The sequence below is a fragment of the Nomascus leucogenys genome, chromosome X (genome assembly GCF_006542625.1).
Source record: "Nomascus leucogenys isolate Asia chromosome X, Asia_NLE_v1, whole genome shotgun sequence".
Classification (NCBI taxonomy): domain Eukaryota; kingdom Metazoa; phylum Chordata; class Mammalia; order Primates; family Hylobatidae; genus Nomascus; species Nomascus leucogenys.
In genome coordinates this window covers 104,171,505-104,315,683 of record NC_044406.1, presented here as the reverse complement: position 1 = coordinate 104,315,683, position 144,179 = coordinate 104,171,505, and the positions used below count along the sequence as shown (strand labels likewise).

Below are 144,179 nucleotides of genomic sequence, written 5' to 3'. Positions count from 1 at the left end.
TTACTGTTTTATTATACTATATATCATGTCTGTACCTCCCTGTTTTTCTTATTAGATTTTGAATATTTTGACATCAGTAAAGACTTGTAGTTATAATAGCTGCATGGCATAAGCCATTCTGTGGTACAAACAATGTCTTAATATTAGATATTTAGGCCAATTCCATTTTGGGAGTATCAGGGGAATCAGCCCCCAATATTTCAATGTAGGGTCTTTTCTATTTTCCCTAAGTGTTAGCTGGTCTGAGAAATAAAGAGAAAGAGTACAAAGAGAAGAATTTTATAGCTGGGCCGCCGGAGGTGAAGTCACATATCGGCAGGTTCTGTGATATCTACTTGAGCTGCAAAACCAGCAAGTTTTTATTAGGGATTCCAAAAGGGGAGGGGGTGTACAAAAAGGGAGTAAGTCACAAAGATCACATGATTCAAAGGGCAATAAAAGATCACAAGGCAAAGGCAAAATTAGAATACTGATGAGGGTCTGTGTCCTGCTGTGCATGCATTGTCTTGATAAACATCTTAACAGGAAACAGGGTTCAAGAGCAGAGAACCGGTCTGATTAGAATTTACCAGGCTGGAATTTCCCAATCCTAGTAAGCCTGAAGGCACTGCAGGAGACCAGGGTGTATTTCAGTCCTTATCTCAAACACATAAGACAGACACTCTCAGAGCGGCCATCTATAGACCTACCCCCAGGAATGCATTTCTTCCCCAGGGTCTCAATTATTAATATTCCTTGCTGGGGAAAGAATTCAGTGATATTTCTCCTACTCACACTTCCATCTATAGGCTCTCTGCAAGAAGAAAAATAGGCTGTATTCTGCCCGACCCCGTAGGCAGTCAGGCCTCATGGTTATCTTCCCTTGTTCCCTGAAAATCACTGTTATTCTGTTCTTTCTCAGGGTGCACTGATTTAATATTGTTCAAACACACATATTTTACAATCAATTTGTACAATAGTGGTCCTGAGTGACACACATTCTCCACTTACGAAGATAACAGGATTAAGAGATTAAAGACAGGCATACAAAATTATAAGAGTATTGATTGAGGAAGTCACAAATGTCCATGAAATCTTCACAATTTATGTTCAGAGATTGCAGTAAAGACAGGTGTAAGAAATTATAAAAGTATTAATTTGGGGAACTGATAAATGTCCATGAAATCTTCACAATTTATGTTCTTCTGCCTCGGCTCCAGCCGGTCTCTCCGTTTGGGGTCTCTGACTTCCTGCAACATGGGGGTATTAGTTGTAGTAGTGCCTTCCATATCTGTTATAATTTATCTTTTTTCCTTCTATTTATTGATTTTTGCTCTATACTGTGTCAAATCCTCTCTTTACTCCCTTTAATGTACATTTTGTTTGTCACATTGGTTTAGTTTCCTTTAGTTTCCTTGACCAACATAATTTTTATCTTTCCTCTTCTTATCTTACTTGGCTTTCTCTTCCTGGCTCATTGAAGTCATGTTTCCTTATTCAATAAATAGTGTTTTTCAATATATTTCCGTTGCTGCTTTCCATGCTAGTTGTTTTTGTTTTTGTCTGTTCATTCTCAAAGGAAGAAAGATTCCCTGAAAGGCCTTTGTACTGTTGTTTAAAATGTTTTTTGTTCATGGTCTTTATGTGGCTGACTCTTGTTGTCTAGATCTTTACTTAAATATCCTCTCCTCTGAGAGGTTTCCTTTGACCATCCAATCTAAAGTGGCCACCTGTATACTGTCTATTGTCACACCATCCCAATTTAATTCTCTCCATAAGACTCATCATTCCAACTATTAGATATTTTCCTTCTTTATTTATTTTCTATCCCCTTCCACTGGAATAGAAGCTCCAAGAGGCCAGGCATCTTGTTCAACTTGTTTACTGCTTTAATTGCAGCACCTACAACCATTTCTTACACACGAGTTACTCAATAAATACTTGCTGAATGAACGAATAAAGGAATTAACCATTTCCCCTCTGTCTGTGCTCTTGTGCACTAATCCCACCCTTTTCTCTGACTTTTATCCATGAGTCAATACTAATAGAAATAAATGATTGAATAAATAAGTAGGGTAGAAGAGACAAGTCTTCCTTACAGAAGAATTCTGTATTTTGTTTATGAATGTTTGTTTGTATATATATCTTCTTTAGATGCTGGAACTTTATTCTCCTTCCACTGGCTGTTAATTTAATGATTCACTTACAAAGAAAAGAATGTGGAATGGAAAAAAAATAGTAACTTTATAGTGAAGAAATCTGACAAATACTACCAGCGGTAGACAGAATACCTGCTCCCCGCCCCCCACCCCCCACCCAGGGTGTCCACATTTTAATCCCCAGAACCTGTGACTATGACACTGTTAATGGCAAAGTGGACTTGCAGATGTGATTAAGTTAAGGTCTTTGAGATGAGGAGATTATCCTGGACCATTCAGGCAGGCCCATTGCAATCACAGGGATCCTTATAAAAGGGCACAGGTGCAAGTCAGAAAAAGGAGATACAATGATGGATCCAGAGGTTGGAGTGATGCTCTTTGAAGATATGGGAAGGTGCCACAAGCCAAGAATGCAGGTAGCCTCTAGAATCTGGGAAAAAAAATAACAACAACAAGAAAACCATCTCTCCCCTGAAGCTTTGCCAATACTTAATTTTTGACTTCTGACCTCCAGAGCTGTAAGATAATCAACTAGGGTTGTTTAAAACCACCATTTGTGATCATTTGTCACAGTGGGAATAAGTTAATATGTCTCATTTTCAGAGTCTGGCACAAAGGCTTCCTAATATATACCAGGAGCTGTAATTTCTGACTTGATATAAGCACAAAGAGGAATTGATGGTGGTGGTGGTCAGAAAGGGGCACACAGTAAAAGGTACTAGAACTCTGGCTGCTTTAAAAAGCAACAACATTGCCAGGTCTCAGTTTCAGTGCTGGCACTGGTTATCCTGACTCTGTCTACAAGATATTTAACAGTAAGTTGGACGAGGCAGGATCAGAAGTAACTAGCTATTTGTTATTTAAAATTTAATATTCAAGTATTTATCTATATTTTTCTTATCCAATTGTATAATTTATGCTCATTGAGAAGTATTTGGAAAAATTATAGGAAAGTATAATCCCACTGCACTGAAAGCGCTGTTAATATTTTGGATCTCATAAATACAAATGTTTATTAAATACAAAGATTCCCCAGTATTGTAAACATGACATATCCAGTGTCCAATCCCATGTAATCTTAGCCCTGAGTACCTGCCTTCTCATCTATATTCTTGGTATTGTTTGATGACACCACCATTCACTCAGGTGTCTGACTCAGAAACTGGGGCATCATCCTGGACTCTTCCTCATCCTTCACACTCAGTTAGTCACTAAGTCCACTTCTCCTTCCCAATTATTTCTCCAATTCACTCCCCCTGCTGCTTTATCCTTATTATCACTTCCTTAGATTTGGCCCATGTAATTTGTCAGCTAGATCATTAAAATATCCTTCTAGTCTGTTTTTTTTTTTTTTTTTGCTTCTAGTCTTAGCCCTCCCCTTCTCCTCTGACAGTTTCTCTCTCTCTTTGCAGCCATAATGATCTTTCTGAAATGTAAATATGGTCATATTGTTTTCTTGTTTAGATTTCTTCAGTGGCTCCCAGTGTGGCAAGGTCTCTTATATGGCTCCTGTCTACCTCACCAGGCTTTTCTCCTGCGCAGAGCATGCATTGCAGCCTTCCCCAACATTGGAAGATGACGTGTTCCCTCATATTGCCACCCTTCTTTCTGGAATGCTTTCTCTCATATGTTGGGCCTAACCCACTCCTGTTTATCATTCAGGACCTCTCTGTGAAACTTTGTCTCACTCTGTCACCCAGGTTGGAGTACAGTGGTGCAGTCATGGCTCACTGCAGCCTTGACTTCCCAGGCTCAGGTGATTCTCCCACCTCAGACTCCTGAGTAGCTGGGACAACAGGCGTGTACCACCATGCCTGGCTAATTTTTGTATTTTTTTTAGAAATGGGGTTTTGCCATGTTGCCCAGGCTGGTCTTCAACTCCTGGACTCAAGTGATTCACCCACCTCAGCCTCCCAAAGTACTGGGATTACAGGCGTGAGCCACCACATGTGGCCAAGTATCCCTTTCTAATGGCTCCCATAGCATTGACTCTTACATTTGGTGTTGGTAGGGGGCATTGAAGTCCCAGTACTCATAGTAGTTGTATTGGCAAGAGTCATTATAATAGCTAACACTTAAATAGCGTTACTTTGTACTAGGTACAAAACCTTCATGCATATTAATTTATGTTATTCTCATAATAACCTTATGAAGTAGATACTCATTATTATTATTCCCATTTTACAAACAAGGACTTTGAGGTGGAGAGAGATTAAGTAAATTGTCTAAGGTCACACAGTAAATAAGCATGGATCCAGGGTTCAAATGCAGGAAGTCTAGCTCCAGAGTCTTTGCATTCAGCCATATGCCAGTCTTTTTCCTTCCCTGGAATGCAAACTCCCTGAGGACAAGGGTTTTGCCTGTCCTGTATCACCTCTCCTGTGTCTCATTACCTAAAACTAATTCATGGCAGTAATAAATACTTCTCATGATGATCTTTTTAGAGAGCGCAGGAAGTGAATGTAGAGGAATGTGTCCTCCTGTCTCTTCCAAGCAGAATTAGGTGTCCCTTTCTTACAGCTCCCATAGTATTAGATCTTATTTCTGTGGTGTCTGTAGCAGATATTAGAGTTCCAATACTAGTAGTACACTGGTTGTATTGGCAAGAGTCATTGTAATAGCCACCCATGGTGTTTACCCTAAGGCCAAGCTAGTTCTGCTTATTTTGGGTGTGCATACATTTACACTGATAGGTTAAGTACTATTAATGAGTTGGAAGCCTGGAAGTTGATAAAGGTAATTTTTTCTTTTAACAAATGTTCACTTCCCTCCTTTTTCAGTCTTTTATTTTTTCCCCTTTTCATCTTCCCAGCAAATGCAGTTACAAGGTGAGCATTAGAAAGATTATGTAAAATTTTCAAAGGCTCCTGAACAACAGTTGTGTAATGTTCTATTTTGGGTTACATGTGACCAGGAATATGTACCCATGAAATAATTCAGAGCCTTAATGTGGATGCTTTTAAAAATATATAGCCAAAGGACAAAGTTTTCCTTTGTCTTTCTGGTTATCAGTGCTGTGTGATATTTTGACCCCTTCCCTCCATTCGACACTTGGTTTTCTTTGTACCATTGCTTTGTTTCAGATTAAAATGAAAAGAAAAAGATTAATACCTTTTTTCCCTGGAAGATCTACCTTTTCATTGGATTATAGTTTCCATGCCTGTCTTTGGGACTTATTAATAGCTATGGCAATTTAAAGGCTTTGTGATCCACAGATAGGCCTACTATGATTCTCTTCTAAGAGTCCTTATTCCACCATTGAGAGAAGGGCAATGTGCCCTCCTCCCTTCCTGAGGCCCTCTGTATCCATGGTGTGTTATGAAATGCATGATCCTGAAGGTAAAGATGTTTTCCTATATCAGCACAGCACGGCATCGCTGACATAGATATGAGCTATAGATAGCTAGAATAAAATCCTCTAGTGACCTTTGCAGTCTGTTTTAGGGGAAACAAATAACAGAAGCAGCAGAGTGAATCCAAATTAAATTTAATGTTGTTTTTGACAGGAAGAGCTGTGCCTAGATGTAGACAGTGTCATTTCTTTTTCCCTGGCACATTATTGAAAATACTAATATATAACTTTGTCCAAATTTGGCTGAGATCAGCCATTGTCCAGGGCTGGCAGATCTCTCTCTCTCTCTCTCTCTCTCTCTCTTTTTTTTTTTGACAGGGTCTCCTTCTGTTGCCCAGGCTGGAGTGCAGTGGCTCAAGTGATTCTCCCACCTCAGCCTCCTGAATAGCTGGGACTACGGGTGCACATCACCATGCCTGGCTAACTTTTTCTATTTTGTAGAGATGGGGTCTCGCTATGTTCATCAGGCTGGTTTAGAGCTCCTGGCCCACAAGCGGTCCTCCCACCTGGGCCTCCCAAAGTGCTGGGCTTATAGGCATGAGCCACCTCACCTGGCTGACTCCTACTTTTGACTTCTCAAACTTGGAAGGACATGAACAGACACTTCTCAAAAGAAGACATTTATGCAGCCAAAAAACACGTGACAAAATGCTCATCATCACTGGCCATCGGAGAAATGCAAATCAAAACCACAATGAGATACCATCTCACACCAGTTAGAATGGCAATCATTAAAAAGTCAGGAAACAACAGGTGCTGGAGAGGATGTGGAGAAATAGGAACACTTTTACACTGTTGGTGGGACTGTAAACTAGTTCAACCATTGTGGAAGTCAGTGTGGCGATTCCTCAGGGATCTAGAACTAGAAATACCATTTGACCCAGCCATCCCATTACTGGGTGTATACCCGAAGGACTATAAATCATGCTGCTATAAAGACACATGCACACGTATGTTTATTGCGGCACTATTCACAATGGCAAAGACTTGGAACCAACCCAAATGTCCAACAGTGATAGACTGGATTAAGAAAATGTGGCACATATACACCATGGAATACTATGCAGCCATAAAAAATGATGAGTTCATGTCCTTTGTAGGGACGTGGATGAAACTGGAAATCATCATTCTCAGCAAACTATCGTAAGGACAGAAAACCAAACACCGCATGTTCTCACTCATAGGTGGGAATTGAACAGTGAGAACACATGGACACAGGAAGGGGAACATCACACTCTGGGGCCTGTTGTGGGGTGGGGGGAGGGGGGAGGGATAGCATTAGGAGATATACCTAATGCTAAATGACGAGTTAATGGGTGCAGCACACCAACATGGCACATGCATACATATGTAACAAACCTGCACATTGTGCACATGTACCCTAAAACTTAAAGTATAATAATAAAAAATAAACTTGGGAGGCTACTCAAATCAGTGGGAGGTCACCTAGAACACATTTTTCTCTCTAGATTCCCTGAAGCAGTGCTAAGTCTAATAAGGCCTCTAGGGAGCGATAATTATTTGATCTCTGGCCCCCAGTGCCTGCCCCTTAATGTTACATTTATCCTTTACCCATGTGATATGAAGGGGAAAGTATATTAATACTAGCTTTCGACCCTATACTCCTTCCCATTTCCCTTTAAGGGTAGTTTATTTACCTGATTGACCTTTCTGTTGTAAAGGCAGAATGTGATACTGAGTGTGGAGTTTGAAAACCACTGTTTTCTGGTCTTCACTCTGCCAGCTTAACAGTGGTACCCATTTCTTTCTTCTTCCTTTTTTTTTTTTTGTTTTCAGAACAGAAATACTTTCTCCTGTCTTGAAAATTAATGAGATGATATGCTTGAATCACTATGTTCTCCCTGAAAGATGGACTCTGAATAAATTCGAGCTGATTTTTTTGAAAGGAGCTGAAAGCGGAGTTAAGGCTATTTGTTTTTCTAAGAATAGCTGTGGCTCCACAAATAACATACTACACTTTTTTAGATAGGAAAAGATTGTAGAGATAGTATTAACCCTCTCAAATGTAAAATGACAGGGAATCTGATATTCAAAGGTGAGATCGTTTATCCAAGTTCACATAGCAAGGTAAAGGGCCAAGACATGAGTACCCAGAGGTTTGGTTTTTCTTTTTTTTTTGGCACAATTAAGAGTTATTTTTGCCTCAGAAATCTGCATTTCACATATTTAATGCAAAATAAAACCCTTCTTTGGTAAAATGTATTCTGTTAGACTTTCACTATTGTACAGTCCATGTGATGAACTTAGTATTTATAGTTAAATTAGTATAGCCTTTACCACTATTTTTGTATGTAAAATACTTTCCCTCTTATCTAAATAGTTCCAGTAGTGTCTTTTCTGTGGGTTGGATAGAAAGTAAGTATTGATCTAATAATCATTGAGTGGTAGGGAGATGGATAAAAATAGAATGGAAACTCAACCCAGTCTGTTCTAAACTTTGCTATGTGTGCAATTCTGATGTATTATATGGCCTTAAACATATATTTAATGACACACCTACATCCAGGCACAGCCCTTGCTGTTAACAACATTGTTAATTAAGTTACACTTCACTCTCCTGCCTCAGTTGTTTTGTTTTCCCTAGAAAAGACTGCTAAAATCATTACACAATTTCTTTCCAGCTATTTATAGGCCCATGTCTTAGTTTTCTATTGCTGCTGTAACAAATTACCATAGCTCCAGTGCCTTAAAACAACACTGATTTGTTACCTTACAGTTCTGCCGGTCATTGGCCTATAATTAAAGGACTGTGTTCCTTTCTGGAGGCTATAGGGGAAAATCCATTTCCTTGCCTTTCCCAGCGTCCAGAGGCCACCTATGTGCCTTTGCTCGTGTCTCTCTTCCTCCATCTTCAAAGCCAGCAGTGCTGGGTCAAATCTTTCTCACATCTCACTTGAACCTCTGCTGCTTTCCTCTTCCAATGTTAAGGAGCACAACTGAATAATCCAGGATAATCTCCCCATCTCACAGTCTTTAACTTAATCACATCTGCATCGTCTCTTGCTATGTTAGGCAACATGTGCACAGGTCCCAGGAATTAAGATGTGGACATCTTTGGGGGCCCATTATTCTGCCTACCACACCCTATATCTATGTCAACTATACCATACTGTGAGTTTTCTTTTGGAGGGTATTAAGATAATGGCTGTTTTCAACTTAAAAAATTATTTTCAAAAATATTTATCACAAATCTTTGTCCCAGTGCCCTCCATGCAAGATAGTTTCCAGCCATTATGAATAATTGTTTAATATTTTATATATACAGTCATCCGTTGTTATCTGTGGGGCATTGGTTCCACGACCCCCTGAGGCTACAAAAATCCACAGATGCTCAAGTCCCTGACAACATTAATACATTATAATCAAAGCCCATTCAAATTTTTTCCAGTTATCCCAAAAGTGTTATTGACAGCAGAAAGCTCAACTTCAGAATTATGCATTGCAATTAATTGTAATGTCTCTTTAGTGTTTTCCATCTGGAACACTTTCTCAGTCTTCTCTTGACTTTTATGACCTTGACACTTTTGAAGATTACAGGCCAGTTAATTTGTAGAATGTCCCTCAGTTTTCATTAGTCTTAATTGTTCCTCATGATATTATTGAGGTTTTGCTTCTTCAGCAGGAATTGCACAGACATGATCTTCTCATTGCATCCTATCAGGTGGTACCTGATATTGATTTGTCCCATACAACTTGATAACTTGATTAAGGTGGTATCTGTCAGGCCTCTCCACTGCAAGATTACTTTTTCTTTTATTTCTTTTTTTTTAATGTATGCAAAGTGTTTGTTAAGGAGCTAAGGGTAGACTCCAAGAGAGGAGCAGGCTGACCTGATTGGAAAACAGCTCCAAACTGGCCCAGCTGGAAAAATAGCATTAGCAGGGTTTATTTTAAAAGACAGTAACTCTTAAAGACCAGTCAGAGCAGGCTGGTTGAAAGAGAGAATGAGCCAGCAGCAGCCCTGAGAGTTCTGCATTGGTTTTTATGACGTTGGATTTTTTTCTTGAAGTTCTCCCTCTGTTTTAAGTCTCTGCCTTCTTTCTTTGTCTAGTTTTTCTGCTTTTTTTTTATTATTGTACTTTAGGTTTTAGGGTACATGTGCACAATGTGCAGGTTTGTTACATATGTATCCATGTGCCGTGTTGGTTTGCTGCACCCATTAACTCGTCATTTAGCATTAGGTATATCTCCTAATGCTGTCCCTCCCCACTCCCCACAACCCACAACAGTCCCCGGAGTGTGATGTTCCCCTTCCTGTGTCCATGAGTTCTCATTGTTCAATTCCCACCTATGAGTGAGAACATGCTGTGTTTGGTTTTTTGTCCTTGCGATAGTTTACTGAGAATGATGTTTTCCAGTTTCATCCATGTCCCTACAAAGGACATGAACTCATCATTTTCTATGGCTGCATAGTATTCCATGGTGTATATGTGCCACATTTTCTTAATCCAGTCTATCGTTGTTGGACATTTGGGTTGGTTCCAAATTAATAGTATTTCTGATGAGGTTGAGAATACTTTGAGACTATATAAATATCTTATTCCTTATCAGACTTTCAGTATTTCATTTATTGCATCAATATGGAATCATAGTTTCCTATTTTATTCAGTTATAATTCTTGATTTATTTTGATGCCAAGTGGTCTCATATTTGTATGATCCCCTTCAAGTTGGTTTATGTATCTTTTTGACAAGTCTCAATCATCCTTCCTTATGTTTGGAGTTTATCTTAACTTTCTGAGTGCTTCATTACATTCCATTTCATCTTGTACTTTCTCTGCCTTAGCTCTGGAATCAGGCATCATGGTTCCTTTTAGTGGATAATCATATCTCAAACCAAAATCTGTTTGCTAGGAATGCTCATTGCTGTTCCAGTATTGCTGTTCCGAGGCCCTTTTGATGGAGAGAGCTAGGAAATATTTGTATACATGTATATACACACATAAATACATATACACATTTATACATATATGTTTATATCTTTATCCATTGAAACCATGAGTTCTCACCAATACCTTCAATTTTAATCCAATACCATAGGGTTCATTCTAGTTTTCTCCCTTTTCATGATTTCACTTCTCAATTGCTAACATTAAGAAACATGTCTCTTATTATTTGACCAGTTGCTTCATATGTAGCCAATGCCCTGTTGACATACCCTTGCCTCCCGACTCTGACTTCCAGAAATCCTGGCTATAGCTGCCACCTCCCTTCATGAATACCCTCATTTTGTTTGCATTTCACCTTACCACATCAGTCCACCATTGATGTAGTCTTCCTGCAATGACACCTTCCTCATCTTCTCAAGCCCCACAAAGAGTCTCTACAGTGCCCTCTTCATAGGGCATGCCTACTTTGCTTGGCCCCACTAATGGATTGAACTTTTCAGGAAGGGGAAGGGAAGGAACATTTTCTTTACTTTGACGAGTTGTTGCCACCTTTTTCCTTACAACTATGGTAAGGATTACTACCCTTGTACTGGATATTTACTTTCTATTGTTGTAGTTCCTATAAATTCTGCTTTCCTGTAGTCAACATCCACATTTTAAAATTATAATTTATGAGATTTTTGCTTGTCAATTTGAGTCCTTTTCTTCAGATTAATATTAATTTGTTTACTAGTTTATTATTATTACTGGTTTGATTTTTACCTAATAAGGTGTTAAAAATGAGGCATCTGGAAATGAGATGATTTTCACATAATTATAGTATAATTTATAGAAACACTACTGCTTTCTCATAATACTTCTTTTTGTTATTTTTATGTTTTTCATTTAATTTTTTTCTTTTCACTAACCAAACAAACAGCAGTGATAAATATAAACTATCCGCAAAGCTGGCTTAAAAGAAAGAGTTTTTAAAAAATGAGACAGGATCTCTATGTTGTCCAGGCTGGTTTTGAACTCCTGGCTTCAAGTGATCATCCCACCTCGGCCCTCCAAAGTGTTGGGATTACAGGCGTGAGCCACTACGCCTGGCCAGAGTGAAGCCTTTCATTTTCGAATAAAGGTATTTTAAAAACCTATTGCACAGTAACCTATTCCTGGTTATTTAGGGTTAGGAACATGAGTTCAAAAAGTCTGACTTCCTTAGCATGGCATAGAAAGCTCTTCACATTAGGTTCTCAGATTTCCTTTCTAGCGTCAGTTTCTGCTGCTTCTCATTTTGGTACTCTGTGCTATTACTGTACCACATTATTTTCCCTTCGCCAAGTGTGCCACATTCTTTTGTATTTCTGTGATAGTGTGCGATTACCCAGAAGGTAGATCAAGCACATGCTTGGAACACCGAACAGACATAGGTACCAAACAATGAGGAAGACAAAGAGTATTTGATGTTTCATGTCATCATCAAGGAAATTAGATCTTTGTTGGACTTCCTTACACTTAATTCATAGTTTAGAATTATTTATTTATATTTTGAAATACATGTGAGGGAGCACCATAGGCTTTTCTGTAATTAAGGCCCCTGTATATTATTTTAGGCCCTTCTCTGTGCCTTTGCTTTTGCTGGATCTTAGCACTGTGAACCCTGCCTCTGAGAGAATTACATGATATTCCATCTAATAGCATTTTATTTATTTATTTATTTATTTATTTATTTGAGACAGGGTTTCTCTCTTGTTGCCCAGGCTGGAGTGCAATGGTGCGATCTCGGCTCACCGCAACCTCTGCCTCCCAGGTTCAAGCAATTCTCCTGCCTCAGCCTCCCAAGTAGCTGGAATTACAGGCATGCAGCACCACGCCTGGCTAATTTTGTATTTTTAGTAGAGACTAGGTTTCTCCATGTTGAGGCTGGTCTCGAACTCCTGACCTCAGGTGATCCACCCGCCTCGGCCTCCCAAAGTGCTGGGATTACAGGCGTGAGCCACTGTGCCCGGCCTCCATCCCATAGCATTTTATTGCACATCTATCATAACACTTATCACTTTGTATAATAATTTTTAAATCATCTCTCCTGACCAAACCATGAAGTCCATGAGGAAAATGACATCTTCCCATCTAGCCATCTATTTCGTGCATCTAACCCGGTGATTTAGGCAAAGTAGAGATTCATTAAGTGTTGTTAAACTGTATAATTATTGTCTTGTTTATAGATGCAGGTGGTAGCTTTTATAGCAGAGATTAAATTATGTCTCTTCAACTGTTACCGCACTTGATTCACTAGTATCTGTTTGGATAGAATTTGACATGTTCAGGCAGTCCAGTTTGTTAATATAACAAGCTGTTCAGAGAATTGGCAGTGTTCAGAAATAAGAAATCTGAAAAATCTGTAAGATTCTTATGCAACGTGATGATTTTCTGGAGGCTTTTTTTTTTTTGACGGGGTCTTGCTCTCACCCAGGTTGAAGTGCAGTGGCACGATCTTGGCTTGCACAATCACTGCAACCTCTGCCTCCCAGGCTCAAGTGATCCTCCCACTTCAGCCTCCTGAGTAGCTGAGACCACAGGCATGTGCCACCATGCCCAGCTAATTTTTTGTATTTTTGGTAGAGACACGGTTTCATCATGTTGCTGAGGCTGGTCTCGAACTCCAGAGCTCCAGCAATCCACCCGCCTCAGCCTCCCAAAATGCTGGGATTACAGGTGTGAGCCACCATACCCGACCCTACTGGTGGCTTTTTCTTCCATCTTGTCCAGTGTTCTGACAATCAGGATTTAGCCTTGTATACTCATGTTCATTCAATTGCATTAGTTCTTTAAAAATCAAAGAATCTTTTCAGTTAGATTTGGATTAGAGTTGTAGGTACTTTCTGATTTGTTCACTTAAAGCAGTTCAAGGAGAAAACAATGAAAAATTCTGTTGTTGGATGGATATCACATTACCACTGGCTCTTTTGCTGCTTAAATATCATCTATCCATGGCCTGCAGGAGCCATAGAATATCTTAACTCATTCGGGTCCTATTACGATAGTCCTGCCCCAGACTACGAAAAGGTTCCAAAGGTCATCTTTTGAGTTTGAAGCCAACTGAGTAGAAAGTTTTCTAATGGCAGTGGTTCCCAGATGCCAGTTAGCTCATGGAAGCTGGTTTGTTATGGATATTGTCACAGGTCTGCAGTAATGTATGAGAAACAACAGTGTAGTGATTATCTACCAGAAAGCTAACTTTATTGATTACAAAGGACCATCCTTTATTCTGAGATTGTTCTTTACACTTTTTGCTTGTCCAAATGCTCTTTTGTCCTTAATTTAATGAAACTAAATTTACGATGGTAATCAAGGACTGTATCTGTATCTTTATATGAAACCCTTGAGACAAGATATGTTTCAGAACTTCTATTCTTTTTGGATTTTAGAAAGGTAACAGTCTGTATATCCTATATTACATAACAGCCCCAGCAGGGTTTGAGGTGACACCCCATAATCAGTTACAGTAATGTTACTGCAGTAAAATATAAGAATATTTATACTAAGGGAGAGAAAAAGCCTGTGAATAGCCTCACGTCAGTTCAGGTCAAGCTTGACTGCCAGATGAGTTCATATCAGTTCAGATTTTGTTGCCAAATGAGTTACAGGCAAGAAAAAATTGATTTCCAAGTGTTTGGATTTTGAAATTGTGGGTAAGGGGTTGCCTTTTAAAATGTCCTTACTTTGTAAAATAAAGCTGAGTATCCTATGTAGGACCCCAAAATGTTTTTGAAATTTCATTGGTCCACAAAATCCAAAAGCATGGGAAACAGCCCTTGAAAGCTATTGAAGTGAGTATAACATTACTGTTACACTCATCCTTAGCCAATAATAATTTTCCTCTCTATTTTGTTTGCAAGGAAATACATTGTTGTTGGTTATAATCTTTGGATGTTGTAAAAATCTCCAAATATACTTTTAATCAAAGTAGGTTGAAATTAAGTTTATCTTGTAGCAATTTTAGGACGCTGGGGCAGGAGAGAAGGTTGCAGCCTGAATCCATCCACAGTTCCCAGTGATGGACTAGGATTCTCTGATAGGGATGGGTTCTAGCTTGACAAGTCCTCCTGGCTGCATTTGTTTGGCCAAATAGATTAGTGAGGAGATTGGTCTGTTTTGGGTAAGGGCAATGTTAAATACCTACATGAACTTAGGTTCACTGATTAATCTTTGGCATTTGTAGCTTATGTTTCTATCCGTCAGATGGGGTTAACAGTTCCCATCTCACAAGTATAAAATGAGTTAGGAGCTATGGAAGTACTTTGACAATGAAGATCACGTTAGCATATAAAATAATAATCTTAAAGAAGAAGTTATATAGTATGAGCTAATAGAATCAAAACAACACAACTACACAATTCTTGTCCCAGTAAATTTGTCTAGAAAGTAGACTTGGTAAAACAATTATTTGACCTAACTGGGCTATAATTTGGCTCTTGCTTAAAAACAGTATTTCTCTGTTCTATATGCCAGTTATTTGTTTATTGGCCCTCAGCTTCAGATTCACCATGTGTTGCCTGCTCTGTGAAAATGGACCTGAACCTTTTGTTATTTATTTATTTATTTTTAATAGATTTTTTTATTATACTTTAAGTTCTAGGGTACATGTGCACAACGTGCAGGTTTGTTGCATATGTATACATGTGCCATGTTGGTGTGCTGCACCCATTAACTCGTCATTTACATTAGGTATATCTCCTAATGCTATCCCTCCTCCGTCACCCCACCCCCCAACAGGCCCCGGTGTGTGATGTTCCCCTTCCTGTGTCCATGTGTTCTCATTGTTCAATTCCCACCTATGAGTGAGAACATGCGGTGTTTTGTTTTTTGTCCTTGTGATAGTTTGCTGAGAATGATGGTTTCCAGCTTCATCCATGTCCCTACAAAGGACATGAACTCATCATTTTTTATGGCTGCATAGTATTCCATGGTGTATATGTGCCACATTTTCTTAATCCAGTCTATCATTGATGGACATTTGGGTTGGTTCCAAGTCTTTGCTATTGTGAGTAGTGCCACAATAAACATATGTGTGCATGTGTCTTTATAGCAGCATGATTTATAATCCTTTGGGTATATACCCAGTAATGGGATGGCTAGGTCAAATGGTATTTCTAGTTCTAGATCCCTGAGGAACCTTTTGTTTTTATCTTTTTTTTGGTTTTGAACCTTTTGAATGGTTGCTTCCTTTACCACATGACACTGAAATTTTGTCAGTAGAGGGTACTGGAAAGGCACGTCAGGAAGGAAGTACGTTGACAATGGTGACCACTTTAATATATCAAATCATAATTTTGAGGTATAATTATATGGTACAAATTTATATAGTATTTATATGTTCATATAGTTGTTTATATAATATTTATATATTTATGTAGTTGTTATATATAATATGTATAATTTACATAGCATTTATGTGGTTTTGCTTCATGGTTCCCTGTGTGCTTGCTCAGCAGGCTGTTTTTTGAGCATCTTCACCAGTGCTCAGCTTCTTTACCCAGTGGTTAGTAGCTTCTCCTGGTGCCCCCAGAGACAGTTTTATAGCAGAGTATTTCTGGTAGGACACTTTACAGAAGGTGTATTTTGAGCATGTTCCAAAGGGTGGGTTTCTGACAGATTCCAGCTAACGAGCACCACAGCAGCTTCTCTACCCTTCATTGAGTTGTGGCTGTGCCCTCTCCAATAATGTCTGGATCCCAGCCTTGAGCAGAAGTCACTTTCTTTGGTGCTCTCTCTCAGCCCTAGGGGTAGTTGCTCCTGATATCTGTGATTCTTTGATTCTTGTGTTTTTTTTTTAGAATCTCTTTACGTATTACTAGCCAATTTCTCATTACTCCAATTTCGTGTTATTCCAACCCTCTGTCATAGTTAATAATTCCTTATGTACAACTCTCCCTGTTCAAATTACTATGTGGTTTCTCTCTCCTGAGTAGACCCAGACAGTTGCAACCAATTAAAGATCTCTCTGAGCCACCATGTATCACTGGCAAGCCAGTTCTTAAAAGATGATATCGTTGTATCTGTAGTTGAAAAAATTCAAATATCTTTTAGGGAAATGTCTCAAAATCCAATGAAGTTTAGCTGTTCTTCCCATGGGGTCTCTGTGTACCTATGTATTTGTCTCTCTTTCTCTATCTTCATGTCCCACCGCCTTCACTGTGAGTTCTCACTCTTCTCTGCTTCTCCATCTATTTGCCTTCATACACTTAGTTTCCAACCCCAGCATTGCTTTTGGCTTCCCTGCACTCAATTTCTGTCTTGGTGAGGCAGTGATATAAAAGATCATAAATTAATGAAATCAAGGACATGAAAGTGCTTTGTAATTAGTAGAGTACCATACAAAGTGGTGATATTACTTGTGTTTATTAAATAGTTTTCTCTTCTATGTTTTCAGGTTTTCAATTATGTTTTATTTTAAGAGCTTTGTGGGTGCCTTCAAGGGTACTTACAAACTAGTAAAATAGATACATCAATTCTTAGAATTATTAGACAAGGCTGAATTGCTGGGTGCTAAAATAGGGGAACAAATGAGGAAACAGGAGCCCTGAAAATTAGAATTTAATTGTGGTCTGAGGATTCATGGCTTATTTCCAAGGAGAATCATCTGACCTTGAAGGACCTTAGCTGCAATTTATTAAATGTTTGTGGCACAAATGAGCCTTGCGATACGTACTTTACATATATTCTCATATTGAATCTTTACATTGATCCTTATATTCTTACATTATTTTATGTCTTAGACTGATTTCAAAATATTTTGTTTGAAGACAGATTTTTGTTCATTTGTTTTATTTTTTAATTGAAACTTACCTCCAGTTGTGTGTGAAAACTCAGTGGCAGTAAAATCTACAATATAGAACATTATATTTTATGTTGCTTTTCATGTATTTTCTATTTTCATATTTATTCATGGATACCTACATTTTAAAAGATGGTTAAACACTTTTCACCTGAGAACTGGAGTAAATAGATTATATGATAATCTCTATATTGAAAAAGGGAAACGTTTCGTTTAAAAATTGATGACTCAGTCTCTTTTTTTTTTTCCATAAGAGAGCGTGTCAGTAGGCTTCTAGGAGATGGCATACTTTATGAAAAATGTAGCATACTATTTAAATTAGAGGTGGTTACTCTCTGAATGCAAAGTATCCTGTCAAATCACAGGATGAGTGCATCTCCCAGTGGAAGATGTTGCAAAGTGCAAGTGACTATGAGTCTTCCCGAAAGCATTTGTCTTTATAGCTTGGATTCTATGAGATGCCCACCAAAGACACTTAATCTTTTATCTTACACTTAATCTTTTATCTTAGAAAGTCAAGATGGATGAGTCTTCAGATTTATTAGGAACCCTTCTTTAGTTTTGAATATTTTGTGATGAATCCATACTTTATTTTTTTGCAGATGAGATGGAAATGTCCTGTTTCTTTGGCAAATAATGTGTGAGCATAGCACATGTAGCTTTTTTTTAAAAAATAGGGTATGATTTGATCAGTGTTTTCTAAAGTATTATGTGCATGCTACTGGTGGTATACGTACCCCTAGAAATAGACTAACACAATTTGAATATATTTGTTACTTATTTTAACGCTGATTAGGAAAAAAAGCTTGGTATATCACACTTGTCATTTCTTAGATACTACTGAAGTTAGGACTATGCAGGTAACAACACCTCACCCAGACCAAGTGAATTACTGGTGCAGTGTTCAGGCATACCCAAGAATGTATTGCTGCATTCTTTTCATAGATACAGCAACACTCTACTACCAGAAAATAGTAATATTTAAATATACAAAGTATTTATAACATACATAATTGCGAATTGGAATCGGTTCTGTGCTCTTTTTTTTGTTTTGTTGTTGAGGTCGGCATGGATCAATGGATAAAAATTGAATTTTTAAAAAGTAAAGGTGCAGACTGTGAGGGAAATCTTATTAGGGGATGATTTTGATGAAGTTAGTCATGTAGCTTTAGACAAACTTGAAGACCAAATTTAGCAAACTGTCTGAATCATCTGCTACTATTACAGAAGGACAAACTGCAAAGAAAACAACTATCACAAAAATTTGATGAAAGTATTTGAAATTTGTATTTTCGTAAGTATGATGAGAATGAACCTCTTTCCTTGTATGTCAGATGTGTAGAGACACACGTTCTGGTGTGAAATCTTTCAATCCTGTGCTTTTTTGAAACACAAAGTATGCTATACAAATTCTACCTGAGAGGTTCCTTTAAAAGTTGAACGTAGAGTTATCATATGACCCAGAAATTCAGAAACTCCTAGGTGTATATCCCCCCAAATTAAAAACTAGTACTCAAACAAATGTACACCCATGTGCAGGGAGGGACTATTCACAATACCCAAAGGTGGAAAGAGCTCAAATGCCCATTAACTGATGGATGGGTAAATAAATTGTGGTATGTACATATAATGGAATACTCAGCCATGTAGTATATTAGAAGTACTGGTACTAGTACTAATATACTAGTAGATAGTGGATGAGCCTCTAAAATATTATGTTAGTGAAAGGAGCCAAGCACAAATGATTAGATACTATATGATTCAATTTATGTGAAATACTAAAATAGATAAATCCATAGTGACAGAATGCAGATGCAAGGGGCTAGGGGCAGGGAGGAGAGAATGGGGAGCAACTGCTTAATGGGTATGGGTTTTATTTTGGAGTTGATTAAAATGTTTCGCAACAAGATGGAAGGGGGTGGTTGCGCAACATTCTGAATGCACTGAATGCCACTGAATTGTTTACTTGATAGGTGCAGCAAACCACCATGGCACATGTATACTTATGTAACAAACCTGCACATTCTGCACATGTATCCTGGAACTTAAAGTAAAATAAAAAATTTTAAAAAATCACTACTTTTATCTTATGTGGATTTCACCTCAGTAGGAAAAAAAAAACTTACCCAATAGTGTGGTATGTGTGACATTTTATGGGGAATAGGATGATGTTAGGTTGTGCATAAGCATTTCTTATTACAGGAGTTAAGTATGTATTTTTACAGTTGCCTTCTTTTTATGAGAAATTATTAGTTTTCTATTTGCAGTAATAAGTTTTCCTTTAAAGATAAATGTAAGTTTTAAAGAAAAAATAAGAAAGATGGTACTGATATGACACATGAAGACAGTTCACAAATGAATGAAAAATGGCAACTTCAAAGAGACATTTTGTTTTATGTTCAAGCCATTTAATTTTAATTTTTATTATGTTATTATTATAATTATTATTGTTTTAGAGACAGAGTCTCGCTCTGTTGCCCAGGCTGGAGTGCAGTGGCACCATCATAGCTCATTGCAGCCTTGAACTCTGTGACTCAAGTGATCCTCCTACCTCAACCTCCCTCACAGGCGTGTACCACTACTCCTTGCTATTCTTTTTTTTAATTTTTATACAGATGAAGTCTCACTGTGTTGTCCAGGCTAGTCTTGAACTCTTCCCACTTCAGCTTCCCAAAGTGTTGGGATTACAGGCGTGAGCCACTGTGCCTGGCCAATTTTTAGTGAGAACATATTGGACACTAGTTGCTGTTGATCAAAGTTGAACGAGATATGACTTTTGCCTTAGGGAAAACTTTCAACCTAAAGGTGATAAGCCAAATCTATAAATAATTCAAGGAAGAAGCTGAATGTGCCCAGTGAGACTGGAACAGAGGACAAACAGACTGAGGCCAAGACCAGGTACCTGTTTGGTTTGATTACCAGTACCATTTCAGAAAATGCTAGAATAGGCTGCCAGGTGTAGTGGCTCATGCCTGTAATCCCAGCACTTTGGGAAACCGAGGATGGAGGATTGTTTGAGACCTGGAGTTCAAGACCAGCCTGGGCAACATAGCAAGACCCCATCTCTAAAAAAATTTTTAAAAAGTGGGCATTGTGGCAAGCACCTGTAGTCTCAGCTACTCAGAAGACTAAGGTGGGAGGATCACTTGAGCCCAGGAGTTCGAGGCTGCAGTCACCTATAATCACACTACTGCACTCCAGCCTGGGTGACAGAACAAGACCCTGTCACTAAAAACGGGAAGGAAGGAAGGGAAGAAGGAAACAAGGAAGAGGGGGAGGGAGGAAGGAAGATGCTAGGATATATAGGAAGAAATTAAACTAAACTCTATGTACAAGTGCAAACAAAACCCCAACTTAATATTGGCATTCATGATTGATGGAAAGATGGGAGTTGGTGGGAAACCATTTTAGAGCAAAATTTGCTTTTGAAATTAGAAACAGGGAGCAAAATTACTTAATAAATGCAGCAGGCTGGGCGTGGTGGCTCATGCCTGTAATCACAGCACTTTGGGAAGCCGAGGTGGGTGGATCACCTGAGGTCGGGAGTTCGAGACCAGCCTGACCAACATGGAGAAACCCCGTCTCTACTACAAATACAAAATTAGCGGGGCGTGGTGGCACGTGTCTGTAATCCCAGCTACTCAGGAGGCTGATGCAGGAGAATTGCTTGAACCCAGGAGGCAGAGGTTGCGGTGAGCTGAGATCATGCCATTGCACTCCAGCCTGGGCAACAAGAGCGAAACTCCATCTAAAAAAAAAAAAAAAAAAGCAACAGATAATGTAATCAAGTTTCATATACTGTGGTCCTTTTTGCCTCTACCTTTTTCTCTCTCAGTAACTTGGCAGTCCTCTGGGCTTCCTCTCCCCCCTAAAAATCTCACATTTAAAGGTAGAATAGTAGAGGGCTTGAGAATGTATGCTCTGGAGCTAGACTGCTTAGGTTCAAATTCCAGTTCCAATATTTACACATCGTGTAACCTTAGTCATGTCACTTGATTTTTCTATGTATTCGTTTTATCTTTTGTAAAATGGGGATGTTAATAGTAACTGCATTATAAGGCTTTGGTAAGGATTAAATAAGTTAAATGATTAAATGGGGTAAGCATTTATAACACTGCTTGGCACATGATAAGTGATCAAACAAATGTTAGCCATCATCATCATCTCCAGTCAGTAAATCCTGTCAATTTTGTCTCCTAAAAGTCTTTTTGAATGTCACCCACTACCACTGCCTTAGTTTAAGATCTTATGTTGTCACAATTGCAATTGTGCCTTAACTAGTCTTGCACCCGCACCCTCTCTCCTAACCATCCCCTCTGTCTCACTTGGCTGCCTGACATACTCTTGCTTATTCTGAAATACTCAGCTCAGATGTCACCTCTGTGAAACTTTCCCTGATCCTCTGTGCTAGTCCACTTAGGGCTCTCCATGCGTACTTATATCCTTTGGAAAATATCTCATTTATAGCACAGCTTATATATAGTACTGTGACTGTACCTGATGTTCCCTGGGTTGTGTCCACCTTGAAGATGGGAAACTGGGTTTACTTAATTTTGAACTTCCACCGTAAACACAGCCCCTGGTACAAAGTAGATGCTTATTAAATGCTTGGGTGGATTATTGAATGGCCTGTGTCTGTAGAAAGCTAGTTTGCAGTCTTCATTTGGGAAGCTAAGTTGAACACACCTAAGGATAAATAACTATGAACATTGCATAGTAAGTGCTGGAAGAGTTTAGAAAGAAAAGGGGAGAGCTGGGGGTAATCAAATTATACTTCAAAAAGGTAGAGCTTGATTTAGAACTTAAAAATGGGCAGAACTTGTGTGAACAGAGAGGCAGCCACAATCTACTATGCAAAAAGGATGTTTTATGAGTTGAATGGGTGGTGACAGAAAAAAAGAAAAAAAAATGCCCAGCCTTAGCAAAACAGAGAAGAGACCAGTCTAATTAGGGTGTGTGTATGTGTGTTGATGGGGGGAAGGTATATGTTGAAAAGTACAAGTAGATCATAACCTGTAAACAGGGTGTGTTCTAAAGATTTATTTACAGATCATTTGTTTGGACATGACACATAATATACATGGTTTCTAGCCAGCTCAAAATATTGTATTCAACCTACTTAATAGTGAACTATCCCAGGGACAGTGCTCCAGAGCCTGGGAGCAGAGAGTCAGGAAAGGTGTGATGGATTCTGGGCTAGAAGACAGAGTAATAGAGAAAATTGAGATCTGTGGTTCTCCTATGACCCTTTCTGCACCTTTTTTTTTTTTTTTTACATCTCAGTTTCTCCAAGGGAAAGTTTCTCTATCCCTTAAGGCACCCCATGCTGCTAACTTCCTTGAAACAGAACCCCACCCAAAGTTGCTAGGGCTCTAAAAGGCTCTCTCTCACCTCCAGCCTGCCTCATTCCCTCAGGGCAACAGCTCTTTGCTATTTGAAGAAACTTGACTGAACTCATTCATGCCAATGTGTGAATAACTGATAGTCACCTCATCCTGGCAGCTGTAGTTATTTTAATTTTAACAGCCTTCTTGTTAGCTCAAATGAACCTGTAATTGCTGGAATTTCTGGCACTGGTACAGAGCAAACAATGTGGGAGGGGGGTGAGGATTACAGAGAGAGAGAGAGCGAGAGAGGGAGTTTCACTGTAGGAGAAGATATTTTGAGACAGGGAAAGCTTTGGCCAAGAGCTTTGCCTAATTTTCCTTTCTTCTCCACCTCGCTCCCCCAAATTGTTCTTGTGTATTCCTCTTCACAGATTTACTATAGGCTGCAAGTTGTTTATTATTATTTTTTTTAAGAATAACTTCTGCAGCAGTTCTGGGTATGGTGGTACTGTGTTTTTTAGTTGTGTGCAAATCTGGGATTACCTGTAATGGGAAATAGGGTTGAATAGATAAGGTGGGGCTGGGGGTTGAGGTGACCTTGAAAGTGGAGTCTACAAATACATGCATAGAAATAAGTAGTCATGGAAAGTTTTTGAATAAAAGCTTAAGATGATGAAACCAATAAAGGAGGCAAAATTAATGATACATTTTGAATTAGAAATGATGGAATATTATGTTTACTCTTGGCTTGGGATTGGTTTATACAGAATCGTATTTCTGGTTACCATTTTTCATGGTTCTGGGCATTCACCTTTAATTGTTAGTGTCTCTCTCCTTGGCTGTCTGTTCTCTGTGGCTCCTGAGCCAATCTTCCTTCAGGATTAATTGCTCCTAGAAGCTTTTATGACTTTTGTATTACCAACTAGCACATAAGGGCTTATACATTATGTTTTTGTGTCCCAAAATTCAAGTCTAATGTTAGCAAAACACAACTCTCATTTGTAAGACTTTTTTTTTTTTTTACTTTTTAATGAAAATTTCCAGCCTTTCCAAACATACCCCAAAAACACACTGGAGATAGTGGTTAATGATCTGCATCAGTTAGCCCTCAGAGCTGCAGGAACCTCCACACCCACTCCCTAACCTATGAATGTTAAACCATGTTGTAGGTAAGTTCTTCCCTTTGGGGAACCCCATTGTCTTTTATTCTTTATATTGTTCATTATGTAAATATTCTTGATATTTCTCCTCCACCAGTCTGCACAAAGGAGAAGCCAGAAAATGGGGTGAGAAGGGGATTTGAGACATTTCCTTAAGCCTAAATTATAATTCTCTCATTGGAACAGGATTCATAGATCTTTAATCAAATATGTTTATTTTTCTCTGTTTTGAACGTTAAGAGGGCTTGTTCGCATTGGGCCCTCTTGTGTGTCATTTGTATATTTTGCTCTTGACTGCTCAGCATACCATTTACATTACCAGGTACTGGTGATGTGCAGTGACTTGCTTGGTTGAATTTGCTATTTCATTTTTTGCTCCATGTAGTGGAGCAGTGATTGTCAAAATTGGATTTTGTGGTTTACTCTTTCATTATCACTTGTTGCAATAGTAATTTAATAGGATTTAACAGTCCAAAGAATATACTTTTTGTCCTTTTCATTTACCAGTCCACAAAATGACTGCTTTTAGGAGATATTGTTTCATTTTTCAACATTCCCTGGCCTAGGTGGTGACAAACTAATAAAATGCATTCCTTTGCTTTACCAACCCTATCTTGACTTAGAAAACTGATTACTGACATTTCCCTTCCTTATGGTAGTTAAGTGTTTTCCTTACTCAGTTCAGTTCAGCAGTCGCCTATTGATCCATTCACACCCCCATCCTCATTCATCTATCATAAAGTTATTATATACCTACTATGCTGGGCACCCTGCCAGGCACACATAGGGTCTGTCATGCAAACATCAAAAGGAGCCATTTAGGTATGCTATGTGCAGTTGTAACATTTTTTCTTATGATTCAAATCTTAGTTTTGGAAGGAAAAGGTCCTTTAATGATTTCTTATTTAATTATCATCAGAAAAGTGTGGTTAGGCATGGAGGAGGGAAGAACCTACCTCTGCTGGCTTGATTTCTCCAAAATCGCCTCCTATAATTGGGTTACTATGTGACAGGCACTGAGTTAGGTATAATACAAACATAAGGAAGGCCCAACCTCAGTTCTCAGGAATTTATAGTCTAGGGAGACATAGAAGCAGTTTTAACCCAAAGAGAGGGGAGCTATAATATTCAAAGTACCACAGGAGGGTAGCAAACCCATTACCTGCATCTTCTAAGGGATGTGAGGGAAAGTTTCACTGAGGGAGGTTTGCTTGAACACTTAAGCATGACTAGAAGTTTGCTTGGTAGAGTAGAAGGGCAGGGAATTCCAAGTGGAATCAGATGTGAAGTCACTGAGGCATGAAGGAGTATGACATGTTTGAAATGTATGCCAAGAAATTGCCAATTAATAGATGAAAGAGAACTCTGTGGAATTGGCATTGGGAAGATATTTCTGGTACAGGTATAGGTTGATCATTTATGTAACTTTTGTCATATAGCTGTTCTGTAGCTTCCATTAACTATTCCTTACTTCTCCCCTCCTCCAGCCATTTATGTGAAGACCTTTTTTTTTGGAGGGGAGGTGTTTAGGAGTCATATTTGTAGTTTTCCCTTAAAATAGATATTAATATAAATATTAATACAATACAGAGGTGACTAATAAACACCAAATTAGGTATCAGGAGACCTGGCTTATTGTTTTCCACTTCTCTCAGCGGCTATGTCACTTGAGCCAAGGCATTTAACAGCTCTGTTTTTTCACGAGTAAAATGGGAATATTAATGCCTGCATTGGCTACCTCAGGATCAGGTTGAAAATGAAAATGAAACTGTTAAAAATAAAGAGGTATAATAAACTCTTTTACTTGGAATTCTGCTGTCTGAGGTTAAACTGACATTTAAAGCAAGTAAAATACTTTGTGGAGTATCTGGATAGAAAAATTAGGTTGGAAAATAATTCTTACTTCCTTATTAACCCTCTATGTCTGCCCTTTAGTCTTTGAAATGTCATTTAGCTTATTTCTATGTTTCCAAACTAACATGATAAAAATTTTAAACTTCCTAATGTTCTGGCATGTATATCTTGGCCCTTTCAAATTCTCAGTGTAACTATTAAATAGCAATTGATTTAAGATTTAGGTGAGTAAAATATAAGTTGGTATATTTCGTTGTCAAGCTTGAATAATTCATACCTATTAAGTAGTTTGAATTACTAATGAGATACTGTCTATCATTTCTTGTTCCATATGGTGGTAGGACATAAGTTTTGTTCCATTTTAGAAATGTATAAGAGGGTCCTGATTCATTCAGTTAGGATTGGGAGGTTATGAGACTTTGGCCTTCTGCCTTCTTTGCCATTTTTCCTAATTCAGTGACAATGCAGGCAGCAGTTATTAGTAGCAGCAAATGACATTTCCATTCATTTTATTTCCTTTGACCCCCATTTCCCCCATTAGATTGAGTGGTAATCTACTGAAATCTGATAAATCACTCGAAATATGAACTTCTAGACTATAGGAGTATGAGCAATTGCTTCCAATATAAATATGCCTGGCTAACCCTTCTTTAGATCAGTGGTTCTCAAAATCTATCACTATGGATATTTCAGCAGGACAGAAAATTCTGTAAACCACTTAAGTCATCCTGCTCTGAACCATCTTACATACATCAGAAGAAAGGGAAAGACTACTGCTATGGATGAGATAACGCAATGATATTTTAAATGGAATGTAACTGAATTATTTACACTAGACTAGTATTGATCCTGTAATCATAATCACTAATATTATATGACACCTGTGGAATTCCAAGAGATAGTTACCCCTCTTCCCTTTCTGCCTTTGCAACTTAGAGATGAACTAGTTATGTGAATTTGGATAAAACACCTATTCTAGTCAAAATATAATATAAAATGGTTGTTGAGATTTTTCTACCAGGCCCTAAGGAAACAATCTGTCAATCTCTGTTTTTCACAGAACTAAATGAGGAAATGGTCTGCCTTATTTTCTCTTTGTTTTAAAATCTATGGTGCCATTGATACCCGGTTTTAAAACATTCTTCTGAAGGTGCTGTTGATTAAATCTTTTTAATGTCCCCCAAGTACTGCCTGTTTTTGAAGATTATTTGGAAAATGTGGTGCATTCACCAACTCACATTCTCCTCTTATTCTGTACTTGCTTTTTTTTCCTTATAAATTAGTGGAAAGGCAAGTGGTCAGTTTTTTCACTCAATAAAAAAGAAGGAATGTGTAGACAGCTTTTATCTGGGAATGCTTTAAGTCATTGAGAGAATATTTTTAAGTGTTAACTACTTTTTGACATTATTGGCAGAATCTTTTAATCCATTTTAACATAAAACGGTTGACTAAGATGGAAAGATTTTTATTGTTTACATGAAAGAAATCACCATGGTTTTTGCATCATTGCATAAATCTAAGAGATTGTGCATACATAAAAAGGATGAGACAAAGCTGAATGTTAAGTGCCAAAATCAACGAAAGCTTGCATACTTACTGGGTATTTGACACTGAGCATAATGGAATGTGGTTCCACAGAGAGAGAATACTAAATATTTACACCCAAGGACATGTTTCTCTGATAGTTTCTTATCCTAATCTCCTAGCTAACATTATTAACCCTTTTTGAAACACCTCTTTCTTACACTTATATTTCCTCCTATTAAAGCTCACCATTGGAGATTCTAAACCTTCTATACCCAAGCACCTACACTTAGCCACTCATTCTTTTTGAGATCTTCATGAATTCCTTTTGTTTATTATATGGATCTTTAGGTGAATTATCTTGGTTTACTATGAGTAGTAAAGCACAATCACAATTTCTCTCCACTTACAGCTCTATTTTTCCAAAGGTCACAGCTCCATCATTCAGCTCTTCTGTCGGTATCCCTTTCTCATTGATTCCCTGGAATTTTTGAACCAGGGCTGTGAGGTATACAGCCAGCAATGTTGCATAGTACTTTAGAGCTGCTGCTCAATACAGGTCCATCTCTCTTCACAATTCATGTTTGTTCCTTTTCAGGCTCAGAGTGGTGAAGGAAGTTACAAAGATTAGCGTGCACTATGGAGTCTGGGAGGTGGGCTTTCAGGGACCTGCTTACTTATTCAGAGGCTCTGACCTTTGCCTTAGTGTGATTTTCTTACCATCCTCTTTTATTTTGTGGGCAAAGGATCAAAAAGATTTCTTCAACATTGAGTGCTAAACATTAGCAAGAATGCATGGTTTCTGGTCCCTGTAATGAAAGAATATTTTTAAAACCATAGACTCAAATTACCATGGAAGATATCACAGAAACAAATGGAATTTGAGCTGGATCTGGAAGAATGGGTTGAGTTCAGGAAAGTGGAGTGGGGAAGAGATTTCATGCAAGAGGGACCTCTGGAGCAAAGGTGAGAAAGAACAAAGAAAGCTTTTGAGACAGAGAACTGGAAGTTGGTGTTATGATTTACTACAGTAAACTGGAAGAGTAGGTTGGCCGGTATCTACTGAGTTCTTAGTGCTAGGCTTAGTTACTTGATTAATTATTTGATTGATCTACTCATTCAAGAGATTGTTTCTCATAGCCCACAGGATAAAATCCAAACCTGTTTTCTGGCATGCATGATCTTCCGTGGTGTGGTTTCTGCATACCTTAAAATCTACTCCACTCAACACTATGTACCCACTTTTCAGTAATATTGAACTCTTTTCAGTCATCTCGAAGAATTTGCTGATCCCTCCAACATGTTGTATTCCTTCACATGTTTCTTTCTTTGCACAGGCTATTTCTTCTAGAGTTCACTTGATGTATGCTTCATTCTTCAGCCTCAGTTGCAACGGAATTTTTGTTATTCCTCTGCTGCTGTAGAATGCTAGGCTTATATTACTAAAGCTTCTACACCATATTTTGTATTGTCAGAATACATGCCTGCTTCCCGCACTCAGCTTATGAGCTTCCTGAGGGCCAGGGATTGTGTCTGGTTCACCTTTACATCCACACCACCCAACATAGTACCTAACATGTAGCCAATTCAATAAATACATACTTACTGAAAAAATATTCATTGATCATTTACTTTACATCATGTGTAGTTTTATTTTTAAAAAGCCATCTAGATGGAATGGGATTGACAGATTGAAGATGGGCAATGCAGGGAGATGAGTTATATGTATTTTTCGAAGTAGCTCATTTGTTTAAAAGAAACAGTAGGGGCTATATTCCTGGGAGATTGATAAAGAAAAAAAGATAGGACTTAATGACTGGCAACTATGGGCAAGAGAGAGGGAAGAATTAAAGATAATAAAAATTAAGATAATATAACAAATAGCAGGATAGTGACCCTTAAAAAAATAAGGTTACTTTCAGGTAAGCATGTTTTTTTTTTCTAAGTCAGATTTCCTGGTGTTAGTATTTGTCTCACTCCACCTTTGCTCTAAAGATGAACACTTTGTTCCTGTTCAGTTTACCGGAACTAAGCTCAAGATATATGTGCTTCTCATTTTCATATCTGGCCAGCAGTTTAGATATGAAATATAAATAGTTCAACTACACTGACTACAATTTCCTATCAAGGGAAGGTATGCAGTACATAGGTTTTTTTTTTTTTTTTTTTTTTTTTTTTTAAATATATAAAGCCTGTTTTTGCTTTTGGGAGCTACAACTGACGTGTTATACCAGGCAGATGCACTGGGGTGCGCTACTATGTAGCAGAGCCTAGCTGTGCATCACAGCTCTTAACTTTAAAACTCCAGAGAATTTGATGAGAGAGGGATCCACAAGAACATGACAAATGATGAGAGTTCAAACCTTAAGAGAAAAATGGGCTTATTGGTAAGAGACCTTTCTTTTCCTTTATTTACTGCTGTTACTTATTCATTAAAATAGCAAGCCTGTTATTTCCATATGTGGCTGTGAAGCGATATACAAAAATCAATTTTAGATGTATTGTAGAATTCAGGAGACATATTGGTAACCATGCAAAAATCATAGGAAGCATGTACAAAGCTTAATTTTGAATAAGATTTCTAAGGGAATTTTATTTTACTTCAGACTGTGTTATAGATTTATTTATATAGTTTAAATGTAATGCAGGTAAGAAATATCTGTATATACATATATTTAAAAAGTTAAAATAAAGAATAGTGACTTATGTAGAAATACATAATTTCACTCAGTTGCCAGAAGGTGGCATACCAGATTTTTTTAAATGCACAAAGAAAAGGAATAATATTAATAGGGATATAAAATAAGCTGTATTTAAAGACATTTTGATGCATTTTAAAGCAAAGAAATAATATAATTGTTATTTTTTGGTAGGGCTTAATTGTAAAACATGACAGATATGAATTTGACCTATTATAGCTTTTTATCATTCAACAATAATGTTTATGTGTATAGCATTTTAAAAGTATACTTTCAAATAGTACTGTCATTAAGGAGATGCTGTTTTGAATTTATCATTCAAAAAAATAAAATATTTTCCACCTACTTTTTTCATAGGAAGTTATTAGATTTAGTATCACATTTTGGATAAGGTCTTTGTCAAGGTCTTTCTAAAGATATTATTAAACTATGACTTTGATATAGTTATGGATTTAATAATGCAGTAGTGCTTGTGAGATGACCCAGAAAAAACCAAGACAGTTTATTTTGAAAAAAAGTGAGATAAGGCTAATACTTACTTGCTATATGCTGATAACAACTTAAATGAAATAAATGGAAATAAATGAAATTTTATATTAGAGCTCATCAAACATTTGCCAGCATACTTTAATTTTTTAAGAGAGTTGACTGTCAACAGCCTATACTGTAGTGCTTCTGTAGTAGTCTCTATTTTTGAAACTGGATTTCTGAGGCAGTACCAGAAGTATGTCTATCCAACGTTGCTTTTTGTATTAGCACAAAAGAGCTAGATATATGACAGAACTTAACAAAAACCAAATCTTCTGGTTAGGAGACAGTATATCTATTTACGTGTTTTTATTAATTACAAGCAGTATGAAAATAAAAAAAATTGGTAGTAAATGAACCTAGAAGAACATTAGCCATCTGTTCTCTGAAAGCTTCTAATATGTGTCATTTGCTTTCAGGTTTTTATGGCAAAGAAGTATATCAGCAAAGAATTGACCTTTAGGCTTAAAAAGCTACAAAATGACAAATTATTCCAAGGGGCGAGTATATATTTACTGGAAAAGTGTCTCCTTGTGTCCAAATTTGGCTAGTTTAGTTTTTTAGATCAACTGCCAATAATTGTTATACTTAATGCCAATCTTTATTCCAGACTTTCTGAGACATTAAGAAAGCTTCTAAAAACAAACAGAATCTTATGGCTTTCTAGTTAAGGGTTTTTAAAAGTTAATTTACATAGTTTAAAATTGTTCTGTGTGGTTTTAACTGTTCAGGATTTATAAATATGTTTATTAATTTACAGCTAAAATGCTGTCAGGGTATGCTTTGAAAAATTTGAACTAAATATAATAAAACCACGATTAACCAGGTTTCTTTTTGCACTCCACTTTCAGGAGACGGAGGCAATTGTCATTAAAACAAGCCGATTTCAAGGATATATTCAAAAAATCAACTTCAGGGTATGTCCAGGGGTCTACATTTTTCCTCACTTTTTTTTTTTTTCAGTGCGAATTGGTTTCCATGAAAGACCCTGAGAATACTAGAAGACAGTTATCAAGTATAGTTACAGTAATGTCTAGGGCACTGTGCTTATTAGGAAAAAAATATGTAAATCATGCTGTTAAAAATGCCACACATCATTGTATTGTGCCTTATATTTTCCAACACGCTTTCACAAACATAAATTACTTTGGTTTTCATGACAACACTGTGAGACGGGCAAGGAAAGCAGCATTTTCCCCATTTTACAGATGGGGGAAGATAACACTGGAGGTCAGAAAGCTAATCAGGGACACAGCTGCAGTTGGACCACAGATGCCTAGCTCTGTACTCTTCTGCCTTCTTCCTCATGGAAAAAGTTTGAAACAAGTTTTTAACTTTTTAATCTGTATTACATAATCAAGCTAATTTGTTTTCTAATTGTTGTACCTCACAGTTTCCCACTTTGCATCTGTCTGTCTGCCTCTGCGCCTGTCTGCCAGCTGGAGACCTTACTTTCAGACTGTCCCAGACCTAGAAGGATCTGGAGTGTGGGAGGGCAAGATAATGGCTGTACAGTTTGCTATGACAACTGGTGTTGAGCAGCCAGTGTTCATATGCTAAGGAAGGCCAGGGACTGAGAAAGAAGACAATCTTACTATAGCTAAGGGATATTCAGCAGGGGTTAGCAACCTTGACTTTAAAGCAGTGTTTCTCTAATAGTTTAGTAGACCTGGTGTAATAATCAGCTGTAGTACTTGTTGGGAATGCAGAATACTGGGCCCCACCTCCAGATATCTACATTTTAAATAATCACCTCGTGCGATTCTTATGCACGCTAATGTCTAAGCACGTCGGCCTTAAAGGTAAAGAACTTTTCTTTTGGTATATGTATTGCAGCATAAAGAAAAGAGCCACTTTTCTCTCAGCAACTTCTGTGTTCCATGTCCAACCATATTAACCAGGGCAGTGGGGAGCAAGGGGCAAGCAAGAGTGATGAATGACAGATGTTATTTGCACACATTGCTGGATGTACATCTGAAGCATGTCACGATAGCTACTGTTCATTGTGGTGACTTTGACGTATTTTATAAAGGTTTGTGTCTATTTTAGACATGAAGGGCAGAAAGATTTCTGCCAAAAGGTGAAAAATAATTGAGTTTTGATATTTTAATAACATCTCCCAGTTGTTTTTACTGTAAAGTAATTTTAAAAACTGTATAGAAAACTAGGCTATTCAGGGTTCTGGTAGTTAAGGGTTTACTGTAACAATGTATTTACACTAATTTGTGTTTCCTATGTGTATATCTAGTCTGCCTGATTAGATTATAATGGTCTTGTGGCCAGGGAACGTGTGTTCTTTCGTGTATTTGTAACATATAGCAAAGTCATAAGTTATTGATACTTACTGATAACTGAAATAACTCACTCAGCATGTATCTCCTTTCTAGGGGTTTTGGGCTAGGCAGAGTAAGTTGATTGATTTCATTTGTGAAGTTAAAGGAGACAATCTTACACTGTCAGTAATGGTTAATATACTAAGAAGTTTTCAGTTGAAATAAATGCATTTTAGTTGACAGATGTGAAAGTGTGGTCCTAATTAACAAATGCGCTTTTTCCCTGTTTAGAGTATCCATTCAAGCTCCATCTTGCCTCTTCACCCTTTTTGGAATACATGTTATGTTGTTCTGTGCTTTACAAATCTGAATCTGAAAGATTGATATTTCTAGAAACCCCTAAACATAAATATTTTTGTTTAATTTCTGAACAGTATCATAGAAATTTAAACAAATGGCTAGACCCTGTAGTGGAAGATTCATAAAAATGCTCAAGTGTCTCTGACTTAAATTAAGCTGAATAAGGAATGAATGAATAAATATATGCTAGCTAAAGGGAAAATGTATTTTACTCAGTGTTATGTAGCTTCAGAATTCTATGAGAAGTAACTGATTATTTAAAACATATATTTGATTTTGAAGACATGAAGTGGTTCTGAACTTATTAGTTGAAGTAGACAGACATAGAAAGGAAGTCAAGAAACCCAGATTTAGATTACCTCTAGCTTAAATCTAGATTCAACCTGGAAGATGAATTCTGTTTTTATTCAAAATGGAATTTACTTTAGTTAGTAATAGAGCATGAGATAAAGGAAAAGAAATGATTTCCCTTTCATTGGTTAGCCATTGCATCCAAATAATAAAGCTAAACCTAATGCCAAAATAAGCTGTGATTATTTTACAACACATGAACACTTGATGTGGCATGTGCTAATGATGTTGTACATCATAGGATTTTAATTGAATTTCTGTTTGCAGGCATAGCAATTTTAAATTACATACTTTTCAGCTAGAGTCTACAATTTAGACCTATGACCATACACTTGGCATCTTTCAGTATAACTGTCTCTGTACTCTTTAGTTGTTTGTAGAATTTAAAATCGCTAAAGAGAAGAATTCTAAATTGGAAAACCAAAAGGATCTGGAAATAGTCATGAAAATAGAAGTATTGACCAGGTTGCTAAGTCTCTTGGATAGTGGCATAGTGGGCAAATGACATTACCATAAGGACATCTTTAAGAAAACTTTTGGGTTTCATGTTATGGCAATGGGTCACAAGGTTCAAGTTTGAAATTGAGCCTTTTTTGAAGTGTAAGATTTTCTCATTCATTATTTGGTCAAAACCTTTTATTTTTAGACAACAATAGTTTCTGTGGGCATATGTATATGAAATTCAGTTTTAATGATTAAACCTAGGAAATGGTAAAAGTTAAAGCAATTGAATATAAATGGCTCTTTCTCATAGAAAATTTAAATAGTGTTAAATAGTCTTAGTCATTAGGATTAGCTTTCTGTGAAAGTGCTGCTGGTTAGCAAAACGTTATTTTGATTACTCTGTAAGTATTTTTAACCGATATTTATAAATAGGAGGAGGAAGAGATTGGGTAATCAGGTAATCTTCTAGCCTCATTTTTGGTTATAACATTTATGATGCATATGTGAATGTTATAATAACTTTTTAGATGTAAATATACATTTTTCAAGGTAGTAGTACTATTTCATTAATTTAAAATTGGGATGTTGAAGAAAATATACTCTTCTAAAGATCTTTCAGAAATTCAGACTTTTATAAAAGTATAGGTATTTCTGAAATAATATAGAATATGGCAAATGTTGAATTTGTTTAACTGGCATGTCTTTTGAGATTTGGTATGTGATGTGTTTATTACTGAAAAATTTTTCAACTATCCTAAATAAACATTGTTAGAAGTTGTTTATTCTTACCAAAATAGTGCAGGATTTACAAATATAAAGATTGCAGTATTCCTTACATTGTCTTCATGCCACTTTGGCAGTGTTGCTTCTATATTTGATGCTACCAAAATTAAAAAAAATAAGTGAAACTATTTGGAAAGCTTCATATGAATGTATTTTCATTCAGTAGAGCCATATTCTTAACTGTTCAGTTGCACTGTACATTTTAAGTGGCTTTTTATTTTGATAAGTTTACAGATTCAATCAGAAAAGCTAACAATAGCTTGACTATTTTATTTACTCAAAGTAGTTTAAGGAGATACTTAGGAAGTTGCTGAGAGATGACTAAACGGGTGAGTGATCACTACTTCAGGTGACAGAGATATTTTTATTGGAATATTTATTTTATTTAAGAAAGTATATATATATATTCTGGATGATTTCCTTTAATATATGCTTATTTTTAATAAGATAGTGTGTTTCTACATATTTTTTCATTTTAAGGAGATTATAGCCTAAAATTATCGAATTAACAGATAAATATCCCTCTTGACCTCTGCTTTTGGTAATAGCAGGTTTAACAACAGTGTTTTAAAAATCTTTCAGGATATATTCTGGCTTCAATATATAATTCGGATTTTCACTCCTCTGCTTATAAATTTTCCTTTCAATTTACTCAACAAATACTTACTGAGTGCTTTCCAATGGGCCAGGAATGGTGCTGGATTAGGAAGATACAAAGATTTAGGAATTCCTTCTTGAAGGACACATAGGAATTTGGGAAAGACATCTTGGGCAGATGAAGTAAAATAGCTGTAGCACAGGGTGTGGTAATAGCATGGCCTCTTTTTGGAGCATTGGATATATTACCCCTACTGATGATGATAAATCGTCTCTCTGTATTGCTCTTACCAAACAATTTAAAAATGGTAATCTAAAATCACATATGTAAATAGTACATAGTATATATACTTAAAAACCATGGATTTGCCAGGTGCAGTGGCTCACGCCTGTAATCTCAGCAATTTGGGAGGTCGAGGCAGGCGGATCACCTGAGGCCAGGAGTTCAAGACCAGCCCGGCCAACGTGGTAAAAACCCATCTCTATTAAAAATACAAAAAATTAGCTGGACATAGTGGCGCATGCCTGTAATCCCAGCTCTTCGGGAGGCTGAGGCAGGAGAATTGCTTGAACCTGGGAGGCGGAAGTTGCAGTGAGCCAAGATCATGTCACTGCACTCCAGCCTGGGCTACAGAATGAGACTCTGTCTCAAAAATAAATAAATAAAATAAAATAAAATAAAATAAAATAAAAACCATTGATTTCCACTACCACAACCCCAAGCATACACAAACATCCTGGTTTGGAGTTTAAAGCATTTTTTTTTTTTAAACAGATGGGAATACTTTGAAGCATACACGGGTAGAAAAAAAAAAAAGAAAAGCCATAAAGAGTATAGATAGTGCCAGAAAACAAAATGAAGAAGGAAGGGCAAGAACTTCTGAATTTCCCATTCAATGTTACTCCTTTTTTCGGCCTTAGTGAAGGAGTAAAGTTAGTCAGAATCTGTGGATCATTGGGTCCCCAACAACTGGCTCTTTGTTCTCTGCTCAGTGTCTCTGTATTTTTGCCCACTCATCCCAGCTCCTATCTTAGCCCCATAACCTCTTTCATCTGACACCCAACTATAAAAAGTATTATGTAAATATCAGCAATTACTACCACTCTGGCTTTCCTTTCCCGTTACAGCCAGCCATTACCTTCCTCACCCCTATTGTCTTCTCCTTTGGACCCATTACCTAGTGTTCCTGCCTTTTCAACACACTAGCATCTCTTATTGCTGTTTTTTCTCTGCCCAACATGGCACCCTTCTTATCTTAAGGAAATGTTACAGATAGGAATAATACTGCCCTTCACATTGCTTATGCCATCATGGTGTGAGGAATTCTCTACGCATATACATGAGTGTGTGCCTGCATAACATTGTATTGTTTGATGATTTTGACTAATTTATATTGCTTGATACCTTTGATATAAATCCAAGGCATAGTCATAGCTACAAAAGGGAATGTCTTTGTATATTCCTTGTTGGCCTACTAGGTTTCACGCAATTCTGTTAAGGAAATTTCTAATGTAAAACTTTCCAATGTAGTTGTCTTTGAGAAACATCTGGGATTTTCCATTTTTTATTGTGGCAAGACTACATATCTGAGTATCTAGTAAGAAATTTTAAATGTATCTGATAGTTTCCTGAAACAAATAAAGGAGACACACATGCACGAATATATAGTCATATATGTGTATAAAAGATACACACAAACACACATGCATATAAGTGTATAAGTGTACATAGCCATGAATGTGAACAATTTTATTTCCTGTAAGAAGGAACCCTTAATGTATCAAGAATTTTGCTTTGCTGTCCAGAATTTTGTGTGTGTTTTAAAGGGTTTAACAGTCCTATTTGGTTGCTATCCAAGTACTTTTACTGATTGGTGGAACATAAACAAAGCACACAATTTGGCATGATCTGCAGTCTTGTCTAAGCATTGTGAATAGCATGGATATTTTAGATTAATCTGAAGAGACGTTTCAGAACTGAAAAGATTACACAGTGCCTGTTCATACAAACTCTGGCTAGGGCTATTAGTCTTTAGCTGTACCTACCACAGGATTAACCAAAACTTGCATGAAAAAGTAGATAATTTCTTAGGGGACATCAGGAAAAAAATGGAGCAAGAGATTAGAAACACGATATATTAGTTCATTTGGTGAGGTGGTACTGGTGACAAACTGTACTAGTCAGTTAGCAAATTAAGTTTTACTATAAAATTATTTAGGAACATTTACATTGAGAAAAAAATCAGAGTATTGGTAATATATTTACCTTTTCTCTCATACCGTGACTGCTTAAATTATACTTATATTTTCTTCCTGAACATTCTTAAACATCTTCTGGAATTAAGATTTTGGAAATGGTTCTTCATGCACAGCTTTTCTTTTATGGTGTTTTTCTCCCACTTATATTTTTCAGTGAACATATAATTGGAGGAGTTGATAGCTCTTTGTAATCCTGTTTCTTTAGAATACATTGAGACATTTATAGAATGTGGTTCACTTCAAATAGAAACATGCATCTTGTGGAACGGTCTCATTGGGAAGAATAGTAGGGATTCTACAAGAGTCCTATACTAGGAGGTTGAAATTTGGTTTCTAGTTTCTCTTTTGCTGCTAGCTTGTGATACAACATTGGGCAAGGTAGCTTCTCTGGGTTTCAGTGTTTTCATTTATACAATGAGGGTACTGAGAAAAATGAATTCTTAGAGTCCTAAAATTTCAACAGATCTTCTCCTTTTACCTTCTGAGAGTTGACTCTTCGTAGCCTTGGCCAAGACCCATCGTTGTCCTTTGTTTGTTACATCTCTGAACTATGCATTTCACAGGTATTTTTTAACTGATTAGTTAATGTTCATAAAATGCGTTGAAGAGCTTTTATGTATGTTGTCTTTCTCTCCTGTTTTATGCAATTGTACATAATAGAAACCAAGTGTTCTGTAATCAAAATAAGTGTTTCCTACGATGTGACCAGGGGTTTTTTGGCATTTGCTATTCTAAATATTAAAGTAGTGGGACACTGAGCCTGCATAAAATTATATTTAAAATATATGTTTAATCATTTTTGTTCATTCCGTAGGTGAACATATTTTTAGTTCTAGAATGTAATGGAAATTATAATTACTCTCCATAGTTATGACTGGATTCTCCACCAGGGTAGTAACATTTGATTTGTTTGGATGCTGCCAACTTGTAATTAGGATGATTTTACCTGGCTGAAGTTTATTTCTAAATGATACGTGAGGAATAGTGTTGTTAAGTGAATTAATAGTGTAAAGTATTGTTCATGAACTGTATTTCTGATTAAAGGGATTATTTTTAAGGACTTTGGCATAATAGTTGTTTGCTCATGAGAGGTAATTATAAGTGACTTAATAATTTATTAAAGGAAAAGTAAGAACTGAATATATATACATCTCCACCATCAGATATAATGCTTTTAGGGTTTTAGGTGTTTTAGATGCTGAGGATGGGGTGTAGGGAGGCAGCCTTACTTTCTTTTCACGCTGAACAAATATTAAAATTATTGGATTACCACAAAAACAAATATTAAATATTAAGTCTGCAAGGAATCTAGACTGAAAAATTGACCTGGAAGATTCATGGTATTAGATAGCTTCTTTGGAGCCCAATGAAATGCGACAAAAATATGTTGTTTTTTTTAATCAGTTGATTGTTTATAGAAGAATAATAACTTATAGAAGAATATTGTTATAGAAGAATAATAATCTTTACAATAAAATGATCTTCACTTGTTCGCAGTGCTTCCCTTTTTGGGAATTTGGAAAACTCTACCTTAACTTAGCTATTTTCCACTCATCAATGTTTGAGAAGTCTTCATAGACAGATAAACTCCTGGAAACACTTCACTACTGTGTTTTTACACAGGTTTTTGGATCTTCATTCTCAGAAAGTGAAGTAGACCAGGCACGGTGGCTCACGCCTTTAATCCCAGCACTTTGGGAGGCCAAGTCAAGTGGATCACCTGAGGTCAAGAGTTCGAGACCAGCCTGACCAATATGGTGAAACCTTGTCTCTACTGAAAATACAAAAATTAGCCAGGCGTGGTGGCAGATGCATGTAATCCCAGCTACTCAAGAGGCTGAAGCAGGAGAATTGCTGCAACCTGAAAGGCAGAGGTTGCAGTGAGCCTGGATTGCACCACCGCACTCCAGCCTAGGTGACAGAGGGAGACTCCGTCTCAAAAAAGCAAACAAACAAAAAGATTCATAAGCTGGAAAGTGATTGAATCTCTTTTGTAAAACATCACCTCCTTACTACATAATATATAGCTGCTTTATGTTTTATATTTTTAAATGTTTGCAAATGCTTCGGGTTTTGAAAATTTGTTTGAAACTCACGTGGAGTAAGACATTTCAAACTTGATGTGTTCATACGTGTGTGTGGCTGTGTGTGTGTGTGTGTGTGTGTGTGTGTGTGTGTGTTTGTATTTCTCCTTCTTTGGATTTCAAACAAGTTGCCCCTGCTGATTATACCTGAGGCCTTTTTGCTATATAACCATTAAGGATTATTGCAGAAAGCCTTCTAATGTAAAATATTGACTATAATTTATGCATATTAGTGGCAGGTTAAAAAAAACTTTTAAATATATTTTGGCCACTAACGCATTGATAAATATTCCTTTCTCTGACTCATTTGACGATTTCTATGAGTCTGTTTTGTGTGCAAGTACTAAAAGGAGTTGGATATATAATTTAACCCTTTAAAATGCTTGACTGGGTTTTTGGGGGCTGTTTCTTTTGTATGATAGGTTGAATAAAAATTGTATGTAAGGTAATGATGGTTGACATAATTTAATATTTACAAAGCTCATATATTACTTGTTGATCTTTCAAAATAAGCTTTCTCTTTCCATGTATGTATGTATGTGTATATGTACATACTGCATGTACATATATGTTTTGTGCTTCACAGGAAAATAGTAGTTTGTCTTTTTGCCTTGATACTGGTCTGTATCTTAAAAGGAAGGCATTTGTGATTACATTAGCTGATTTCATGCTGTATTTCTTATATATTAAATTTGGTATTTTGGAATTTTTGAAAATAATTCCTTACTGTAGAAATATTCATGTATGTTTCTAAAATACAGATGAAAAAGCCTCTTAGGGGACTAAATCTCAATCTTTAAAAACTAGGAATAATTTGGAAAGAGTATTCGAAAGCCAACTATTTAAGTTGGAAGCATGAGTTTATTGTTTGGATGCAGACTTGAAAGTAAATATGAGCTCTGCAGTCCCTGCAGTGATTTTTTAAAATAGGTTGTGGCTTTCATGTCAATCATGATCTGCCTTTGCTAAGCTTGCATTGATGGAAATGGATAATTCTGTTTTTAGGTAGAAGCAGAAGGGTACTATGATTTTGAATTGCCTGTATCAGAAGTAAAATTCTTCAGCCTGTAAATAAAGAGTTCAGCATAATACTCATTTAACCTATATTCACTTTTTAGAATTGTGTAGAAAATTTGTGAGTTTGTTTTGGTGCTTTAAACAGAAGCTTAAAAGTCACTTTCAGGGCATTTACAACGCTATTTTCTGGCAGTATTTTAAAACAATATAGATGAACCCTGTATTTGCCATTGCTTTCATGAAATACCTCAAGCTGCCTTTGACAGCAGTTTCAATTTTTGAACCTCCTTGACAATCGCTAATCCCTATAGGTTACCGGACCCGCTGTTGAGCTTTGGAGTGGTCCCTGCTGGTGGACACCTGCTTGGCCAGCAGCGTTGGTCTTTCCTCTAGGCAATTTGTGAGCTGTTTGCGGGGGAGGGAGGGGAGGAGTAAGGGGGGTGAACAAGAGGGGAAAGGGGAGAGAAGGGGAGGGCAGTATTGAATTAGATTGTTGATAGCGTCCCTCTGAGGACTATTAAGAGCATGCTACTCTGTACTTCGCTGCTGCAGAAGAGAGAGTGATATTTGTGTTACTACAGCATGTTGTAAATGTATGAGATTTTGCTCATCTCAGCTTGGAAATAAGAATAGGGAAAGGAGAGCAACTTGAATCAGAAGCTACTAGAAGAGCCTGCAGAGTTCTGCAGCAGTTTATATTCTTCTTACATTTTGCCTTCTCCTAGCTGGAAAACAGAGGGACTGGAATTTTTGAAACGGGCTTTTCCCATAATGGCATTCTTGATTTGTGTGGCCAGAGCTTGCACAGGAGGAAAGCAGGCTGCTGAATTTAGTCACTGATCTCTATTAGCGGTGGCCTAAGGCTATGCTGAGTTTTATATCCCATTTGTATTGTTGCAGCTCAAAAGAAGATTGTTCAGAGGATGACAAGTGTATTCTGAGTAGGTATGTTGTTTCATTTTCATATGAAACCCATCTATGTTTTTTCTTGCTACTATTGGTCAGAAATCAGGTTAATAGGTGCAGTATATAGTACAGTGCTGCAGTATCCCTGTTAAGGTAGAACAATGGTATTGCAAGCTTAAAAAAAAAAAAAGCCTGGCTGCTTTTATTAAATAAAGCTGCATTGTATGGTATGCACAGTGCAGTCTTAAAAAAATATGCTGCAGTCAACGCTTTTCTGGCACTATTGTTGAGTTGGAATGATAGAATCATCATATTGCTTTAGGGGACGGAAGAATTTAAGGAGGTACCTTATAGCCCTATTTTACAGATTGGAAGCATCGGTGTAAGGGCACTGGCAGAATCCTTTGCTTGTTCTCCGCGGCAGCCACTGCTGTGTCAGTACAGTGTGGAATGGAAGTCCTAGTTGGTAGTCTGTTATGGAAACGCTCTTTACTGTTATTGTAGTACCGTGGTGACAACATGCCATTGAAATGGAAAACGAGCTCTCCTGCTATCTGGAAATTCCCAGTTCCTGTGCTTAAAACATCCAGGTCAACTCCACTTTCTCCAGCATACATGTAAGTGAGAGAAAATAGGATATTAAAGTGGGATTTCATTCATGAATCTACCTTGTGGCAAAACGGGGGCGGGGGAGCCTCCAAACAGCAACATCCAAAAACCTACAGGATTAAAAACCTCAAGCTTGCTTACATTTAAAGATGTTGGCATGCCCACACTTCATCATTGTTTTGTTTTTCTAAAGTTTATTCAAAGTGTTTAATGGTAATCTAATTACCAGTGTGAAAGTACAAAGGCATAACTAAGGAATTGCAAAAGAATTAACTTTAATATTTAACATATGTTGGATTTGTTTGAATTTTTGAATATCTAAAACACTTAGGATGACTTTTTTTGTGTAATGGCATTAAAAAATTGATGATTGATGGTGGTGTGTTAAATATGGTAATGCCTCTATACTATTTTTTCATGAATTAAAAACAGAGTTAACATTGATCAGAAAATGAGTCTTTTAATTTAGACTTTATACTTTAGTTGTGTATGAATATTAATATGTTTGATAGTACATCTTTCTCAGTTTTATCATTCAAGTTCTGAAGTGTAAGTTTGAATTTGTGCAAATTATATCTCTATGAGCAGTTATTTATATTATGAGGATTGAAAAAGTATTCTACAAATGTCTGTTTTAAAAATGTATTTTAAATAAATACATACTGAAGTGCACTGGGAAGTCTTTCTAGAAGTTTTCAAAATTTTTGAAAATCTTTTTAAATTTGCAGTGTTGCTTTAAAGGCAAAATCCAGGAGATATAATAAAATGTTCTTTTAAAGTATTGTTCATGATCCTTTTTGGTGGAGGAAAACCGAATCTTTTTTTAAAGAAAATATTAGTACGAGAAAAGCTTTTGAAAAGAATGTTTTAAATTCGAGTGTTACTTTTAAAATATTTATCAGTAGGAAAAATGTGGAAAACTTCTCCTGCCTTAGTTTAATTGTGTATTTAGAGCTGTGGTGAGTTGCCAATTTTTAACTTAGTTTTTGTTTTATGTGAGGTAGAGATGCACAATTATATCTATCTCGTTCTTTGAAACCCTTTCAGATGCTGAGGAAGTGTGGTTATGCTCTCAGTCCAAAAGGAGCAATTCCCTGGGAAGTGTTGAAAAATGAGGCCATTTCAGAGTTAAATCCTGTCATCATTTTATTTTCAGATTTTTTAATGCTCCTTTCCGTTTATGCTCCAGGATATTTTTATCTCTTTGGGTGTTAAACTTTTTTCTATGAAGTAAAAAAAAAATAGGCTAGTTCGTAAAAATAAACCAGCTATATTTGTTTTTCAAAAACTGTGTTTGTCAAAAGCACAAATTAATGGAGGTGACAAGTTAATGGAGGTGAGAAGTTACTGGAGCTCTTTCAAATAATTCGAGAAAATAGGATGCTTCCTGACTTTATGCATCTTAACTGGCAAGAAATGACTGAAGATTTACCAAAAGCAACTTTATTATAAAAACAAAACAAAACAAACCCTCACTAAAATCAGGTTACAATTATTAATGTTTCTAATATTCCTACTATATTTGATTGTCTAAAAGATCCTAATTGCAGCCCTTATTGCAGCTGATTTGTCGATTTTTAGAGATGGTGAAATAAATGCCCATATTTTATTTATTCATGCCAGCCACAAGCTCAGATACAACTCAACACAACATTTTAAATTAATCACTTTCTTCCTTTTAAGTACTTACCTCTTTGACCTGATGATATGAGTGAATCAATTTAGAAGATAGAACCTACAAAATATAATAGATCTTGCATGTTGACTATCGGTTGTTGGTAGTACACATAGGTAGAATGGAAAAATATATTTGAAGAGCTTATGGTAGGCTGGAGTATTTTGACATTGTAACAGACTATTTTGACATTGTAACACTCTATATTATTGAATTGGTCTTAACTGATTTTTCTTTTTATGTATATTAATACTTAATAGTAAGTAAATATGCACAGATAGAGATTTATGTGAAATGTAGCAAGACTAGCTTGGGGAGTTTAAATCAGGTTGTTAAATATGTTGTTTAGTTTTTGACCATTTTAGATCACAGTTCATTGCCTCACTTGGCCAAAAATAAAAACATCATGTTTAACATGTTTTTCTCATCAGTACTTTTCTATATTCCTCAACACATTTACACACAAAATGGTACTTAAGTATAGCATAATTTCACTTCAAAAACGATAAAGACTAAATTAGATTACTGGGTCAAGTAACATTATATTTGTTCTCACAGTTGTTTGGCTGGCAAACATAGGTTTAAATGGTTGTGTTTTTTGGGTCTAAACTCTTTGCACTGAAATGGAATTGTTCAATTCCGACTCCTCAATAAATTGTGATATATAGGAAATTTACCTGTAAAATCATGTATAAGTATTTAAAGTATTATTTTGATATAGAATTCTTCATAGGTGATATAAGATCTTTTTGTATGTATGCTTGTGTAGCATCAGTATTGGTTTGTAATGTTTTATCATTACTTACCGTGCTTTGTCAAATACACATTACGTGGTTTTCATTGAAGACTTGAGTACTTTGTCAAAGACTGAAATTTCAATATGAAGTATTTTAGTTAGTAGTAAAAATGTATTATAGTGATTGAGCATGTGTGGGAAAAATCTAAAGGCTCTATGGTCTCTTTCTAAACCCAGTGTATGTGCTGCTTCGCTGTAGCTCTTCCATTGATGCTACAGATAGGGCAGTACTGCTGTGCTAGTGAAGGCTACAATAGAGAACATTTTACTTACTGCAAACATTGAGCAGCAAGACTATTTTACTTTTTTCCTTGTGGGTTTAAAGTCCATGTTTGTTTTCTTTCTGTTTGTTTAGAACTTGAATGACAGTTGAAATGTCCCAACATTTTAAAGATTTCTGTATGATGAAGACTATAGTATTTGTGGCAATATTAGTAGAAATAGCATCTTATATAGTATAAAGCACTTAAAAATTTTGCTGTAATGTCATACTAGAAAAGTGGGATATCTTAAATACAAAAGATTCAGGAAAATAATACTTCAGGCCCTAGATTGATTGATGATCAAATAGTCTTTATTGGGTAGATATATTCTTTCAGCTTTAGATTTGAGCACTTGCAGGGTGGTGTGCCATCTATATGGATTTCTGAAGGGATTGTCTTGATAGAGACAGAGTGCTTGGTGACATGTGTTTGCTTTGCACTCTGTTCAAGAGTAGGTTGAAGTTCAACCTTAGCCTGAGGGAGGATCTCCTGGCCAGTGTAAACTGCATTAGTAAAGACTCTGCCCCTGACAGGTGCAAACCATATAAATTACTCTGTCATTTAGCCTAAATTAATAAAGTTGAAAGGGCAATCACATCTAAGTGTTTTTATGGTGTTTAGGTATTCATTGTTTTAAAACAGCAAATGGTTCCTTCAGGCTAATATTATAGGGTTAATGCCTTGTTAGATGCTAAGGACACACTGAAATAGAACAAAATTAGCACTAGTGATCCTTTTATCTTTTCTTTTCCAGCAGCGAGTTTTGACAATAATAGTGTGGCAAGGAGGAAGGCAATTAGGTAAGAATTAACCAGTGAAATATAACAGTGAATTCTAGCAAGACAGACCCTGTGAATTGTTTTCCTTAGAATGTTACCTTTCTCAATCTAAAAGATGATCAATGTTAGTGAACTAGACTTGTTCTCCTTTAGTCCCTGCACTTACATTCAGTTAGCTTCCTATTTATGATTTTTTTTGATATGTAAAAATATTTTTATAGTAAATGCCAAAAAACACAGCATTCTATAGCAATTGCTTCTATAATTTCTTCAATAAAATTCAGTACCTGGCATTTCCTGAGAAAAGATTGTGTATATTGTATAAATGCTCCTTGTTTGTAAGTGATTCATAGCACAGACATAATAAAAATATGAATTTTCTAAATTTGACATGTTTCTATCCCCTAAGATTGTCTTTTTTTTCTAATTTAGTAAATAAAACAAAACTTTGTGGTTACAGAAATCTTTCTTATCTAGCAAAATACTTATTAAATTGATAATCATTTGTGATTAGAGAAATCTTTCTTTTCTAGCAAAATACTTATTAAATTGATAATCTCAAAATAGAAAATAATGTTTAGTTGCTTTGAAAACATAAACTTTTACTTGCTTGTGTCTACTTAATTTGTTTTTATTACATATACAAAATTTAACAAAATTATGTGGAAAAATAACACAACTAACACCTAAGATAAATTTTGTGTTAGTCTGCAACTTTTGTGGCATGTTCTTTGGGAATTTGCTTTGTCTGAGCTTGCAGAAGGACTAGGTTGTCATTTATTAATGGAAAATCATAGAGATAGAAGTGACCTTAGAAGTCATTTAGAAAGTCCAAACCCCTTTTAACACAGGAACTCATTCCATGACACCTCTTGAAGATGGCATTCCATGTCCTTCTTGAACACTGTCAGTGACAAAGGGCTCACTACCTGACCAAGGCTGCACCCTTCATTCATGGACAGCTTTTCCTTGCATTGAGCAAAATCAGTTCCTTGTATCTTTTATCTCCCGTTCCCAGTGCAGCCTTATAGAGCTATATAGAAAGAAAATTCTATTACATACACGCTTAGGCGTCTTCTCATGTGACATGGTTTTCAGACCCTTCACTCTCCTGGTTGTCCTCACGTGGATGGCTTTTTCATGTTAATCTTTATGTAAGACACTACATTTGAATGTGATGCTCCACATGGGGTCCAAATAGAAGACAATTCTCTTCCTTTAAGCAGAAGCTCTGCTTGTCTTAAAGGGCCTGAGATTATATTATTATTTTTTTAATTATAGGATTCACACTGTCCTCTAGTGAATTTACAGTTTGCAAATTGCCTTTTTGAAGGCCTTACAATCAAATTGCTTGCTCCTCACTGTCTGTGTTTATTCTTTTAGGTTCTTCAGATCTTTTAGCCTGAGGAAGTCTGGCATGTGCAAATGAAGTTAACATTTTGTTTTAAAGCCTATTGTGTATGTTTTTTAAAAGACGTCTTGAAATCATTTAATGTAACAGAAAAATATTGCACACAAGACACTTGCAAGACAAAGAGCTAGTGTTGCTGTCACTTTCAGATATTTCAAAGACATTCGCTGGTCAATAATTTATCTAGATTCCTTTTTTTATACTTCGTGTTTCTTCCAAGTAATCGCTTCCCCCACTGCAAAGAAACCACTTTGTACAGAGGGAAGAGAGGCAGAATTTCATATCTCCATACCATCATGGGAAGTATGGAGTTACTGAGAATTTCATACATTCTGCTTGAAACTTAGAATATTTAGTTGAGACTTAAGTACGGCCAAACTTGGGGAGAGGGAGAGATGAGAAAGAAGCATGGGATAGGCAAGTATTTGTGCTAATGACTTGCAGTTAAAGAGTTAAGAGTTACAAACAACATACATGATAAAATTTTAGATTGACATGGCTGCCATGATGTATTGCTTTATATCCTCAAGACTTTGAGAAAGGTGGTATAAACACGAGATTCTTGGGGAATCAGTACATAAATAAGTTACTTAGTAATTCATTTTAGAAAGTGCTCAGTTCTGGATATTAGCCCTTTGTCAGATGAGTAGATTGCAAAAATTTTCTCCAATTCTGTAGGTTGCCTGTTCACTCTGATGGTAGTTTCTTTTGCTGTGCAGAAGCTCTTTAGTTTAATTAGATCCCATTTGTCAATGTTGGCTTTTGTTGCCATTGCTTTTGGTGTTTTAGACATGAAGTCTTTGTCCATGCCTATGTCCTGAATGGTATTGCCTAGGTTTTCTTCTAGGGTTTTTATGGTTTTAGGTCTAACATTTATGTCTTTAAACCATCTTGAATTAATTTTTGTATAAGGTGTAAGGAAGGGATCCAGTTTCAGCTTTCTACATATGGCTGGCCAGTTTTCCCAGCACCATTTATTAAATAGGGAATCCTTTCCCCATTTCTTGTTTTTCTCAGGTTTATCAAAGATCAGATAGTTGCAGATATGTGGCATTATTTCTGAGGCCTCTGTTGTGTTCCATTGGTCTATATCTCTTTTTTGGTACCAGTACCATGTTGTTTTGGTTACTGTAGCCTTGTAGCATAGTTTGAGGTCAGGTAGGGTGATGCCTCCAGCTTTGTTCTTTTGGCTTAGGATTGACTTGGCAATGCAGGCTCTTTTTTGGTTCCATATGAACTTTAAAGTAGTTTTTTTCCAATTCTGTGAAGAAAGTCATTGATAGCTTGATGGGGATGGCATTGAGTCTGTAAATTACCTTGGGCAGTATGGCCATTTTCATGATATTGATTCTTCCTACCCATGAGCATGGAATGTTCTTCCATTTGTTTGTATCCTCTTTTATTTCATTGAGCAGTGGTTTGTAGTTCTCCTTGAAGAGGTCCCTCACATGCCTTGTAAGTTGGATTCCTAGGTATTTTTATTCTCTTTGAAGCAATTGTGAATGGGATTTCACTCATGATTTGGCTCTCTGTTTGTCTGTTATTGGTGTATAAGAATGCTTGTGATTTTTGCACATTGATTTTGTATCCTGAGACTTTGCTGAAGTTGCTTATCAGCTTAAGGAGATTTTGGGCTGAGACGATGGGGTTTTCTAGATATACAATCATGTCATCTGCAAACAGGGACAATTTGACTTCCTCTTTTCCTAATTGAATACCCTTTATTTCCTTCTCCTGCCTGATTGCCCTGGCCAGAACTTCCAACACTATGTTGAATTGGAGTGGCGAGAGAGGGCATCCCTGTCTTGTGCCACTTTTCAAAGGGAATGCTTCCAGTTTTTCCCCATTCAGTATGATATTGGTTGTGGGTTTGTCATAGATAGCTCTTATTATTTTGAGATACGTCCCATCAATACCTAATTTATTGAGAGTTTTTAGCATGAAGGGTTGTTGAATTTTGTCAAAGGCCTTTTCTGGATCTATTGAGATAATCATGTGGTTTTTGTCTTTGGTTCTGTTTATATGCTGGATTGCATTTATTGATTTGCATATGTTGAACCAGCCTGGCATCCCAGGGATGAAGCCCACTTGATCATGTTGGATAAGCTTTTTGATGTGCTGCTGGATTCAGTTTGCCAGTATTTTATTGAGGATTTTTGCATGGATGTTCATCAGAGATATTGGTCTAAAATTCTCTTTTTTTGTTGTGTCTCTGCCAGGCTTTGGTATCAGGATGATGCTGGCCTCATAAAATGAGTTAGGGAGGATTCCCTCTTTTTCTACTGATTGGAATAGTTTCAGAAGGAATGGTACCAGCTCCTCCTTGTACCTCTGGTAGAATTTCAAACAAATTTATAAGAAAAAAACAAACAACCCCATCAACAAGTGGGTGAAGGATAGGAACAGACACTTCTCAAAAGAAGACATTTATGCAGCCAAAAGACACATGAAAAAATGCTCATCATCACTGGCCATCAGAGAAATGCAAATCAATACCACAATGAGATACCATCTCATACCAGTTAGAATGGCCATCATTAAAAAGTCAGGAAACAACAGGTGCTGGAGAGGACGTGGAGAAATAGGAACACTTTTACACTGTTGGTGGGACTGTAAACTAGTTCAACCATTGTGGAAGTTGGTGTGGCAATTCCTCAGGGATCTAGAACTAGAAATACCATTTGACCCAGCCATCCCATTACTGGGTATATACCCAAAGGATTATAAGTCATGCTGCTATAAAGACACATGCACACATATGTTTACTGTGGCACTATTCACAATAGCAAATACTTGGAACCAACCCAAATGTCCAACAATGATAGACTGGATTAAGAAAATGTGGCACATATACACCATGGAATACTATGCAGCCATAAAAAATGATGAGTTCATGTCCTTTGTAGGGACATGGATGAAGCTGGAAACCACATTCTCAGCAAACTATCGCAAGGACAAAAAACCAAACACTGCATGTTCTCACTCATAGGTGGGAACTGAACAATGAGAACTCATGGACACAGGAAGTGGAACATCACACACCAGGGCCTGTTGTGGGGTGGGGGTATGGGGGAGGGATAGCATTAGGAGATATACCTAATATTAAATGATGAGTTAATGGGTGCAGCACACCAACATGGCACATGTATACATATGTAACAAACCTGCACGTTGTGCACATGTACCCTAAATCTTAAAGTATAATAAAAAAAGGAAAGTGCTCAGTTCCTTTTCAATCACCTTGTATATTAAGTTTATAACATTCAGCAGTTACTCAACTGTCTATTATGTGCCAGGCATAACTCTGCTGAGGATTAGGGGCGTAGTCCTTGTGATCATTCAAAGTGATTATTTTTTATCTTCCATACTATCTTCATTCATAAGCAATTAAATAGCTTAATTTATTCTCCTGCTGTGAAAATTCGGAACCAAGACAAACAGGTTAAATAAATTCTTGCCCACTGTACTTTCAATATTGATAATAGATTTAAGGGCAATGAAAATACCTCAGAAGAAAAATTTGTCTGGACTAAGTGGGGAGACTTGAACTGGAGGTAGATAACACATTTTAAAGTGCATATTGCACAGGATGGAAAATGAAGCAATTTATGTTTAAACTTCATAGTATCTTTTTAAACAACAAGAATGAAATACCATTCTTTACATTGGACAGGGAATAATTTACTTTTTAGGCACTTTATAGCACCCAAGGGTACATATATTACCTTCCAAGCAGTAATAATTTGACCTCAAACTCAAGATTTAATCTTAGTCTAAAATAAAATTATATTGTGTTTCCAATTATACTAAAATATTTTTCCCAGCATAACTTACTATGATGAGGGTATCTGTTGTTTTTATCCATTTTCCCCCACATTTATGTCATGCTAAAGCAAGAACATGCCCAATTTATTTGAGAGGATTTCTTATGATATAGTTCAATGGAGTAATGAAGTAACTTATCTTCAATAACAAAAAAATAAAAACAAGTTTCAGAACTTTAGATTACATTTTAATCTAGCAGGTGTAACAGATATTCTAAACTTCATGAGACATATTTCAAATTTTTAAAATGTCCTAGTTTAACATGAAAAAATGCTCATCATCACTGGCCATCAGAGAAATGCAAATCAAAACCACAATGAGATACCATCTCACATCAGTTAGAATGGCCATCATTAAAAAGTCAGGAAACAACAGGTGCTGGAGAGGATGTGGAGAAATAGGAACACTTTTACACTGTTGGTGGGACTGTAAACTAGTTCAACCATTGTGGAAGTCAGTGTGGCGATTCCTCAGGGATCCAGAACTAGAAATACCATTTGACCCAGCCATCCCATTACTGGGTATATACCCAAAGGACTATAAATCATGCTGCTATAAAGACACATGCACACGTATGTTTATTGCGGCACTATTCACAACAGCAAAGACTTGGAACCAACCCAAATGTCCAACAACGATAGACTGGATTAAGAAAATGTGGCACATATACACCATGGAATAGTATGCAGCCATATAAAATGATGAGTTCATGTCCTTTGTAGGGACGTGGATGAAACTGGAAACCATCATTCTCAGTAAACTATCGCAAGGACAAAAAACCAAACACTGCATGTTCTCACTCACAGGTGGGAATTGAACAATGAGAACTCATGGACACAGCAAGGGGAACATCACACTCCGGGGACTGTTGTGGGGTGCGGGGAGGGGGGAGGGACAGCATTACGAGATATACCTAATGCTAAATGACGAGTTAATGGGTGCAGCAAACCATCATGGCACATGGATACATATGAAACAAACCTGCACATTGTGCACATGTACCCTAAAACCTAAAGTATAATAATAAAAAAAGTCCTAGTTTAGCATAGTTAAATATAATACAATTTATTTTCTTCTATTATAGAAGTGCTAAGCACTTAATTTCGTTCCTCCCAAAAAGCCCTGTAAGTGTACATCTTCTCCCTATTTTACGAATAAGGACACAAGTTCAGAGAGGTTAATTAACTTGCTTAATGTTACACATCAAATTACAAGTTGAGCCAAAATTCAAATATAGGGCCATGTGATTTCAAAGCTCGTAATTTCTCCAATGCCATTTCATTTTTATAGAGTTTTGCTACTTTCATGCCATCTATTAATTATATAATACCTTACTAGGATTAGAAGAAAAGGGAAGTATAGTAGATGGGAAAAGCTTTTTGAATTGGGGGGTGGTATAGGAAGACGTTAGAAAGCTTTACTTGCATACTGTCAAGTGGTGAAGTTGAAGGAAAATATTGAGGCAATTATCTTTACTTGCTCATATGGTATCGGGATTAACTTCATTATCTCTTGATGTTTCCATAGTTCCTTGAAGCACTATTCCACCTTCATTGATTACACACATTTCCCACCCATGGTAATTAGCTACCATGGACAGTGCTGTAGCTGATGTACTCTTTTTAGCATGTTCCAAGGGTTCTACCCCAGTCAGTATGTTTAGTACTTTCCTGTAGACATTATCCTCCCACTGCTTAATCGCATGCAAATACTCAATGAAAAAACAAAAAACCCAAACCTCTATGTATTACTTTTCTATTGCTGCCATATCAAATTACTGCAAACGAATGGCCTAAAATGTCATTTTAGGCCATTATCAGTATCTCACTGTGTCGCCCAGGCTGGAGTACAGTGGCATGATCATGGCTCCCTGCAGCCTCGACCACCAGGCTCAAGTGATCCTCCTGCCTCAGCCTCCTCAGTAACTGGGACTACAGGCACGCATCACCACACCCAGCTGCTGCTGCTGCTGCTGCTACTGCTGCTGCTTCTGCTGCTGCTTCTGCTGCTGCTGCTTCTTCTTCTTCTTCTTCTTCTTCTTCTTCTTCTTCTTCTTCTTCTTCTTCTTCTTCTTCTTCTTCTTCTTCTTCTTCTTCTTTCTTCTTCTTCTTCTTCTTTTCTTCTTCTTCTTTCTTCTTCTTCTTCTTCTTTTCTTCTTCTTCTTCTTCTTCTTCTTCTTTCTTCTTCTTCTTCTTCTTCTTCTTCTTCTTCTTCTTCTTCTTCTTCTTCTTCTTCTTCTTCTTCTTCTTCTTCTTCTTCTTCCTTCCTCTTCTTCCTCTTCCTCTTCTTCTTTCTTCTTCTTCTTTTCTTTCTTTCTCCGTCTCCGTCTCCATCTCCTTCTTCTCCTCCTTCTCCTCCTCCTTCTTCTCCTCCTCCTTCTCTCTTTTCTTCTCCTCCTTCTCCTTTTCCTCCTTCTCCTTCTCCTCCTTCTCCTTCTTTCTCCTTTCTCCTCCTTCTCCTCCTTCTCCTCCTCCTCCTCCTTCTTCTTCCTTCTCCTTCTTCTTCCTTCTTCTTTCTTCTTCTATTATTATTATTATTATTTGTAGAGATGAGGTCTTGCTGTGTTACCCAGGCTGGTTTCAAACTCCTGGGCTCAAGCTATCCTCCTGTCTCAGCCTCCCAAAGTACTGGGATTACAGGCATGAGCCACCATGCTTGGCATATTATCTTACAGTTTTTTTCAGATCAGAAATTTGTTACTGGTCTCACGGGGCTCAAATAAAAGTGTCAGCAAGGCTGAGGCTCTAGGGGAGAATCTGTTTCCTGCTCATTCCTGTCATTGACAAAATTCCGTTCTTTGTGGCTGTAGGACCAAGGTTCCTATCATCTCGTTGGCTGTAAGTTAAAGGACAATTTCAGCTTCTAGAGATTGCTTGCATTCCAGCCCCATTCCTCCCTCGTTAAGGCCAGCGACAGCAGGTTGAATCCTTTTCACACTGCTTTCTGGCTCACTCTTCTGCCTTCCTCTTCCATTTTTTCAGGACTCATGTAATTAGATTAGGCTACCTGGATAAAACAAGACACTCCCCATTTCAAAGTTCGTAACCTTTATCACATTTTCAAAGTTTCCTTTGCCATATAACAACATCTCCACAGATTCCTGGGGTTAAGGTATGGACATCTTTAGGAGGTCATTTGTTCTATCTACAATACTCTAGTTGAACACAATCATGTTAGGCTTACACATGCGTTGTAGAAAGTGTTCCAATTAACCCAAGTGGTTCTACATATTTTGCATTCCTGTAACTAAGTCATATTTATTAATCTCTGGATCAGTAGTTTTGTTCTTGAAAATTATAATAGTTTAAACATTACATAGGCAGTTCTCAGCCCTTGCAACAATGATTTCATGGAAATCTTATTAAAAAGTGGAATTATCCAGTAACAGAACTATAATCTGGGGTTGTGTTGAAAGTATCATGAAAACAAGTTTCTCCTATTAGAGGTTTTAGTGTGCTCTACGTTTTATAAAATAGGAGCAATTGTTTTGATTACATCGATTTTGCAAGCATATACAATCATATAAAATACAGATATGAGTGAAATTGAAGATGCTAGTTATTTAAAAACTATTTTTTTGAAAATTCAGGCTATTTTGAGATGGTTCACATAGCCCAAGTCTCTTATTAAAAGTTAATAAGTAATAGTGCTACATTTTGAATAAAATCATGAAATTAGTTTTCTTAATAAAATTTGATGCAACAAGCAGAATCATTCAGAATAACTCCACTGTTATCAGAGCCATTTAAAAAGTACTAAAGTGTATGCATAATACAAGTTGGTTGATGTTGATTGCATTTTATTGCATTGAAAAAAATTTCAAAGGACTCTACATTTCTACCTTCCCAAAACATTTTCAGTTTATTCAAAAGACTGTTCAAAATCAGATTGAACATAAAGGCTACCAGAAAATAATAGTTAACAGCTAGAAGGCCTTTGCATGTCTCTGGAAATTCAAGTAATACAGGTTGTTGAGAACCTTAAAAATCTTCAAAACATAGTACTGAATTATCTAGCAGTGGCATATGATTATGTGGTTGTTGCTAATGCACTTTAGTGTTTGGTCTTTGGCAGATGCAGGGGGCAAATATTGAAAATTTGAGTGTCAGGTAACATCTACTGAGTGAAATAGGAACAGTTAAATAACAGGTGAGGACTGTCTATGCTACTCATTGACCATTATGTTTGATTCTTCAGCAAGTTATGGCCTCAAAAGTGGCATTTCTAAACTTGGAGGTGCATCCAGGAAAGTTCTGATCTCAGATCTGGTTACCAAACTTTCTAGACATTGTCTGGCTCCTATTATGGCAGGTGCAGGGGCTTGATGGTATTTTAATTTATTATTATTACTTTTTTTGTAGAGACAGGATATTGCTGTGTTTCCAAGACTGGTCGTGAACTCCTAGCCTCAAGCTATCCCCCTGCCCCCAACCTGTGCCCCGCAAAGTGCTGGGATTACAGAAATGAGCCACCACACTTGGCCTTCAGATGGTATTTTAAATTTAAAAGGTTTAGATTGAAAATATTGTGTTTTAGAGCACTAAAATTTAGAGAACCAAATATTATGAGAATGATGAATTGGAGTGGCAAGCTCAGTTGAGTGTATGTGGGCAATTGGGCTTAATTTGTGCTTATGCGATCCCTCTGTACCTAACTGCATTCCCTTCTTGCTTCCCACATTTAAGTCTCTCACCACAGCTGTTTCTAAAAGTTCTAAGTGAACTTGGCTAATCATTTATGAGTTGCCCTGTAACATCTTTTTTTTTCACTTTTTTTTTCTGGTTTCAAAAATATAGAGCTTTTCACTGATCAATGAGATAAGACCTTGACATGATATAATGTGCATAATTATCTCAATCAGGGTTCTTTCAATCCACAAGCTGATAGGAACCTTAGAAATCACGCTTTTGGTCATACCATTTACCTTGAAAGAGAATGTGATATTAATGCCTGATCACTTTTTCTCCATCTGTGTACATTTGTATTTGGTGATTTAACCCAGTCTTAATTTATATTTCCTTTTTAAAATACCATTTCTTCAACTGCATTAAAATTAATGTTAAAGACCAGCTCTACAAAATCTTAACTAGGTTTCTCTTTATTAGATGCGATTATATCAGAGCTTTTCTCTTGTCTGACAGTGAAGCATGTTCTTAATTAATAGTCTGATCTAGCTTTAGTTTGGGTGGACCTACAAAATATTTGAAATACAATTTTGAAAAGTATATGGATGACACTAGATTGTGAATCATTGTCCAGTAGATAACCCCTTAGCATCACCAAATTGAAGTGATTTTCTCATTCGTTATGATCACTTTCCTACAGAGGGTGTGTGCATGCAGTCATTTCTGAATGATTCACAGCTAAACAAAGTTCGTGGAACTGGAAACAAAGGTTTGGTTTTAAGTAGACTGGAGACTTGGCTCATTAATATACTTTTCATAGAAATGTTGCTGAAGCATATAGATAGATGCAATTAGAGTGGTTTTTTTTTTCAAATGATATGAGGTACTATCACATCATCAAGAGTTTTGACTTTCTTCAATATAATTAAAATTGCACATTATGTTTTTGAATAGTGAATATTGTGTGATTGCTGATCCAGCCCTGCAGATAGCCTGATCTTGAACAAATAACCCTTTAAAATAATAGTAAGGAAAGTTGATATTATTTATTTATTTTTATTTGGTGCTTATATGCTAAATATGAACTGATACCCTTATGGATTAGAGAAAAAAGTTGGCAATTGTTTTGTTACTGTGGTTTCTATGAATTATACAACATGATATTTGTTAGTAAATAGTGGTAAGCATTTATTATTTTATATCATTTAATTATTTGGAAAGTAAGTGTTTTTTATTATCATCTCTTAGCAGGCAAGTATCCTGACTGCTCTTTGTTTTCGTATCATCTAGTGCAGTGCCTGGCACATAGCAGATGCTCAATAAATGTCGATTTTATAAATGAATTTAGAGAATAGTTTTTAGGTCTGTACCTCTGTGCAAATCACTTCACATGAAAGTGTTAAGTTTATTCATCTGATATACACAGTAATTGAATATAGTAGTTGTCCCTTATGCATGATTTCCAACTCCTTGGAATGAGTTACCCATGGTTACCCATGGCATGAAAATAGGTGAGTACAGTATAAGATATTTTGAGAAAGAGACAGAGAAAAAGAGCACATTCACATAACTTTTATTAAAGTATATTGTTATAATTGTTCTATTTATTATTAGTTATTGTTGTTGATATCTTACTGTACCTAATTTATAAATCAGGTAGTTATGTATGTATAGGAATAAAACGTAGTGTATATGGGATTTGTTATATCCATAGTTTCAAACATCCACTGGGGGTCTTGGACTGTATCCACCGAATAATGGGGGCTATTGTGTATCATGGTCTTGTTAGAGAATAAGTTATGACTGTATTTCCTATGAAAAGAACTAATCAAAAATCCAGATTCTGTTCATTGTTGCTGAGAAATACCATGATGCTGGCACAGACTGAAAGTAATTTTACTAGAAGCAATCTACCAGTGACCAAAATACTTTAGTCATGGTTCATCAAATTGTAACTGATAAGGAAAATAAGGTTTTTTAAAAATCTGTTCTACGATAGAAACTACTCTCAAAGTTAAGAGTTATTTGACTTATTTTTGCATGCTGTTCATCATAATGGAGAAAACTATTTGAGATATTTATGTTTTGAAGCTAATATGCTTTTACTTAAATGATAATGTGTTTTGTGTGTATAGTTTGATAAAATAAATCACTGACTAGGAGAAAAAGAAAACCTGACTAGGGTTTAGGAGAAATAAATTAAAAATTAGCACTCAAAAAAGTATTTACATTTATGTCCTGAATTTTTTATACTTAAAGGGCTTCAACCTAACCATAAAGGTTTAGCCGATATTATATTTAAATTAAATGAATTTTCTTTGTGTTAAAAATGATTAAATACAATGGCTTTTACACATTACTTGTTTAGCAAGAGACAAAAAATGCATAGCTGTGAATATGTAAAAGCAATATATTCCAAAGCAAAACAATTGGTAGTTTGTAAGTAAATTTGGATTTTTGTTTGTTCTATGGTCATTAAACAAACATTTATTGTGAATAATTTGCTGGACTGTGCAATTAGTTAAGGAGGGCGAGGCCAGGAAGCCTTGACTTCAAAGAGTGTAGGATTTGGCTTCTGTTCGTCAAGCAGTGACTCACTGAATACCTTTGAGCAAGGGAGTGCTTTTCTGAGCTATAAATACAATCACAGTATATATAAAGACCATTATGTATGTGAAAATTATAATTAAATCCAGGTAAGAGTAATTGAGACAAGAACTATGGTAGAGGCAGTGAGAGTGGATGGGGGTTGAAGGATAGGAGCATTCTAGAGAGAGATTCAGTTGAACTTAACAGTTGATTGGACATGGGAAATGGGGAAGAAGCAAGGGTCAAAGGTGGCCAAATAATTTTGGTGAGAGCAATTGCCTTTTAGAATCCAAATATTTTATCTATAGTTCTTTTGAATGTATAATATCAGGATACATCGGAGATTCCTGAAATTTCTTCTGACTGACCAACATTTTAGGAATGGTCATTAAGAAATATGTATGTAGTCAAATTCATTACCATTAAGCGTATCTTTGACATATGAAAAGATTGGATTTTGAAGCTGTAAAAATGATGATTGCTTCAACAAGTAGCTCATGGAGATGGAGCGAGTGAGGGTAGTGGCATTTTCCGACTAGCTAGGGAAACTTTTAACACCTTGACTCCTTGCTACTCTCATCTACATGGTGACTCTTCTCCCCTTTTGTCTGCTTCTCACCTGCACTGAGAGTCAGAAATTATAGTTTGGGGTGTGAAACACTGGTTTAAAGGACTGTATAAAAGGAAGGAAAGGAATGCTTCTCTTTTTTCGTTTATCTCACACAGATTAAGATAAGTACTTCATTACTACTTCATAATTCATAGATTGCTTCTGCAAAACACATGTACACACAATCTGAAAATGCTCCAGCTATCTTCAATTTAAAATTCCCATTTAAATGATCAGGAGATTTGAATGCTTGATGCCTACTATGTCATTTTTATCACAATGGTATGTTCTACCCAAGAACACATAGCCTTCTTCTAGCCAGAGAACATGATGTTTCTAAAAATAAACATCTTACCCCTAAAGAGACAAATTCCTTGATGATTTATAATTTGGAATAGCCCCTCCCCAAATCATCAGTCTGCCTTCCAGAAAAACATTATAAATTTTGTAAATATGTTTTAATATTTTAGGTAATGATGTATAGTTGTGACACATAAATACTTTGCCCAAATGAATCCTTCTTTAGAGTTACTGCACCATGGATAAACACTTATGGTGGTTTTGGTAGAGCAATTTTTGTTATTCACATTAGCAGAGTTGTCTGTGGCTAGATCCTGAAATTGCTCTGTGATATGGACTGGAATATTATAGTGATCTTAATTAAAATAGCTTTCTAGGAGTGTAGTAAAATGGTGGATCCTAAAACATTTTAGGTGAAAAACCAGGAACCAGTCCTAGAGCTAAAGACCACATATATACTCTTGGAGTGTGATAACTGTGAATATGTAGATAGGTGAGTGGGCTGTAAGTAACAGTAAAGACTTTTTGCATCTCCTAACAACCTGAGAGCTTATGGCCAGCAATGGATATGTTTCTTTATGGGAAGCATAGTACAAAAGGGATAAATTGAAGTCTTATAATAAAGTTTTGTGGAAAAACACCGTTAATGGTGAGGCAGATATGCAGAAAAGGGACAATAACTTTAATGTTGAAAAATGATACTTAGAGTCTTTGCTTCCATTGAGCCACATATCTGTGATGAGCTTGAAAGAACTATCCTAAGAGTGATTCCCAGACTCATTTGGTTGAGAGACTGTCTTCTTTTTTTGTATTATTCTCCCCTGTCTTAAAAATACTGGCTGTCATATTGAAAACATATGATTGATTTGATACTAATTTTTTCCTACATTCATTGAAATAATTAGAGATGACTCCAGGCCATTACAAAAATCAAGACTGAGATTTGGTAAATTTATTACGGGCTTTGAATACATAGAGTCATTGGGACTCTTAGGGTTGCCAATTATATTTCTTAAAACATGGAATGCAACGGTTATTACTTTGTGAGTCTTACTCTTAGGTTTTTTCATGTTTCCCCTTAAAAGATAAATAAACATTCTCTTAAGAGCTGGTCACGAATTACTGACTTTGTGAAGTTGAATAGAACTGGGAAATTCAGAAAAGGATAGGATTTTCACCACCTTTTAGCAGTTGATTAATGAGTCTCCTGTTCCCAAATAGATTTGTCTCAGTTATTTCTAATTGGTTTTGAGTTTGTGGAATTTGCTTTAATAATAAACTCTAAAATTGGGTAACTCAGATGTTTGAATATTTAATAAAAATCTTAGGAAGGTGAAACACAGTTCTTTCTTAACATGCTTTTTGATTTTAATGCACCTTAGCAAAAAGAGTCGAATTTTAAAGTTGTTGAGCTACAGATAATGGGAGTAAAATGACACCTTGGTTAGCAAATGCTCTGGAAGCAAAGCTCCTAGAAAATTGGCCTGGGCATTGAAGGGGTTGGAATACCCATTCCAGTTTCTTCATTTTTGGATTAAAGAAAGAGAAGGCAACTCACTGCTGCAGATATAGAGACTTCTCAAAGGGCAGGCTGGGTGCTAGCTGTAGGGCGAAGCATCCTTCTAGAGGGCCTATGCGTCACCAGAGGATTGTAACTATTTCCTCTGTGCACTGGGAAGGGGACTCTTGACAGTGATGGGAGCACATGCTGTTTCTCCTAGCCCACTTCTACATATTGCCATCTCCCTACCACCATTACCACATGTGCATTCTTTCACCTATGTGGTTTTATAAAAGCAAGGAAGATTTGAATTCACTTGTTTGTATAGAAGGTATGGAATCAACATTTAGAAATTCATTCATCTTCTAATTATTTTTAAATTACTTCATTAGAAATAAAATACTTATCTCATTCAGAAAATAGAATGGATTCTTACATACCCTATCTACCTACCATTCATCCATCCATGTATCCATTTATCCATCCATCCATCCATCCATCCATCCATCCATCCATCCATCCGTCTACCTATCTACCAATCTACCCATCTACTTATCTTGCTTTCACACAAATATAAGAAATGTGGAGAATGAGAAATAATATGTAAACTAAGCTTTCTAAATAGAAAACATTTTTGGTCAAGATGAATTGGACATGATGCAGTTTAACTGGTATATAAATTTTAAAAGATGAAGGGACACTAAAGTCTTGAAATATGCTAAGTAGAGGGAGCAAATATTATTTTGAAGTTCTTTAAGGACAAGATTGAGATATTCAGTGGAAATGCCTTTTGATTTGGGTAATTAACTTTCATCCTGTTATAGTTATCTAATGGAGTATCATTTGTCTAGCCCAATTCCCTTATCTATGTCATAGTGTTATATCTGTTATTGTGATGGTTGGCATTAGAGTTCAGAATGTGTTCTTTTAAATGTTGATATCAGTATGTGAAATTCTCCCCAAATTCCAACTGAGTTATTTTCTAGGATTTACTACCTCCCTACCCCATATGTGTTGGGAGAATAGCATGAAAGATTTTTAGTGTTGGTATTGCTTTTATGGAAATAGAATGGTAAAAGTAAGTGATCTTCAGATTGAATTAATTAAACCAGAAAATTACTTGCCTATAACAGAATGTATCTCTCTGATATCCTCCTTGTGCTTATAAATTAAGCATTGAAATGCTAAGTGACTTATAGCCTCTACTGTCTGCTATTTTTAATTTTTTAGGCTTGGTGTAAATGGGAACAATGTAGGCTCTGGATTCAGATGTGGGTTCAAATCATAGTTACTAGACTCATGGTGAGGCCTTAAACTCTCTGAGCTTCAGTTCCCTGTCTTTAAATGAGATTATTACAAGGATTAAGTAGGATACTAGCATGTGCCTGGCACAGTGCTTAGTACACAGCAGGTGCTGGGTAAACGATCTTATTCCTATGTTAAAACAGACATAAGCTATTTATTAATACTGTTCTATTTTAAATGTGACAGACATATGCATATAAGAAGCCTGTGCAATAGCTGCTTATAGCCAGTGCAATAGCTTCTTATAGCCTTGGAAAGATAGCAGCTATTTTATAAAATCTCATCTGTAACTAAAGAGTTCCATTAGTGAAATGATTTCAAGTAGACAATAATATATTTATGTCATTTAAAAAACTACAAATAACTAACAAAAGCTTTATCTTTCTTGATTCCTTTCAGGCAAACACCTCATTAAGAAGATATATTCTTTAAACAATAATTAATTTTTTTATGATTCATTTTATACTTTACTAATTAAAAATGTGAAGTGATAAACATCATAAACAGAAGGGAAACTAGTGATCTGAAGGAGTTGGTTTTTAAATTTCTTTTTTTAAATTATTATTATTATTATTATTATACTTTAAGTTTTAGGGTACATGTGCACAATGTGCAGGTTTGTTACATATGTATCCATGTGCCATGTTGGTGGGCTGCAGCCATTAAGTCATCATTTAGCATTAGGTATATCTCCTAATGCTGTCCCTCCCCCCTCCCCCCACCCCACAACAGTCCCCGGAGTGTGATGTTCCCCTTCCTGTGTCCATGTGTTCTCATTAACAACAATTAATTTATGCCTTATTAATAGATGTTACTTTCAAGCTCACTCTTGTTGGTATTTGAAAAAGAAAAAAGAGAGAGAAGTTGCTGTGATATTTATAATTTCTTTGTGTAATGATACTATAAATGACATTTTAGTTGGGGGACAAATCTTTCAATATTTGAAAGTTTAAGTTTTTAATTTTTTTCAACAAAAATGCCAGGCTTATTTTATATACATTAGTTTACTTCATGAGTTGGAAATTTTGTTCCCGATTTTTTCAAAACATGTTCCTTTTTTTCATAATGAAAGTTGAGTATGTGTACACTCAAACGTGTGTGATATCATTCAGCTTTTGTTTGGGAAGTGTGGAGGGAGGAGTAGAAAAGCTAATAATATCTTTCAAATTCAATGCAGTATGAATACTTTGACTCTATCTTAAAAAGCCAATGGAAAATGGCTTCTACCATCTTAAGTTTTTAATTTATTTCTCAAGGGTGGAAGGAAATACCTTGACAGATTTAGCCCTGAAATTCAAATGAGTATGAGAACAGGTGGTGAAATTTCTTCTCCACCTGCCATGCAACTTTATCACAAGAAATGTTTCATTTAGCAAATGCTGCTGCTAGCAGACACTTCTCTGTTTCAGAGCAGAAAAACAAATGGATGGAAAGTACTTTGAAGAATTTTTTCTTGATTTTCTTTTTAAATTGTGAGTGTGAGCAATATGTATTTTATTTTCCTGGGGGTTGGGTAGTGGATAGTCAGTGCCTTGATTAACCAACCTGTTTTGTTGTATTGTTAAACCATTCATAGCTTTCTTGTTTTTGTTTTCATTTTATTTTGTTATTGTTGTTCCTGTATAGCAACCCACTGACACCAACTTTAGTTAAGGTAGTATTATTAATCTGGGGAACTTGAAATATCTATATTATACTTTTGACACTAACGCAAGAGACTTTTTTTTCTTTTTCTTTTTTTTTTTTGAGACGGAGTTTCACTCTTTCACCCAGGCTGGAGTGCAGTGGCACAGTCTCGGCTCACTGCCCCCCCGCCCCCCAGGGTTCAAGCCATTCCCCTGCCTCAGCCTCCTAAGTAGCTAGGATTACAGGCACCTGCCACCGCGCGGCTGATTTTTGTGCTTTTAGTCGAGACAGGGTTTTACCATGTTGGCTGGGCTGGTCTCGAACTCCTGATCTCAGGTGATCTGCCCGCTTTGGCCTTCCAAAGTGCTGGGATTACAGGCGTGAGCCACCACGCCCAGCCTGGGACTTTCATTTTTTTGTTGCAGTGAAATTGAGTTTTTAGCATATATTGTTAGATTTAACCTTTTTTGGTAATGAAATGATGGCAAGTAAAGCACTATGAAACAAATCAGGGAACTAAAGAGAAAAGTGTTGTTCATATACTTTTACCTTTCTAGCTTTTCTCTAATTCATTTCTTCTTTTTTTCCCTTCAGAAATTACAAACAGTACAGGAAAGTGTAGAAAGCAGTCTTTTATTCATAGCAGTATCAAGATGTTGCTTTTTATTTGATGTGAGCTAGACGTTAATGTACCAGTGCATGAATTGGCACACATAACCTCTCTACCAAGAAAAGTTAAGTGTTTTTATTGTGTTTTCATGATAGTAATTTCAAGAAGCACCAAAATGTTCCCTTTTCCTTGACAATGAAATTTGACCACACCTGGGTTTCTGTATAACATGAACTGCTATTTGCAATGATAGAAACCAAGAAATTGAGGTACACATTTTATAATTGATCAAGATGATATCTTATTTTTTAAACACAATGGTACTGGTTTCAGTGGATTATCATGGGATTTATTTAGGTATGGAGATTGAGGAACATTGGAAGATTATTTGTGGCTTTTGAGCCAAATGATGCAATTAAGAGATGCTTTTTCCTTCCTCATATAGCATTCCAACAAACATATTTACTATAATGAATTCTAAGAGTACGTGGTTCTCTATAGAACGTCTACCAAATTAAACCTCTACAGAGGGATTCATTGAAGAAAACACATTTAAATCAGATCGGCAGAGCACTCTTGCTTTGGCCTGCCTACCAGGACATAGATACTAGGACACAATTCTTCATTGTCATGTTGCTTGCTATTAAAAAAAACCACATTTGTCCATTTAGTGAGTTTTAAATTTCCTTTGAAAAAATCCATTTGGATGAACAATTCTATGCAGACAGTAGTAGGAGTTTATTACATGTTTGCACTAGCAATTTTGAGAGTATATCTTGTACTCTGATAATTTTGCAGGTTTAAAGATAGAATCTTTGTGCATATTCTGGAATACTGATGAGGTTGAACTTTTTCTATCTGCTAACCATTTGCACCTTGATCTTTGTGAATTGTGTGCCCATATCACTTACACGTTTCCCTTCGGGTAATTTTAAATATGTGGACATTTCGAGGCAAGATTACAATGTTGGCAGCCCTTTGTTAACATATGACAATGGCTTAGACTTTTTTTCCCTTTGTCTTTAAATGCAGTGCAGAGAAATGCCACAGTCTGTGTATGTTTGGTTTGACCACGTTTACAATGTTTTCAGTAAAATGATCAGACAGTGCCTCCATCTCTAAGCTAATACTCATCAAAAAAGTAGTTGTTTTCTTTGAACAAGCACAGTTGAGTGATTCACGTACACTTTGTGAAAGATTGCTCTTGTGCTTTATGGTTGGTCATTGTTTCAAGAATAAGATGTGTGCTGTGGTGATTGGGTAGGCGGGGGGTGGCATGCAGGCAATATGCAGACTATAATATTGTAGGGAAAAGAGAGGTTTAATTTTTAGAAACAAAATTCGTTAATATAATCTCTCTCATGAATAATCTTGTAGGGTTGGTGAAGTGGGACTATTTAGACAGAATTTGCCAGATTCTAACTTAACATGTAAAAGTGGATCCAAATAACAACTGTTTTATGCAGATTTAGGAAATTATTATTCTTACATGAGCTTATGTAAAACAAAAGCTTTGCTGCATAATTTTCTTATAAACTTCAAAGCCATTATCTACTTTTTTACTCTTAGACTTGAGTTTTCAAATTGATGGGCTGTGGAGAGCAGAGATATTCTGTTAGGTAGCCTTGGAAGAATTAGTGATAGTTAATAATCCTGCTGTGTTTCATATTGCTCGCATTACCTCATGGATTCAACCCTATGACTGGGAAATTATTTAAATCATGAAATTGCTTGAGAAAAATTTTCATGAGACAGTAAATTCCTCTATATTAGGATTTCTCACCTTTGGCACTTGACTTTTCTGCCTGAGAACAGCTTTGACCTTGAGAACTGTCCTGTGTTTTGTAGGATGTTTAGCAGCATCCACAGTTGTGACAGTGAAAAATGTCTGCAGACATTATGAATCATGGGAGTGGGAGGAGGGGCAAAATGCCTCCTGCTCCCCCTCCCCACACTGAGAATGATTTGTATGTATATTGTATTTAACTATATGAGTTGAAAAAACATCAGATTAAAAACTTATTTTTTTTTTCTTGGAATTACTCAGATAATCATTCCTTTAAGCATAGATTGATATAATTGTGGCTTGGGCTTTGCAGAGAAGTGTTACCTCCTTGCAATGTTGAAGAACAGTGCTCTTCACATTCAATCAATAAACTTAATAAAGGGGAGATAGATGGGAATATTGAATCTGCTAAGAAGGTTAACATGGCATGTACTGTGTTACCAAAGCAGAAATTAGTAGGGAGTGTTTTGAATGTTAAAAAGTCAAAAGATACTGATAAAACATCATGAAAAAGATAATTTTAGTCCAGGCTTCTTCAGCTTTTGAAGTAATTAATTAAAAAGGCAAGCATATTATATTGGCAAGAAAGGGCTGCATTTTCACTTTTTGCTTTCTGTTTTTAAGAGCGAGAGACAAATGACAAAGTAAACAAGTTGTTACTTGTAGTTTACTCAAAAAAGCAATTTCCAGGATATGTTATTGTGGCAATGTGAATTCAGCTTTTCTCCTATCCCTTTTACATCTGCAGTTTTATAAGAATGATAATTGATGGTCATTTAAGCACTGCATAATAAAGAAATGTCTTTGGAATGATCTACAGAAAGAAAATTCTGTATTCATTCAGAGGACATATATTAAGTCTTTCGTGCCAGGCTCTGTGCAGGGAATACAGAAACTAATAAAACAGTCTGCTTGAATATCCTATTAATATAATCTGGATGAATAGACATTTTCTGGTTAGGGATAACAGTCACCATCAATCAATTTCTGACTTTTCCAATTGATTCTGTAATTTTAAACGTCTGTCCACAAAAGTTGTTTAAAAGTGTGTGTGTGTGCTATATATCATAAATATAACTTAATTCTCTTTAAAGCTGTCTCTGAAACTCTGGTGGAAGGTTATATCCATTTTCTTTTATGCTTTTTAAAATCTTAAATTATTCTCTTCTTTATTAAATATCTATCAGAATTGAATTAAACATGGTTATATATTATTAATTCATTTTTGGTTATATTATGGCTCTAATATCATTAAGAAGAATTGATGTCACCCTTAAGGCCAGAATTTTTGCTAATTATTGCAAGATTTAAAACCACTTGGTTGGTGTCATAATTCAAAAAGCAGAATCTTTAGTATAGTCTTTTTCTTGTTAAAACTGATCAACTTCGGGTTATAGGTATGACAGGAAAAAAAGGTGAAACCTTTCTGATATTGGATAGCTCAGTTAGACAGTTAGAAAAGCAAATAATTCAAAATTGAGGAAATTGCAGAAAAAATGAAGAGTTCCAGCACTTGAAAATCTGCTCTCCTTCTTTTTACCTAATGTCTATTTTAGCAGTCTTTTTAGCAGTCTGTATCATGAATGCAGAACCAAATTCATGAGCCATGGGCTCCCCACTCTTAGGCAGGTGATCCAGAGATTATTTTAGCAATGTATACCTATGGAGAAACACAAGATCTCTTCTAAGGAATGATGAAAGGTTGTTAATAATGGCACATTTTTAGTATAACCTAACTGAGATTTTTAAACTATCAAATGTATTGTCATAGTCTCTTTGCAACTAAGTGACCTACTGACTAAGGTTCTCCCACTCGTACTTATGCCCCTTGAAAATATTATTGCTGCAATATATGCAAATACAGAATTGCCTGTATTTCTATTTTTAGTATTCATTTCTTTGAAAAGATGGACATGTGACTAGATTGTAGGTATTAAGCAATCCCAAACTGGTAAGTGAGAGATACTGCTAGAAAAAGAAATTATTTCATGTGAAAAATTTTGTTCAGTTGGGGTTTATTAGAACTATTACTAATAACAGAAGATAAAGTAACACATTAATATATAACAATTAATCTTTTACTTTTATTAATGGGGGTTTGGAGTGGGAATCAGACTAGACCTAGATTCAAACCCTGGGCCAACCACTTTAATAACGTTTTGACCCCAGGTAAGTGGTTTCTGACCCTTCTTTAGTCTGTGTATAAAATTATTGGCAAGTACCTGCTATATAATGACTATTCAATAAATGGTAGCTATTATTTTTATCTTTTCAAAATTAGGTGTTCCAAATTAATTTTAACTATATGCAACATAATTTGATGGCATTGCTATCTAAATAGTAACATATCAACAGTAATTGCTGTGGCCTTTAAAAACTCTGTGACTATATTTTTGAACCACCTTTTAAGTTGATTTCTCAGTTATCATCTGTATTTTCTGTACTTGGAAAGCATTTTACAAATATACATTTCTTCTAAGATAAAGAGTGGTACAAGCATATAATATGGTGAAACAATATTCACCATATTGCATAGTCATATGATTGCGATAGTGACTGATTATTTTTCTAAATAATCTCATTGTAAATTGTACAAGTTTTAATTTCCCCTTCTTTCTTATGTAAAAAAACTTTCAGATCTCTCGTGGAAGAGGAAGACCAACACATGAAATTGTCCCTTGGAGGCAGCGAAATGGGCCTCTCATCCCATTTGCAGTCTTCCAAGGCAGGACCTACACGCATCTTTACCAGCAATACCCACAGTTCTGTGGTGTTACAGGTAATTTAAGCTGTCTCTTTGGTAGTGTTTACATAGCTTTAAAAAACCCACCATGGATTTTGTGATGCAGGATGTCAGTAGTGGGGGAGGTTGTGGGTGTGTATGTGTGAATAGGAAATGTATGGTAACTATTTTTTGCTCAGTTTTGCTGTGAACCCAAAACGGCTCTAAAAAATGAAGTTTATTAAATAAAGAAACAAAGACAAAAACTAACCAGGAGAGAAATCTTGATGGAGGAATGCATACATTCCTGAGGTTAAAAAATCCTCAGAATCAATTTTTTGTTTGGTTTGTGTAAAGGACATTTTGCCAGTATGCCACTTTCTTACAGAATACCATATCTGATTTCATTCCATAGCAGTCAAAGTAAGTATTACAGGGTCCCTACACTGAATTTTCCTAGTTCCTCATTCACAGCCTGTTTTACTATCATCTTTGTAATGGTTCTAAAGATTGTATTTATTTGGTGTCCCAATTTGCATTGGTAGTAGTAACTGTGGGAGTAGAGGTTAGGACTGCTGGATGCAAACCCTCTGATACATGTAATAAGTAATAACTAAAATCAAAGCAGGGGACAGAAACACAGTAGAAAGCCAAAAGAACATGAAACACAGCAATCTGGAGCTATTTAGCACAGGGATTAGAAGCCTAAGTACTTCTGACCTTTGTGGACATTTTCTGACTTCTGTGGGCATTGCTGAATTAGAGAGCAATATGATACTGGATGTCCATTAATGTCTTCTAAAGATAGTTAAATTATATCAGTCCTCTTACTACCCTTAGTAAGATAAGGAAAATTTGCCTTTCTAAATGCATATTTAAAAGAAATCTACCCAGATGGATTTCATGCATATCCCTGATCAAGAACCATTACAGTAAAGCTGTATATAGAATATAATATAATGAGGGACAAGGTTTATACTTGCTGTGCATCCTCTGTGTTTAAAGGTAATTTCACCGGATTTCATTTTCCTGGTCTCCAAAATGTGACTCTTGACTAGCATACCTCTAAATTTCCTTCTAGTTTCAATCTTTGCATTCAGTAAAATCCCATTTCCCTAGTATTTCAGTTTCTAATTGGAGCTGGGGTCTATCTAAGGTTCATTGTCCTGTGGGTATCATCAATAGATATGTGAGAGTCAGGAATGAAAATCTTTCCATCTCCTGGCATCTTAAAGCTGTGTAGGGAAAAGGGAAGATGGCTGAATAGAACAGCTCTGGTCTGCAGCTCCCGGCAAGATCAACGCAGAAGGTGGGTGATTTCTGCATTTCCAACTGAGCCTCCACTGGTGATACCCAGGCAAACAGGGTGTGGAGTGGACCTCTAGCACCTCTAGCAGATCTGCAGCAGAGGGGCCTGACTGTTAGAAGGAAAACTAACAAACAGAAGAAAGGAATAGCATCAAGAACAACAAAAATGGCATCCACACAGAAACCACATCTGAAGGTCACCAACGTTAAAGATCAAAGGTAGATAAATCCACAAAGATGAGGAAAAACCAACACAAAAAGGCTGAAAATTCCAAACACTAGAGCGCCTCTTCTCCTCCAAAGGATCACAACTCCTCGCCAGCAAGGGAACAAAACTGGACAGAGAATGAGTTTGACAAACTGACAGAAGTAGGCTTCAGAATGGATAACAACAAACTCCTCCGAGCTAAAGGAGCATGTTCTAACCCAATGCAAGGAAGCTAAGAACCTTGAAAAAAATTACAGGAATTGCTAACTAGAATAACCAGTTTAGAGAAGAACATAAATGACCTGATGGAGCTGAAAAACACAGCATGAGAACTTCATGAAGCATACAAAAGTATCAACAGCCGAATCAATCAAGCAGAAGAAAGGATATCAGAGATTGAAGATCAACTTAATGAAATAAAGCAAGAAGACAAGATCAAAGAAACAAGAATGAAAAGAAACAAACAAAGCCTCCAAGAAATATGGGACTATATGAAAAGACCAAACCTAAGTTAGATTGGTGTACCTGAAAGTGATGGGGAGAATGGAACAAAGTTGGAAAATACTCTTCAGGGTATTCTCCAGGAGAACTTCCCCAACCTAGCAAGAGAGGCCAACATTCAAATTCAGGAAATACAGAGAATGCCACAAAGATACTCCTCAAGAAGAGCAACCCCAAGACACATAATCATCAGATTCACCAAGGTTGAAATGAAGGAAAAAATGTTAAGGGCAGCTGGAGAGAAAGGTCGGGTTACCTGCAAAGGGAAGCCCATCAGACTGACATCAGATCTCTCTGCAGAAACCCTACAAGGCAGAAGAGAGTGGGGACCAATATTCAACATTCTTAAGCAAAAGAATTTTCAACCCAGAATTTCATATCCAGCCAAACTAAGCTTCATAAACAAAGGATAAATAAAATCCTTTACAGACAAGAAAATGCTGAGAGATTTTGTCACTACCAGGCCTGCCTTACAAGAGCTCCTGAAGGAAGCACTAAATATGGAAAGAAAAAACTGGTACCAACCACTGCAAAAACATATCAAATTGTAAAGACCATTGACACTATGAAGAAACTGCATCAATAAAGGGGCAAAATAACTAGCTAGCATCATAATGACAGGATCAAATTCACACATAACAGTATTAACCTTAAATGTAAATATGCTAAATGCCCCAATTAAAAGACACCGACTGGCAAATTGGATAGAGTCAAGGCCCATTGGTGTGCTGTATTCAGGAGACCCATCTCACATGCAAAGACACACATGGGCTCAAAATAAAGGGATGGAAGAATATTTACTAAGCAAATGGAAAACAAAAAACAAGCAGGGGTTGCAATCCTAGTTTCTGATAAAACAGACTTTAAACCAACAAAGATCAAAAAAGACAAAGAAGAGCATTGCATAATGGTAAAGGGATCAATGCAACAAGAAGAGCTAACTATCCTAAATATATATGCACCCAGCACAGAAGCACCCAGATTCATTAAGCAAGTTCGTAGAGATCTACAAAGAGACTTAGACTCCCACACAATAAGAGTGGGAGATTTTATCACCCCACTGACAATATTAGACAGATTAATGAGACAGAAAATTAACAAGGATATTCAGGACTTGAACTCAGCTCTAGACCAAGCAGACCTAATAGACATCTACAGAACTCTCCATCCCAAATGAACAGAATATACATTCTTCTTAGCACCACATTACACTTATTGTAAAACTGACCACATAATTGGAAGTAAAACACTCCTCAGTTAAAAGAACAGAAATCATAGCAGTCTCTGAAACCACAGTGCAATCAAATTAGAACTCAGGATTAAGAAATTCACTCAAAACCATACAAGTATAGGGAAACTGAACAACCTGCTCCTGAATGACTACTGGGTATATAACAAAATTAAGGCAGAAATAAATAAGTTCTTTGAAACCAATGAGAACAAAGACACAACATACCAGAATCTCTAGGACACAGCTAAAGCAGTGTTTAGAGAGAAACTTATAGCACTAAATCCCCGTAGGAGAAAGCAGGAAAGCTAAAATTGACACCCTAACATCACAATTAAAAGAACTAGAGAAGCAAGAGCAAACAAATTCAAAAGGTAGCAGACGACAAGAAGTAACTAAGATCAGAGTAAAACTGAAGGAGATAGAGACACGAGGAACACTTCAATATCTCAGTGAATCCAGGAGCTGGTTTTTTGAAAAGATCAACAAAATAGATAGACCACTAGCCAGATTAATGAAGAAAAAAGAGAGAAGAATCAAATAGACACAATAAGAAATGATAAAGGGGATATCACCACTGATCCCACAGAAATACAATCTACCATCATAGAATGCTACAAACACCTCTACACAAATAAACTAGAAAATCTAGAAGAAATGGGTAAATTCCTAGACACATACACCCTCCCAAGACTAAACTAGAAAGAAGTCGAATCCCTGAATAGACCAATAACAAGTTCTGAAATTGAGGCAGTAATTAATAGCCTACCAACCAAAAAAGGCCCAGGACCAGACAGAGTCACAGCCAGATTCTACCAGAGGTACAAAGAAGAGCTGATACCATTCCTTCTGAAACTATTCCAAACAATAGAAAAAGATGGAATATTCCCTAACTCTTTTTATGAGGGCAGCATCATCCTGATACCAAAACCTGGCAGAGACAACAGAAAAAGAAAATTTCAGGCCAACATCCCTGATCAACATAGATGCAAAAATCCTCAATAAAATGTAATCCATCACATAAACAGAACAAATGACAAAGCCACATGATTTTCTCAATAGATGCAGAAAAGGCCTTTGACAAAATTCAACACACCTTCATCCTAAAAACTCTGAATAAACTAGGTATTGATGTAACGTATCTCAAAATAATAAGTGTTATTTATGACAAACCCACAGCCAATATCATACTGAATGGGCAAAAGCTGGAAGCACTCTCTTTGAAAACTGGCACAAGACAAGGATGCCATCTCTCACCACTCCTATTCAACATAGTATTGGAAGTTCTGGCCAGGGCAATCAGGCAAGAGAAAGAAATAAAGTTTATTCAAATAGGAAGAGAGGAAGTTAAACTGTCTCTGTTTGCAGATGACATGATTGTATATTTAGAAAATCCCATCATCTCAGCCCAAATCTCCTTAAGCTGATAAGCAACTTCAGCAAAGTCTCAGGATACAAAATCAATGTGCAAAAATCACAGGCATTCCTATACACCAATAACAGACAAACAGAGAGCCAAATCATGAGTGAACTCCCATTCACAATTGCTACAAAGAGAATAAAATACCTAGGAATCCAACTTACAAGGGATGTGAAGGACCTCTTCAAGGAGAACTACAAACCACTGCTCAAGGAAATAAGAAAGGACACAAACAAATGGAAAAACATTCTGTGCTCATGGATAGGAAGAATCAGTATCGTGAAAATGGACATACTGCCCAATGTAATTTATAGATTCAATGCTCTCCCCATCAAGCTACCATTGACTTTCTTCCTAGAATTAGAAAAAAGCTACTTTAAATTTCATATGGAACCAAAAAAGAGCCCGTGTAGCCAAGACAATCCTAAGCAAAAAGAACAAAGCTGGAGGCATCCCACTACCTGACTTCAAACTATACTACAATGCTACAGTAACCAAAACAGCATGGTACTGGTACCAAAACAGATATATAGACAAATGGAACAGAACAGAGGCCTCAGAAGTAATGCCACACATCTACAACCATCTGATCTTTGCCCAACCTGACAAAAACAAGCAATGGGGAAAGGATTCCCTATTTAATAAGTGGTGTTGGGAAAACTGGCTAGCCATATGCAGAAAACTGAAACTGGACCCCTTCCTTACAGCTTATACAAAAATTAACTCAAGATGGATTAAAGACTTAAACGTAAGACCTAAAACCATAAAAGCCCTGGAAGAAAACCTAGGCAATACCATTCAGGACATAGGCATTGGCAAAGACTTGATGACTAACACACCAAAAGCAATGGCAACAAAAGCCAAAACTGACAAATGGGATCTAATTAAACTAAAGAGCTTCTGCACAGCAAAAGAAACTATCATCGGAGTGTACAGGAATCCTACAAAATGGGAGAAAATTTTTGCAATCTGTCCATCATACAAAAGGCTAAAATCCAGAATCTACAAAGGACTTAAACAAATTTACAAGAAAAAACAAGCCACCCCATCAAAAAGTGTGTGAAGGATATGAACAGACACTTCTCAAAAGAACACATTTATGCGTCCAACAAATATATGAAAAAAAAAAGCTCATGATTACTGGTCATTAGAGAAATGCAAATCAAAACCACAAGGAGATACCATCTCATGCCAGTTAGAATGGTGATCATTAAAAAGCCAGGAAACAACAAATGCTGGAGAAGATGTGGAGAAATAGGAACACGTTTACTCTGTTGGTGGGTGTATAAATTAGTTCAACCATTGTGGAAGACAGTGTGGTGATTCGTCAAGGATCTAGAACCAGAAATACCATTTGACCCACAATCCCATTACTGGGCATATACCCAAAGGATTTATAAATCATTTTACTATTAAGACACATGCACACGTATGTTTATTGCAGCACTGTTCACAATAGCAAAGACTTGGAACCAACCCAAATGCCCATCAATGATAGATTAGATAAACAAAATGTGGCACATATACACCATGGAATACTATGCAGCCATTAAAAGGATGAGTTCATGTCCTTTGCAGGGACATGCACGAAGCTGGAAACCATCATTCTCAGCAAAGTAACACAAGAAAAGAAAACCAAACACCACATGTTCTCACTCATAAGTGGGAGGTGAACAATGAGAACACATGGACACAGGGAGGGGAACGTCACACACCAGGGCCTTTGAGGGGGTGGGGGGCTAGGGGAGGCACAGCATTAGGAGAAATACCTAATGTAGATGATGGATTGATGGGTGCAGCAAACCACCATGGCACGTGTATACCTGTGTAACAAACCTGCATGTTCTGCACATGTACCCCAGAACTTTAAGTATAAAAAAATAAATCCCTCTAATCCTCTAATATATGAAAACAAGTCTTTGGCTATTTTTGTTTGTTATACATCTGAGGATAGATTTTTAAGGTGCTCAAAAAAAAGCTGTGTAAATGGTTTACTTGTTGATTTTTCAAGTTATGGGAAGAGAGAATAAGGGGTCAAACAGATAGGAAAAGTATGTGAGGAAGAAGTGTTTTTGGTATACTAAAGTGCTCTCGCTAAAGAAAAATAAGAAATACCTCACTACTATACTCCTACCTTATGTAATGCCCATAGTAGTCATGAGTTAAAGCCAATTATTGTGGGCCTGCTAATTTTTAAAATTTACTGGAAAACAAACAATGATTGCCACTGTAGTGCAGTGAGAGATATTTAAAGCAATGGTTCTCAAATTTTAGTGCATGTCAGAATCATCAGGAGGGCTTGCTAAAACACTGAACATTAGGTCCCAAACCAGAATTTTCGAATCAAAAACTCTGGGGATAAGGCCCAGGAATTTGCATTTCTAACAAGTTCCTAGATGATGCTGCAGATCAAGGAACATAGTTTTAAGACCATTGTTCTAGAGGTGGGACCTTCTTCCACCAAGAGTCATGGCCTTTTCTTTTCTCCCTATATATTTTTTGTAGGTTATAAATTATTGTTACAATGGATAAACATTAGCAATAACTTAAGTATCTATCAGTAGGTGAATGGTTACATGAAATATGTTGCACCAAAACTATGCAATACTGTGCAGTCACCAAAAAGAGTAATATCTGTACATACTGAATGGAAAGAATATAAGATACTAAAAAAAAGTAACAGGGAAAATATGATATATCCATACAATGTAATATGATCCAGCTATTTTAAAATATGAAGTACTAATACATGCTATCATATGGATGAACTTTGAAAACATTATGCTAATTGAAAGAGGCTAGTCACCAAATCCATATTTTATGTGATTCCATGTTTTATGTGATTCCATTTGTATGAAATGTCCAGAATAAAGAAACCTATCGAGATGTAAAGTAGACTATTGGTTGCTTACAGCTAGGGAAATTGGGGGGATATGAGAGTGAAAGCTAAAGGGTACAGGGTTTCTTTTTGCAGTGATAAAAATATTCTGAAGTTGACTCTGGATATCGTTGCATATATCTGTGAATATACTAAAACCATTGATTTGTGTGCTTTAAATGGGTGAATTGTATGGTATTCAAATTATATCTCAATAAAGCTGTTAAAATGTATTGTATAATCCTTTTTATCAGTAGGAAAATTATACAATATGTATACATATGAACGTGAATGCATAGCAAATGGTATGGAAACGCTAGGGAAGCTGAGGAATGTCATCTTTTGCTCTGTAAAATCCTACAATGTTTAATTTTTATTTACAGTGGAAATATTTTTCTGCATAACATCTGTAATAAAAAAATATATAACAACTGACAAAACAAGTGTAGCTGGGTCTCAGAGCCCTTAGCTTTGCCATGCCTTAGCTCATTGGTCCAGGCTGAGAAAGAACAGTGATGTGAAAGTAACCTGAAATTTTGTGTTACTTGAAGATAATTTTTCAACTGATTTTTTATGTTGTTACAATATTCCCTGTGGTAGCATTGAGATACCACTCTATATTGCTATTAAAACCCTTCTATGCTCTGTTTAAAAGTCTATTAAAATTATGTTCTCACAAATTGAGATTTTTAAGGCCAAGCACTAACAGGGAACATTATTGTATCTAATCTTAGGTGTGTGGTTGTCAAGAGTACAAGCTAGAGAAGTGTTTAATGTGTAAATGTTATCATTGTTTTAAAATTAGCAATAACACATACTCCAGCTTCAAAAGGCATTGAAAGTAGCTGTCAGGGGAACTGATCCATGGGGAGAAACTGTTGTAATAAGCCTCACTCTGCAGGATTACCCAGTACCTAATTGTAGTGAGAAGGACATGGGTTTCAGCCAAAACTGGAATTCTAATCGTGCCCCTTATTAGCTAGTTATGTGACTTAGGGAATGTCATTTATACTCTCTGGCCCAGCTTTTCTTATTTGTAATCTGGGTAAGAGATTTGAGGATTAAGTGTCACAATTTATGGAAATAAGGTGCATAATAAATATTCATTTATTTTCCTTCTACTTGAGGTAAATGGAGAAGGTCTCACAGAGAATAGAGCTGATCAGAAGTTATGGGTATACTACAGGGAACTCCTGAGCCCCTGGGTCATTAATGGACCAGACTCTGGCTATGGGATGTGGTTCCTCTCAGACTAGGGTCTTTCCTCTTTCCCTTTAACTCTCACCTAGACAGAGCACAGCAGTGAGGGTAGGAGTCATGGTGTCTCCCACTGGATAAGATTGGGCAGATGGATGAGGCCACTTATTTTCTGCAATGACTATTGAAGAAAACTGAAAATAGTTAATGAATTAAATGATTATGTATTAATATGTGATTATATAATAAAAAAGAAGTTATGGGTATACCAAATAAGGTATCCATCTGGTTGGCTTGAGCAGGTGGTTGGCTTGAGCAGGTCTAGCAGGTTACTCATCTCCATTAAATGGCTTCAGCAAACTAGGCTGTCAAAGAAAATTCCTAGAAAGTCATTTGATACCTAACAGGCTTGGATTCCTAGAATCTTGAACAAGTTCCAGGATAATCCATGACTGAGTTAGCAGGGCAAATGACTTTTACTCAAGTAAGAAAGATTAACTAGGGTTAGCTTAAGTAGTGATTGGTAAAATCAAGGATTATTTCATTTCCCTCACTCCTTGGCTACTACTACATCTGTGGTTATTTCTCATGGAAACCTTCTATTTGGCTTCTCCCTATTATTCCAGATTGTCAGCATCTTTCTCTTATTGTCCTATCATATGGTAATTCATTGAATGATACCTTTCCTAGCACCTTCAGTTTTTAAAATAATAGCTTTATTGAGATATGATTCACATACCATATAATTCACCCATTTATTGTGCAAATCAATGGCTTTTAGTATATTCACAGGATTGTGCAACTGTCACCACAATCAATTGTAGAACATTATAATCACCTCAAAAAGAAGCCCATATTTGTTAGCAGTCACTCCCCACTTGCCCCCAACTCTTTTCTCAATATGGCAACTGAATGGTTTGGCTCTGTGTCCCTGCCTAAATCTCATGTCAAATTGTAATCCCCAATGTTGGAGGAGGGGCCTGGTGGGAGGCAATTGGATCATGAGGGTGGATTTCCCTTTTGCTGTTCTCATGATAGTGAGTTCTCAAGAGATCTAGTTGTTTGAAAGTGTGTAGCACCTCCCCCCTCACTCTCTTCCTTTCACTCATTTTCTGAGGCTTCCGCAGCCATGCTTCCTGTATATCCTGTGGAATGATGAGCCCATTAAACTTCTTTTCTTTGTAAATGACCAGTTCCAGGTATTTCTTTATAGCAGTGTGAGAATGGATTAATACAGCAACCATTTATCTTTTCTCTGTTTCTTTAGATCTGTCTATTCTGAGCGTTTCATATGAATGGAATCATACAATATGTGGTCTTTTGTGACTGGTTTCTATTACTTACCATAATGTTTTCAAGGTTTGTCTATGTTGTGGCATATAACATGCTTCCTTCCTTTCTGTGTTCAAATAATACTCCATTGTGTAGGTATTTTGTTTATCCATTCATTGATAAGCATTTTTTCATACATTTTGGCTTTTATGAATAAAAGCTATGAATATTCATGTGTAAGTGTCTGTGAGGACATGTTTTCATTTCTTTTTGGTATATACCTTAGAGTAGAATTACTGGATCCTATGGTAATTCTGTCTAATTTTTTGAAGAACTGCCAGTGTTTTCCAAAGTATCTGCACCATTTTATATTCACACTGGCAGTGCATGAGGGTTTTAATTTCTCCACATTCTTACCAGCATTTATTAACTGTCTTTTTAAAATTATTATAGCCATCCCTGTAGGTGTGAAGTAGTTTTGATTTGCATTTCCCTGATTGCTAATGATGTTGAATATCTTTTTTTTATGCTTATGGCCATTTGTATGTGATTCTGGAAGAAAAAAATCTTATTCTGTGCCAAGTCACCAGGAAAGAAGAAAACAAACCAAAACAAACAGAAAAAGAAATCCTTTACCCATTTTTCAGTTAGGTTGTTTATCTTTTTATTACTCAGTAGTAAGAGTTCATACACACATATACATTATATTACATATATGTATATATATATTTTACATATATATGTATTCTAGATACAGATCCCTTATCTGATACATGATTTACAAGCATTTTCTCTAAGCACCTTCAGCTTTATGGTCCCTTCTTGTTCTGCTGATTGCTTTGCCAATCTCCAATTCTTTATGTGTTCAGCCATATAATCTTTGCTTCTGTATTATCTTGGCAAAGTTAGTAGGAGAGAGGGTCAAGGAAAATGCCTGTAAGGGTTTGGATTTTTCACTATTCCCTAAACATATATTGTGTGTTCATATGTTAGTGCATTTGTACACATTACCTCTCCCTGAAATGCCCTTACTTCACTTTTCCTGTCTGGTAAACCTCAATTTATTTATAATGACCTTTCTTTCTTTTTAAAAATTATTTATTTTTACTTTAGATTCAGGGGGACATGTGCAAATTTGTTACATGGGTATACTGCATGATGCTGAGGTTTGGGCTAATGATTCCCTTGCCCAAGTAGTGAACATAGTACCCAATAGGTAGTTTTTCAACCCTTCCCCCATTTCTCCCTTCCTCCTTTTAGAATCCCCAGTGTTTATTATTTCCATTTTTGTGTCCATGTGTACCCAATGTTTAGCTCCTACTTCTAAGTGAGAACATATGATATTTCAGTTTCTGTTTCTGCCTTAATTTGCTTGGGATAATGGCCCCCAGCAGTATCCATGTTGCTGCAGAGGACATGATTTCATTGTTTTTTATGGCTGTGTAGTATTCCATGGTGTATATGATCCATCTTAAATGGATGGTACCTCTTCTGTTAAACTTTTCTTGACCCAAGCAGAGTTAGTAGCTTCTTCTATTCATACATTTTATCTGTTATAAATATCACCTATCAGTGAGCTCCTCAAGGTCTAGGATCTAAATTGTTGTTTTTGTATGCCTATGATCAGTACATGATGCTGCTTAATAAATGCCCACCTTTTGTATTATTAGCATACTAGTTATCATTAAAAGAGATGCTACTTTGCTATAAAGAAGCTTTTTAGTTTGATGTACTCCCATTTGTCTATTTGCTTTTGTTGCTTCTGCTTTTGAGGACCTATTAAAAAAATCCTTGCCCAGCCCAATTTCATGAAGCATTTATCCTGTATTTTCTTCTAGTAGTTTCAAAGTTTTGGATTTTACTTTTAAGAATTTAACCTATTTATAGTTGGTTTTTGTGTGTGGTGAGAGACTAGTTTCATTCTTCCATATGTGGATATCTAGTTTTCCTGGCACCATTTATTGAATAGACGGTCCTTTCCTCATGTGTGTTCTTGGCACCTTTATAAAAATAATCACTTGGCTGTAAATACATGGATTTATTTCTGGGTTCTCTATTCTGTCCCATTGGCCTGTGGGTCTGTTTTTATGCCAGAACCAGGCTGTTGTGTTTACTATAGCTTTGTAGGATATTTTGAAACCAGACAGTGTGATGCCATCAATTTTGTTATTTTTGCTCATGATTGCTTTGGCTCTTCAGGCTCTTTTGCATTTCCAAATGAAGAGACAACCTACAAAATGGGAGAAAGCACTTTCAAACTATGCATCTGATAAAAGTTAATATCCAAAATGTATAAGGAACTCAACAGCAAAAAAAAAAAAACATAAATTATCCAATTAAAAATGAGCAAAAGACCTGAATAGACATTTCATTTCTCAAAATAAGACATACAAATGGCCAACAGATATGTGGAAAATTACACAACAACACTAATTATCAGAGAAATGCAAATCAGAACCACAATGGAAAATCATCTCATCCCAGTTAGAATGGTTATTATAAAAAAGATAAAATATAACAAATTCTGGTGATGATGTGGAGAAAAGGGAACTCTTATATACTGTTGGTGGAAATGTAAATTAGTACAGCAATGATAAAAAACAGTATGGAAGTTCCTAAAAAACTAATAATGGAACTACCATATGATCCAGCAATCCCATTACTGGGTATATATCCAAAGGAAATCAGCATGTTGGAGAGACATTGGTACATTCATATTTATTGCAGTAGTGTTCACAATAGCTAAGACATGGAGTTAAACTAAATGCTCGTCTACAAATGAATGGATAAAGAAAAAAATTTTATATCTACATCTATATATAAATGTAATATACATAGAGAGATAGATACAATGGAATACCATTAAGGAATAAAATAGAACAAAATCCTGTAATTTGTGGCAGTATGGATGAACCTGGAAGACATTATGTTAAGTGAAATAAATCAGGCAATGAAAGAGAAATACTGCATGTTCTCACTCATATTTGGAATCTAAAAAAGTTAATCTCATAGAAGTAGGGTTAAATAGTGGTTACCAGAGGCTGGGGAGGGTAGGGGAGAGGAGAGGACTGGGAAAGATTGGTCAATGAGTACAAAGTTACAGTTAGGAAGAATAAATTTTGGTTTTCTATTACACAGTAGTGACTGTAGTAAATAACAATGTAATATATATTTCAAGAAAGCTACAAGAGAAGATTTTGAATGTTATTGCCACAAAGCCACAAAGAAATGATAAATATTTCAGATGATGGATATAGTAATTACCCTGATTTGATCATTATACTATGTATAAATGCTTTGAAACATCACATTGTACCCCATAAATATGTACAATTATTGTGTGTCAATTATAATTAAAAATTAAATTTTAATAAGAAATAATACATATAAAGAGCTTAGCCCTGGGATAGAGAAAGTACTCAGTATCTTTTTAATGCTATTATTGATGTTGTTTGTGAAATAAATTAATTTGGATGGCAGCTTATAAATCACTTCCATATATACTTTCCTCATTGATACTTGAAAAAAATGCTATGAGGTACAAAAGGCAGGAATTGTTATCTCCATTTTATAGATAAGGACACTGAAGCTCAGGGAGATTAGGAGGCTTGCCCAAGTTCATATAGCCAGTAAGTGATAAATACTGAGACTTGAACCCAGATTTGATGATGGTGTAGTTTTGTATTTCTATTTTTAATTGTCTTGCTCTAAATTGTCTTACCTTTTAAAATACAGTGTCTATAAATATTGTGTTCATTAACTATAAATGTAAAAACATGTATTAGCAAAGGCTAAAAGATAGTTTGGAATGAATGATATAATAAATATTTTATCCTTGATAGACATAGCAGAATTACACAGAATGTCTTCTTGCTGGCCTGCCTTTCTTCCATTCCCCTACTGAAAAGAAAAAAAAACAGGGAGAAAAATGTTAACTGCCAGTTGAAAACATCCCTTTCATCCTTAAGACCTGGAGGCCATAACCAGGGTATCATGCTTCAGCTGGTGGCAGTGTATATTAATTACAGAATACTTAGGTATATGGAAACAAATCATTTCCTGATGACTGGCAATACTTACTAAAACCTATAAAGGTTGAAAATGCCTCATTACTCTGGCTGTGTAGGCTTCTAGTTGGCATTTTCTCATTTTAAGATTGGTGCCTATTGGACTGCTCTTTTTGTGTTTTCCTCCCTTATAGCTATTTACTTTCTCTCTTCATTTTTAGTTCTAAAGTCAATGTAAGATATCATTTTACAGTCTTAAGTTATCATCTAGCTAATAGAATGTTAAAGAAATGGGTTATTGTAAGAGCCTATACAGACTAACATGTGTTTCCTTTCCCTGGGTTAATTTCTCTGAATGCTTATGCTGAGGTAAATGCTTGGGTTGCTGATGTCGTGTTGATGAAGTATATCTTTTTTCTAAACATAATGATCATGAAATAAACAACTTTAAAAATATATTGTTAATACATTGTTAACATAAGAAACAGGCATAATGATTAAGATAATTTACATTTTATAAAATAAGAGTTCAAATAGTCTAGATTCTTGTGGCTTTTATGAAAATTATATTTTAAATTTCTTTTCATTTCCTGAATGGCAGCTAGAATGTAGGGATATGAGTCTATAGTTTTTCTTGGGCATAGCTCTTGGGGCACTCAGGTTGGGGTACAATAAATTATTCTTATTCTTCGAATTGACTGTGCATCTTTAGGATAAAAGTTGGAAGACTGTCTGCCGCTTTCCCTTTTTAGGCCACTTCAGTGTGTTCTTGTCCTGCTCTCTCAATTGAGTATTTTTGGTTATTTGCTAGTGTCGAAATGATAGAGAGGGCTATCACATACCAACTTGAAAGTCAAATATGCTGGAATACATAATTTGAATTTCTGATTGTTGCTAGTATATAGTAATACAGTTTGTTATTAATTATTGATCTGGCATTGTCCAACCTTGGTAAACTGAATTATCAGTTCTAGCAGCTTTTTTTTTGATAGATTCTATAGGTTTTCCTATATAGGCAATCATTTTGCCAATAAATAAGCCAGCCTGCCTGCCTGCCTGCCTGCCTGCCTGCCTTCCTTCCTTCCTTCCTTCCTTCCTTCCTTCCTTCCTTCCTTCCTTCCTTCCTTCTTTCCTTCCTTCCTTCTTCCTTTTCATCCTTTCTTTGCCCTCCCTTCCTTTCATTTCTTTCCCTTCTTCCTTTCTTTTTCTTTTCTTCTTTTCTTTTTTCTTTCCAGTCTGATGCCTTTTTTTCCTTACCTTATTGTACTGGATAAAACCTCTAGAAAAATGGTGAAAACAATCAGTCTTTCACTATTAAGTATGATGTTATCTGTAGGTTTGAGGAAGTTCTCTCCTATTCTTAGCTTGCTAAAAATTTATTTTAATTTTCTAATTTCTTTTGAGATAAGGTCTCATTCTGTCACCCAGACTAGAGTGCAGTTGCATGATTTAGGCTCACTGCAACCTCCATCTCCCAGGCTCAAGCAATCCTCCTACCTCAGCCTCCAGAGTAGCTGGGACTATATGTGTGTGCCACCACACTTGACTAATTTAATTTAATTTAATTTTTTTTTGTAGAGATGATGTCTCACTATATTGCCCAGGCTAGTCTCAAATAGCTGGGCTCAAGCAATCCTCCTGCCTCGACCTCCCAAAGTGCTGGGATTGCAGGCATGAGCCACCACATCTGGCAAGTTTACTTTAAAAAAAAAAAAACAGGAATGGATGTTGGATTTTGACAAATGCCTTTTTTTTCTGTAGCCATTAAGAAATGATCTTAGCATTTTTCTTTTTCAGTCTGTTAGTATGGTGATTTATACTGATTACTTTTTGATTGTGAAAACAACCTTGCATTGGAGGTACAAACTCTTCACTTGGTCATGATGTATTTATTATTCTTATATATCAGTAAATTTGGCTTGCTAAAATTTTGTTGAAAATTTTTACATCTTTGTGCCTGATGGATTTTGATCTTGGCTTTCTGTGATTGTCTTGCCTGGTTTTGGTATTAGAATAATGCTGGCCATGTATAATAACTTGGGATATATGCTCTCCTCCTAATATTCTGGATTTGTTTGTGGGGTATTGGTGTTCTTTCTTCCTTAAATGTTTGATGGATTTCACCAGTGAAACCATTTCATCTTAGAGTTTTCCTTGGGGAAACAATTTTAAATTAAAATTTAATTTTATAGTAGACATGTAGCTATTTAGCTTATCTGTTTCTTCTAAAACTTTAGTAGCTTGTGTCTTTCACAGAATTTGTCCATTTAAACTGAGTTGTCAAATTTATTGGCATGAAGTTGTTCATATTTCCTTATTATCCTTTTAATACCTGTAGAATCTCAGTTTATGCCACTTCTATTCATCCTGGCATTGGTAATTTGTATATTCTCTCTTTTTCTCACCTAATCAGTCTTGTTAGAGTTTTGTCAGATTTATAGATTTTCTCAAAGGAACAGCTTTTGGTCTTATTGCTTTTTCTGTTTTCTATTTCATTGATTTCCACTATGATCTTTATTATTGCAATTCTCCTGCCTAATTTGGGATAAATTTGCTCTTCTATTTCTAGTTTTTTAAGAAGGAAACAGATCTTTCATAGGAGATGTTTCTTCTTTTTTAATATAGTCATTGACTGATATAAATTTCCCCTAAGTAGAGCTTCATCTGCACTCCACAATTTTTGATGTTATATTTTCATTTAGTTCAAAATGCTTACTAGTTTTTCTTTTGATTTCTTTGTGGGTTATTTAGAAGTATGTTTTAGTTTCAAAACATTTGGGTATTTTCCAGAGATTTTTCTGTTTTTGATTTCTAATATAATTAAGCTGGGATCAGAGAACATATTAATAATTTGTATGACTTGAATCCTTTTAAATTTTTTAAGACTAGTTTTATGGCCCAGAATATGATCTATCTTGTAAATGGTTCACATATACCTGAAAATAATTTGCATCCCACTGTTCTTCGGTAAAGTATTCTGTAAATGCCAATTAGGTCAAGGTATCCTTGCTAATTTCTGTATATTTACTGGTTTCTGTCACCTTTAAAATCAATTATTGAGAGAATGGTATTGAAATCTCCAATTATAATTGTAAATTTGTTTATTTCTATTTGTAGTTCTCTCAGAGTTTGCTTCATGTATTTTGAAACTTTGCTATTAAACACACAAACATCTAAGGAATTTGTATTCTCTTGGTAAACTGACCTTTATTATGAAATTACCTGATTAATTTTTGGTACTATGCTCTGAGATCTATTTTGTTTGATATTGTAGTCATGCTAGGTTTATTTTAATTAGTGTTTGCTTTGTATATCTTTTACCATCCTTTTATTTTTATAAATTAACATGCAGTAAAAGTCAATTTTTTATTAGTACATACTTTTATGAGTTTCAACATATATATTGTTTCATTTAATCTCCAGAATTATGACACAGAACCATTCCATGACCTCAGCATACTCCCTCATGTTACCCCTTGGTAGTTATACCCACCACCATCCCTAAACCCTGGAAGCTACTGATCTGTTTTCTGTTGCTTTATTTTTGTCTTTTTGGAAATGTTACATAAATGACATTATATGGTCTGTAAGCTTTTGGGGCTGGCTTCTTTTACTTAGTATAATATTTTGAGATTCATTAATTTTGTTGTGTATGTCAATAGTTTGTCCCTTTTTACTGTTGAGCAGTATTCCATGGTATGGAACTTTGTGAGGTCTCTTCTCCATTCTCCTCTACCTGGACCATCTTCCGGATTCTTTCCAGTTGCCAGGGCTCTATTTTGGCCCTTTGGCCTGAAAGCTGGGACCTTATTTTCCCTGCTCTGCCACGCAGTTATCATGGCTGCACCCACATCTTGGCCCAAAGACAGAGGAATTGAATTGAATATTCACCACAGAAGGACAATCACTGCTTCTCTGACCAAGGAGAAAGGTTCCTCTTTTTCAGGGTTTTAGGCATCTGCCACCCCCACTGTCACCATTGTCACTCCTCTTGCTACCAATGCCTTGAAATTGCCTTGGGATCCAGGCCAGGCCAGGCCAGGCCAGGCCAGGCGGGGCGGGGCGGGGAGAGGCGGGGAGGGGCGGGTCGAGGCGGGGCTAGGAGAGGCGAGGCCTCCTCTCCAAGCTCTCTGAGCTTTGAGAATCCTCTTCTCTTTAAGAAAGAAGTGGCCGGGCGCGGTGGCTCAAGCCTGTAATCCCAGCACTTTGGGTGGCATAGGCGGGCGGATCACGGTCAGGATATCAAGACCATCCTGGCTAACATGGTGAAACCCCGTCTTTACTAAAACTACAAAAAATTAGCCGGGCGTGGCTGCACGCGCCTGTAGTCCCAGCTACTCGGGAGGCTGAGGCAGGAGAAGGGCATGAACCCGGGAGGCGGGGCTTGCAGTGAACTGAGATTGCGCCACTGCAGTGCAGCCTGGGCGACAGAGCGAGACTCCATCTCAAAAAAAAAAAAAAAGTAGGGGGCTTCTCCTGGAGCTTTTTCTGTCTGTTGACAGGTGACTGTTTCTAGCTTACATGATGCCCTAAGTCCAGGTCGGGGTACACTGGGAAATATAAGATAGGGGGTGGGGTGAGGTGGGGACTCACCATCAGCTTGGTGAAAGTTTGCATTCTGATTTTCTTTCTCAATTCATCTGTTCTCATTAACATGTGGTTTTCATTTACTTTTAAGCTTTGTGAAATTGCACCAGGCCAGCATTTATTCTAGAGCAAACTTTCCCCCAGTACTGAGGCAGAATCCTTTTGACAGTGGTGACAGTGGGGATGGCAGATGCCTAAAACCCCAGCCTTGTAAGGTTTCCACTCATGGTTTGAATAGAAATGACTTCCAGCCCTTTGTGAACCTTGGAGAGTATTCCTTGTGCTCTTTTTTGGCGGTTCTTTCTGCAGACAAATATGCTTCTCATTACTCGCTGGAATACTTGAGGGTGACTGTTTTTCGAGCTCTGGAATCCTCTCTGTGTACTGATCTCTCTTCTTATATTCTGTCCTATCTGCCTTGATGTCCCCAGACTCTCAGCTCTAGGAGAGTACTAGGTTTTGCCTGGGTTCCCACTCCCTGTACCTCTGTCTGAAATCCGTAGGCAGTAAATTTAGACAGTCATAGGGCTCACCTAATTTGTTTCTTTCACAGATCCCCTTCCTTCAATGTTTTGAAACTTTTTTTCCATATATTTTTGTCTGATTTGAAAGAGTTTCAGGAGGTAATGTAAATTGAATCTCTCTTACTGGAAACATAAATTTATAGGATATAATTGAATAAGTAATGGTGAAATCCAGACTAAAAATGCCTAATTATTTTAGAGATGATTGTATGAGAGATAGCTTTACAAAGGAGGTGAAATTTGGGCAGGTGTGGTGGCTCACACCTGTAATCTCAGCATTTTGGGAGGCTGAGACAGGTGGTGGTTGGGGGGCATCCTTGAGGCCAGCCTGGGTAACATGATGAAACCTCTTTTCTACAAAACAACAACAACAAAGGAGGTCTAATTTAAACTAGTCTTTGAAGGAGGGAGGATATTCCAGGAGAAAAAAAAATTTTTATCACCAATGAGATAGTTTGGAGAACAACCTGATAAGATGGTTCAGAGTATATAGGGAACTAATAAAAAATAAGGTTGGGATCAGATCAAAGAAGTCTCTGAAAACCAGAAGTTGTGCTATAATGCAGTGATGGAACGCCTTTAAGAAGTTTTTAAAGTCTAAGCAGTGTTATATAATGAGCACAGAGTTTAAAATTAATATAAACATTTATGTCCAGCCTATATATTTCTTTTAACTTAAGTGCATCTGTTCCTTTTCCTGTCCTTTGAATAAAATGAAGAGCAGCCTCATAAAAACATGGCTGGTATTGTTTTTATCTAATACATTACATTTACATAACATTGGAGTAAAGCCATTTCTTAACTTTCTTTAGTTCCTTAATCTTTGTTCATAGAACATATTTTCCATTATAATTTTAACTACTCTTTTCAGGATGCATTTCGTTTTTTCTCTACTTAAAATGACAATGATCAAAACTAGATATAATATGCTAGTAAGTTTGTTCTAATGTAGAATTTAGTTGAATGATTTGTTTATCAAATTCCTTTTAAATACCTGACAGTATCAATGTAGCTTTTTTTCACAATAGCATTATATTTCACTTGAAAGCTATTGACATCCAAGTAATTTTTATACAAATTATTCATAGCTTGTCTGGTTTCCATGTTATAATCCCGTAATGTCAAGTCATATTCTGTTGTTTTAATATGATCATTTTAAAATTTATCAAACTCATTAGATGTTTCAGACTTTCATTGTTTCCTGGTATTAGATATGTACCTCTCTCTGTTTAATAGAGGTTGAAGTTTTGATACATTGGGTAAGTTTAATACAGTGAAGAGAAAAAACATGTTTTTAATGCTATTTTCCAGCATCAAAATAGCATTAAATGATGCTATTTTTCCAGGATATGGAGAAGAAAATAAAGGAAGATATGGGGAGATTTATAGAAGAAAAAAGGGAAATATTGAAATTGAGGACAGACAAGCCGCTCTTAAATCAAATCCAAGGCACAGAGACAGAAAAGTAGAGAACTAAGATAAGTGTTGAGATAGAGAGACTGGAAAGATGATGAGTTTAAATCAACAGAAGCAGTTTTAAGGACATTCCGAAAAACTAATTGGAAACGGAACAATTTGCCTAAAGCAGAGCTGCATAGGTATATGGTATACTAGCATGTGGAAACAGACAAAAATGTTCATGTAAATCTTTCAAGAAGAGTGAGTACAAGTTTGGTGAAAAAAATGATTTTACAGTAAAAGGACTTATTTCGAGTGTACAGGAATCTTTGAAAGGCTTCTTAAATAGGGGAAAAGATTTATGAGTGAAAGCAAAAAGTAGATATATAGAAGGCAGATGAGAATGTTGGAGGATAATGAACCTCTCTCTTTTTTCTTTTAATGTATGCATACTCCACTAGAAGATTAGAGAATAAAAGGTGTTTAGAGAAATGACTGCCTTCTTGTACACAACAATGTGTATAGTCAGAAGGAGCTTCTCTTTAGACAGAACAGGGATATCCGGAAAATGATATACAAACAAGATGTTTAGAATTTGTTTGAAAACAATCTGAATTGACAGATATCATTTGGATAAAGATAGACATAATGTAGAATAAAATTCGCTAATATGGAATTGGATAGTGGGGTCGTTCATTTATGCATATAAAAATAAAGGTTATGAAATGTTTAGAAAGGGACACTGTATGTTGTGAAAATAAATGTAAAACCTTACAAAAGCAGATAACTTGCCAAAGGTAGATACATTAAGCGTGGAATAGAAGATACTCCGAATTTGTTAAAAATGCTCTAGGTGCCTTAACTTCTTTTCTTTTGGAACACCAGATTATACTGAGAAAGGTTAAAGGATTTTTTAAAAATGATAGTGTAAAGGGATGCAAAATGATAAAATCTGTGAAAAGAATAAAAGCTCCTGGTGTCTTAGCTGAGCAAAGCTGTCCAGATCTTGAGCATTGATTACATATCTCCACAAGCAGTTTGAATGGAATATGGACAAAACAAGAAATTACACAGCTGACGATACAAGATGCACTAGCTACTCCTTTTTTCAGAGGGAAAAAGAAGTAATACGTAGTAGGAATGGAACATACTGACATTATTCAACTCCAATTGTAAAATATTTGCAGGAATATTTTAAAGGCAGGAGGCTAGCAAATAAGCCAAGAAGGATTTGTTTGTTTGTTTGTTTTTGTTCTTTAGTGGAAGAAAATAATGGATCAGATACAATCATTGCTTTTGAATAAATAAGCCAGAATTGCTTTATAAAGATATTGTCTACATATGCTTTAGAGAAGAAGAATAAAAAACTATTTGATAAATAAAAAAGGGGGCATACAGTACCTAGGCTCATCTCATTAGTATCTTGACATCTCTCTTTTACGCCAATGCCTAAAGTATGTTATTTCTCCCAAGACAAATCAAATCCTTTAACTTGCCATTAGCTATTCAAAACTTTAAAAATAAATATCCTTCAAACCAACAACTTCAATCCCGAGAATATGTCCCACAGATATACTTAGACAACTAAGTGTATGTACAGGGAGGTTAATTGCAGCATTGCTTATAACTGCAGAAATTGAGGGAAAACCTGAGTGTTCAACTAAACAGGAATGGATAAATAACTTATGACATTCCCCCACTATAGATTACTGTGCATGCACTAAAAGAATGAAGTAAATCCTGTGCACTGAGATAGAAGACTATCTGTGTTATCTGCTCAAGTGAATTTTAAAATGCACAACAGTATGTATAGTAACCCACTTTAAAAAGGCCTTTATATATTTTAATACAAGCATAATGTAGATTATGATATGTAGAGAATGAGGTCTTGAAGTATGCTTACTAAACTGTTAACAGTAGTTACTTCTAGTAAGTGAAAGAGGTAGCCTTTAAGTTTTTAACTTACATCCTTCTGTATTTTGACTTCAAAAAACATACAAGCACATATTTAATTTTTTAAACCTGAAATTTATATGAGGGAGAAAACAAACACAAGTTTGAGAGCCAGCATTTTCTCCCCAACTCCCGTTTCACTACCCTTTCTCTTACCTTAACCTTTACCACTACCACAAACTACCACAAACGAATACTTTAAGCACAACTCATTTTATTATTGGGAGAGGTTTCACAAATAAGTTCCTGATTTCCAGTTAACTTGTTGTAAAGTTTACATCCTACCCATTGTGACTACATGGCTTTAAAGTTACCAGTGGTAGCTTCTGAGAAAAATTTTGTTTGTTTGTTCATGCATTAATGGAACATATATTAAGTACCAACAGTATGCCAAACACTGGGGAATTCAAAGATGCTAGTCTCTCAACTGTTTCAGCTGATGCTTGACTGTCCTCTCCCACACCCTAGTGTGCTCATTCAGTACTTCCCAATACTCTACATTTGAAAGGTGATTCCCACAAATTTATTGCAATTTAGACCCCATATATCAATGCCGAGATCGCGCCACTGCACTCCAACCTGGGCGACGGAGCGAGACTCCGTCTCAAAAAAAAAAAAAAAAAAGAAGAGCGGAAGTGACTCTTCTCATGCCTTCAGCATGAGAATATTCCCTTAAAATTGGCATCTCTTTTTACAAGATGAGCTATTATTATTTTACTTCTGCTTTTCTAAATAACAGAGACAGCAGACGAATTAGCAATGGAAAATAAAAGTAGTAGCATAGGATATATAATGTTTGAGTTTACAAAGAAAAAGGGGCATTTGTGAAAGATTTGATATTTGTTAACATAAACATGTCAATCATTGTTGGAAAAAGAAAAATATGATATATAATCTTGTTTTAAAGTGTATGTGTAATGTATAAATATTTTTGGAATAAAAATATTCATCTCTTTCCCTAGAGGGAGAGTGGCTGGATCAGATCATCTCTTTGAAGTTCCAGTTCTGTAATTCAAGCATTTTCTTTAAAAAGCAGTTTTAAAATTAAAATGAGAAGCTTAACTGGGGTTTATATTACACATATGTGTAGGATCAATATTTTTAAAACTGCATTCTTAATATGTTATGCCTTTTGCTCTTTAAATCTGTGAAACAAAACATAGTTTTATTTGAAGTCATTAAAATATGAAGGGGACAGAGTAATCAATGCTATTGGTTCTTATTGTATTATATTATTAGAAAGCAACTTGTGTATCTGTCTTCCTGATTTTTTATAATGAAACATTTCTATCTTTGAAAGTACAGACTCAATCTTGCCAAAATGTTCATTTTTTGTATCATTGTTAAATTGTATATTGTCCCCTTTTGGTGTACTTTACTAGCCTGCTATAATCTTTTTAAATTCATTATTCTTAATCGACAAATAAACATTATATATAATTTGTCATGTAAAACATGATATTTTAATCACATCATGATAAATGGGGTATCCATCCCCTAAAGCATACATTTCTGTACCCACAAAAGTTAAAAATAAAAGATAAAAAATGAAAAACATGATGTTTTGAAATATGTGTATGTTGTAGATTCAACCTGTTATAATCTTAAAAGTGATTGTCATTCTTCCAACTTATATCAATAGAACAACTGTCTATTTGTCATTAGTTGAGACCATCAGGGTGTAGTGAAAAAGCTAATCAACAAGGATTCTTCTCACCAGAGCTCTGTCACTGCTCTGAATTGTGGCTGCTAGCCTGTTAATTCTCCACTAAACCTTTAGGCATTTGGAGACAATTAAGTCTCACGTTGGGGTTTCCTGGGCTTTTTTTTTTTTTTCAAACAAAGATAATTAAGTCTCAAACTTTAAACTTGAAAGATATTTGGTCAGGCAGTAGCAATGTACTGAATATAGGCTTCTCAAAGAGATGAAATAATACAATTAGTAAAAAGAACTATCGTGTACTTAATACAGTTGCTCTCTACTTTTCTTTCTCAACCTCCCTCAAAACAAAACAAAACCAAGATGCTTCAATCAACCACTATAAAAGGACTATTAAATTATCGTGAAAAGGAATGTTGGACAGTCTAATACTCTCATTCTGCAGATGGGAAAGTAAAAGTGCACATTGTAATTATTTTTCAAAATAAGGTAAAAGCTGATAATTGTGTAAATAAGCAAAAGTATATACTTTTTCCTTAATCGTTTTTAACCTAAATTAGTCTTAATTTTGTGTTATTCCTACAGTGAAAGAAAATATGCATTGTCACATATCAGGAAAGTTGTGCAGTTATTTTTTCTTCTCCCGAATAATTATTCTGTTGGCTTTATGTTCCACATATGTTGCACCACATTAATATTCAAACAATTTTAGCACACGAGGATTTGTAACCTCATTTTACCTTGATTAGTGACTCAACTCATGTTCTTGTTGTAGGGCTTTGACCAGCTTCGACTTGAAGGATTGCTTTGTGATGTGACCCTGATGCCAGGTGACACAGATGATGCTTTCCCTGTGCATAGAGTCATGATGGCATCTGCTAGTGATTACTTCAAGGCTATGTTCACAGGTAGTTTGCCATTTAAAACTCTGAAACCACATTAAAACAATATGAAAAATCCGTGTTTAAATCTTTTTTATTTATAACATGAAATTTAGTTCTTTTGGAAACAGCTTCAAAAGAAGTACACAACAGTATGTATGGTTTTCGGTGGTGCTGTTTTAACATGGAAAATTGATGCACTTTTTTCATACTGTCCATCTTTATCTCACAGCTTTTCTTTTTCAAGCTCATATCTAGTGGGCCATCAGAGACTCTGTGTCCTGCTAATACAATCTCTACTCTATGCCAAAAGATAGGAAGTGAGAACATTTTGGAAGCACTTGCATCATATATGACCTCCATTAGTATAGAGATTATCTTTTTTAAGTACTTTCTTTTAAAGATAAAATGTGCAGCAGACTGACTCTAATACGACTGCTTATATAAAATAAGACTTTCCCTTGATTTTATTGCATCTAATTAGCAGCAGAAGTGAGTTTGACCATAATTATCCACCTTCATTTAATTGAATGTCTTTTTATTTAAGGTGGGATGAAAGAACAAGATTTAATGTGCATTAAACTTCATGGTGTGAGCAAAGTCGGTCTAAGGAAAATTATTGATTTCATTTATACTGCAAAGCTTTCTCTTAATATGGACAACCTTCAAGACACGCTGGAAGCTGCCAGTTTTCTACAGATTCTGCCAGTTTTGGACTTCTGTAAAGTATTTCTCATATCTGGGGTAAGATATTTTGAAATCCGATTTTTCCTGTAGTAGAATCTGATGTAGGCTGTTTAGATTAGAACTCATGAAATCTGCTGTGCAGGAATGTGAAACTTGCCATGAGACAGATGTGTCTTGTAGTATGTGGTCTGTAAGCAAGGTGAGATTGAAACAGGTACATTTTTATGAAATAGAATCATTTAATAAAAGCCTCTGTGTTGGCCGGGCATGGTGGCTCACGCCTGTAATCCCAGCACTTTGGGAGGCGGAGGCAGGCAGATCATCTGAGGTTGGGAGTTCAAGACCAGCCTGACCAACATGGAGAAAGCCCGTCTCTACTAAAAATACAAAAATTAGCTGGACGTGGTGGTGCATGCCTGTAATTCCAGCTACTTGGGAGGCTGAGGCAAGAGAATCGCTTGAACCTGGGAGGTGTAGGTTGTGGTGAACTGAGATCATGCCATTGCACTCCAGCCTGGGCAACAAGAGTGAGACTCCATCTCAGGAAGAAAAAAAAAGCCTCTGTGTAATCAAATGACATTAGATACTAATAATGTTTGATAAAGATATATACTTTAACTGTTTGATAATGGTATATACCATAATCTGGTTTTATTCACCTTAACGACTATACAAGCAGGCTTCTTAAATGTAATTGAATGGAAAAGTAACCTGAGCTTCTAGAACTCTTTAAGATTTCTTCTTTTAATATGGGAGCTAGATCTTAAGAAGAACTAATACCTATGGGCAAACCTGTAAGAATGTAAGTCTTGATTCCATAGAAACATATCACCTACTGAATAGTGTTTAGCCATTTTTTAATAGATAAGATAGGGCACATACAACTACCAATCGATGAAGTACTTAGTGGTAGTCACTCAGTTCCTGAAGAGAGTGTTTTATTTTAGTTGAGACCCTTAAATTTTACTTCTGGGGAGATAAATGGCTACATTGGACAGAAATATTGCCAAGACTTCCAGAGGTCTTGGAGCTTGTTTTTCTGATTAAGAATTCTGGCAATATTAATTTTTGGTATATTTTCTAACTCATTATGTTGATGGATATGTTTTTTATAATTGTTTAACTCATATCAATCTTAATATAGGTAAATAATTGCTGTCAGATCTTTACAACTTACATTTTTTGAACATGGAACCTTCTTTAAAACACTAACTTTCAAGAGAGCATATCCTTAATTATTTTATTATTAAGGTACTTACTATCTTAAAAGTCAGCCAATAACTAATTTAACTGGCCTATTGAAAGTGTGTTTTTTGTATGTTTGATTTTAGAAAACTCAGACTACTATCTCACAATTACTTATAAAATTTGAACTAATTGCTACTTTTAAGGGTTTTTATGGCACCATGGTGCTAAATTGTTGACTTGTATTGTCTTCTTTATTGCACAAGTAGCCCAAGTGAAGTTGGTTAATTTCCATGCTATTGCTTGCCTCCATTACTGAATTTAGGTGCTAAATTTTATTTTAATTTGATCATACAAGGCCCATCCCCTCAAGAGCTATTAGGATTTCACCTCTGGTTGTGTCACTGGCATGATATAACAACTTCATTTCAAGGAAAAATGAATCATATTGACTGTGATTTTCAAAATGCCTCAAGTCCAGAATTTAATTTAGTAGTAACACTTAAAGCTTATACTTATAGACTCTTAACATTGCTTTACACTGATCTTAGCAATACATAGTCATCCTGAGCCAAATTAAGGAAAGTGCCATGATTTCTTTGGAACTAATCATTAACAAGAGACATTGTTGGCCTATCCTCTAATACTGAAGTTTAGTACTTAGAACTTCAGATACTGATTGACATCAGTTCCTTTACCTGAAAGAAAATGACCAAACTGGATAATACACAATACAAAAAAGTTACAGTAATATTATTGTCACAATAATAGAAAAGAATTTTGTTCTAGATAATTGTATTTAAAGCAATTTTATTTAAAGATGAGACCATAGTCACTTCGTATTGCTAATTTCCAGTAATTAGACTGTTGGTTCCTTAACCTGTGTCGAAACATTTATTGTAATTGTTTAACAATTTAGAAATGTCTTCATTTTTATAAACACTTAATATTGCCTGAAATGTCATGTTCATTATTTTTTTTGCATCCTTTGCAGACATCCTAAAACCTATTTCTAATGGAGAAGAGGCTTCTCTGTAGCAAAGATTACTTGTGATAGAGTTTACTCCTACCTCTCAGTTTTAGAATTTTCTTGCCTATGAACTTTTAGGAATTACCTCTTTTCTTTGCATTATTCTACCTTACTTGTCCTTCATCCTTTTTTGCAGAGGATATGTCTGTATGGTTTTAGAGTAGAAATCTCTTCCCTCTCAGAATCCATTGTAATTTTTGAGAAAATCTGGCAGATTATTAGTTCCAGGAACATGCAAAACCCAAGTTTTCCTTTACCCTTCTTTCATGCATTCTGTTTTTTAGTTAAACCTATGTTCAGTCTTGCTCTATTTATTTCCCCTTTCCTTCTCAGCAATCAAGTGAAAAAGGAAAAATAGTAGCCCAGTGTATTTTCTACTTATAAAAACTGAACATCTCAAGATACTATATTTTTTAAAGGAGGATTTTTTGAAGTTCTTCCATGAGCTAAGTTATTATAGATAAATTTTAATATAGTGTTCTCATGTTTAAGAACTGTGTGCTGAAATCAGATGTTTTAGAGGAAATAGGCTTTATGTTTTTAATGATATAGTGATATTATAGTTCACATAACTAAAACACTATTTGGGTTTGAACTTCTAGACAGAAAAATTCCCTTCTAATACAATTCTGTTCTATCCTATTCTCAATCATTTGTGTGGAGGAAGAAGAACAGTGGTACCTAAAATGTGAATCAGTAACAGTGGTACATAAAATGCGAATCAGTAAAGAACCCAGAAAACATGTATGTATTAGTTTTGAATGATACCTCTAGATACAGTAGTAAAGCCACACTTGCCTTTGGTGGGATAGAGATACCAGTTTTCTATAACAAAGCATCAGTGTTAATAGAACAAGAGCCAACCTCCCTTCTAACTTTGCCATCATTTGCAGTGTTTCTTAGTGGTTTATAGGATGTGGCATTTTTGTTTTTGCTATGTTACTTTCTTGGAGTTATGGAAAAGAGGACAATGAAATGAATACAGAAGGATGACAATGAAGGATAGATATGAAGCATAGTAGGTAAAAATTTCTGTAAAACTAAAACCACTTTTATATACTATGGAGATAATGGAAAATTGCCTTTGTTTAGTCATACCTAAAAATTGCATTGGTTCTGTCCTTATGACATTGTATAACTACATGTTAAATACTGTGCCCATTAGCTAGTTTTTTTTTTTTTTTTTTTTTTGAGGCTAAGTGTCGCTCTTGTTGCCCAGGCTGGAGTGCAATGGCAGGATCTCTGCTTACTGCAACCTCTGCCTCACAGGTTCAAACGATTCTCCTGCCTCAGCCTCCCGAGTAGCTGCGATTACAGGCATGTGCCACTGTGCCCGGCTAATTTTGTATTTTTAGTAGAGATGGGTTTTCTCCATGTTGGTCAGGCTGGTCTCGAACTCCTGACCTCAGGTGATCCACCCGCCTCAGCCTCCCAAAGTGCTGGGATTACAGGCATGAGCCACCGCACCCAGCCCCATTTGCTAGTTTATAAGAAAGTTGTGCAAGTTTTGTTTATCCTTTGTTTGCAATTTGAAATTTTTAGCATCTAGCATTTGCCTCATGGAACTTTTGTTATGGAGGATTTTAGGCTAGTTCACAAAACAACCTAATTTAATGTTAGGTTGCTGAAATAGGGCATCTGTAATTGAACTCAAAAGATTACAATTTAAATATACAAATATATAGAATGAACAAAACAGAATAAAGGTGAGAAAGAAATCACTTTATGTTTGTATAAAAGCATTTTTTAACAAGAGAATGAAGATGTCATTGGACTTTAGACTTGGGGATAATCTTTCTTAAAATAATTTTTTAATTGTGTTTTCCCCCCTTGATGCAGGTAGATTACTGGTTCCACCTGCACAATTGTTATCAGTGATAGGGATGGAGAGCTCACAATGAAGTAGAGAGAAAGTTTATTGAGGTGACTGGCGGTGATGAAGAGTTGGAGACAGAAAATAAAGGAGGTACATAAGTGGGAAGGAGACAAGAGAGAGGAATAGGGAGAATATGTTTCTCTCAAAAGAAAAACAAAAAGAATCAGAAGTCATTGGAGAAGACAGTTCCTTTTGCTTTGCCTCTGTTACTAAATTACTGAGGATTTCCTGCATAGTACATATATTTCACATTCTTCATTTAATCTAAATTGTATTTACCCGTAAAGATTAACAGACATGTTTTTTAAGATTGTTTTTCACCTTTGAGGGCATTTAATGCAAGTTAGAGACAAATTGTATAGATAATTAAAATTAAAAATGAATCAAAATTATTTCCCTCCCCACCAAACCAGTCTTGACTTCCTTATTGACAGGGCTGATATTGGGCAAATAGTACATCCCCGTTGCTTATGGTCGGCCATCCATTCTGATTGGTTGATACCCATCTTGTGTGGTTGTTAAATATTCTAAATATCCCTCCTATAACCTTGAGCACCCATTCTTGCCTATCTGCTATCTGGGACTCTGTCTGGGAAGAGGCCTAGCCTGGGCTCAAACCTCTTCAGCCTCACAAAAGCCATTGTAATAACTAACATTGCATTCAATAAAAGAACTGCATTCAAAGTGCAAATAAATAGAGAATTGAATATTTTGGGCTGGAGACACCAGTGGCATTCACCTCAAATAGCATTTAGAAACTGAAGAAAGACAAAGACTGAGAGAGAGGTGTTTATTATTCAATTATCCCTTTGTTCTTACCAAAGTGTCTCTTCTTTGTGTCTTCTGACGGTCTCATCTGTGGAAGGAGGCTTGAGAAAAGATACCTGTACATTCTCTGCCTGCTAAAGTAGCTTGTTTGATTTCTTCCCAGTCTTATTCTGTGGATACGGTTTCATTCTCTGCATTGATTGTACTAGATATCAGGCTGTCATTTTAATAAACTAGATAGCACCAAGTAGAATTTGGCACATTGAATGGCTAAGGAGTTCCCCAAATTTTTGGCCGATTTCTTAGTCTTTGCATTTCTCTTGAGAGTACAAAAGCAGATACTGGCTGGTCCGAGTGCAGTGGCATTTACAACTAATTGATCACAACCAGTTACAGATTTCTTTGTTCCTTCTTCACTCCCACTGCTTCACTCGGCTAGCCAGAAAAAAAAAAAAAAAAAAAAAAAAAGCAGATACCCATTTTTTTCTAAATGGGAATTTCTTTGTATAAAACACCAATCTTTAAAAGTCCTAGATTTCAGATGAAATCTTCCATTAAAATAGCAAATTATGTTAATGACAGTGTTTTGGGTACATCAGTTATAATTTGAATAGTACGGCAGCAGTGAGGACCAGTATGTTATTGAGAATACCACTTGCAATGTTATGATGTTGGAAGTGCCTTTAGGATTACTATGAATGTTGTTTGGTTATAAAAGAATAATTTATAATAATTTATATCAAAGAAATGTAAATGAGCAGTTGATTATTTTAAGAACAATTTTATAGGTTCCCATAGGTGCTTGAAGAATTTTATCGTTTTTTGTTGTTCTTTTTTTTTTTTTTTTTGATGGAGTCTTGCTCTGTCACCAGGCTGGAGTGCAGTGGTGCAGTCTTGGCTCACAGCAACCTCCGCCTCCCGGGTTCAAGTGATTCTCCTGCCTCAGCCTCCCAAGTAGCTGGGAATACAGGCATGTGCCACCACACCCGGCTAATTTTTGTATTTTTAGTAGAGATGGGTTTCACCATGTAGGCCAAGATGGTCTCGATCTCCTGACCTCATGATCCACCCACCAAGGCCTCTCAAAGTGCTGGGATTACAGGCGTCAGCCACCACGCCCGGCCTTGTTGTTCTTTTTAAATGCCAATGTAGTTATTTGGATTAACTTCTGTTATAACTCTGTTTTCAAGTGTACCTTCTTTGGAATTGTGGCCGGGTTTTCAGATGAAATAAAAGATGAACTCATACTACACTTGATCTTAGCCAAAAGGCCGAGAAGCGATAAAAGATGAACTCAGATGAAATTTCTACTTAGAAATTTTTTAAATAAGCTTTAAACTTCATATTTTATATTTTCAATGTGTATTCTATTATATATGTAAATTGCATTATAAATCCAAGTATCCATTTATGAATATCCAGTTATCCATTTATCCTTTCATATATCCAATGGATACACAAACACATGTATCCATTTAAAAATACTATCTGGCCGGGTGCGGTGGCTCACGCTTGTAATCCCAGCACTTTGGGAGGCCGAGGAGGGTGGATCACAAGGTCAGGAGATCGAGACCACGGTGAAACCCCGTCTCTACTAAAAATACAAAAAAATTAGCCGGGCGTGGTGGCGGGCGCCTGTAGTCCCAGCTACTCGGAGAGGCTGAGGCGGGAGAATGGCGTGAACCCGGGAGGCGGAGCTTGCAGTGAGCCAAGATTGCGCCACTGCACTCCAGCCTGGGCGACAGAGCGAGACTCCGTCTCAAAAAAATAAATAAATAAAAAATAAAAAATAAAAAAATAAAATAAAAATACTATCTAGGCTTAATGTTTGGAGATCTAGCTGAGTCACTTTTAAGAATCATGATGGAGAAGTGGATTAAAATGAACCATTATAGAATATTATGTATTTATCTGAATATTGTTTACTATAATTCCATCAGTTTTGGTCTATTTATATTGTTAATTATTACTGTAGGCTTTGCTTCTTTAATTTCTATATTCTATGATTAATTTTTAAGCTTTGATTACATATACTTGCTAAGAATTAATTTCCTATTACATATTTTTCTTCTCTGTGTCTCATTTTGAAATTAGTAAGGTTTTAGTAATTTGCTACATTAATTCAACAGGTATCCTATTTTTAATTGCATCTATCATTGTATCTTTACTTTTTATATTTTTGATATTTGTAGTATTTAGCCTTTGTTGTATACTCACATTATGGTAGCTGTTGTACATGAGCTATAGAAAATACTTAGTCTTGGGTACCCCATAAATATATATACCAACTATGTGCCCACAAAAATTAAAAACTGAAAGAAATAAAAAAAGAAAATTCTTAGTTCTTCTATCAAGAAGATAACAGTTCGGAAGATTATGGAATACCTTTCTCTGGTGATTTTAAAGAAAAAAGTAGGCAGCTATTTGTATTGGTTAGATGGTCTGTCAAAGTCTTTTCTAGTCTTGTGTGTCTGTGTATATGAATGTATTGATATACAGAAGGTATTTTCCAAATGCCTGTAAATAAAATGTAAGTTTCTTTCTTGTGTTATTCTAGCAATCATTTTCTCACTGGATAAATTTGAAGAGGGAAAAGGCGAAGGAATTAAATACCTTGATCCCATTTCTAAATTATACAGTTTGGCTTTTAATCTTTAATCTTGCTCTATTTTACATGCTATAAATTTAGATTTCAGTTTGGTGACTAGCAACTGGTAGTATCATTTTGCCTTCTTAAAGTACCCATTCTTTGTTGTTTTTTAGTAATCATGTCAATAATGTTGAGAATTTGCATACTTGGGAATTATATTTGTGTTGTCATCAACTTTTGCCTAACTGTACTAATAAACATCTTCAAAAGTATAAATCACCTTCACTCTGGGGACGAGATAATTCCTACTTGTCTTGGGAAGTGAATTCATGACCTCAAATTCCTTCCACTCACGGTGAATTGGGAAAACAGGTATTGACTGTAACTCCATTTATGTAACTTAAATTTTTGAACCACCAACCTGCAGCTCCTCAAATTGGATTAAATGGACTTTTTATTAACCACGTTAGAAATCCAGGGTATTTGTACAGTGTTATGCTGTCTATTTCTAGAGACTCATAATTTGTTAACTTATTTTTCTATTTTTTTATGTTACAGTTATGTGTTAGGTATTTTTAAAATATATGGCTACTAAGTAAAATAAGCAATTAAACATTTTTGTAAAGCAAATCAGCTACTTAAAAGAGCACAAATTCTTTTTGAGTAATAAATCAATGATAGACTGGATAAAGAAAATGTGGCACATGTACACCATGGAATACCATGCAGCCATAAAAAGGGATGAGTTCATATCCTTTGTAGGGACATGAATGAAGCTGGAAACCATCATTCTCCGCAAACTAACACAGGAACAGAAAACCAAACACCACATGTTCTCACTCATAAGTGGGAGTTGAAGAATGAGAACTCATGGGCACAGAGAGGGGAAGGAACATCACACACCAGAGCCTGTCGGAGGCTGGGAGGCTAGAGGAGGGATAGCATTAGGAGAAATACCTAATGTAGATGACTGGTTGATGGGTGCAGCAAACCACCATGGTAGTTACATGGTGTAATACCTATGTAACAAACCTGCACGTTCTGCATGTATATCCCATAAGTTAAAGTCTAATTAAAATAATCTATGAAAATAACAATGTGTGTGTGTGTTAACCTTAGAGATTTCTGTGATATTGTATCCTAACTGGGCTGTCATTTTATGTGGAGGAGTAATGTTTTAGCTCTATTTCAGTTTTTAAAGAAATGTCAACAGGAGGATTATTTTATTTTCTCTTAACCATCTGCCAAATCTGTTAACTATACAGGTGTGAGGTTAACAATACATTGATAAAGTTTGTGTGGCATTGAGGACACATAACCTGACAAAATTTTAAAAACAACCAAACATTTAAGTCTTTTGCCTGTGATCCATGTGTTTGTATGCATACGCACTGGCATTTTTTATGGTAGGCTTGTTTTTGCGGTTTGTTCTTTGTATTATATTTGCTAATATTATTTTTCCTATTTTTCCTTTGACGAGTCAGTTATTAGAGCATTGAAAAGAGGTTCTACTGAGGAAAGGCCTCTCTGTCACTTCTCTTCTTTGTCAGCTTTTCACTTTATGGTATATTTTGCTCTATGGTGGGGAGATGGTTCTGGGCTCATGTTGATGCCAGAGAGAAACAGAATGTGCTGAAAGTAAGAGTGGCTAAGGAAAGCTATGTTGCCCAGATGGAAGCAGTCATCACAGATACCAAAATCTCATTTACATGAGAAACTTGTTGTAGATATGCCCCTCTGCCCTTAAGAAAGACATTTCCTTGCTTATATTTCCAGATAAATAATGTTGAAAATTAATTTACCCTGGGAATAATTATCTTATTAAATTATTTTCATTATGAGTAATAACTTTGAAGGAACCAAAATGAATGATAGTAATGAGTGATGCCTATTTACATGAAAGGGAAATCTAGGGATTGGGTATTAGAGCTTTTCTGTTCATGAATCTGCTAGCTGTGTGGTATTTTTAAGAATAATGACTAAGAAGTGGATTGAGATGAATCATAATAGAACAACCTTCTATTTTCCCAAGTTTCCATCTGGCAGGAATTTTATCAGTATTTTGGGAGTGGGGGTGGGATACATTTTTGAGGAGAGAAGAGTAACTAGTTTGGCCATATTCCAGTTATAACATTGTTTCTTAGAGTAGCTTCTAACTTACTGACTTTGATCATTTTCTTTTAGTCAGCCTTCTACTGGATTAAGTAAAGTGGTTTGCAAATTATCTGTATGTAGATCATTGATACATTTAGATAAGAATCCTATTTGTATCTATATGAACATTAAAAGCATAATTTATTCTTATTCTAGAACAGGTGTTTGTGCTATCAAGATGTGATTGCCATGAAAGTAGTCATGTTTTAATTTTTTTTAATTGGCTTAATAGGTCACTTTAGACAATTGTGTTGAAGTTGGACGGATTGCCAACACCTACAATCTAACCGAAGTGGATAAATACGTTAACAGTTTCGTCTTGAAGAATTTTCCTGCATTGCTGAGCACGGGGGAGTTCTTGAAACTCCCTTTTGAGCGTCTTGCCTTTGTGCTTTCCAGTAATAGCCTTAAGCACTGTACTGAACTTGAGCTCTTTAAGGCTACCTGTCGTTGGCTTCGCCTGGAAGAACCTCGGATGGATTTTGCTGCAAAATTAATGAAGAACATACGATTTCCACTGATGACACCACAGGAGCTCATTAATTATGTGCAAACGGTGGATTTCATGAGAACTGACAATACTTGTGTGAATTTGCTTTTGGAAGCCAGCAATTACCAAATGATGCCATATATGCAGCCAGTTATGCAGTCAGACAGGACTGCCATTAGGTCTGACACCACTCACTTGGTTACATTAGGAGGAGTGCTGAGGCAGCAGCTGGTTGTCAGTAAGGAATTGCGCATGTATGATGAAAAGGCCCATGAGTGGAAATCGTTAGCCCCTATGGATGCCCCAAGGTACCAGCATGGCATCGCCGTCATTGGAAATTTTCTCTATGTGGTTGGTGGACAGAGTAATTATGATACAAAAGGAAAAACGGCAGTTGATACAGTCTTCAGATTTGATCCTCGATACAATAAATGGATGCAAGTTGCATCTTTAAATGAAAAGCGCACCTTCTTCCACCTAAGTGCCCTCAAAGGATATCTGTATGCAGTTGGTGGGCGAAATGCAGCAGGTGAACTGCGTAAGTGTGCATTTATATTAAGCATAGAGACAAATTTCTTCACTCAGAAATTCTTATCAAATCATAAACTAAGCAGTCCTGTAAAATCAGATAAAAATGTAGCTAGGGTTTTATTTTAAAACTATTTTTCTGAGAAAATACTGGAGATCATCTTTATGCCTTATCTGGGCATATATCATTGGTGAGGGAACCAATTGTATGTTACAAATACATCAGTATATTGTAGCATATTTTACTTGTGCAGTGTATATGGTCTTCATCTTGAAGGTTCATCTAAAAAGTATACTTAGCTCATTTAAATTATAATAAGGTCTTGGATAGAAGTTTGGCATGTTTTCTCATTTTCTGCTTTTAAAAGGCCATATGATATTTTACTGAACAGGTTACAATCCTTCATTACAGAAAACTTTCATTGTTTCTTCTTTTACAAAATTTGTTACCTATTAGAGGCCACATAGATAATTTTCTTTATAGATTAAATGTACAAAGTTCAACATTATCCAAAGTTTGTTCACTGTGAATATTATGATCTATGACTGTTTTAAAAATAATTCTCTTGACGTAATATCAGATAGTTTTCTTTTCCATAAGCCCATCTGGTAAGCTTTTTTTGATGGTCACTTTTTTGTCTTCCCGGTATAAAACTGGTCATAAACATACTTTGATATAGAATACTTTGGCTATATAAATTAACCCAAAAAGGTATAATTTTATTATTTCAGATAAAATTGGGATAGTATAATTTTTCCAAAAATAAAGGCAGGAAGTCCACATTTTATGTTGTGACATATATTTGTCATTACCATTATTGTTTGGCCTGGTTTTCAATTCTTTTATTCTCTATTATAAATAGAGTCTGTCACAGGGAGGGGAACATGACACACCAGGGCCTGTCTGGGGGTTGGGGGCTAGGGGAGGGATAGCATTAGGAGAAATACCTAATGTAGGTGATAGGTTGATGGGTGCAGCAAACCACCATGGCACGTGTATACCTATGTAACAAAACAGCATGTTCTGCACATGTATCCCAGAACTTAAAGTATAGTAATATAAATAAATAAGTAAATAAATAAAATAAAAAAATACAAAAAAGACAGGAAGAAAGAAAGAAAGAAAAAAAAGAAAGAAAGAAAGTACACAAGCAAGCAAGCCAGATGTGGCTCATGCCTGTAGTCCTAGCTGTTAGGGAGGCTGAAGCAGGATTGCTTGAACCCAGTAAATAAATAAATAAATAAATAAATAAATAAATAAATAAAGTCCTTGTAGTTGACCAGTTCCAGGCTCCATAGAGCTGGGAAAGTTCAAAATATTGGCATTGGCTCTGGATAAGTTCAGAGTAATTTTCAGAATCTTTATTTTTCAATATTCTACGAAATAAAAGATAGTTGAATGTATTTGAGACTAAGCTATTTATCAGAGAAAAGAATAACTGTTCTCAGCTTTTATACTTTCCTGTTTATAAAACCCTTTCTTGTTAGTGACATGGTCTTTTTCCTGATCTTTTCTACCCAAAGTTTTTTTTTCTTTGTTGTTACAATGATATTTTTTTCTAAGACCAGATTTTCTAGATTGTTGGACTGTGTTGTATGATCATGAACTGCATAGGTTTTCCAGTATATTTTAATAATTGGACTTTTAAAAGCAGTTAAGGCATAAGTGTCCTTAGTGTACAATTGTTCTGTAGGCCTCCTCAGTCAACCCACACGCATTATTTTCACGTTATTATACTATTTTAAATTTGTGGTATCTGGAAATATCTAGAAGGTGCAAGTAGTGACTTGGCTGTTTCTTAGAAAATCCCTGTATAAGATAATCTTTTCTTAAATATTTTCTTCACAAATAATAGGTCATTAACTTGGGCAGTCTTCTTTTCTCAAAGGAAATAGCTCCGTTTTTCAAAGTTGGTCCTTGCTTGTTGATATTATCACCCCTGTTAATATGCAGCTACTTAGTTTTCAATATATAGTTCCTGATACTAATTAAAAGCCATATTCTTCTGGGAGTTTTTAATCTTCAGGCCAAGGAGAGTCATTACATAAAACCAGGATGCCAGAGGCTTCTTTCTTTGAACGTATCCCAACCCTCTTTCAGTTGCTCCTATGGTATACCCGTCTAGGAACTAGAAATAGACCACCCTGTTGCGCAAGTGGTTCATACACAGGAATCCTTGCTCCTGACCTTCAGAAACCACCCCTCCATCTCTGATTAAAAACAGTCTTCTGTGTTTCATTTTGAAAGGGTAAAGAAACAAGGGAATCATGCTTTTCTTAGGGTATTCCTAAATTCATATTTAGGCTTTAACAATAAAATTTCTAAAGCTTAACCTAAGGATAATGACTTAAAAAAATTTCCCCTCTAATGGTAAATATAGGTCCATTTTAATCGTATTTCATAAACTGCGTTTAAAAAAATGCACTTGTCATTATAATACAGGCACAAAGCATCTATTCCAAGAATTCTAATTCTAGTTATCATCCAATTGATATTTTATTCCATTTGAAATGATCTATAGATTACAAATCTATAATGATCTTATAGATTTGTAACCTATAAGTAGCTAAACTTTTGTAGAAAATGATTGCATCCCTTAAAATCAGCATACCCATCAAATGCATTCTGTACTAAACATTTTATTATACAATATGTTGGAAGTTTAAAAAATATTTTGTGATTGACTTAGTAAGTGCATTCAAATTTAGAGTCTTGATTTCAGGAGAAAAAAGGCCAAAAAAGTCATTAAATAAAGCCAAGAAGCAAGAGGTTTCATTTGTTTCTGATCCACTCCACCCCCTTTGAGTTCTTTCTATGTTATACTCAAATAGAAGCAAGAAGTAGATTGTCTTGTCATGTCACATTCTCTATTACTGAGGTAACCAAACTTGGTGAACCCTGCCTTGATTACTGTTGCTCCCAAAGAATAATATTAATGAACTTTCCTGAATTCTATCCATGATCGTGTTTCTCTTTATATAAATAAAAAGTGAATTTGTGTTAGTTGGCATTTCCAGTTTTCTTGGACCCATTGTTTTTGCAGAATAGCAGATTTTTATTCTAAAGAAACTCTTGCCTATATTTCTGAATGTTCCTGCCAGAAACTGAGTTTTTAACATTTCCCCTACCCTACAAGTGCTTTTTAAAAGTAGAATTCCTCCTTCAACGCACACATTAACATCTGTTATAATAAATTAACATTCCCATTGTAACTGATTAAGTTGACATGTTCATATGCCTATGTAAATAGAAGGAGGTGATGGGAATGGGTGGCAGGAAAAGGGGATTGATGGGAAAGTCATTTAACAATTTAATAGGTTGATTAGTACCAGTATATCACTTCATACACACAGTAACCATTGCCTGTATATAATTATAAAAAGAAAAATTTAATGGGTACAAAAATAGTTAGAATGAATTAATAAGGCCTAGTATTTGATAGCACAGCAGGGTGACTAGTCAATAGTAATTTAATTGTATGTTTTACAATAAATATGAGTATATATAATTGGATTATTTGTAACACAGAGGATAAATGCCTGAGAGGATGGATACTCCATCTTCTATGATGTGATTATTATACATTGCATGCCTGCATCAAAACATCTCATGTACCCCATAAAAATATACACCTACTATGTACCCACAAAAAATTAAAAATTAAAAAAAAACAATGGCAACATTTGCAAGACAGTTTAGATCACTTTAATGCATTTGGCCTTTTAAAATCTTTTCATGGGGTACTTGGACCAAAGGAAACCTAAGCCCATTGTTCATCAAAAAAAGACTGTGTGTGTGTGTGTGTGTGTGTGTGTGCGCACACACACACACACACTAGCACACATGTGCTCACCTGGTTTAGTGCTGAAATATAATTCCTTAAAAATGCTGCTTTCCTTTGACACCGGTTACAATGGGAAACTAGGGGAAGCTTAGAGTAGCTGTCATTTAAGTGTAAAAGGAGTCAGTTATTTCTGGCATCTTTCAAAATTGTGTCATATAAGAAATCAATCTTCCATTGAGGCTTCCTATATTGAAGAAGAATATGACAGCTCCAATATCTTTCACTTCAGTTAAATATTAATAAGTTAAGGTTTCAAATAATGAAATAACTTATAGAAAACATGTTAGATGTTTTTCAAATAAATGCACAATAAAACTACTAAAATTTATTAAATGCCTCTATACCCCCCAAAGGATTTGGGGGTTTCTTGATCACTCACCAGCGTTCTATGTTTCTAGAGTCCATCTCCCCTGTATGAGAGCCGTCATTGTTCAAATGATTTTCTTTAGGCTAATCTCTTTCCTAATCTTAAAGAACAAATAAATTCCACATCATCTTCTGGGACCAATTCTGGATTCCTATGGAATTATCTCAGAAAATAAGAACTCCTGATATATGTGAGATAACCAACCTAAGTATAATTCTTAAATTGGAGAGATTCTTTAATGTAAACACTAGGCCACCAAACTACTGAAGTTAATTCTCTAGATTAGGGGTCAGCAAACTTTTGTAAAGGGCCAGAAAGAGTCTATTTCCAGCTTTGTGGGCCATTCAATCTCTGTCACAAGTAATCAACTCTGCTGTTGTAGTGTAAAAGCAACCCTACATAATCCATAAACAAATGAGTGAGGCTGTGCTTCAATAAAGATTTATTTGTGAACACTGAAATTTGAATTTTATAGAATTTTCATAAGTTACAAAATAGTCTTGATTCTTTTTCAATGTGTAAACAGTGTAAAATCATATTTTTATCTTTTGGGCCCTACAAGACAGGAAGTAGACTGGATTTGGCCTATGGACTGAGGTTTGCTGCCACCTGCTCTAGATTTTTCCAGTTGCCTCTTTACCATTTCCAACTCTTATAGACTATGATTGAAGCACTGCTTTGTGGCTCCAACTCTTTGCTTTGCATCATCCCTTGCTCCCTCTTCCCATCAGAGTTGTTGGTAGTAACCTATATCTGAGTGTCGTGTAAATATGGAAAATGGAAATAAGAGAATGTGTATCTACTTTTTAATTAGATGTATTTTATTTTAAAATAAAATACTATTGATTTTACTGATAACAATAGCAATTCTGCATGGAGAATTGCATGACAATAAAAGTTGACAATAAAAATTAAACTCCTGGAACAGCTGAAGGAGATAGATTTTTAGCTGGAAAAAAGCTTAAGAATTATGGACTATTATATAGTAATTTTGTTATTGGTGGTTAATAGCTATCTTGCACTGAGGGGCTCCTGTATGAGAAAGTACAAATGGATTCTTATAACCACTATTAGGGGAAAATGCAATTAAGTCACTGACAGAGGAATTATCTTTCTACATAGGAAAATATTAATAATAATAAAAAGTGAATAAGTATTCAAATTCTAACTCCACTATAAAAAGAATAAGAAGAAACTAATGGAAATCACGTTGGAAAAGTTTGAATTAAACATAAGAAAGGACAGTTACAATCCCAAAATTTCAAAGTTTGAGTCAGAGTCCCGCATTAAGAAAAGTGTAAAACTATAGTGAATCCTGTCTTTGGCTTCAAGTAGATGGAGATGATATCTGGAAGTCTTTTTAGACCCCGTTTCTGATAGGATGTGTGGTTTAACTACTTCTAAAACCTTCCCATTAATGACTTTGCTAGTGCCAAGTACCAATCAATGCACTAGGTTTTCTGTTATGTGGCGAGAGAGAGAGAGAGAGAGAGAGAGAGAGAGAGAGAGAGAGAATAATAATGTAGGATTTTGCTTGTCCGTTAGGTAAAAGTCATGCCAAAGGCAAATGGAAATGAACATTTGAAAAGGCATCCAGTGACTAGAAATAGTAAAAAAAACAGTACTGGGGCATGTGGCAGTTTAACTTGTTATTAATTTTAGAAATAGGGTTTAAAAGAAATAGAATTGGCAAGGATCCCTGCCTAAAGCAATGAACAAAGCCAACAAAGCAGTAGGTAAAAATGAGAATTGTAAAAGCCTTTGAAATAAGACTTAAAATTCAAAGCTAAAGTAAGTGGAAAAGGAAGTCAGTAGACAGATACAAGAAGTGGCATAATATAGGTGTGCTTGGAGGAGAAAAGCATACGTTGCATAGTGAATTTGATGATGAAATGAAATTATTGAATAGAGTGGAAAAGTAGTCTCTCTCTCTCTCTCTCTCCTCTCTCTCTCTCTCTGTGTGTGTGTGTGTGTGTGTTTTGCCTGTCACCATGTTATTTACTTTTTTTCACATTTCTTTTTTTTTATTATACTTTAGGTTTTAGGGTACATGTGCACAATGTGCAGGTTTGTTACATATGTATCCATGTGCCATGTTGTTTTGCTGCACCCATTAACTCGTCATTTAGCATTAGGTATATCTCCTAATGCTATCCCTCCCCACTCCCCCCACCCCACAACAGTCCCTGGAGTGTGATGTTCCCCTTCCTGTGTCCATGAGTTCTCATTGTTCAATTCCCACCTATGAGTGAGAACATGCGGTGTTTGGTTTTTTGTCCTTGTGATAGTTTACTGAGAATGATGGCTTCCAGTTTCATCCCTGTCCCTACAAAGGACATGAATTCATCATTTTTTATGGCTGCATAGTATTCCATGGTGTATATGTGCCACATTTTCTTAATCCAGTCTATCGTTGTTGGACATTTGGGTTGGTTCCAACTCTTTGCTATTGTGAATAGTGCCACAATAAACATACGTGTGCATGTGTCTTTATAGCAGCATGATTTATAGTCCTTTGGATATATACCCAGTAATGGGATGGCTGGGTCAAATGGTATTTCTAGTTCTAGATCCCTGAGGAATCGCCACACTGACTTCCACAATGGTTGAACTAGTTTACAGTCCCACCAGCAGTGTAAAAGTGTTCCTATTTCTCCACATCCTCTCCAGCACCTGTTGTTTCCTGACTTTTTAATGATGGCCATTCTAACTGGTGTGAGATGGTATCTCACTGTGGTTTTGATTTGCATTTCTCTGATGGCCAGTGATGATAAGCATTTTTTCATGTGTCTTTTGGCTGCATAAATGTCTTCTTTTGAGAAGTGTCTGTTCATGTCCTTTGCCCACTTTTTGATGGGGTTGTTTTTTTCTTGTAAATTTGTTTGAGTTCATTGTAGATTCTGGATATTAGCCCTTCGTGAGATGAGTAGGTTGCAAAAATTTTCTCCCATTCTGTAGGTTGCCTGTTCACTCTGATGGTATTTTCTTTTGCTGTGCAGAAGCTCTTTAGTTTAATTAGATCCCATTTGTCAATTTTGGCTTTTGTTGCCATTGCTTTTGGTGTTTTAGACATGAAGTCCTTGCCCACGCCTATGTCCTGAATGGTATTGCCTAGGTTTTCTTGTAGGATTTTAATGGTTTTAGGTCTAACATTTAAGTCTTTAATCCATCTTGAATTAATTTTTGTGTAAGGTGCAAGGAAGGGATCCAGTTTCAGCTTTCTACATATGGCTAGCCAGTTTTCCCAGCACCATTTATTAAATAGGAAATCCTTTCCCCATTTCTTGTTTTTGTCAGGTTTGTCAAAGATCAGATAGTTGTAGATATGCGGCATCATTTCTGAGGGCTCTGTTCTGTTCCATTGATCTATATCTCTGTTGTGGTACCAGTACCATGCTGTTTTGGTAACTGTAGCCTTGTAGTATAGTTTGAGGTCAGGTAGCGTGATGCCTCCAGCTTTGTTCTTTTGGCTTAGGATTGACTTGGCAATGCGGGCTCTTTTTTGGTTCCATATGAACTTTAAAGTAGTTTTTTCCAATTCTGTGAAGAAAGTCATTGGTAGCTTGATGGGGATGGCATTGAATCTATAAATTACCTTGGGCAGTATGGCCGTTTTCATGATATTGATTCTTCCAACCCATGAGCATGGAATGTTCTTCCATTTGTTTGTATCCTCTTTTATTTCATTGAGCAGTGGTTTGTAGTTCTCCTTGAAGAGGTCCTTCACATCCCTTGTAAGTTGGATTCCTAGGTATTTTATTCTCTTTGAAGCAATTGTGAATGGGAGTTCACTCATGATTTGGCTCTCTGTTTGTCTGTGATTGGTGTACAAGAATGCTTGTGATTTTTGTACATTGATTTTGTATCCTGAGACTGCTGAAGTTGCTAATTAGCTTAAGGAGATTTTGGGCTGAGACGATGGGGTTTTCTAGATATACAATCATGTCATCTGCAAACAGGGACAATTTGACTTCCTCTTTTCCTAATTGAATACCCTTTATTTCCTTCTCCTGCCTGATTGCTCTGGCCAGAACTTCCAGCACTATGTTGAATAGGAGTGGTGAGAGAGGGCATCCCTGTCTTGTGCCAGTTTTCAAAGGGAATGCTTCCAGTTTTTGCCCATTCAGTATGATATTGGCTGTGGGTTTGTCATAGATAGCTCTTATTATTTTGAGATACGTCCCATCAATACCTAGTTTATTGAGAGTTTTTAGCATGAAGGGTTGTTGAATTTTGTCAAAGGCCTTTTCTGCATCTATTGAGATAATCATGTGGTTTTTGTCTTTGGTTCTGTTTATATGCTGGATTACATTTATTGATTTGCATATGTTGAACCAGCCTTGCATCCCAGGGATGAAGCCCACTTGATCATGGTGGATAAGCTTTTTGATGTGCTGCTGGATTCAGTTTGCCAGTATTTTACTGAGGATTTTTGCATCAATGTTCATCAAGGATATTGGCCTGAAATTCTGTTTTTTGGTTATGTCTCTGCCAAGGTTTGGTATCAGGACGATGCTGGCTTCATAAAATGTGTTAGGGAGGATTCCCTCTTTTTCTATCGATTGGAATCGTTTCAGAAGGAATGGTACCAGTTCCTCCTTGTACCTCTGGTAGAATTCGGCTGTGAATCCATCAGGTCCTGGACTCTTTTTGGTTGGTAAGCTATTGATTATTGCCACAATTTCAGAACCTGTTATTGGTCTATTCAGAGATTCAACTTCTTCCTGGTTTAGTCTTGGGAGGGTGTATTTGTCGAGGAATTTATCCATTTCTTCTAGATTTTCTAGTTTATTTGCATAGAGGTGTTTGTAGTATTCTCTGATGGTAGATTGTATTTCTGTGTGATCGGTGGTGATATCCCCTTTTTCATTTTTTATTGCATCTATTTGATTCTTCTCTCTTTTCTTCTTTATTAGTCTTGCTAGCGGCCTATCAGTTTTTAAGTAGAGAATCTCATTCAAAGGTTGATTCATCAGGATTGCATTTGGTTGCAAGTAGCTAAACCTGATTCCAGTGGCTTGATCAATGTCCTACTCAATAAACTTCTGCTTACCTGTCACTGCCCAGAGCTATATCATATGGTGGACCAAAGCTTCAAGGGAACCTGCTAAATTAAATTTCGTTTTTATCTTGGTGCAGTGCTTCCCTAAGCAGTGTTGTGGTTCTGTTAGTTTAAAAAAGTAGGGTTGGGGGATGCAAGAAATTGGATTAGCAGTTGGCAGTGTCTGCAATAAATAATATGAACTTTTCAAGTCAATCTAGACCTCCTGCTTTTGATGAGTTCTCTTAATAGCTTTTCTGCCTTTTAAAAAGTGATTACATTTTCCATCTTTCTTGGTGACATTGTTCTGTTCTTGAGGTTATAGCAGACTGATTGAAAGATACTTAAGTGAGTTGAAGTCACTTCTCCAAAATACATTATGTTAAAAGATGATGAATATATTACGGACAGGAAGTATTCTTAATAAAGATCTTTATATTATGCTGCCAACCATCTTCAGGTTAAGAGTAGTACTGGCTGCAATGATGGTGGGTATATACAAACTATTAGCTTTAAAGTATAAATGTAGAGAAATTATTATCAATGTCCATTTTGTAGTCTGTATATGAATTAAAGCAGTGGGCTTCAGAATATAAACCAAGAAGTGTGTATATTTTCATTCTCAATGTAAAAGTTTGCTTCTTATGTATTAACGTTTGTTTCTATCAACATGGGGACCCAGAATCGAGGAGTTTTTCATTTCTTTTGATTTTTTTCTTCCTTTCTTCCTGTTTTTAGAGCAAAGAAAATGCAGAAATGTCAAATTATAAATATGTAAGCAGATTACAGAATAAATATTAATGATTTCTGCAATGACAGAAATTTGTTAGATTCTTACACTGTCTAGTCTAATGTAACATGTACTAATGGTTTATATTATTAATATAGTCTCAGTAATTACTATAAGAGCTCCCCCCAAAGTCTTACACATATCTATCATAGCTATAATAGATATGTTTCAAGTGTTTGGATATTATTACTGTTCCACTTAAGAGAAAAATAATTAATTGCTAAATTTGAAGTTAAAAATAATTTTCTTTTCTTTTTTTTTTTTTTTAACAGCCACAGTAGAATGTTACAATCCAAGAACAAATGAATGGACCTATGTTGCCAAAATGAGTGAGCCCCACTATGGCCATGCTGGAACTGTGTATGGAGGAGTGATGTATATTTCAGGTAAACAAGTATCTATGAACACAATATAATATATAAGCTTTTAACTATATGGTTATCTTTCCATATAGTGGTAGTAATAATAATTCAGGCGTCAGGAGTTTGAGACCAGGCGGGCCAACATGGTGAAACCCTGTCTCTATTAAAAATATGAAAATTAACTGGATGTGGTGGTGCACGTCTGTAATCCCAGCTACTTGGGAGGCTGAGGCAGGAGAATCTCTTGAACCCGGAAGATGGAGGTTGCAGTGAGCCGAGATCGCGCCACTGTACTCCAGCCTGGGTGAAAGAGCGAGACTCCATCTCAAAAAAAAAAAAAAAAAAAAATCCAGAAAAATGGAGAATCAAAATATAATTTATGTTGATTTTAGAAACTATTTTTGTGTGTATTTGCATATGAATGCCTTGGGCATTCTGTAAATTGATAAGAGTACTAGTAAACCAATCTTGTTGTAAGGTATAACTTAGAAGAAATTGGAAAGCATTCAAATTTTGCTTTCCAGTCCCCATGCTCTGTATTCTAATAAACACCATTCATAGTTTCTGTAGCAACAATTAATTCATTTTATTTCAGATTTAGCTAAACTATTTGAAGGAGTGTATCATTATATAACATATAAGCTCTCCTATGCATAAAACGTGCTTCCAATATGCATAGTAGTACATAATAATGTTCATTCTCTCTTTCAGTATAGCCCACAATGTGGGTTTCCTTCTTCCTTAGCATTATAAGGGGATTCTACTATGGTGTCATTGCATAAATATTTCTGTGCTGATTATCTGTATTTTATGCACATTAAGATATATTTTTCTGTTAAAAAATTCTGAAATGGCTATAGTTTGTTCACAGTGTCCCAGTAGCAACTTTCATTCTCAAATTGTTGGTGTTTAAATCAACCTACTGTAGAATTTCTTTCTTTTTTTAATGCATTTTCTGCTTTCGTTCTCCGGTAGAATTTAGGAAGAAGTCTCACTTTAATGTAATGACCACCTCTGGTATTGACATTTAACTTTGTTAGTCAGGTTATTATCATTTGGCCCTGACACACTCTGCCTGGGACAATTCTTCCCCATTTGAAGGCCTGCCAGTGCCAGGCCAGCAGTTACATTGCTAGAGACCAAGGGTGTAAAGGTGCTATTTGTGGCCTGATTGACCACTGCCTTATGAAATCTGTAATCAATAAGTATCAATGAAAGGCCTGTAGTATATGATTGGCAGGTTTCTGGTGTTAAATTCATGAGCAACTACAGAACGTCTTATATTGGAAGAGCCATCCAGGTAATAAATATGCTCCCATTAATCAATGATTTACACCATCTATCTATTTTATGTGGGCAGCTGCTGTACCATTATAACGAGAGCTCCAACTCCTCTGAGAAAAATGACACCTGAATTGTTTTAGTGGTGCTTTGGCACAACTGGTGTATATTGCAGAAATGACCTTCCCAATCAAGAGTGGTTAGAAACTATAGCTGATTTTCAAAACAATGAACACTCTTTTGCTTTCTGGGAATTCTGTAAAGTGCAAGGAAAATATTTTTAAAAGGCAGAAGGAAACAGTGATAGTGATTGACATCTGGCCACTTGACAGTAAAGCTTTGAATGATTTGACTAAAGATTAGCTTACTTCTCTCCCTTGTCTTTAGAAGGTATAGTTTAATACTTTCATTGTAGAGACTGGTTTATATGTGATCTAAGAGTACACTTTGTAGATGATACAGACTAAATTAGATTAACAGCAAATTGGTGCATGTATAAAATTCCATGTATATTCAGCATTCTAATTCTTTAGATTTTTAAATATGCATTCTGATAACAGATGACATTATCCACCCTCACTCTGCCCACAGAAAATTCTATAAACATAAACAATTCTGAATATTCTTATAAGCTTTTACACTTGTGCAAGACTTTCAACTTTTTCAAAGCATTTTGATAAATATCTCACTTCAGAGTCACAATCTTGATGCAATAACTAGAGTAGATATTGTTTTGTGACAAGTGAGGAAATGGGCACCTGGAATTTAATGTGCTCTAGCCCAGTGCTCAACACCCAGAGGGTACCCACTAAAAGGCAGTAAGTAGTGAACGATGCTTTGTAGTTGGAATTTACTACAGACTCAACTCTATCAGTGATCAAAATATATTTTCCTTCAGCAAAGCCTTTTAAATACCATGGATCTCCATTTGAGAAAGTCATTGCAATAATGTAAGTGATTGCAAAAAAAGTAATTGTTTTGTTCTTTAAGAAGATGAAAGTGCTATTTTCTTTACTTTTAATCCAGAGAATGTATTTACGGAGGGAAGACAGTCCTAAGAACAGTATTGATAAGCTATATGTCATAATATGTGACTAAAAGTTACCTGTGACAGAGCTCCTTTAATTACTTTTGCATTTCTATAATCTATTTACTTCAAAACTATTGTTTTCATTCTTTAGGAGGAATTACTCATGATACTTTCCAAAAGGAGCTCATGTGCTTTGACCCTGATACTGACAAATGGATCCAGAAGGCACCAATGACCACTGTCAGAGGTCTGCATTGCATGTGTACAGTGGGAGAAAGGCTCTATGTCATTGGTGGCAATCACTTCAGAGGAACAAGTGATTATGATGATGTCCTAAGCTGTGAATACTATTCACCTATCCTTGACCAGTGGACCCCAATTGCTGCCATGTTAAGAGGGCAGAGTGATGTTGGGGTCGCTGTCTTCGAAAATAAAATCTATGTGGTTGGGGGGTATTCTTGGAATAATCGTTGTATGGTAGAGATAGTGCAGAAATATGATCCAGATAAAGATGAATGGCATAAGGTTTTTGATCTCCCAGAATCCCTTGGCGGCATTCGTGCTTGCACACTCACAGTTTTTCCACCAGAAGAAACCACACCATCACCTTCTAGAGAGTCCCCTCTTTCTGCACCTTAAGATCATCTCTACAACTAAGATGCTGTAGTTCTATCTTTGCAATGTGTCATAAATTCTCTTCTTTTTCCCCCTTAAGTAGTATATATGTTAGGATTAGCCTCTGGTAATTGATACAGATATTGGAAAAAAGACAACATTGATGTTATTTGTGCTCTTTGTTTGGCCTAGAATGTTTATAAAGTGGTAACACAACCATTCTGGAAATGTATCCCATAGAAGCTGATGTTTAACATATGAAAGAAAAGTATTGTCTCTAAAATGTTTCTTCAGTACTTTTTAAATGCTGTGTATTGGGTGTAAGGTATTTGTCATCTTACATTAGTAAACCCAATAAGCCAAGTTGAAGGTGGATTATAGTAAATGTACAACTGTGCTCACTAGGCTTCAAGTAAAAAGTTTTCCTTTCATCTTTGACTGTAAGATGTCAAAGGGAGGCAGCCTGCTTGAACAGGAAACAATACACAAAAGGTTGCCAACTCGCATGAGCTACCTCCCTCTTTTCATAAAGTATTTTTGACATATCTGTCAACCCACTTGACTGTGTGGGTGCATTGAGAACACAAAGTTTCTTAGACACACAGGAGAAGTAGCTTAAATTCACTAATAATTTAAAAAGCAGCATGAACCCTCTACTTATAAACATGGGTTTGGTGTTTTTAAAGTGTGTATACATACATACACATACACACATACACATATGTCAAATATAATTTTTTTAAAAAATTGAGTGGCACATCAAAGAAATGTGAAATTAAAAAGAATTCTTCCAAAAAGCAGCTTCCATTAAAATGGGAATTCAGTATGCACATACTGAATGCATATATGTAGAACCATATAGAATTTAGGTGGATAAGGGCTAGAAATTTTGAGCAACAAAATTTGTCACTTGACCAGATTTTATCTTCAAAAACTGTATTCTACTCCTTCTCCTTTGCTGTTGAGGTAACTTGCATATTATATGTATTGTGTATACTCAGTTCATAAGGTTATTTAGCACAAAGTATAGCAGCTTCACCTGGAGAGCTGCTTTTGCTCAGTAAATTCAACTTCCATGTTTTATCTTTTTTTGTTCAATAAAAACATTTAATGTCATTTTGGTCTGAGACATCCCATTACTGTCTGATTTGACTTCCTTTGATTAAATATCTATATTTTTGGCATGGCAAAATGTGATCAGAATTTACAGCTCTGAGCAGCTTGGATGAGTGAATATTTATGCCTTTTTATTCAAGGAAAAAAGAATTTGACAAAATCTATCCTTATTCATCAAAACTCATTGCTGGTTGTGTTTGGGGAATTAGATTATGGAAGATGCTAACTGGCTTTTCATCACCACAGAAGAACTGCCAGCCACGTCTAAACCAGAAGAGCAGTTACAATTCTGAGTTTAGTCTCCCTGATCTTCAAGAGGATCCATCTTGCCTGATGAGAAGGGATTGTATAAAATTACCTGAGAGATTTGTCTTGACCTGGGATCCCAAAGGAAAAATGTTTCTGTGAAAATTATTTGAGAATTATATTAGCATCATATTGTGATCTTCTCTACTTTATCTGCAGATGATCAGATTAAATCTGAGCCAAAAATTTAGGGCTATGTTAACACAACTAGTGAGTCTCCAAATTTCTTTACCATTAGGTAATTAGCAGTGCAGATGTCACTGCCTCTATCTTGAGTTAAATAATTAAGGAAATAATTTTCTCAATAGCGGTACATTTGAATATTAGGAAAAGCTTGGTATGAATTTGAAAATCCCTCTTGAGCATTATTGTTCTTAAGTCAGAGCAGCTGGTCAATGGTATCAGTTCTCTGCTTATAGGCAGAGTGAATTCAGCCATTTGCACATAGTTAACACCTGTCTAAAAATGGAGGCATTATATGGTTTGACAGTGTCTCCATCCAAATCTCATCTTGAATTGTAGCTCCCATAGGGACCCGGTGGGAGGTAATTCAATCATGGAGATGGGTTTTTCCCATGCTGTTCTCGTGATAGGGAATAAGTCTCACGAGATCTGATGGTTTTATAAAGGGCAGTTCCTCTGCACACGCTCTCTTGCCTGCCACCATGCAAGACATGCCTTTGCTCCCCCTTCACCTTCTGCCATGATTGCGAGGCCTCCCCAGCCGTGTGGAACTGTGAGTCCATTAAACCTCTTTTTTCTTTATAAACTATCCAGTCTTGGATATTTCTTCATAGCCATGTGAAAATGGACTAATACAAGGAGTATATAAGACAGATTGATAATTCAGAAACAACGATCAGGCATGGGGGCATGCCTGATCAGATGGCTCTTCTCCAAGCAGCAAAGGTTCTTTCCATCTTGTGGCCTCCCCCTTTTAGGTTCTCAGAGTCCTCTCCGGTCAGTCAGAAGAAAAAAATGGAGGATTGCAGGTGGGAGGGCTATAGTGGTCAGGCTTGAAAGAGGCATACATTACCTCTACCCACATCACCTGTACCCACATCCTAGTGGCCAGAAGTCAGCTCTGTGGCTACATAGAAACACAAAGAAAACTAGAAAATATCAGAAAGCTGTGTGCCCAGAAAGAAGAAGAAATGGGGCTGGTGATCTTCTAGCAGTCTGCCACAGGGAATAACACAAAACATACATATCCACTTCTTTTTGACAACATAGCTTTTCTGCATCTATGTATGTTATTTAGAATAGCAATTTATTTCACACTTTACTGTAGGTGCTATTACTAAACAATTCTAACAGCCGGAAAATTATTACACATTTTGCTTTACAGTGAATTAACTATTTTTATTTATGAAAAAATACCTGCCAGTTATTAGTTGGCTTTATAAGCATTTCTCATATTTGGTCTTAAGTTCTTAGCCTACTTGAAAGAGGAGTTATAGAATTCACTAAATCTCAAAAGGTTTGTGATTTTCCTTCTTGGTCAAGATTACTGGAATATGAAAAATGAAGACAGAATTTGCCTATTTCTATAATTTTTAGAAAATTCATCTGATAATCAGTACTTGCCCTGAAAAGTGAAATTATGACCTGAAACTCTTTCCTTTCCAAAATTACTTTAGAGACTAAAATATACATACATACTTAAATACATACATATGTAATATTTCTTTGGGAGTTGCTAAAATAATTCCATATTAGCCCATGACAGGGTGCACCACAGGGCAATTAAGTAGTGTCTTGTTTAATTGGTTCCACCATGTGACCTTTTATTTTCTCATTTCAAGGGCCTTTGCGTGTTTTCCTCCCACAAGAATAGTAAGCAAACATTCTTGTGTGGAAAGTTGGCTGTGCCTCTAATTTTATTCTTAGCTCCTATGCCTTTCCTTGTGTTTTTCATTTTCAGCCACAAAACCACAGGTTTAGTCCTTTGCACATCAAACAGCTTTGTGAGTAGGCAGGAAGAAAAATAAATACAAAGCAAGTTCTTAGAGATGGGGAATCTTATTTTAAATTGGTCAAATAATTCGGTGTTTAAAACTTCTGGTATTTATGAAAATGCAAAATATAGAAAAATTGAAAAGTATAAGAAGGAAGAAAACAGTCATCGTCTTCCACATATCAAGATAACTATTGCCAATTATGAGTATATTGTTTATACACAATTATTTAAAAATCAGCATTATTTTTGTACATACTATATAAAGTATGTTCTGATACATCAATACATCATTTTCTGGTATGAAATACATTCTAATACACCAATGCATTAACTTCTGATACAAAATACATCAATGCAATATTTAGGATGCAATTTTGTAATGTGTAGTAAGTGAAGTTCAACCATTAGGTAATGTGTTGGGCATTTGTCAGTTTAAAAAATACTGAATATTGACATGATCAAATCAGATGTTTGCATAATTAAGCAATAGTGATGCCAGACAATTAAAACATTTATTTCATCAATGAACCTAATTTGAATAATTCATATCTCATAGTGGATATTTCATCTCTATTTACATTTAGTGTTCCTTACTAATCATGTGTTATCAAGTATTATCAAAGCTTTGTCAAATGCATCTTTACCTTCTATGTGTTATTTGGCAATGTGATTAAGAGAAAAAAAGACCAAATTTAAAAAGTGAGACTAAAGGCCATACATTTATCGACAGAAAAAAAGAGGGGATATTACAACAGGGCTTGGCAAACTTTCTGTAAAGAGCCAGTAAATATTTTAATCTTTGTGGGCCATATGGTCTTCATCACAACTACTCAACTCTGCTGTTGCAGTGTGAAGGCAGACACAGACAATATGTAAATGAATGAGTGTGGATGTGTTTCAATAAAACTTTATTTATAGACACTGGGATTTGAATTTCATATAATTTTCATGTATTACACAATATTCTTCTTTTGACTTCTTTCAACCATTTAAAAATGTGAAGGCCATTCTTAGCTCATGAGCCATACCACATTTGGTCCACAGGCTGTAGTTTACTGACCCCCGCATTACAAAAGCATATTTCATTACCATTCATTTATTCTTTCAACACAAATTTATTGTGAACCTATTTCGTATCAGTCAATGAAAAGTCTTAAGGCTACACAGATGAATAAAACAATTCCTGCCATCATGAGCCCAGTCTAATTGGAGAGATAGGTACTTACACTGTATTGTGCTTGAGGCTATGGTGGGTGTAAAGAAGCAACATCTGAGCAGAGTCATAGGAACAGGTCTTTGTAAAATGAGTGGAAGGCTATAAAGAAATGAGGGCCTGCCCTAATAAAATACAGTTTCTGTGGCCACAAAGGTGGAAATGAGAGAGTACTCATAGGGAAAGGGTAGCTTCTCTTTGAAATCCTAGCACCTATCCTCTGAGGTACAATTTCCTGTTGCAAATCTCTCATTAATTACACCAACTACCAACTTGCTGGTTCTGTGCTAGATAGAGTCATATACAACTTGTCCTTCAAAATACTCTGAAACTCAGCAAAAATCAGGATGGGGTATTTCATAAGGTTTCTTTAAATCCTCAGTGTATTGGATGCCTTTTACTACAAGAAGCAAAAAACCGCAAATTTTAACAATAAGGAAATGTGTTTTCTCACAAATCTTCAATGCCTTCTTGGAGGTAAAAGAAGACTCAGGCATGGTATAATTAGCTAAATGTCCTCAAACACCTAGGGTTCTCTTTTTCTTCCCATTCCATTTGCAATAGCTTTGTAAACCTGTGTTGCCAGTATCATCTCTAGTTAAGACCCAGAGAGAGAAAACCTCTCCCCAACCATGGAATTGAAATCCTTTTTTTCAGTCTGATGGAGTCAACTTAGGAGATATGACTGCCCCTGGCCCAGTTGCTAGGGGAATTTCATGCATGGATTGGCTTAGACTAATTATCTTATATGAAATCATTATGGAATTAACCATAATACCCTTCTCATTCAGGAAGAACAAAAGGAAAACACATAGGGAAACGAAATTTAGCTAATTGGATTTACTTTGTTCAGTTTGTCCGTAATCAGCTTGGGCTTTTTCTAGATTAGTGTTTTTCAAAGTCTGGTCATAACTTACTAGTACAAAAATTCTCAAAATGTGGTCTAGGCACACTGGTGTCCCTGAGACCATTTCAGAGGGTTCACAAGGTCAAAATCATTTTCATCACAATACTAAGAGGTCATTTGCCTGTCTCACTCTCATTTCCCCACAAATGTATAGTGGAGTTTTCCAGAGGCTAAAGAATGCATAATGACATAGTTGATCAGTCAGGTAATAGAATATGAGTTTATACATGCTTGTATATAAAAATATTCTCCTATTTCATTTTGAATGCAGTAAATATCAACAGATATAATCTACATGAACAAAACCTCTTTCGTGTCCTCAAAAAATTTTAAGAGTGTAAAAGAGTACTGAGACCAGAAAGATTGAGAACAGCTGGTACAGCTGGTGTTAGTTCTAAAATTGATTTTAGTGGATTATAAGCGACATTTTTTACAGAAATGGAATAAAACAGAGTGTACTATACATCATAATTTTAAGGTTTTTGTGAATTTTTATTATTTTGGTTATATATGTATATATATATTACATATTTATGTATACATATATACTTATACACATATACATACCTATATAGGTATATATAATAAAAATGTTCACAAAACAATACACACACACACAAACACACACACACAGAGTTGCATTGTAAATATTTCTTATTGTAGGGCCTGATCAAAAATGGCTGAAAACACTGTTCACTAGCTGCTGACCATATACTCTGTATAACAAAAGCCTTCCTCCCACCACCACTGAGGAGCACACTCAAGTTTTCTAGATTGCTCAAAGTCCTGACACCAAAGAGCAAGATGCAGAGAAATACATTACCTAAAGTCTGATTTCTCAGTTCTCATGTCTTAAAACTTACTCATTTCCTTGGTAATTAAAACCAAAACCCAGAGGAAGACAACTACCTATAGGTTCCCTCCTGATCTTAGAGGAATTTGCATGATAGCTACATTAGAGGAGAACACATAACACCAAATGTACCATAAATGCTACACAGTCTTAGTAGCAGGCTTTTGCAAATCTTATGCAAATCTCTTAATTAAGGCATTTCCCAAAAGGAACAGTAGTTCCGGTAGACATTAGTACATGTGGAATGAAAAGAAGCCCTGATCGTAAGCCACAGAAACTAGACTCCAACCAGCTTAGACTAAAAGGATAAACATAGTAGAGCAGTAGTGGGGCATCTCTCAAAACCTTAGGAAGACCAGAGCTGAAGCTAGGATACAGTAAAAACTGGAGGAAGAAAGAAATGCTGACAGTACTCTGTGACTCTGCTTTTCTCTGAGGTGAGATTCATTGCCTCCTCCTGCAGACCAGCTGCCTTGACATGGTACTGACTGTGATTGGGAGCTCCCAAAACTTCCAGCTCTCCCCACCACGAAGAAAATGTCACCCACTCCGCATCACCAGTTAAAGACTCCTTGGTAATCACAGTCATTGACCAGGTTTAGCTCAAATACTTACTTTTGGATCAATAAGCAATGGCTCTGCCAAAGGGCCCGAGTGCTGATATGAATGCTGGTGACTCAATCCCTACAAAAGATACTTTCCCCATGAACAAGGAAGTTATTCGTGCCAAGCAGTCCCCCAAATTGATGTCTACAACAATAGCTAGGTCAAGGTACAGTTACCCTCCTGATGTCCAAAGGAAAATGTGTTTGCCTGTCAAAGGGCCAGATATTTCTAAAAAGTTGACAGAGTCCATGAAGAGAGCTGATCTCTACTCAAGAGTCAGTAAATACCATACAATTTTCTACTTTCCACCTCACCAAATCTCGGGCATGCACTCAGGCTTTCCAGTGTTCAAAAAGCCATCATTATGGCCAAGAATGGGAGGCAGCCAGGGAGGGAGAATTTGCACAGTTGCATCTCATAACTGATTGCCTTCACTGTATGCTATCTTGGTTTAGGTAGAAAAGCAAATGCAAAACGACAAAATATGGCAGAATCTGAGCTAACATCTCAAAGCATTTGTTTTAGACTACTTAAAAAGGAAGCCACCGAGCATTTAGTTAAACACAACAAATATGAGATGAAGTTGCTGTAGCAAATCTTAGTAACAAGGCTTGGTCTGGAATAGCTGGGAATGTGGCAGCAGGGCACCCAAACACATTTAGAATGTTCTAGCCTTAAACATTTATATTCCTGCTCTATGGCAGGAAGGAAGAAGCAGAGGCATAGTGCTGCACAAACGTCTTGCGCCCTCCATCAGAGAGAAAATCCCCTGCCCTAGAGCTGTGTCTGTGGGACAAATTAGAGTGAGTGGAGGTCAAGATACTTGGACACAGGAGCAGGTGCCCGAAGGCTGCAAGAAGTCATAAAGTTGGGACATCTGTGACCTTCCTTATCATATTTTGTGTCTTCTTTCTCGTCCTTTATTAGAAGGTTGCCCATATTAAACCTAATTGGCTTTTAACACCCTCATGTCAGTGAGATGATAAGATACTATCCTGCTAGAGGAATTAAGAAGGTTGCAAGGAAGGTGTGGATACATTTGGAAGGCTTCTGAATGTATGCATATAGGTCATAAGTCTCCACTAATTTGGGACCCAGAATAAAATGTTTGGGACAACTGATAGAAATACAAAAGGTTTCCAAGGACATGGCAATATCTAGAGGTGTGGTAGTGGTGGGCAGTCAGTAAAACTGATCCCGTGAAGAGGATAGAGGAGGTGATAGCTAGAGATCTGTTCTTCAGGATTTTCAAGTCAGCGAGTTGGCAAGAAGAGTTGACTTATGCATACACACCACTGGGAGTACACCCATCTTCTGCCTTCTCCCTCACGCTAAGTGTTCAGGTCAATATAAGTCTTAGATATTCCATGTAGGCCTGGATGAGTTTAGGAAGAGCACAGTCAGAGTCATGGGGCAGCCAGGGGAAGGACATTTTTTATTACTGTGCCCTCCCTCCCATTTCGCAAAACCATCGTGCCTCTTATGCCAAGATGAGGCACAATAACAAAACGACCAGAGACAGAAGATGGGCACCATAATATTTCAAACTTGATTGTGCAAGGAAGCCCATAACTTGAGAGCTGTTTACAAGGAATATAGACTTTGTTTTTCATTTCATTTTTAATATTAAAAATTTCAAATGTACTGATAAGTAGAATAGTGTAATGAACAAGTGCATACTCATTTATATGTAACAATTGTAAACATTTTTTCATATTTGCTTAATCTAATTTTTGTTAAAGTATTTTAAAGCAAATAATTAACATTATGACATTTCTCCCCTAAATACTTTGGTATGTATATTTAAAACCGAAGGAATTCTCCCTCTTAAAACAAACACCATTATCCTGCCTAATAAAATTCTTAATTTCTAACGCAGTACACATTTAAATATGCACTAAATATTAAAATTTCCCCAGTTATTCCCCAACTATCTCATACAAGCCTTTGTTCAAGCCAGAATAGAAGAGGGCTTTGTGGCCCAAGAGGACAATTTTAGAATATTTGCTAGTACAAGAGTAAGAAAGGTAGGCACCATCTATGTATGATGTCTCAGCCAAGTCTCTGAACATGCTGGGCCTGTGGTAGAAGGAGGAGTTGTTCTAGCCCAAGGGCTCAAAAGGCTAATGATCACCACCAGTGAAAAATTTTCTAGCAATAGAAATTTTCATCAGGGATTCGAGAGGGTGATATTTTTTTCAGAGCTGTCAAAAGCAGAGCCAGAAACCTGAGAAGCATGCCTGGGAAATCTATGGCATTGAACACAAGTGAGCTTTTATATTTATTATGGTAAGCTAAACTAATGTAACAAACACACCCAAAATGAAAATGGCTCAAACAAAACATGTTTACTTCTTACTCATATAACAGTCAAGCACTGTGTTCCAGGTCAACGGTAGCTGTGTTCCATGCAGTCACTCAGGAACTGTCTTTTATCTATGGCTTCCCAAACAGCCATTATCATCTCCAACCCACTGAGCAAGAACAAGGGAGGAGGGATCAATTGAAAAGCAGCTGAGATTTGTTGGGCAGATCTGGATGTAGTGCACATTAATTCTCACACTACTTTCAAGGAGAGTAGGAAATATAGGCTAAGGTTGAACTCTGAAGAGGGAAAAATTGTGGTAAAGCACTAGCAGATCCAGCCATAGTGAGTTTCATCTTTGATTTAAGATATAGGCTGTTTCCAAGAAACTGGCAGAATATCATACAGGGTCTGTGAGCAAAAAAAGATCTCATGGAGTATATGAGATCTTAAAGTTAGAGAGAGAACAAGAATGGGCTGCTTTTGCACATATCAGTGAGGGAGCCCCCATTGGCTATGACTTCAGACTGTGAGATCAGGGTAGCAGGTGCAAAAAATTTTCATAACTTTTACCTTTGCCACTCACTCCTGGGTGAGTTCCTAAAGTACAGTCATGCATTGCTGAATGATGGGGATACATTCTGAGAAATATGTCTTTAGGTGATTTAATGGTTATGTGAATATCATAGTGTACTTATAGAAACCTAGATGGTATAGCCTACTACACACGTGGGTTATATGTATCCGCCTAGTTGCACCTAGGTTAGAAACCTGCACAGCATGTTACTGTACTGAATACTATAGGCAATTATAACACAATGGTAAGTATTTCTGTATCTAAACATAGAGTAGGTATGGTAAAAATATGGTATTATAATCCAATGGGACCACCGTCGTATATGCAGTTCATTGTTGACCATAACATTATGTGGCGCATGACTGCATATGAGCACAGTGCTAGGGTATCAGAAAGTCAGGAAACTGTAAGTTATGCTTATTCAGCAGAATAGGCTGAATGTCATTCAGCCTCATGTCAAGTGAAGAATCAAGAGCAAAATACAGGAAAAAACTGAGTCATGACCTCTGAGGTATGGTTTGATTCTTTTTTTTTTTTTTTTGTAAGAGAAAAAACATAAAACCCATAGCTATGCACAAGGAATGGTAATGAGAAATTTGTTATGAATTATTGAAGCAGGGCATAGACCCTGTGTACCATGATCTCAAACAGAAGGATTTTGATCATTATTGCAGGAAGCTTTTCATATCCATTCTCCAAGATTGGACAAAAAAACACAGGAAAGTATTCAAGAGATGGGCCAGGTGAATCACTTCTGTGAAATGCTTGGGGTTCTGTGACATAATTATATTTTATGACTGCTTTCTGTGTTCCCCTATTTTTTTGGGTTCTTTATATTTAAGCTCAATCATTTTTTTATACTGTGGTATGCAGGTAAACATTTTAACAGTCTGGGGAAAAGAAAGGGAGGTGCCCCAATTTATATCATTTGTGGTATAAATATTTCCACCATGGTTGATTTTAAGCTACCATGTGCCATTCCTGAAAGTGGAGTTGGGAAGAGATGTAAATAATAATTTCTCCTGAGGCAGTGTAAATCAGCTCCAGGGCACAATTCCATCCAGAAAGAACAGGGAAGAAATATTTTGTCAGGAGTCCAGGAGTCCTTGGGACATGGCTAGAATACATGACTGTGTACATTTCCTACATCTGCTGGCTGCTCTTTTTGTTTTCTACTCTTTGAAGGTTTCCCATTTTAATCCCCATCAGTTACTTACCTCTTCGTGTGAGTTATCAGGACTGGTTCTGCTTCATAAGCATATCTGGCAGTAACCTTAGGGGGGATATACAGAAATATCGAGAGTCTCTGGAATTTGAAAGAACGTGCACTCATCCATCAGGAAGGCACTACCAATTTTGCTTCCAAGGCAAAAATTGTGTGTTGTCACAGGTTAAAAAAACAGATTTCAATGAGTTAGCAGGGCATATAAATGGAAGAACTGATCCCTTTGTAGAGGGTGGGTTATGAAGAGTGAACTATCCCTTAGAAGTCTGAAGGTAGTAAGGCAGCAGGAAAAATTGCCTCACAAACACATTGATCAAGGAGCCTCTACATCTTGCTACCTTCCTCTTCACTGTGAACCAGATAGCAGCCTCAGAGGCATAGACTGAGTCTCACACATACCACTCACGTTTTTGAATATCTGCGAGGGTGGCCATAATGAGATTTGGGCACCCATTCATATGGGGAATCTCAGTCATACTACTCATGCTGCTGCATGGTCAGGGAGGGGCTGTCTTGTGGTAGACAAAAATCCAATAAGGCATCCTGGAAAATTAAAATGTTCCAACACACTATGAAGGGTGAGCAATGGGTGGCTTTAGTAAAGCTACCAAATGAGCATTTTACTCATTATGCAGGGAGCCACCAATCTGTTCTTTTCTATATATAGTGATGAGACAGCTTACAAAGACCTGAAAACTCAGTGAGTCATCCACCTAGTTCGCTAAGATTTTAAGCATATAAAGGAAACAGATGGTCATATGGCCCAGTGTGCTGGAGGATACTGGTGGACTGACAGAGTTAGATATAAGAGTGCAATAGGTTGTAGAACAATGAGCCCATTTCACGACATCGGTGTCTCTGGAAAATGGTCCTTTTGTTAAGTGAGGGAGAGGTGGATTCAGGCCTCTTGTCAGTCCTTGACAGTGGAAAATGGAGAAAAAATCAGCCCTTGGTTCACTTAGCTACAGACTCATGGTCATTCACAAGAATTGAGAAGGACTCAATTTATAGTTCCTTTGAGGGTAGCAGCAATACAAGGTGGGCAACCACCTCTTGAGGAATTTTTCACCAATAGTGAGCATTATCACAACTAGAGAGGCCCATGTGAAAGTGGCGGGGCCGTGGAAGGGTTCAGCACAGTAATAAGAGCATGATTAAAAGCTAATCACTGGAGGAAAGAGAAGAGCAACAGTGACACTAATAGTCATGGGCAGAGGCCTCTCAATTGCTAGCATAGCATCAAGGATAGAGGCCCTGTTGGGAATGGTGACTAAGCGAAAACTGGGATTCCCTCCGTTCTTAAGTGGGACAAAGAAATAGTGAAATATTGTCTGTTCTCACTGTTGTTTTTAGGCGTGTCCAAGGTAGAATGTGTGTGGTCCATGAGACTGTATAGAGTCAAAACAGTGAAATTGTAACTGTCTACCATTGCTTTCCGGTGAGTCCAAGGTAGAATGTGTATAATCTCTAATCAAAGAAAGAAAGAGTCAAGAGAGTTGGCCTGAAGTCTGCCATGGTAGCAACACATAACAAGAGGATCTGGCAGCACCTTTGACCCACAGTGTTTAGGAAGGTCAAAAATGCAAGGATGAAATCATGTCTTTTGTAGTAACATGGGTGGAGCTGGAGGCCATTATCTCAAGTGAAACCACTCAGAAACAGAAAATCAAACACTGCATGTTCTCACTTATAAGTGGAAGCTAAATAATACATTCACAAGGACATACAGAATGGAATAATAGTGGAAACTCCAAAAGATGGGAGGGTGGGAAGGGGCTGAGGGATGAAAAACGACTTATTGTGTACAATGTACACTATTTGGGTGAGGGTACACTAAAAGCCCAGATTTCACCACTCCACAATATATCCTATGTAATAAAACAGCACTTGTACCCAGTCAACATATTTTTTTTAAAAAAAGAACACAGCTGATTTGGGCAATGGTGGAAATGTAGTGAAACATGTATCAAAAGGGAAATAGGCAGCCTAGAGCTGGACCATCTGGAGTACAGGAGGCCAGGAACTCCCAGAAAAGGCTTAGCAGGGATACCTGGAAGTAAAGAGAAAGATACTGGTCGTAGTACCTTCGTAAAACAGAAAACATATACTAATCAGTATGGATTCATACCCAGTCTTCCTCCACCTGAAACCGCCCCTCCTGCCTCACAGTCCTTGGCCTGAGAAATAGACCTCAGGAGGACCAGGGCCTGTGACTTACATGTCTGTGTGCAGGAATGAGGAAACAGCAAGTCTCATGTGGCTGCGGAGACCTCAGGATACCTACACCCTTCAAGATTCTTGCCCAGGTTTTCTATCTCATTAAATACAGAAAAGGTATATGCAAAGCCTTTCCTTCTAAACTGGGGATCAGTGTAGGATTTGGCTCTTTGATTCACTGGAAGCCACCTGTCTCCACTGATCTCTTCTTTGCACCATCACCACCACTGGGATCAGCAGCTCTGACTGTCCTCCTAGGTTTCCTCAACCACTTAGGCCAGAAAAATGGTTCATGATCCTGGCAACACAAAAATGAGTGGTAGGCTTCATGTGGCATCACTGCTCCAAGGTAATACATATTAGATCTCAAATAATGCAATAACAATGTAAGAGATACCTTTTATGGTGAGAGTAAAGAACTTGTGTCTTACAATGGTGAATAATCTTTTGTAATTAGCTGGAATAAGCACCTGGCATGCATTCTAGTTTTAGCTATTTCCCCACGGACAGCTGCACATTCAGTAGCTTTAATTTTTTTGATAAGGATCCTACTGCTCCCCTGACCTTAGGTCTAGTCCATGTGCCCTCTAAACAGGGAGCTGCCTTCCCAGGGCCCCCCGATTGTCAGCTTTTCCTTTATGCAAACCAGTGTCTTGGCTGATTCTTTATCTTAAACCCCATCCCCCTCTTTTTCTGGTTAAATGTGTGCTTAATTGTCTTTCCACCTATTAGTCCCCCCAAGACCTGCATTCATCTCCTTTTATCAATCTGCTTTTCCTTCCTAGTGCTTCTCTTAGGACTAAGTGACAACAATCAAGTCCCAAGAAACAAAGCCTACCACTATTATAAATGACTAGGGTGGCTGCCTTAAAGCACTTTAAAAATGTTTTAATTTTTAATTTTTGTGGGTATGTAGTAGATGTATGTATTTATGGGGTACATGAGAACTTTTGGTATAGGCAGGCAATGTGTAATAATCACATCATGGAAATTGGCGTAACCATCTGGTCAAGCATTTATCCTTTATGTTACAAACAATTCAGCTATACTCTTTTGATTACTTTAAAATGTACAATGAAATTATTGACTATAATCCCCCTGTTGTGCTATCAAATACTAGTTATTATTCATTCTTTCTAACTATTTTTGTACCCATTCACCTTCCCAACCTCCCCCTGTCAGCTCCTCCACTGTGCTTCCTAGCCTCTGGTAACCATCCTTCTATTCTCTATCTCCACAGGTTCAATTGTTTTGATTTTTAGATTCCACAAATAAATAAGAAAATGTGATATTTGTCTTTCCGTGACTGGCTTATTTCATAACGAACTTCAGGTCCATCTATGTTGTTGCAAGTGACAAGACCTCATTCTTTTTTATGGCTGCATAGAACTCCATTGTGTATAAGTAGCACATTTTATTTATCCATTCATCTGTTGATGGACTCTTAGGTTGCTTCCACATCTTAGCTTAGTGTGAACAGTGCTGCAACAAACATGGGAGTGCAGATATTTCTTTAATATACTGATTTCCTTTATTTGGGATATATACCAAGCAGTAGGATTGCTGGATGATATGATAGCTCAATTTTTAGATTTTTGAGGGACCCCCAAATTGTTCTCCATAGTGATTGTACTAACTTACATTTTCACAAAACAGTGTACGAGGGTTCCCTTTCTTCCGCATCCTTGCCAGCATTTGTTATTGCTTGTCTTTTGCATAAAAGCTCTTTTAACTGGGGTGAGAAGATACCTTATTGTAGTTTTGATTTGCATTTCTCTGATGATCAGTGATGTTGAGCACCTTTTCATGTGCCCGTTTGCCATTTGTATGTCTTCTTTTGAGAAATGTCTATTCAAATATTTTGTCCCTTATTTTGATGGGATTATTAGACTTCTTCCTATTGAGTTGTTTGAGCTCCTTATGTATTCTGGTTACTAATCCCTTGCCAGATGGGTAGTTTGGAAATATTTTCTTCCATTCTGTGGGTTAAATAATCGACAATCACTTTGTTGATTGCTTCCTTTGCTGTGCAGAAACCTCTTAGCTTGATGTGATTCCCATTTGTCCATTTTTGCATTGGTTGTCTGTAGTTGCAGGGTGTTTCTCAAGAAATTTTTGCCGAGTGAAATGTGCTGGAGATTTTCCCCAATGGTTTCTTATGGTAGTTTCATAGTTTGAAGTCTTAGATTTAAGTCTTAATCCATTTTGATTTGACTTTTGCATATGGGGAGAAATAGGGGTCTGGTTTCATTCTTCTGTATATGGATATCCAGTTTTCCAAGCATCAATTATTGAAGAGAGACTGTCTTTTCCCCAGCACATGTTCTTGGCACCTTTGTTGAAAATGAGTTTACTGTAGGAATGTGGATTTGTTTCTGGGTTTTCTATTCTGTTCTATTTATCTATGTGTCTGTTTTTATGATAGTACCATGCTGTTTTGGTTGCTATAGCTCTGTAGTATAATTTGAAGTCAAGTAATTGATTCCTCCAGTTTTTTTATTTTGCTCAGGATAGCTTTGACTATTCTGGGTCTTTTGTGGTTCCATATGGATTTTAGGATTTTTTTTTCTATTTCTGTGAAGAATGTCATTGGTATATTGTTAGGGATTGCATCGAATCTGTAGATTGCTTTGAGTAGTTGGCTTTTCTAATGATATTGGTTCTTCCAATCCATGATCATGAAATACCTTTCCATTTTTTGGTGTATTCTTCAATTTCTAGGATCAGTGTTTTATAGTTTTCCTGTAAGAAATCCTTCACTTCTTTGGTTAAGCTAATTTCTAGGTATTTAATTTTATTTGTGGCTATTAATAATGGGACTATATTTTAATTTCTTTTTCAGTTTGTTCACTGTTGGCATATAGAAATGCTACTGATTTTTGTATGTTGATTTTGTATCCTGCAACATTACTGAATTTGTTTATCAGTTCTAACAGCTTTTTTGGTGGAGTCTTTAGATTTTTCTAAATATAAGATCATGCCATCTGCAAACAAGGGCAATTTGACTTATTCCAATTTGGGTGCCTTTTATTTCTTTCTCTTGTCTGATTGCTCTAGCTAGGACTTCCAGGAGGATGTTGAATAACAGTGGTGACAATGGACATCCTTGTGGTGTTTCAGATCTTAGGGTAAAGGCTTTCAGTTTTTCCCCATTCAGTATGATACTAGCTGTGAATCTGTCATATATGGCTTTTAATATATTGAGGTATATTCCTTCTATACCCAGTTTTTGAGGGCTTTTTCATAAAGGGATGTCGAATTTTATCAAATGCTTTTTCAGCATGAACTGAAATGATCATACAGCTTTTATCCTTCATTTTGTTAGTGTGATGTATTACATGGATTGATTTGCATATGTTGAACCATCTTTGCATCCCAGGGATAAATCATCCCACTTGGTCATGATGAATGATCTTTCTAATATATTGATGAATTCAGTTTGGTAGTATTTGGTTGAGGATTTTTGCATCAATATTCATCAGAGATATTGGCCTGGGGTTTTCTTTTGTTGATGTGTCTTTGTCTGGTTTTCCTATCAGGGTAATACTGGCCTCATGTAATGAGTTTGGAAGTATTCCCAACTCCTCTATTTTTTCAGAATAGTTTGAGTAAGATTGGTATTATTTCTTCTTTAAATGTTTGGTAGAACTCAGCAGAGAAGCTATCAGGTTCTGGGCTTTTTTTTTTTTAACTGGGAGAGTTTTTTTACAGCTTCAATCTCATTACTTGTTGTTGGTCTGATCAGAGTTTAGATTTCTTCCTGGTTTAATCGTGGTACATTATTTGAGTCTAGAAATTTGGCAATTTCTTCAATATTTTACAATTTATTGGCATAGATGCTGATAGTAGCCACTAATGATCCTTTGAATTTCTGCAATGTCAGTTGTAATGTCTCCTTTTTCACCTCTGATTTTATTTGGATCTGCTCTTTTTTTCTTAGTCTGGCTAAAGGTTTGCCAATTTTGTTTAACTTTTCAAAAAACCAACTTTCTGTTTCTTTGATCTTTTGTATTTTTTTCATTTCAGTTTCATTTATTTCTGCTCTGATGTTTATTATTTGTTTTATTTTACTAATTTGGGGTTTGGCTTGCTCTTGCTTTTTTAGTTTTTGTTGTTGTTGTTGTTGTTTTGAGACTGAGTCTTACTTTGTCACCCAGGCTGGAGCGTAGTGGCGTGACCTTGGCTCACTGTAACCTCCATATCCCAGGTTCAAGCAATTCTCCTGCCTCAGCCTCCCAAGTAGCTGGGATTACAAGCACACAGTACCATGTCTGGGTATTTTTTTTTCTATTCTTTAGTAGAGTTGGGGATTCACTATATTGGCCAGGCTGGTCTCGAACTCCTGACCTCAGATGATCTACTCGCCTTGGCCTCCCAAAGTGCTGGGATTACAGGCATGAGCCACTGTGCCTGGCTTTTTAGTTCTTTAAGGTGCATTGTTAGATTGTTTATTTGAAGTTTTTCCTCTCTTTTGATGTAGGCACTTATAAACTTCTCTCTGAGTACTGCTTTTGCTGTATCCCATAGGTTTTGGTATATTGTGTTTCCATTGTCATTTGTTTCAAGAGATTTTTAAATTTCCTTCTTAATTTCTTCATTGACCCACTGGTCATTCAGGAGCATATTGTTTAACTTCAATGTATTTGTATAGTTTCCAGAATTCCTCTTGTTATTATTTTCTAGTTTTATTCCATTGTGATCAGAGAAGATGCTTGATATTATTTCAATTTTTTGAATGCTTTGACTTTTTTGTGACCTAACATATGGTCTATCCTTAAGCATGATCCATGTGCTGAGGAAAAGAATGTGTATTCTGCAGCTGTTAAATGAAATGTTCCATAAATATCTATTACATCCATTTGGTCTACAGTGCGGATTAAGTCTGATGTTTCTTTGTTCATTTTCTGTCTAGAAGATCTGTTCAATGCTGAAAGTGGGCTGTTGAAATCTTCAGCTATTACTGTATTTTGGTCTATCTCTCTCTTTAGCTCTAATAATATCTGCTTTATATATCTGAGTGCTACAGTGTTTGTTGCATATATTTTTGCAATTCTGATATCCTATTCCTGAATTGACCCCTCTGTCATTATATAGTGACTTCTATCTCTTCTTATAGTTTTTGCCTTGAAATCTACATTCTACATTGTCTGATATAAGAATAGCTACTCTTGCTATTTTTTGGCTTCCATTTGCATGGATTATCTTTTTCCATTTCTTTATTTTCAGTCTATGTGTGTCTTTATAGGTGAAGTATGTTTCTTGTAGGCAAGAGATCAATGGGTCTTATTTTTTTCATCCACCCAGCCACTCTGTCTTTTGATTGGAGAGTTTCATCTATTTACATTTATTGTCATTATGGATAAGTAAAGACTTACTCCTGCCATTTTCTTATTTGGTTTTTGGCTGTTTTCTGATGTTCTGTTCTTTATTTCTTTCCCTCCTGTCTTCCATCAGTGAAGGTGATTTTCTCTGGTGATATGATTTAGTATCTTTCTTTTTCTTTTTTGTGTTTCCATTGTATGATTTTTGGTTTGAGGTTACCATGAGGCTTGTAAATACTATTTTGTAAACCATTATTTTAACCCAATAAGAACTTAATGCTGTTTGCATAAAAATAAATAAGCAAAAAGAAAACCAATAAAAGTTCTATGCCTTAACTTTGTTCCCCCGCTTTTAAACTTTCAGTTATTTCTATTTATATCTTATTGGACTATCTATGTCTTGACAACTTGTAGTTATTATTTTTGATTTGTTTATTAGTCTTTCTACTTAAGAGTAGTTTACACACCACAGTTACACTGTTATAATAATCTTCTTTTCTGTAAACTTATTTTATTAGTGAATTTTGTACCCTCAGATGATTTCTTATTGCTTATTAACATCCTTTTCATTTGGACTGAAATGCCCCCGTTAACATCTCTTGTAGGACAGATCTGGTGTTGATGAATGTTATGGTTTTCTTGTGTCCCAACCCAAACGTCACCTTGAATTGTAGTTCCCATAATCCCCATGTGTGGTGGAAGGGTAGCAGGTAATTGAATCATTGGGGCAGTTTCCCCCATGCTATTCTCGTGATAGTAAGTTCTCACGAGATCTGATTAAGGGGCTTCCCCCTTCACTTGGCTCTCATTCTTCTCCTTCTTGTCACCATGTGAAGAAGGACGTGTTTACTTCCCCTTCCACGATGATCGTAAGTTTCCCAAAGCCTCCCCAGCCATGCTGAACTGTGAGCCAATTAAACCTCTTTCCTTTATAAGTTACCCAGTCTCAGGTATGTCTTTATTAGTAGCATGAGCATGGACTAAAACAATGGAATTCCTCAGCTTTCGTTTGTCTGGGAAAGTATTTCTCCTTCATGTTCACCAGCTATACTATTCTAGGGTAAATGATATTTTTTTCCTTCAGCACTTTACCATGCCACTCTCCTGGCCTGTAAGGTTTCCACTGAAAAGTCTTCTGCTAGACATATTGGAGTTCCATTGTATGTTCCCTTTGTTTCTTTTCTCTTGTTGTTTTTAGCATCCTTTCTTTATCCTTGACCTCTTGGAGTATGATTATTAAATGCCTTGAGGTAGTCTTCTTTTGGTTAAATCTGCTTGGTGTTCTGTAACCTTCTTGTACTTGGATATTGATATCTTTCTCTAGGTTTGGGATGTTCTTTGTTATTATCCCTTTGAATAAACTTTATCCCATTATTTATGTCTCTTCTTCAGTGGCAGTAACTCTTAGATTTTCCCTTTTGAGGCTGTTTTATAGCTTCTGTAGGTGTGCCTCATTTTTAAATTATTTTTTCTTTTGTCTCCTCTGACTGTGTATTTTCAAATAGCCTGTCCTCAAGTTTACTAATTCTTTTGTCTGCTTGTTCAGTTTTGCAACTAGAGGACTCTGATGCATTTTTCACTATGCCAATTGCATTTTTCAGCTCCAGAATTTCTGCTTGATTCTTTTTAATTACTTCAATCTCTTTGTTAAGTTTATATAATAGAATTCTGAATACCTTCTCTGTGTTATGTTGAATTTCTTTGAGTTTCCTCGCTACAGCTATTTTGAATTCTCTGTCTGAAAGGTCATATATCCTTGTTTCTCCAGGATTGGTACTTGGTGCATTATTTAGTTCATTTGGTGAGATCATGTTTTCCTGGATGGTTTTAACGCTAGTAGACATTATTTGATGTCTGGGTATTGAAAAGTTAGGTATTTATTATAGTCTTCACTGTCTGGGCTTATTTGTAGTCTTTCTTCTTGGGAAGGCTTTCCAGGTATTTGAAAGGACTTCAGTGTTGTGGTCTAAGCTTCTTTTGGTTTGGGCGGCACCCCAAGCCCAGTAACACTGTGCTTCCTGCAGACTTGTAGAGGTACCACCTTGATGGTCTGGACAAGATCTGAAAGATTTCTCTGGATTACCATGCAGAGACTCTTGTTCCTATCCCTTACTTTTGCCCAAAGAAGTGGAGTCTGTCTGTCTGTTCTGAGCCACCTAAAGGTGAGGGTGGAGTGACACAAGCACCTTTGTGGCCACCACCACTGCGACTGTACTGGGTCAGACCTGAAACCAACTCAGCACTAGGTTTCACCCAAGGCCTGCTGTAACCTCTCCCTGGCTACTGCCTAGGTTCACTCTAGCCCCTAGGGCTCTACAATCAGCTGGTGGCAAAGCCAGTCAGGCCTGTGTCCTTCCCTTCAGGGTGGTGAGTTCCCCCAGGCCCTGGGTGGGTCCAGAGATGCTGTCTGGTAGTCAGGGACTGGAGTCAAAAACCTTAGACGTCTACCTGGTATTCTATTGTACTACAGCTGAGCGGGTACTAAAACCGCAAGACACAGTCCTTCCAGTCTTCCTTCCCTTTTCCAAAGGCAGAGGAGTCTCACCCCATAGCCACCATTACCACAGGCCCTGAGGAGTTCTGCCAGACTACTGCCGATATTCCCTTAAGGCCCAAGAGTCTTCAGTCAGCTTGTGGTGAATGTTGCCTGTTCTGGGACTCACCTGTCAGGGCAGTGGGCTCCCGTCTGGCCTGGGGCAGGTCCAGAGATGCCATCCAAGACTCAAGTCCTGAAATCAGTGACCCCAAAAGCCCACTTTTTTGTTCTACCCCCACTATTGCTATACCAGTACTTACGGTGTAAAACAAAATATCCTGTACTTTTCCCTCCACTTTTCTCAAGCAGAAATTTTACCCCATAGTCACCATAGCTGAGAATGTGCTGAGTTTCACCTGAAGCCAGCAAATCTCAGAGGCTCACCAAGGCCCTTGTATTAGTCCATTCTCATACTGCTGTAAAGAAATACCAGAGACTGGGTAATTTATAAATAAAAGAGGTTTCTTTGCCTCACAGTTCCACATGACTGATGAGGCCTCAAGAAACTTACAATCATGGTGGAAGGTGAAGAGGAAGCAAGCTTAGACCTTCTCACATGGCGGCAGGCAAGAGAAGTACAAGCAGGGGAAATGCTAGATGCTTATAAAATAATGAGAACTCACTTACTATCATGAGAACAGCATGGGGGAAACTGTCCCCATGATACAATCACCTCCCACTGGGGATTATGGGGATTACAATGCAAGATGAGATTTGGGTGGAGACACAGAGCCAAACCACATCAGCTCTCAAGATAGTACATGTGTATTGCTGCTGGTTATTCACGGCTCATGGGCTCTTCAGCAGGTGATGAATGCTACCAGGACTGGGCCCTTTCCCTCAAGACAGCAGGCTCCCTCCTGGCCCAGGGTTTGTCTAGAAATGTTGTCTGGGAGCTAGGACCTGAAACGGGTGCCTCACAACTCTGACTGGTGCCCTATCCTGCTGTGGCTGAGCTGGTATCCAAGACTTCCCTCTCCACTCCTCCCTCTCCTCAAGCAGAATGAAGAGTGGTATCCACTCTTCCCTCTCCTCCTCTCTTCAAGCAGAATGAAGGTGTCTTTTTTAGAGAAGAGATCTGTGCAGCCTAGGGTTAGGGGAGGCGTGATGCCAGCACTCTCTTAGCTGCCCCAGCTGGTGTCTTAGTATGTTGCTTGCTTCCCACAGTTCACTGTATCTGGGCCCAGTTCAGCAGTAGGGCTCACCTAAGAGTTGCAGTCCTTATGGCCTAGACAGCTTTTCAAATTTACTTAGACAGTGCGAGTACTTTGGCCCTAGGTGCCGAGGTTTTCAGGAACTCAAGTTCAGACTGCTGGGATGAGTGATTTTCCCCCGGCTAGAGCTGGTTTAAATGCTCCCTCCATGAGTGAGCATCAGTTGAGTTTTGTTCAGTTTTTCTTTCTACTCTAACAGGACAGCACTGAGTTCAATGCCTCACAATTGCTGTGTTCTCCTTCCCCCAGTGCCCAGAGATGCTCTCAGCACTATACTGCTGCTGCTGGGAGTAGGGCAGGGATGGTGTTGGAGATTCAGGACTTTTTTCTTTCTCTTTTGTGCTTCTTTCAGTAATATATAGTTACTGTGAGTGCTCTCCTCATTTTTGGTTCTTATGAAGGTGTTTTTTTCCTATATAGATAGTTGCTAAATTGGTGTGCTTGCTGGAGAATAATCGGTGGAGCCTTCTATTCTGCCATTTTGCTTCTTTGCTATCACTGGAATTAATTTTGGTGGTGACCTAGATCCTAAGTTTTCCCTGGGTTTTGTTTTTGTTCATTTCTTTGTCCAATCTCAACCTTGAGCCTTGCGTTATCTTTAGTCCCATTTCCATTCTTTCCTTACCACCCCGTTTCTCCACAAGAAGAGCTCTTTGATTTGGCATCCATAAATCACTTAACTATCTGGTTTAAGGAGTGTTTAGCCCTACAGACTCTATCCTGGAGGCCAGGCACAGAGAGCTCATGTTTAAAAAAATGAAGAAAAATAAAAGCAGAAGGAGAGCAAGATGGCACAAAGAAGTTGGTCCTGTAATATCGCTTAAAATTTGAAAGATCTGAAGAGTACCAGCTTTGAAAGAGGAAAGAAAGAAAACCCACACAATAAAAGCAGTTGGTCCATTATCTATTTAGAACCTTGAGGCTCATGATCATGTATCATAATCAATCTCTCTCCATCCCCCAGAAACCACTGCTGTATTCTGCCTTCTATGAAATGGCTCTTTTCCAGAAAATTTTGTCTTCATTTCTCTACTCTCAGATTCACCTAGGGTAAGGGGCCTAGTTGAATTCTCCTTTAATGTCATTCTGACATTGTCTTTTCCCTCCACTTGGACAGGTCACTTTCCCACTCAGTTTCTTCATCTGTGAAGAGAGTGAAATGGAGAAATGACTTTCCATTTCCATCTTTTTTTAAAAATTGTGACTACAAGTTTCACGAAATAACATTCAGCACTACTCATGGGTGAGGGACTGTGATATTTTTCTGTGCTATTCTTTTTTGTTATTTTAATTGCTTGCTGTTACCCAGTGAAACTGATTTTACAACCCTGAGAGTGATGACTGGTAGTTTGAAGAACACTGAACTGGAGGGTCTTAAAGATAGTTTTCTGTTCAAATATGCTAAAAGTTAGAGGATTTATACTGGAAACTTGGCAAAACACAGTAACATTTATCCATAGCTGCAGCCTTGCTGAGTCTCTCTCTTTGACTTTTCCTCTACTTGTCAGCAGTTATAAAAGTCAGATATTCCGCATCTCCAGGACATGGTTCCCTAGGCCTATCTGCCCTCCCATCTACCCTCCCATCCACACAGCAATGCCCAGGCCCATCCTCCCACACAGCAGTGCCCAGGCACTTAGCATTTCTAAACCCCAGTGACCTCATCTGTAAAAGAGAAATGATAATGCAGACATTACAGGTTGTGATAAGGGTAAAATGAGATCCTCGGTGTGAAGATGCCCATAAGGGTCATGACCTGCCAGTTCCTCAGGCTGAATGTGACCTGCAGGCATACTTTGTTTGTGCTGTACCATGCACACACTTCACTTTGCCACTGCCCCTACCGCTCCTATTGTCTAACACTCTCTGATAGCCCACATTAAGATTATCCTTAAAGGCATTTAAGTGCGCTATTACTGGCTTAGTTAGCATAAGTCATGGAACAAATTTGGCATTTAATGCAGGTCATTCTCTTTATTTTCCCTGGTTTAGCACTGTGGAAATCACTTAAGTCATGTGACCTCAGGCAGGTCTTTTAAACTCTAAGTCTCGTTTTCTTCATTAAAGTGGAAATAATACCTGTTCTGTGTGCTTTTCAGGGTTATTGGGAGGATCAAATAAGACAACAGATTCTTCATTTATTAACTCATTTGACCAACATTTATTGATCCATGTATGTCCCAATGGTAGCCTTGCCCATTCCTCCCAAGAAGTTTTCAGTGTCAAGGGGAAGACACACCTGGAAAAAGGTGCTGCCATGGAGCTCATGCACAGAGCTGGGGAAACAGGGGAGTAAGCATGAGAAGCCTGATGATAAGGCAAGAAGAGTTTATTGTCAACAAGATTGTCAAAATATCAACCATGGGGTTGTATTAGTAAAAGGTTTTGTGAGAAGAGCAGTATTTTGGTGCCACAGATAATGCTATCTAATTATCCCTTACATGACTCTGCCACACTAGCTCTTTGTGTTATCTAGTGTCTTTTCCCTTATATCCTCTCATTTGCCTCCCCTCCCGCATCCTCACTGCCACAGACCTGTGAGGCAAACGTAGCTAGCTCTGTTATCCCCATGTCACAGATAAGGGAACTCAAGTTCATAGATATTAAGAGATTTGCTTAAGATCACTTACCCAGGCAGACTTCTTCTCAGCTACCTTCCATAGACACATATCCTCTATTTTACGATGGAAACATGATGTATCAAAGGATGGGGTGTGGTGTGGAGTGTTTATTGCTGTCCATCATGCCCAACATCCCCCAGAACTTGGAAGGTTTTTGTGCTCTGGGATATGGCTGGCTTAACATTGTTTGGCCCTCCTGTGATTTGCATTTCCAGAGCTTTTCATGTAACATACAAATCATCTTTTCATGGCTTTTAACTGCACCACTGTTGCCCAGTTGTTCAGCTTCACCACAGTACTCTATCATAATTAAACTAGGCAAGATAACAACACAGACTCATGATTAACATATTAATAAACTTCACATCATATATCCTGACAAGTTTCTCATTACTCATGATGCATCACAAAGTGATTCTTCAGAGGCAACTGAAGAATAGCAAGTCTAATTTTGGCAAATGAGTGATGATAAATTTCATTTCGTTCATCTAGGGAATGGTCATAAGTGAAAAACAAACCCAGGCACTACTTCAGTAGAGGTGAAACTGATGAAAATGCAAAGTGAGAGCTCCACTTTATTGAACCATGAGATTTGGACTTCTCTATAATGATCTAAAATAATTGAGAAACATTCAACAAAATAACTGACTAATATCAAGAATGTCCAGGCAATGAAAGACAAAGACTAAAGTAACATCATAGACTGGAAGAGACCAAAGAGATACAACAACTATTACAAAAGGGGACCTGGATTAGAACAGATCAGGGACATTCGTGCAAGAAACCTGATGAAATTCCAATAAGGTCTGTAGTTCAGTTAATAGTATTAAGCCAATGTAATTTTCTGGTTTTGATAATTTTATGAAGGTTATACAAGCTGTTAACATTAAAGGAAGCTAGGTAAAGAGTATATGTGAACTTTCTGGACTGTTTTTGCACCTTTTCTGTAAGTCCAAAATTATTTTATAATAAGAAGTTAAAAATGATCTGAAGTTTACATGTACAATCTTAACTGTCCAACATGAAATAAACCAGCCATACTGGAGCTAAACTCAGCACTTACTAGTGGGCATTAGTCTGATCCATGATTCTTCTTTGGCCTTATAAGCGAGTCAGATTTTGCA

The 144,179-nt window shown here is 36.5% G+C and overlaps 1 protein-coding gene and 1 pseudogene across 2 annotated transcripts; one reads left to right on the top strand and one right to left on the bottom strand.

The window, feature by feature from the left end:
* The first annotated feature begins 40,800 nt into the window (after window positions 1-40,800).
* Window positions 40,801-119,194, top strand: KLHL13 (kelch like family member 13). Of its 2 annotated transcripts, XM_030807337.1 has the most exons (9): window positions 40,801-40,879; window positions 41,380-41,424; window positions 41,890-42,002; window positions 68,333-68,474; window positions 93,334-93,466; window positions 93,987-94,183; window positions 103,962-104,757; window positions 115,063-115,176; window positions 117,615-119,194. In XM_030807337.1, the coding sequence occupies exons 3-9, from the start codon at window positions 41,905-41,907 to the stop codon at window positions 118,100-118,102; spliced, it is 1,968 nt and encodes a 655-aa protein (XP_030663197.1). In that variant the 5' UTR covers window positions 40,801-40,879; window positions 41,380-41,424; window positions 41,890-41,904; the 3' UTR covers window positions 118,103-119,194. The 2 variants fall into 2 exon arrangements, with proteins under 2 accessions (XP_030663197.1, XP_004092547.1); XM_004092499.2 differs by lacking the exons at window positions 40,801-40,879; window positions 41,890-42,002 and having other exon boundaries at window positions 41,345-41,424.
* LOC115833501 lies at window positions 100,189-100,268 on the bottom strand (annotated as a pseudogene).
* Window positions 119,195-144,179: the final 24,985 nt, after the last annotated feature.

Excerpts from the sequence above, each read along its gene's own strand:
- KLHL13 (XM_030807337.1), top strand. The coding sequence starts at position 41,905 with ATGCCATTGAAATGGAAAACGAGCTCTCCTGCTATCTGGAAATTCCCA. Across the intron at positions 94,184-103,961 it reads AAGTATTTCTCATATCTGGG|GTCACTTTAGACAATTGTGT; the intron begins GTAAGATATTTT and ends TTGGCTTAATAG. Across the intron at positions 115,177-117,614 it reads AGGAGTGATGTATATTTCAG|GAGGAATTACTCATGATACT; the intron begins GTAAACAAGTAT and ends TTCATTCTTTAG.